Genomic DNA, 144179 nt, shown 5'->3' on the forward strand with positions numbered 1-144179 from the left:
ACTGCAAGTTTACTTGCACATATGTAATGGGGATTTAAAATCCCTATTACATGTGAAAACCATTAAAGTAGGGGTTTTTTGACCAAACCGCAAGTTTACTTGCAGTTGAGCCAAAAAATCCCTATTTTAACTAAAAATGACCAAAAAACAATAAAAAGATAAAAACAACAAAGGGGAAATTTAAAACAAATTACAAGTAACATCTTTTAAATAAAAGTGCACATGTAATAAGTCAAAAATTCCCCTACAAAGACCAAAACAATGAATATCATTAAAACTTGCAGTTTGAAGAAAATTCTCCACCTGCAGTCGGGATTTTAAAACCCGAAATTGAAGGAAAGACATAGCAAACGAACCCAGAATTTGACGAAATTCGAAACGTAGTTCGAGGATGGACTGAGGATTAAGCCAGTCCAAGGATTAGTCGAAATTTTGCCTCGGGAAGCATGCCATAGAGTAATTTTTTTCATTTTTTCACAAAAATTTCATGTAATGGTCCTTCATTTTTGAAAACAAAAATGAGGACAACAACATAGAAGAGGAGAAACACACTAGCATGATCCTCTAACTATTCATAAATTTTAAGTTGCTTAAGATAAGACACAAGTTGCAATACTAAAGGAGTGAACATGATAGAACCTAATGACTACTCCTAACTATTGAGGACAAGGAGATGATTGAGTGAAGGTTGTTGGCCTATCACTAGCCAAATTGGTGCGTACTCATTGGGCAACTGAGTTATAACTTGCAAAGAAGAAGAGGACATATTTGCATACGATAAATGTAACTAAATTTGTGCATGGATGCAGATCATAAATAACACCAAATGTAACTAAATGTACTCAATAATCCATATCACTATTGCAAGTAGCCACATGAAACAAAGTACAGACCATCACAATAAAGTTTGTAATGTATTAGAAGATGTCATACATTTATCTAACAATTGTTACTTTGACACCAACAAGTTTTGTGAGAGAGGATCCACAACTAGGTTTGACCACCTCCTGAATAATTACAAACTAACATGAAGACCTACATTTACATGCATTGTGTTCATTGAATACCCTTCCTATAATTAATATGCAAAGTTATTACTGTATTCTGGTTTTATCACAGAAACAAATATTATTCCAGTTCTTGTTTCTCGCATTTAAAATATATGCATTTTAATGTCCAACATATGAACCTGCAAATAATTTACAATCTCATTTTCTACACAAACTGAAACAGCACAAACATAACACCAAACATCGGAAAGAAAGCAAATTTTAGGGACAGATTTGGAATGGGAACTTTACACAGTGGACCAAAAAAGGGACATTACAATGCAGCTGTCAAAACATGCTCTAGATGTTTCCACAACCTCCCTATCACAATTGTGACCTCCTTGTTGCAGCTACACCTTCCTTCTATGTTGTACAACTTTAGTGGCTACACAACTGCCTAACAGCTCTCACACCTACCCATCTATTGTTTTTTTCCTAGTCACCAACATTTACTAGGTCTGCAATCTGTACATTTAAACAGCATCCTTTGAGTGGGAATTTTGTCATTATGAAATTCAAAAAATACTAAATTTCATTTCCAGTTCGGTATATCAACATATTGTAATTTTTTTAGCAGTTATAATTAATAAAAATCAGACATGAGGTTTCATAATTTAATTTTATATTGTTGTTATTTGATATTCGTGTTTATATCCTATTGTGCATGTAAAGGAAATATCAAAAATTACATGATTGATTAAAAATCTAAAAGGGGATATTACAACTGCAAGGGATTTGTAACACATTTAATTTACACATATTCTCAACCTTTTCTAGTTTTGGAGCTTTAAAAAGGAAAATCACATCCAAAGAACTTTGTATTTTCACAAGCCAATGGCAAGAGAATATTGGCATTATGAAAAATCAAGAATGGAACATAAATGTTTTAAAAGAAAATAGCCCAACATTATTCTTTTCTTCCTTACCACTAAATTAATCTCATAAGATGTAGAAGTTTGTAACCCAAATGTAAACGTACCACTAGAATTCATATTTAGATAGAACTGATGAAGATTTAACCTTGTTAAGGTGAGAAGATGGACCTGTCCAAGCCTTCAAGAAATACTTTAACTTTCAGCAGCCTATCAACTGCTGCTTTATGTTTGGTGACTTCATTTGGAAAAGCCCATGTAACTATTTCTTTATCACACACAATAGTGTCAATATACAGTAAATGCAGAACATATTGCTTGCACAAAGGAGGCATAGACCTGTAAAGTTGAAATATGTAATAAAAAATTCAATCATATACAATAGATATAACACTTAAATATCAGGACAAAATTCTTTAGAAATGTCTCCCCTTAATTCAACAACTCCAATATTATAGACTCTCACGTGAATGTGAAACTACATTGCATGTGACTGTACGTAATTAGTACTGAGAAGCATTCTAAACCAAATAAATTACTTTTTATATCAAGATGAATTAATTACTTCTGAGACAATTACAAAAACCCCAGGGCTGGAAATGTAAACATCAAACGTCTGGGAATATTACAAGAAGTCCAGAAGAGGACATTCACAAACTAAGGAACTAAGAAAGAAATAAAGAGAAAAGAAAGTCAAAGCTTCAAGGACTTAAGAGCATAGGTTTATCAATTTTTGTTTTTACAATAATTGAAGCATAGAGAAGCGTATCTTTAAAGGCCAAGTAAAGCATGAGAGCACTAATATTTTTCTAGCTAAGGATTGTATGCAATCCATCGAACTGATGGGTTCCAATTCTATCCACTAGCCTCCCCTTCAACCTGTTCATAGGGATTAGTGTTCCACTTGTCAATTGATGGAGCAAAATCAGCCATGAGGAGCTTTGTTGCATTGAAAACCCTTTTTGCAGCTAAATGTAGTTTTTTGCGGTGGATAAACTCAGCAAACTACCTTTTTGCTTTGTCAATGCTGAGAGACTGATTATTAGCCTCTCTGTGGTTAAAAAGGCTTTTAAAACTCATCTCAGAAGTTGTAGGCAGTTAACTTGTTTGTTCAAACAAATTTGTATTGCCATCTAGTTGTCTCTCCAATACTATACATGTATAACAAGTAGATTGATGCATCTTTGATATGCAACTTGCTATTTACTTTTTGCTTCTAATCCCCTTGTTACTCTATGCATACTATCATTAATATTTGCAAGGATAATGTGGATAGAGATTTCTTTAGACTTAATCTGAGTAGAAAATATTGAGTTTGTTTTTGAGGATTTGTAGCAGCAGAAAAACCTTAAATAGGATTTTTGGGAGTTTCCTTGTTTTGGCAGACGGAAAAAGGACTTATAGCTCTAACTGTAGTGGGCTCAATGATTGTAATTTTAGGAGAAGGGAAATGAAGGATCTAAGACCTTACTCTTGGGGGAGAAATCAGCAAACTGAAATTGTAAGCTTTTTCCTGTCAAAAGATCAGCTGTAATAAAACACCTTAGTTAGCTGTTTCAAAGGACATGTTTGCTTGTTGGAGTTGTTGGAGCTGTTTCAGAGGTTCGAACAAGGCAAGTGAAGGGAGAATTGGAGCTCTTTTAGGTCTGTGCAGTATAGGCGTGGAACTACATCAAATAAAATATAGCAAGAGAATTAGAAAGTGCAATATATATTATAATGCCATGGCATGGAGTCATACGAGTACAATTATCAGCTATTGTTTTATCAGTCAAACCTTTCCTTTGGCTTAGCTCTATAGAGACTAGTAAAGCATCAATCAGAGAAGTAGCAAAGTAAATCACAACAAAGGAACGCAAAACATGCAGCAATGAAGTATTACTAGTATAATTTATTTAATATTTAAACTTTTGTACAAAATATTAATTATGGCTACATAGTTTATTTACTATTTTATAAAAGTTTATTTAAAACTTTATACAAATTATTAAATAACTGTCCTCATCAAGTCTAAAAGGGTTTTAGTTCTGTAACTTTTGACTGGAGGATTTTTTGCCTAAAAATTGGCCACATTGTGAGTATTAGTCTATTACATATTCTTGATGATTAATTTTGCTCCAACATTTTTGAATCTTCTGTCTTCATTGTTTCTATAATTTACCTAAAAAGATATTATTAATTTGATATCTTTCAAACCACATGAGGAATTACTCTTGAAAACTTGTCACCCTATGTCTAGTAGAATCTTGAACATCCTTGTAAAGTGGTTTTGTTCCAACTCTAACAAATCTCCCAATTTAATTGTTTTCATAAACCTAGAGCCTAGTGCACCATCTTCATACAGAAAAGGTACAAACCTCTCTTCTACCTAACTCTTAGAAGTTGACCAAAAAAAACTATAGTATATACCATAGTAGCATTAATCGGCAAAAAATCGGAGTAATTGGCAAAAATCGTGAAACTTTTAAACTTCCGATTTTTTCCCCACGATTTCCTATAAAATCATTGACCGACAATTTGACCATTTTCACAACGAATTTTCACAACATGCAGATTAAAACCTAGTGATTTTAGGTCAAAAAATGTGACTTCGACTAGATTTCAAACTTCCGTCAACGATTTTGAAACATTTTTATTTGACCCATTGGTGTGGAAAACCCTAAACGATTATTGAGCCGACTGTTGAGCGTGATTTCGTTGAGTAGAAGTTTTTGAAGCTTGTGATTCCATCGAATGGATTTTTGGTTCTCGTCTTCATTCGAAGGATTGAACTGAAGATAGCTTATGAATTGAAGATCAAAGGACGTATCTTATCTCATTATTGTATATTATCTTGTATTTGTATATTTTTAGCTTAAGGCAATAGAATGCCTAAGTCTTGTATTATAACTATGAATAATGTGTAGTATGTTGGAATATTATGAAAGGATACTCAATTTTTGTAAAATTACTATTATTTACCTATTTAAATGATATAGACTTGGTAGTTTCAACTTATGAACTTGCGAATATATGATTTTGATTAGCACTAAGTCAGTATGGAATGGTTTAAGAGAACTAATGGATTTATTAAAGGAATTCTAGATTTGTTATGAAGTTAAAGAGTTTTCGTTCTTTTATTGAAGTTACAGCGTTTACGTCTTTACATATGCAAATACTATTGAAAAGCATAAACAAGGTGCTTGTAATGTTCCTTCGTTTGAACCGCTTTTAGATGAATTATCTTAAGAGAAAAATCAAACTTCTATCACCAATTTACTCTGAGATTCTTAATACTCACTGAGATTGTCTTTAATGTAATACAACATTCACTTAGAATGTAAATACAACATCCACTAAGAATGTAAATACAACATCCACTAAGAATGTTTCTAAAAATGATTACAACATTCACTGAGAATGTAATTACAACATCCACTAAGGATTCAACATTCACTAAGAACGTTCGAATGCAAATCCGGCACTCACTAAGAATGCTCTGACCCAATGTCAGCATTCACTGAGAATGCTCTTGTTCTGATCAACCATTCACTAGGAATGATTTGAATGATTCTTCTGTAAGAACCCAAATTGGCTCTCCTCTGCTGACTATTTCTTTTGAATGCAGTAGATTTGAATTTGTTTTGGTTTTTGAATGTTTATGGATTTTTTTTGTGTTTTTTTGGTAATAATGAGCAATGATACAATACTGAAATAAACTCCTATGCTTAAAATAATACTGAAACAATAATATTACTACTGGAATTAATTTACGAGACTATCAAGGGAATGTTTGTTCTGTTTTATGGCCAATATGCCTGAAAAACAAATTCATTACAATGTAAGATAAAAACCTGATTTTCGCTGTCCCAGTAGATGAAAAATCTGCAAACTGCAAATTTTAATTTTTAAAATTTTTTTACTGTTCACGCGGTACTGTAGCAATCCGTACGGCGGCACTGTTCACGCGGCACTGTAGCAGTCCGTATGGCGGTACTGTAGCAATCCGTACCGTACTTGTTAATCACCAAAATTTCTTCAATAAATCTGCAATAATTTCTCATGAATTTATTCTTCAATTCTGCGCAATTAGATGCAAATAAGACCTTTGAATGAAGTCTTCCTGAAACCAAATATCACTGAATATTTCATCAACTCAGATGGTGAACATTGAAGCAACTACGTCCTCCAATGGTGGCTGAAAACCCTAGTCTCCAGAGCAAAACCCTTTCAATTTCACAAATGCCAAAATAAAAAATAGCAATCCTCCCCTTCTTTCCAAACTCAACGCTATATATCTTTTTTGCAAATCGTACCCTAATCCTCTTAATTACAATTTTGCTTGTAGTTTCATTTAATTTCACTTTGGGTGTCAAAACGATTTTAATCATTAAATGGGCATTTAATTTTAATATTTCAATAGTCTGGCTCAGATAATTTAATTAAAAACATGGCCCCGTCTAATGATGAGTTGACCCTCAAGTTAAGTGATTATAATATAAAGTCACTTTATAACTTTATTATTAAATCACTTAATAATAAATGCTAAGTTATTCAAACTTGTCTAACTCCATGAATATTTTGAATTTAGCTATGCCGTCTGAAACTGGAGCTCACCAGTTGACCACCCATCTGACCCTGATGTCTGCTAAAAATAGTAGGGGTCCATCTCCAACTGCTAAAAATAGCCTGGCCAAGCCAAACTCAAAGCAAAACTCATCATAAACAAACTCTGGCAACCCAAAAGTGTACTCTGCTCTTTCCCCGGAAGATCTCCACGCCAAGGTGACCCTCTATCCAATCCTACTAGCCTACGAGGGTCTTTGATAGGCTAATCACAAGCTAGAGTGATGTCTCTAGCTAGAAGGGGACATCACAGTCCGCCCTCCCTAAAATTGATTGTCCTCAAGCAATCTCAACTCTGGATGCTGTAAAATCTCCTCGCTCTCCCAAGTAGCATCCTCTATCGGCAAATCCTTCCACTTCACCAAATATTCCCAGATGGTACGTCTCCTCAAGTTCCTTTCTCTGAAATCAATGATAGCCTCCGGTATCAAAACAAGTTTTCCCTCATCATCCAGGGGTGGTAGTACTGTAGAAGGCACAATATGATGTCCTAGCGCCTTCTTGAGGCGTGACACATGAAAAACGTTGTGCACCTTGCTCTCCGCCGGCAAATCTAACTCATAAGCCACCTCTCCAACTTTCCTGATAATCCTAAATGGACCATAGTATCGTGGCTTAAGTTTCTCGGCACCACTCTTCTTGAGAGTGGATTGACGGTAAGGCTGCAACATAAGATACACCATATCTCCAACCTCAAAAGTCCGCTCAATCCTCTTCTGATCTGCATACTGCTTCTGCTGATTCTGTGCCTTAGTTATATTATCCTTGAGAGTCTTAACAATGTCTTGACTCTCCTGTAACAAATCACCTGCACTGGGCACTCTATTGTCACTCAAAAGCAGATCCATAAAATTGGGTGCCTCATACCCATACAGGGCCATAAAGGGTGACATCTAAATAGACATGTGATAAGTGGTATTGTAGCAATACTCATAGAGATAAATCCACTTTACCCATGCCTTCTATTGCCCTGCTATATAATTTCTGAGATATCCCTCCACCCATTTGTTCACTATCTCCATCTGACCATCTGTCTGAGGGTGGTAGCTAGTACTCGGAGTGAGCTCTGTCGCACACAACCTGAATAGCTCCTGCCAAAAGTGACTCATAAACCTATTGTCCCTGTCACTCACAATGCTCCGAGGTAAGCCATGTAATCTGAATATCTCCTTGAAGAACAACTCTGCCACCTGTGTAGCAGTGTATGTAGCAGTGATTGGAAAGAAGTGTGCAAACTTCGTAAGGCGATCCACAACCACATATATGCAGTCCCTGCCTTGGGCTCTAGGCAGTCTTGTGATGAATTCCATAGACAAACACTCCCACTTCCTATCAGGAATCGGAAGTGGCTGAAGTAAACTGGCTGGATAGGAGTGTTCTTGCTTATTCTGCTGGCAGGTGGGACACTCCCTAACATACTGAAGTACCTTTGCTTTGAGCCCTTTCCATGTGAAGCGCTCTCTAATCTGCCGGTATGTCTTGTAGAAACCAGGATGTCCTGCCATAGGTGAATCATGAAAAGATTTCAGAACCATCCTCTTCACTGCTGATCCTGGAACCAAAAATATTCACCCTTTGTAAATGATGAGCTCATTCACAAGGGTGTATCTGCTGTCTTGAATAGTCCCATCTATGAATCCAGCTGCCCAAGTATCCTTTGCATACTCTGCAAGGATCAAGTGTCTCCAATCCTCCGATATGTCTGTCAATAAGCACAAATGGGGCCTACGTGATAAGGCATCAGCAACTACATTCTGTGTCCCCTTAAAATATGTAATGTCAAAGTCATAGAACTGTAACTTGCTCACCCACTTCTGCTGCCTATCATTGAGATCTCGCTGCCCCAAAAATTATTTTAGGCTATTATGGTCGGTTTTGATACAAAATTTGCTACCTACCAAATATTGCCTGAATTTAGCCAAAGCATGCATAATGGCTAACATCTCCTTATCATATATGCTGAAGCTCCGCTCTAGCCCTCTCAATTTCCTGCTCTCATAAGCAATAGGGTGCTTCTCCTGCATAAGCACTGCTCCAATGCCCTCTCCGGAAGCATCACAATGTAGCTCAAAAGGTTTGCTGAAATCTGGTAATGCTAACACTGGACAAGAAGTCATCAACTCCTTAAATTTCTCAAAACACTCCTGTGCCTCAGGAGTCCACAAGAAAGCTCCCTTTCTCATCAAATCTGTCAAGGGTGCTGCATGCCTAGAATATCCATCCACAAACCTCCTGTAGAAACCACATAATCCTAGAAAGCCCCTCAATTGTGTAAGGTTCACCGGTGAAGGCCACTCCACAATGGCACGAATCTTTTCAGGATCCATGCGTACGCCCCCTGCACTGATGATGTGACCCAAGTACAACAACTCTGTCATGCCCAAATCACACTTCGACTCCTTTGCATACAAGGACTCTCTGCCCAATATATCCAACACTGTATCAAGGTGAACCAAGTGCTCCTCCCAAGATCTACTGTACACCAAGATATCATCGAAGAAGACAAGTACAAATTTCGTCAATTGAGGATGGAAAACCCGATTCATTGTTGCCTGAAAAGTAGCAGGTGCGTTAGTTAGCCCAAATGGCATAACTACAAACTCAAAATGGCCACAATGACATCTAAAGGCTGTCTTCTCAATGTCCTGCTCTCTAACTCTGATCTGGTGATAACCTGATCTCAAATCTATCTTCTTTTTTCTACCATGTAGCATCTTCTTCCGGTAACCCTCTCCATTTGATTAGGAATTCAGTGATGGTTCTATTCCTCAATTTCCTCTCTCTAGTTTCCAAAATTATTTCTGATTCCAAAATGACTTGTCCATCATCTAGGAGTGGTAATTTTGCACAGGGGGTAACTTGCTGTCGAAGAACCCTTTTTAACCTAGATACATGGAAGACATTATGAATTCTACTACTCTTGGGCAGTTCCAGTTCATAGGCCACTTCGCCAACCTTTCTTATAACCTTATAAGGACTATAGAACCTTGGTTGGAGATCCTCTACTCCACTTCTTTTGATCGAAGATTGTTTGTAGGGTTGTAATCACAAAAACACTAAGTCTCCAACTTCAAAGGTTCTTTCTATGCGATTCCGATTTGCATAGATCTTTTGTTCATTTTGAGCATGTTGTAGATTGTCTTTAAGGACCTTCATAATATCTATATTTTGTTGTACGAAGTTTTGTGCACCTGGTACTTTGTTATCTTGATTGATCAAACTTCCAAAAGATGTAGCCTCATATCCAAAGAAATGAGCATACTTGCTAAGTATATCCACTATTATGTATATGCTTCTTTCCCATGTACCTTGGGTAACCTTGTTATAAAATCCATGGTAATACTTTCCCATTTCTGGTGGGCAATGTGTAGTGGTTGTAGTACTCTAGAGGGGTGAATCTGCTCTGTTTTATTCTTTTGACATGTCATACATTCCTGTGCATATCTAAGGACATCTTTCTTCAATCCTTTCCATGAATACTTCTCTCTGATTTGCTTATATGTTTTGTAATACCCCTAATGGCCAGCTAAAGGGTTGTCATGGTATTCTTTCATTACCTTGTTCTTCATTTTTGAGTGTGGGGTTAAGAATATTCTACCCTTGTATAGAATGATGTCATCCCATACCTTGTATTCCTCATTCAATAACCTTCCTTCTAGGATCTCATTTGCTTGCAGGTCTTTCATGTACTCGAAAATGATATCACTTTCCCAATTCCCTGAAATGCTTGTGATGGTATTGAGATGAGGGTGTCTGGACAAGGCATCCGCAAGTCCATTATTACTTCCCTTGACATATTCAATATCAAGGTCATAGGCTTGTATTTTGCTCAACCATTTTTGTTGTCGGTCATTGAGATCTTTCTAGTTCATGAAGAATCGTAGACTATTATGGTCGGTTTTGACAATGAACCTTCCACAAACAAGCTACTGCCTAAATTTGGTTAAGGCATGCATAATGGCCAACATTTCTTTGTCATACATGGAGTAGTGTTTCTCTATTTCTATGAGTTTGTGGCTCTCAAATGTTATGGGATGCTTTCTTTGCATAAGTACTACACCAATTCCTTCTCCTGATGCATCGCATTGAAGTTCAAATGGTATTGTGAAGTCAAGAATTGCGAGGACAGAGCATGAGCTCATGACTTCCTTAAGTTGTTCAAATGCTTATTGTGTTGTGTCATTCCATATGAAAGCTCCCTTCTTTGTCAAATCTGTAAGAGGGGCAGCAATCTTAGAGAATCCTTTCATGAATCGTCTGTAGTAGCTACATAAACCCACAAATCCCCTTAATTGTGTTAGGGTTTTGGGCTTGGGCCACTCTTTGATGGCTTGGATCTTTTCCTCATCTACACTCACAGCTTCTATATTGATTTTATGCCCCAAGTAGAGTATCTCCTCTAATCCAAACTCGCATTTTGAGATTTTGGCATATAGAGATTCTGCCTCTAGAATATTTAGAACTTCTTCAATGTGTTGTAAGTGTTCCTCCCATGTCCATAATGACATAAGTGTTCAAAATGTTCATAATGACATCTAAAGAAGTGGAGCAGAGAACCTTGGTTGGAGGTACCATTATATTTAGAACTTCTTCAATGTGTTGGTAACGCCAAATGGTAAAACTAGAAATTCAAAATGTCCATAGTGACATCTAAAGGTTGTTTTGGGTACATCCTCCTTGCTCATTCAAATCTAATGGTACCTATTGATGTGTTTTAGCACAATTGAACAAAGAATAAAGTACCAAGGTATCTTATCCTCTCTTGAATAAAGTCTCTCAAATGCTATGCTTCACGATCAAATGAGACAGCTCCAAGGTTTCTATTGTCAGGTCTTGACCCAAGGATGAGCTCAATTGGTTGATGTGATTGCTGGTAATCCAAGGGGACTTACATTGAATACTTGAATGCTTGAATGTTGCTGGAACTTAGATTCTACTATTGATTGGAGAATAAAAAGAGCAAAAGAAATGGGTTTAGGAAGGCTACACTACTCCTAAGAATGCAAGAGGCAATGGACAACCTTTGGTGAAACTCCACTAAGCCTTGTTGTAAGAACCCTGCTGGTTCTAACTCTCTTGAAATACTACTGTTGTTGTGTTTTTGGATATTCAAGGTTTTTGAACAATTTTAAAGCATAAAATAACACGTGTCAGGCAAGAAATGCACTTAAAACCAAATAGAAATAAAATTGAGAGCAACTGCAACTATATTATGAATAAGATACCTACAACAATAAATCCTATTGCTAATTGCATACCCGTGGGTCCTTAGTTTATTTTAAATGAAGAAATTTGGTGTTTGCCAGCCAAAACTGGGAAACTGACCAAAATGGCCGTACAATTCCAAAAAGTGATTCTCTGAGCCAGAAAGTGGATGGAATAGATTGAAAGGACTAGGCGTTGGGAAATGTGCATTCAGAATGCACTTTAGGTGGGCAATTTAGCCTCCCAAGCAAAACGCCCTTCTCTGGAGCCCAACATGCCAAGTTGATTGGTACGGCTAGCTAGAAATACTAGTACGACTACTTATTGAATTGATTGAATGCTGCTAATAAGGCGTCTAACCTATATTGCCTCCTTCCTTATTCAAAATCTGCAAATAACTAACACAAATAACCTCTAATGAAGCACATGAAAACTTCTATGTGTGTTGACGTGTATTTTGTACACTATCAAACACAGAATAAAATACCTAAAGGTACCTTATCCTCTCTTGAGTAAAGCCTCCGAATGCTGAAGATGTCGCGAAAAGGATCAATCGGGATGACTTCAAGGTTCTTGTATGTAGGGTCTCTACGTGTGGATAAGCTCTCTGTGGTATGATGTGATTTGCTGGAATCACAAGGGGACTTACACTTGATGACTGAACGTCTGATCTGCTTTGAATATTGCTGGAACACAGGCTCTTACTAGCTTTGAAAAAAAAGGAAAAAAGACGAGGGCGAGGAAAGGATCTAATCCTAACACTAAGAATGTAAGAGCAATGAATGATCTTTGATGGAATTCTAACTAAGTCTTGTTTTGACATCATAGGACCATCTCCACAAGGTTAGTGCAATCTTCGAAGGAAAGCTTTATGATGTTCAAATCATCACTGCAGGCATAGACACCATCAGGTTGATGCATATCAATGAAGAAGCGACAATTGAAGTTAAGCTTAGGCTAAATGATTCCAGTTGACTATGCAAGGCAAGTCTGCAATCAACAAACTGCTAGTAGTATGGATATACGAATTCCACCATCAATCAAGCACATTTCTTCCACTCATCTAATAACACGAAATCAAATATGAGAAGTATAGAGACCATGCAAATTGTCGAATCGACCCATAAATTTCACCATTTCTTCAATTAAGTTTCACAAGTCTTTTACAACAACCTCTTGGCAACAATCTTTGCCTTCTCTCTGTACTCTACTCTAATTGCTATTCTATCAACTAGCTAGCTACTCTCTATTCACTAACTCCTTTCTATTGCTTTCTATCTATTGCTTCCAACTATTTCTATTCTATTCCCTTTACAAATGAAATGTCAGGGCTTATATAGTGCCCTCAATACAATTCGATGGCTTAGATCAATTCGAGATCAATGGCCAAGATTCAACAATGAAAACCCTAATTAGGGTTTGTTACAACCATTACATAACATTTAATGCTTGACCAATGATAAAATTGTATTGCTTGGACACATGTCCTCTCTAGAAAATTCCACCAATGGATAGCTGGGGTAGGTACATCAGACTTTGTGCCACCTTCCATGAGTTAGGTACATTGAATCTGGAAATGTTGAGGTGGACCACACTGACTGGAGAAGTGATGACTAGGATGCCACCTCGTCTGACACTTGTAACTTGGTAAATATTCAACTTGATGTTGTTGAGAAGCTAGCTTTAATTAATTCATCTGGTACTATCTGCTTCTTCAACGAACCCTTGTTCTAACTTCTTGTGTCCTTGATGTGCAGGATGATTGTTGTACCTCGCCTTGGAATACTGGATTGGAGAAGTCGCCCTTGATGACGTTAGTCCAAAGAAGGCCGTCCTTGTCGATGCTAGGCTGGAGGAGGTCACCCTTGTCCTTGCTTGATCGTCCTTGATGAGAACCTGCCGACTTGTAGATCCTCCGGGCTTTGGAGTCGCCATCTTGATACCTACACAACATTTCAAAATTAGTAATATATCTTGAAATCTAAAAATTAAACTTTAAAAGAAAGATTCAAGATTTTAATTAGGAAACTTCATGATAAATCTTGAGTTATCATTTCCTAATTAACTACGCAATTTTCAAAACTTGAAGTTCAAAATTCAAAATTTCGACATTGGGACTAGGATGATCTCGCCATACCTCCACTTGAGAATTAATTCTAAAAAATGATGCAAAAATAAGGTGAATTTGCTAGGCAAAATGTAGATCAAGACTCACTTTAGCAAAATACGCCTCCTTTAGTCTTCACAAGCATCAACTCCACCACCTTAAGTCTTCAACACTTGAGGAAAATTTGCTCCAAATAGGCCAGCTTTCGCACTTCTTCTTTGCCCTCCAATTTCGCACTTGAAAGGATGATTGAATGATTTAAATTGTGAAAAAACACCCCCAATATATAGAGCGCTCACCTTCTACTTACCCATGAGGCCGACCTAGCAAATAAAAGGTGAAATAATAAATAAAACCTCAAAAGGAGTAAGCCGACTTGCCAAATAAAGGCAAAATAATGCCTTGTGCACTCAACTTTTAATTTTTTATTTCACAAAAATTAATTTTAAATGCCTTTATAATAGAAATTCGATTTTTTGAGGCCCAAAATTAATTTATTAAATGCCAATTTAATTAATTTTTTTTTTTTTCAAATATTCCAAAGTTAGCAATTTGGCATCTAATGCGATTTGGAGGATATTAACGCCCAAGCATGGTAAAAAATAACGAATGTCAATAACCTCACTCTGGTCCCTTGGAGAGGGACAGGAGCGCTCTTGCATTTTAAACCTTGTATTCCTTGCTTTCACGTTCAAAACCTCATCCTTGGCGTCCAAAATGGCATTTTTATTTGGAACTTTGAGTTTAATTCACTTGATCTTTAGAAGGAGTGTGCCTTAGGACATTTTCGCCCTGGTCCCTTGGTGAGGGACAGGAGCGATTTTCTACTTTTGTCCTTGATCTTTATCTTTTAAATTGCCAATTTATGTTGTGGGGTAAGCAATGATCCCCATTGTTCATTCTATGCATGCTTAACTCGTTTTTTGCAAGGCAAAATTGATGTTCTAGAGATTTTCGCCCTGGTCCTTCAGTGAGGGACAGGAGCGCCTTTTGCATTTGGCCTAGGATCATCAAGTTTTTGGAGTCAAACCTTTGTTCATCATGATTTAGAAGACCTTTCCAATCTTGCTCAACTTTGCCTTAGCATAATCTCGAAGGGAAATTGTTGATTTTATAAAAATCGCCCTGGTCCTTTAGTGAGGGACAAGAGCGCCTTTTGCATCCATTGCGCAAATTCTTGATCATATCAACCTCAAGGCATTTTAAACATCATTTCAAATTCGCGCCTTGGCTTAGATTTGTCCAAACTTGGCGAGAAGGACTGGATATTAGGTTTTTCGCCCTGGTCCCTTGGAGAGGGACAGGAGCGATTTTGCAAATCCAAGCTTATCCGTCCTTTGTTAGCCTTCCAAATTATATTGAATGGATAAATCATGTTTTCCTTGGTCTCTTCAAATCATAAAATTGTCTTGATCCTGCAAGAACAGTGCAAATTTGAAATTCAAGCTCCGGTCCTTCAGTGAGGGACAGGAGCGAATTTTGTCTTCTAGGCCAAAATGCTTCACTTTTCACCATGAAATGTCTTGGCTAAGGAAGATATCATCTTGTTACACGCCATGAATAAGAGTTCAAGTCTAAGAAAGGTCTAAAAATGTGTATTTAAAGAAAATCGCTCTTGTCCCTTGGTGAGGGACAGGAGCGATTTTACCTTTCTAGACAAATACTCCATCATTTCATTGTCTTTGATCAAGTCTGGATGCTCTATCATGCTCATTTTGTCCTTCACCATGCCTTTGATGTTCCAATTTGACCAAACAAGGTCAGGACTCAAATAAACCTTTTCGCCCTGGACCCTTGGTGAGGGACAGGAGCGCTTTGCCTTGGTCCCTTGGAGAGGGACAGGAGCGAAATTCGCTCTGGATCCTCAGTGAAGGATAGGAGCGAAATTTGACTTTTTGAACTCTCTATCAGGATAATTTTTATGGAATATAACATTTAAGTATAAGTGACATTATATTCCATATATACTTTCAGGATGTTTGAGAGTGGTTTCAGACCTCCAAGAGTTATATTGCAAAATCTAGTTTTTTGAGGTTTTTCAGTTTCCAGACTTAGTCAAATTTCAGGATCAGGACATTCCAGACTTAGCCAAATTTCAGGATTAGGACTTCACTCAAGCTGGACTTGCTATCCTATTGATCTCCCCGATAGCACTCAAAATGCAAAGGCTAACTAACAAAACCCTAAAAGACCTAGAAAACAAACCCTAAAAAGCAAAAAGCAAGGGTCCCCATTTGCAATGGGGCAATGTGTGAAATGGTCACAACAATGTGAAGCCCTCTCAGTTTGCAATAATTCAGCTGATCTTTCACAGCCTCAAAATCACAGATCCATGAAGAATGAACGTTCTTCAATAGCAAACCCTCTAAAACCCTTGTCTCAGACAATCCATAGAGAAAATATCAAACAATGCCAAATAATCAATAATAGAGGTTGAATTGCTTGCTTTGGCTTTATAAACCCAAAAAGGCATAATTCTCAAAAGAGTGTGATTTCCTCTTGAAGGGAGTTAAATACATTTAAAATGTATTTAATATACTTTATTGCAACATTTGAATTAAATCCCCACTTGGATGTACCCTTTTGATATTAACTTTATATTATTTAAGTGACCCACTTTTTAATAAAGTTGATAATGTAACTTTATAATAACTCGAAATGACACGTTTCCCAAGAAAGTACACCCAAAGTCATTTAAATACATTTAAATGTATTTAATTTACTCTCCATAGTTTAATTTGCTTTTGGGCGTCCAAATTCACTTAAGTGATTTAATAAAAATCACTTTATAATATTTAAGTGGCTTTTAATTTAAATAAAGTCACTTTATGACTATATAATATCCATATAAGTTAATTTAATAACTTAACCACTAAAATATTAATATCTCCCTCAATATTCACTCTTTTGACGTGTCGTCTGAAGCTGGAGTCAACACTGAATAATCCCCACAGGTGCCCTGACTAATGATAATACTACTGCCAGATTGACTTACTATAAATAGTATGTCCCTCAACTAAGTCCACACACTGACTGCAAAGGCCTTGGAACTGAACCCAAGACTAAAATGAAGAAGTGGAACTGCCACTAAGACTCTCTATCCAAACATGTTAGCCTACAAGAGTCAAAATAATAGGCTAATCCCTCAAACTCTGATGCTCACGAAAATGGGGACATTACACTTGCTTTGACATGCAAAGCAACAACTCCACAAAGCTTAGTGCGATCTTCTAAGGGGAGCAAAATGATGTTCAAATCACTATAAAAAACAAGGATACCATCAAGGCAATGCATATCAAAGTGTGAATAGCAATTGAAGTTAAGCTCATTAAGAATTCCAGTTGACCACACAAGGCAAACTTAAAATTAGCAAATTTCTAGGGGTATGGATATATGACTTTCACCATTGATCATGCACAAAGTTCTTCCATTCATCTAAACAACAAGAAAATGAATTGAGAAGTAGAGACCATGCAACTTGTTGAAATAACACATTAAATTCACCATAGCTTTAATGAAATCATATGCTCTAAACATCAAAAGCATCAAATTCCGAAGAAAATCATTTGGAGAGGAGGATGAAGCTCACTCTTCACGACACAATCAAGGGTACGAACAAAAAGGACCAAAGTGGTGCTATACCATGATTAACTATGTTAGGGAAGACAATGGAAGATTGATCTCCATGTTTGGAAAACGGCTTGTGCACAAGTATATTTTGCTCTAACTTTGGTTTGTCTCAAAGATATTTTATCCTAGTACATTTGCAAAGGCCAAAGGGAAGTCTAAATAAGAAGTTACCATGAAGGCAAAGTATGATGCTTTAAAGAAAAATAAAACTTGGGTGTTTTTGACATTGCCCTTGAGAAATAAATCCATTAGTTGTAAATGGATTTATAAAGTTTAAATTAAATGGCTCTTTAGACAAGTACAAAGAAGTGCAAGGTAGACTATGAAGAGACCTTTGCCACTATTGTAAAGATGTCGACCTTTTAATTGGTTATATCGATTATTGTTCAATTTGGATGGAATGTGTTGTGTTGTAAACACACACGCCCATTGCAAACGGAACCCCCACTTTGCACTTGGTAGCTTAGCGTTTTTGCTTTGTTAGTTTAGTTTGGCAACATTTTGTAGTCTTTGGCCTTAGAGTGAAAGTTCAATTGTGTCCACTCCTGAGGGTGATTGAGGGATGAAAGTGTGAAATCTTGACTTGTATTGAATTGTGAAAGTGATGTAAGATAAAGAGAATGAATGTTTTAAGTTTGCATTGACTTTCAAAATCCATTCAATAGTACAGACAACTTTAAGAAATTGCATGTATAGGATGAAGTTGTAGATTGAAATGGAAAATTGTCTTCGGATTCCATTAGTAATTGCAAGTATTGCATGCAACCCAACACGAAATGCTAAAATCTATGAAAACCTAGTTTTGATTTGATGTTGTAGCCAAAACATCCGAACTTCACCCGCCCCCACCCCCCTCCCCCACACCAACAAAAAAAAAAAAATTGTAAAAAAAATGATGAATTTTTTATTCATCAAACTTTGTATTTTCATTACAAAATGTTGCACAACCCCTTGCATTTTCCCCACAAAAAATGTTGAAACCCTTGCAATTTTTTGGTTCAAACATTGCATTGTCTTGAAATTCTATTTAAAAAAAAAAGTTAATATGCTTGCAAATTCTGCCCAACAATGTTGCATCGCATGCAAAATCTGTCTAAAATGTTGATCAAAACCTAATCCCACTTAATATTCCTTGATCATATTGAATCTTCACCACAAAGATTGTAAGTGAAGGAGTTAAAATTGCAAGTATAAGGTTGACTTTAACTTACAAAATGCAAGTGTAAGGCTCAATTTCGCTACAAATTGCAAGTCCAAGTTGCATTTCATTGCAAAATGCATGCATACCCCTCAAATGTGCTCAAAATTGCATGTATACCTTGCATATGCACAATAAAATGTAAAACAACCATGAATTTGCACTCAACAATGCACGTTTAAGGTGCATTCATGCTAGAAATTGTTGCTCACCCCCCTAAATTGCACCATACATTGCAGAACACCCCATCATTTGCACTTTACAATGCAGGACTCCAAAGTCGCACTCAGCAATGCAAACACAACTTGCAAACGCGTTCAACAATGCATGGTGATTATGAAATCCCACTAATTATATATATGGTGTGTAAACGTAGAATAAAAGATTGAGGGCTGCCCTTGTTAAATATAAAAAAAACCTCCAAAACTTGTGGAAAATCTCATGAAACGTGTGAGAGAGATGAAGCCAAACTAAGGTGAATTTGATGGAATTGCTTGAAATTCACTCCTCTATTATGCTTTGAATTCGCTTATATATGCTGGTAATTGCTTGTTCTATTCTCAAATTATCTCTGCAAAATGTACTCCTATTATACTTATACTTGCAATTCATTCTTCCTCCTTTCGCTTCTAATCTGATCCCTCTTCTTCAGTTCACATCTTTTGCTTCTGAAATTGTCTTTCCTCTTGGAATTTTGTTGCTCTACTCATTGCTTTGCTTGAATTGCATTTTTTTTGTGATGAAATGTTTCATTGAACCTCTCCTTTATATGCCTTTAATAAACACTTAACATAAAAAGGGGTTGGCTATGGGTTTATTTCCCTCAAAAAATGCTTCTAAATTGTTTAAAATTCACCTCAGTTTGGCTTCATCTGTCTCTCACATGTTTCATGACATTTTCCACAAGTTTTGAATTCTTTTTTTTTTTATGTTTAACAAGGGCAGCCCTCAATCTTTTATTCCACGTTTACGCACCATATATATAATTGGTGCCATTTCACAATCACCATGCATTGTTGAGCGCGTTTGCAAGGTGTGTTTGCACTGTTGAGCGCGATTTAGGGGTCCTTCTACATTGTAGAGTGCAAATGATGGGGTGTTCTGCAATGTAGGGCGCAATTTAGGGGGGTGAGCAACAATTTCCAGCGTGAATGCACATTAAATGTGCATTGTTGAGTGCAAATTCATGGTTGTTTTACATTTTATTGTGCATATGCAAGGTATACATGCAAGTTTGAGCGCATTTGAGGGGTATGCATGCATTTTGAAATGAAAAAGCAACTTGGCCTTGCAATTTGTAGTGGAATTGAGCCTTATGCTTGCATTTTGCAAGCAAAAGTCAACTTTAACTTGCAATTTTAACTCCTTCACTTACAATCTTTGTGGCAAAAATTCAATGTGATCAAGGAATATTAAGCGGGATCAGGGTTTGATCAACATTTTAGGTAGATTTTGCATTGCTCTTTTAATTTCATTTTCAACCAAAAACCTTTAAACTCTGGGGTCTTTATGAATTCATCAACTGACAGGAAATCAATAGAAGCAATTACCCTTTCATCATCTATTTGATCCAAAGGAAGGGATGTATGTGAAAAAGACACGTAGTATGTGATTTTTGGCTGAGGAAGGAGAGACAATGAAATGCGACCACTCCTATTAATTTGCTAGGATAAGGTTGACCTTTGCTCAAAAAAACATGTTGTTAAAGGTTCTTGGTCAAATTCGTTGTTGAAACCGTGGAGGTAATCATTGAAACGATGCAAGAAGATGCGGTGTTTCAACAAGAGCTTGCAATTTGTACAAAAAGCTTCTATGCTTAAGGATTTTCTTAAGACTTGGCTTCTTTTTCTTGACTTGGCGATGGATTGACTTTTTGGGATGCTTGAGGGACCTTTGGGTATGGTGCATGGATGAGGATTGACTAGGAATTTGATTCAGGCGGAGACGGCAAAACAATAGCAAAGACGTCGGTTTGTAGGCGCAAACGACATTTTCAAGAAAACGGAGATGGTGATTTAGGATCGAAGACGGTGAAACAGAGACAGAGATGGTGAAGCATAGTTTGATAGTGACTAGGCAAAAATTTGGTAAATTTGCTCAAATTTTTTTAGGTCAAATTTTGGATTTTTGGATTTGTTGTCTCGGCAAGAGATATCAAACAAGAATGCACGTTGGCCAAGGAAACACTTGAGACAAGCATGGGGTGGAGGGCCTAGATTAGGCCAGTTTACAAATTATTGGTATGCACAATTGAAAACATGTGTAAGCATGCACTGCCTAGGCTGGAAAGAGGATTCTACTTGTTGAGTCCCCACTTGGATTTCTCCATATACTTCCTGGGAGGGGCAAACGCGTTTCCGTGGAACACTAGAAAGGAATTAAAAATTCCTTGGGAGAGGACAAGGGGAGCTAAAAATTCCCAAGAAAGAAGGAATATTGGAAGAATAAAGAATAAAGGAATTAAAAATTCCTTGGGAAGAGAGGGCATGGGGAAATTCAAGGAATTTGAAATTCCTTGGATAGACATAAGTGGGTGGCATTTAAGGTTGGGAAATGAGATAGGAAAGCCATTTATAGCAAAGAGTTGACCCATCCCTAATAATGGTGATTAGGGATGTGCAAATGATTAAGCCATTTGATTAGGTGGGATAATGGAAGATTAGAATGCAAGTGGACAAGTTGGGGAGGATGGGACATGAGGAGAGAGAACAAGTGGAGGAATTTAAAATTGGGGAAAATGATGATCATGATTAGGCTAGGATTAATTAGGCTAAATGATGGTGATTAAGAGGGTGATTTGTAGGAATCGTGCCATTAGTTAATTAATTGAGATTAATTAACTAATCGAGATTAGAGGAAATATTGGCTAAGGTTGGGAATTGAAATATATAGTTAATTTTGATAAATTAATTATATGGGCTAGGATGACAAAATTAATTAACATATAATTTAATTAATTTTGAGAAGGAAAACTGACATAATTAATATACTTAATTATGTGAAAGGTCTCAATTAATTAAATATTAATTTAATTAATTTTAGACATCTACAACCCCCTATTTTTTTAATAGTCGTCCCCTGCCGTCCCCCCGAAAATGACCCAAAAGTACCCTTGTACCGGAAACACATCCCAACATCCCCTACCATCCCCGCCCTAGAAACTTCATGGAACATAGTAAAATACCCAATAATGGCAATCCTTTTGATGTCTGCTAATACTGTACCATCACTCCTCCTGATAGACCTAGTGGCGTAATCATGCCTTCCTGACAAAAATCTAATCATATCCGTTGAATAAAAACATCAGGAACAATCAATCTAGACGTGTCAAAATACCAGGGGTTTGATAATGGGATAGGCATGTCCCTATTCCTGTAGAAGTAAGAAAACAATCCCCAACCCAAGATAGGTATAGGGGCATCTCTGCAATTGGCAGAAGCATCAAGAAATTATTTCTTTCTACTCAAATCCATGTTAGATTCTGGCAAAATGTCCAATATATCTTGATTAAATGGCCTTTTCTTTTCCATCTACCAATGGCCTCAGTTGTGCTAATAGTGGGCTCAATTTCACTAGGAGTTGGTTCCTTTCTTTTTCATGGAACTAAAACCCTCTTAGGTGTGACATCTCTCTAACTAGTGGTTTCAACTGAGCTAACCATAGGCTCTTGTCTATAAAGTTTTATTCAATTGCAATAAAAGAACAAATTATATATGTGAGAATTTTATATGATTATATTGTCTGATAATTTGATTGTTTTGTTGCAGGCTGAAGGAGAGAGATCATTAATATTTTTTTATATGTCTTCTCCAAATGATTCACATCGGGCTTTATATGTTTTAGAAGACCGGTCAATAGATGTCTTGACCGGTCATGTCTTTTAGACATGACCAATCAAGGCACCTATTGATCGGTGTCTTTCCATATTGCACATCCCGATTTCGGTTATGTTTGGTAACTAACATTTAATACTTAAACACTCGGTTGAAACGGTGTTAGTTATGATGCTTTGTTAATGTCCCGATTATAAATGTTTATCGGTATGAACTAAACCCGATAACAAATAGCATTACATATGCTATCGGGTTATTAGCCCGATAGCATTTAGATCGATGCTTAACTATGTTAAGCAAGTCGTCGATCTAATCCATCTTTATCCAATGCCAATATCATAATCATGATCAATGTTACAATCTGATAAACATATTCAGTTCGGAAAGCATAAATCAGATAATCTAATAGCATAGATGAATAAACCATAACAGAATAAAGGAGATTAACAGGTTAGAGAAGTCTTATCTTGCAGAAGCTACTAATGCATTAACATTGTCTACTAGGGGTTGGCTGCTTTTCCTTTCGTGAAAATTCAGTCTTTTTGGGTGCAGGCTCCTGTTTCTTGCCTAAGGATTCCCTTTCTTAGGCATTTTGGTTGGTATATATTGGCTAGGGTTCTATTTTCTTTCTACTAGCCCTAACGATTACAAAGGACTGAAGCAAAATAAATGCTAACAATTTGAATTCATTATACCACAAAAATGATTCAAGGACTTACTAGTTTGAACGCCTTCTTGAAAGTCCTAACTACTCGCCTAAAATCTCCTTCATTGTCGTAGAGCCCAATTTGCATGAAATTCTCAAGTGCAATGTGAGAGAAAAGCCTACACTTGCGAATTTATGGCCACTAAACCACACTTCTACTAATGTCTTGTATGCCTTAACTCAAAGCATACAACTTCAAATTCGGTGGGCGTATTCATTTTTGAACTTTCAGCGTTGATTGTGAAAAGTCAGATGCAAATGGAGAGTTGAGATCAATCACTTTAGTTTGATTTTGTGAGCCGATGCTTTCCTTTTCCACTGTGGCACTCTTTCTAACTGTTATCACCTCTACCCAAGCCCACTCGAACATGTTTGAGCCTACCCTGCTTTTCCGCAGTCGATCTTCATGCTATGTTATTACCTCTACAGAGACATGGGGTAAGGGCTATTCTAACCACACATTGGGCCTTCAACCCCACGAACCCACAACCTTTACATACTCTTTGCTATTCACAACGCGAGGGTGCGAGGTATAAAGATCCTCACACACCAAACACAACCTGCGTTCTCGCGACCTTGAAACCTTAACAATAGACATCCCTGCGAGGGTGCAAAGTGAAGATAACCCGGCAAGCTCCAAACAACTAAGGACTTCTCCCCCGTGGGGGTGCGGGGTAAGACCCACTCAATGAAATACTTAATGCACATGGAGACTTAAACAATCTTAGCAAAGGGGTGCGGGGCCATTGCACTAGGACATAGTAAAACATTTAAGCACGAAAGACTTATGAAAAATTAAAACAATTAAGACCAAGAAACTTAACATGTGGAGCCAGTGATTTCAATGACATGAGAACCCTTAATTGCAAATAACATAACCACAAACCGGTTATTAGGGGTCAGCGACATATTAGAACGTTCACAACAAAGGATAAGGGTTTATCTAAAAGGACTTAGGCAGAATTATGAACATGACCTTTTAGCAGCATGAAACCAAGCTTAGGGAAAAAATGAAGTGGGAACCAAGGAGATTTTGGTTCTCCTAATACCTGCAATGAAGTATATGATGACATGTCAAAATCTTGAGTGTATCATTTTGGAAGCTAACTCATGCATTGTGAACTCCTACATATTGTACACTTGTATTTTGGTTTGTATTATACGATTATGCTATCAAAATTACTCTAGAATACTATAGAAGTGAGAAGACTCTTTTTTTTTTGGTCGGTAATAATGATTTTTTATTGATTAATATATGAAAGTATTCGATTACAATCCAAGAGGGGCCTATCATATGCCCAAAGTATAACATGTAAGAAGTGAGAAGACTCTTGCAAGAGCATAGAGTTACAATTGTATTGTAAACTCTTCTTACTAATAATACATTGGGTTGAGTTTTGAAGTGTGGGATTTTTCTCTTGAAAGGGTTTTCCCTATGTATATGTTGTGTTGTGTTATTCTATGTTGAATATCTAATAAAGTTATATTGAATGTGCATCTAAATCTGTAATGGTTTTAAGAGTTTTAGAAAATTTTGCAATACCTCCTCTACATAGATCAATGTAGGAAGATTCTTTCATGCACTCTGCTTCCTTTCAGCAGTGTGGTTACAAAGGCTATTGGTTAAGGAAGCTTCTTCCATGCACTTAGCAATGTGGTTACAAAGTCTATTGGTTGGTATTCAGCTAGATCAAACCACATGGACCTCACTTTTCTGCAACAACCAAAGTGTTCTCAAGATGTTGAAGAACCCAATGTATTATGCCAGAACTAAGCTTTTTGAAGTTCATCACCATAACAATAACCAGTTAGTTGATAATGAAGACATTTGTCTTTATTATCATCCTACAAAGGAATAGATTGCAAACATAATGACTAAACCACTTGGTAAGGATGAATTTGTCAAGTTTATAAATAAATTTGAAATTGTATCTGGTTTATTCATTAAGGGGGTTATTAGATTGATTTAGCTTTGTCATAGTACTGAAATATATGTTATTGGCATTGTATAGGGATAGTTTCTTTTTGGTGCTACAATTAGCACATTTTTGTTTGTAAAGATTTATTTGTTATGAGGTTGTTCCTCATTTTTAGGAAGTAAATCATTTTTCTAGGCTTATTTAACAAGCTTATATGTAAAGTAACGTTCAACTACTTGTTTAATAAAGATGATATGAAACAATGGCCGTATCGAAGCTATATTGTAAACCATGTTTTAAAGAGAAATTTCTTAGGAATTGAAAGAGGACCTCTAGAGTTAAGACAACATCAATTCAATGTTCACAAGGGATAATTCACCCCATTAATTTCATTATTGCTGATTTTTTTTTTTTTAAAGTAATAAATTCTAATAATGAAAACTCTTTTTAGACGTTGTTAGACAATTTTGAAAACCAATCCATTGGCAAATGACTATTGCAAATAAATACCCTAGTGATGAAAACCCTTGCAGTGTTACAAAGCACTTAGGATATTGAAAACTAAGTTACCAGCAGTCCTTAATCTTAATAATAAAAAACAAATAAATAAGGCACATTCAGCAACTCTATAATGTCCCTTATGGCTGCTCTTATTCTACTACATCTGATTCATAGCATCTTACATGGGGCCTTAGTGGCAACTAGCTTAAAGTATATGTCTTGCAATATCTTTGGGTGGTGCCCTTGTAGTATTGAACTTTGGTGGCACTTGTAGCTTCTACTTTCCAACACAACTTTGAAATTGTAAAATCTTTTGTTTCAATATCATTTATTTTCCTTAATTAAACACTTTATATTGGATTTAATTATTTCCTACCCATACCTCATCACATTACATCCCCCGTATTTTTTCCATTAATTTTTTACTTTACCTACTTAACTTTCATGATTGTTGAGGATAGATCATAATTAAATTGGGGAATTGACATGATGTTAGGCGATATATTGTAGATTATGTTGGGGATTTTGATTTCTATTGTAGACAACAAATAGACTAGGATGAAGAAACTTAAGGCAAAGTATTTAGATAAAGGTCAAGAGTAATTGCAAAAACCATTTAACATGTGTGAAAATAAATGGAAAATATGCATCCACAAGATTACACACGGGACTCAAAAAAATTGTGGGAAACCCTTTTGAGAGGAAACTTACCAACAAAAGACATTCACAGCTATATTAGTCAATATCAATTAAGATTAAGATTCAATACAACAAGGTTTGTGGACATTTTACAAAACCTCAGACTACAACATACTTCTTTTGAAATCGCTCTAATTACACACCAATAACGTTTACTCCAATGCTATCAATGTCTATACTATCTTACCTAGGCAGATCCACACAACGTGATATATATAGACATTCATGGAAATACCAACCTTCTAACTATTCAACCAACTTAAAGAACACCAAGAGTCGTGCAACTATAATTTGACCATAAATGATGTTAGCATACTACATAAATCACAAAAGTATAATACTTGCACATGGATAGTCACCTTGTATGCGTTCTCATTACCACATACTATAAATTAATAGTTACAACATTAAAATTGTTAATATATATATATACATGTTTCTGGGATACCCATGTCTACCAACTCTTGCTTGCAGCAGTTCACACAAACATAACATCATTTCTAACTGCTTATGATACCTTGTGCCCTCTTCTAGAACATTATCTTGCTCTTAGATGGTGCCACATGAACTCTAGTTATATCACAAGTGCTCCTACATCATTGTTCATGCTTCCATCAAATGGAAATTCCACATACGGTTGTGAGTTGTTCTTCTAGATGACTTGTGATTGTTGACATAGCACTGCTACATGTAGATAAACCCCATATGTGTTGTACAACAACTTATTGCTACAACATCACTACATGTAAGTCAGCACACATGTTGTACCATAGTACCTAAAAAATTGCTGCAATGTGCTCTATGTGATGTCCCCCACTTTGAAATATAATTTAATAATAAATAATGATAATAAAATTAAAATACAAAAGAATAAAAATATAAATTAAATTAAATTAAATATCAATACACTTATTTAGCACTGATTAATCATCCATTTATTTCTATCAGCAATATATTATTAAATAATGAATAACCATTTATCTCAATAATAATAAATTATTAAATAAAATATTAATTTACAATCAATATTAATTGCTATTAAATAAATACATAGTGACAGACCAAATCTGACATGCGTCAGATTTGTCTGCCAATACATGTATAAAAGAGAGAATGAAAGCTACGAAGCAAAGTGGGAAGATGGGGTGACAGTATTGTCTCAATAATACGAAGTAGAGGAAGTTAACGATCTGTATACAGAGAGCGAATATTAGAGTCTAATAGATGACACATCATTAATAAAAAGATACTTAATACCAGCGGATTATCACTTAATTAGTTATCCAGTTATAATATGGAAAGGTGCGATTAGCATACAAAAAGAAACATTAATGAATAGGCATTAGATGTTTGGAAACGCAAGCTATCATATTCACAATGAAGATATAAGAAGGCGTTTCAACCCTTGAGGGATGGGGGGAAATTTTAGGACTTCAGACCCAGTAGATACGTAAAGGTCTACTTCACCACAAACACTAAGGTGCAGATCTGAAGCAATCAAACACACATATGTCCGTGAAGAAAGTAAAAGAAATGGTGTAGAAGTGTTCGATGACAAACCAATCCATATCCAGGTCGATGCATAAGGGATATGGACTCTCAAAGAAATCCAGTGATAAGTCACATAAACCATCCTCTTTCGCTGCATTAAGGAAGAATACTGATTGAGCAACATTAAGCAAACTAATAACTAATTTAATTGAAATGAAGAGGTACTTGTGGGAAATACTAAGTGATATCTGCAGGCAATAAATGCTAGATGAATTAGATGAATTAGATGAATGGTAAATCATGAATAAGTGAAGCATGCCGAATTCAAAAGAGGAGAATTAAGAGGAGGCTACAGCAGATATATATGTCAAATACATAATCAGATTTAATTCTTCTATTTGACTCAAGCAGCACTCAGACAGCATCATTTATAATTATCTTATCTTCTGATGTGGAAGAGATTATAAAGGAAGGAATTCCATGGGGGGGTCTTTGATCTGACTTAGACACCAGAGTTAAAGAAAGAAGACTTCAACAGAAATTCAGATTTATTAGCATTAGAATAACTTGCCAAAGTGCTTTGTGTGCCCCCACACAATAATTATTCAGAAAAGGATTCTGAAACAGTGATTGTAGCAATTTGAAAAGATTTTTAATTATTGTTGTGTTTTTTTCAACAGCTACAACTTAGTGAAAACAATATAAAACTTAGATATACAAATGAAATCCCTATTGCAAATGAAGTTTTGCAACCTTACAATATTCTTCTCTGTCGGTTTCAGCCTTGCCGGTCTGCATTCTCTCCACCCACTCTGCAACTTTGACTTTACTGATCACTTTTCTAAATCCCCTCTCACAATGTCTTTCCTTCTTCAACTCACACTTGATCACTCTTAATCAGGCACAGCTTCTGCAGGTTTGTCACCTTTGTGTTCAATGCGCACTCCACCGGTTGTTCCTTACAACGGTTTGCTCTGCTTCTCCTTACCAATCAATTCTTCGCTCATAAACACTTCAAGTGTTTATCTCTTTGGCTCTCAGACAACAATTTCACACTTGTCTTCACTCTGCAGCAGCAGCAAAAACAGTCTCAAGTCATCATATTTAAATTTGAGCTTTCCCGCCAAGAAACAATTCAAACTGGTGTTTAGGGTTTCCTTCACCCAACAAGATCTGCATGAGATCCAATCCAGTATGTCTTGGATCGTTCAACTGTACTAGAGGAATGCATCTGTACACGTTTTCCATTATCCAATGCATACTTGCTAAAGATAGATAGCAATCTCGTACATGATTTTCTACCTTGAAATCTGTCGACTCATATAAAGAACTGTTTTCCTTCTCGAGATCTTCTTGCAATCTGATTTCTTTGCTTCGATCTAGGCACCAACTACTCCCTGATCTTCCTCTGTCATTCTTTCTTCCTCGAGCCGCATCAGTCAGTTACATTCCCATGATTTTTGGTTGTTTCATTAATGTCGACTAGTTGTTTCAACAACCATGTTGATGGAGGCTTCACCGACCTTTGCATGTTTGCCACCTCAACTCCACATGGCATCACAACGGTCATACACTTAGCTCACCGACACACAATCAGTTTACATTTGTACATTCAACAAACTCATACCGGTACAAACCTTTACCGGTGAGACCTTCTTCTCCTGCTAGCCGGTAGCCCATCTTCACCTCTGGTGATTTATGATTACTTTTAACATTCTGCCTCTTCATCATAAATAGGCAATCAACCTCCAAACCGGTTTAAGATCTACTAATTATCACTCAATGAAAGATCCTTGATGGATCTCTTTTACTAATCTGCTGTAATTTTTATTATTTTAAATTGATTTTTCCTGCTTATTAATATTTTCTTTCAGAAATAGACAGAAGTTGCAGAAGGGTTGGATTCTTTTTGTATTTTGATGATTTTTCAACAAGTAAATAATGAAGTACAAGTACATGAACAAAGAATTGAAAATGAAGTTCATATACAGCCAAGACAAATTCGATTCAAGGCAGATTTCTGAATATAAAATCAAATATTTGACTAGATGAAGATTTCCAATAATTTCAGGAAGATTACAATCAGGAATAATCCCAACCTGCATGCTGAAAGAGTAACATAACCAGGAATGAAGCTGCGGCAAGATTCCAGCCCTCCAAGTGCTGCACGTGGGAAGGAAAGTGGCTGCCAAGTACAGTCGTACGGCTGCCAAGTACACCCAACTAGTTAGAAACCCCAAACTGAACTCTGTCAGAATCGTTGAACCTCCAGAAAGAATGTCGTACAATCTCCAAGATGCTAATAGCTGCAAACAAATCCAAACCACTGTATTGGGGGCTACATCCCAAACAGGCAAGGCATTGGGGTTGGCATCCCAGATGCTGAAAAGCTCTTCCAGAGTCAAATCTCAAATCCAAGATGTAAAATATGTAAAAGATAGCAAGAATTAGGTCTCAACTTCCTTATAACACCTTCCCACTTAGCTCGAACCCTAAAAGTGACTCAATGGGGCGTTTAGGGTTAAAATGTTATATTTCTCATTTTAAGTTGCCAAGTGCATAGAAAACGACCCTTTTTCAAATATAAAGAAATCTGTTCACCGGAAGGATCTGAGTCAAAAGAGAAATATTTAGAAAAGTCCAAGACCTTTCCAACGAGCTATTACACCAAGGGATACGCATCCAGATGAGGCCAAAAACCCCTTATTACTCCAAAATGGCTATAAACATAGCTTTATTTAATTAATTAAACGCTAACTTAGGAAATATTTAAATATATCCCAAATAGCTGTAGAAGGCTCAAATGACTCCAAAATCCTGAAACGGAACCTGTCCCCTGTCTGTGACTAATGTCGGAAATCATGGATCAACTAGCAGTCTCATCCCTAAAATCTAGGGATGCTCCTAGAAACTAGGAAACACACCCAAATCTCCTGAAACTGAAACCAAGGAATGGTCTCATGGAACCCCAACCCTAGACGCTGTCACAACCTCCTAAAAAGTAGGAACTGCCTCCTAAAATGTAGGAACTGCTTCCTAAAATCAAGGAACTGCTCCAAACTGGCTCCAAACTGCCTGTAAAGCCAAAATCCAATCACTATATGCACTGAATGAGTCCCAATCAACCTCTGCTAGCCTACGAGACTCCAATGATAGGCCAACTCCTCCGCCTCTGATGTCCACTCTAGAAAGGGGACATGACAAGCCTCCCCTCTCAAAGTTGCTTGCCCACAAGCAACTGAAACACCAATCCTCCACCATCCCAAATAAGACGTAAACAATTCATTGCATGTAACTGCTGCTCATCTCTGATATAAACAACATGCAATACCCCGGTCTGGAATGGCTCCTCAAAACGCTGAAGCACCTATGCTGTCAAATCAACACTGCCTGGGTCCCAGAGCGAAGCATAGCTCTCGCTGAATACCTCAAGTGAGCAATGGAAAACTATATCATCTCCATAGATCAAATATCCATAAATGCCAAGACCACTAGTGTGTCTGTGATCACCAACATGCATAACATCCGTCATAATATCCAATGAATGCCAATCCATGGAAGACCCTCTGTGATCTGACCCCATCTGACACAACTGCCACACACTACTGCTGATGTGCTAGAAGATCTAATGCCAACTCACTAGACAATATATAATACTGACTAAAATCATCACTGTCCAGGTTGGCATCTAAAAATATGTAATCACCAACCAGCAATGAAACAATCACCCTGTCTAGAGAATCAGGTGAAACTGCCACATCAACTGGCTCAAAGTACTCACTAGGAGTAACATCACATAACTCATCCACGTCAGCTATCTGATGACAATCAACCTGTGGATCAACTGTCGTCCCACTCTGCTCGATAAACTGAGATGGATAGTGGGTAAACTCCAGCTCCATCCTCGTGATATTCCGAACATACCGTCCAAGTGTCAACAACCACTGTACACCCACGACTACATCTATACATTTGAAGTGAAGCAACCCATGTAGGATCCACGAAAGAAAGGTACAACACATGTCTATACCATGATCCCACACAAACCACCTGTAGGACATAAACTGCTCCTGCTACTCTCCTCTGATATAAGTGCCATATAATCTTAATATCTGGAGCAACATACTATAATCCCTATAAGATGCTGTATCAAATGAATCAACACCTGGATCCCAAATAAAACTAAATCCACATCCATCTGTCATGAAGAGACAATGATAGTAAGAGGCATCCTCGATACCGTGTCTCTCTACAACCACTGTGAAAACATAAATACCACCAATCTTCAATGTTGAAATGGACTCATCAATAAGACAATTTCCAACAAGCAAAGTGTGATGGAAACCTCTCCAAAACCTTTGATCAGCGGCTGCAACTTGCCCAATTTCTCCACAAGTTATTATGTCTTCATTGGAGGATGCCAAATAAATATATTGTTTAGCCATGCACCAAATATAGTCTCTTACACGCTAATCTTCATAGCCCACTGTCACATCTAAGAAAACTAAGTCACCAATTAATAAGTACATCGCTGCCCTATCATATGAAAGAGGTGACAAGTCCACAAATGAATAGTAGATGTTTTTGTTCTGCAACATGGATAAACCTTCAGTGGTTGGTCCACTATGAATGCCACCTAACAAGTCATAAAATTCACACCTAGTCTTCCCAACTTGAATGTTCTCAATGCAAGGTTTCAAATTTGACTCATTAGATGAAGGAGAATTGCTGATCAAACTCAGAAAATCAAACTGATTTCTATTTCCATTCAATATATCTCCGCTGTCCTTTTCTTCCCTTGGAAGAAATAAAGATCTAATGGATGATTCTCTTTGTATCCTTGCATCATCTAACCGATCGTGACGCTCTTTGACTCTTTGGAGGTGGTGTCTTGCTTGGGCAGCAAGGGTTTTTTGCTTGGGCAGCTCTATGTAACCAATCTTCGTTCAACTTTTGGCAATGTTTTATACCAGCTGCCCCAAAGTACACAAAATCAGACTTATGGTGAGTTGTATTGTTTGCATCAGCATAACCCATGCTTGTACCATAAGCACCCGCAAATGTAGAATGCAAATCTTTATTCTCTTCATGACCAAAGGCTGTCATATCTTGAGGAAGAGAAGTTACGTCACTGCTGTTATGGACTTCAGAATTATGATCATACCGTGGTGACAAATCTTTGGATTCACTACACACCATTAAATTTCGACTTTCCCCATGGTCTTCCCAATTGAGAAGAGGAAGTAGTGTGACAAATGAATCCAAACTTACGCTGTCCATTTCAACCTCATGTTCTTCATCAGTTGCTGATTCAAAATCAGTCTTTGGGCAATCTGAAAAGTCATCAAACCTCTCATGAATGTCTTGTGTATTACTTGAAGTTACAAACTCTTCCTTCACATCTTCCACAAAAAATGATGGGACAGCATTGTAACCAACCAAAGAGGCACCAATTGGATCTACATGTCTCTCAAAATCTTCAAATAGTTTCCTACCAATCTCATTGGTAAACATCATATCTGCTCCTCTTCCTTTGCTTCCCTTGCTCTCAATTGACTCTTGTTTTGTTCTTGGTTGATGACGTGGACTTGAAAACATCAAGTCATCTTCAATTGGTACACCCATGAATTGTGCAAAGGAAAGGTGGTCATGTATCTTTTTAGGAAGAGAGCAATACTTATCATAGTTGTTCATAACTGTATCATTGAATGTCTTGGCAGGAGACCTTCTCCTTGTACTTGTTGAAGGAGTTGTACCCTTAGACTATCTGGAACTCCTTGAAGGTGTTTGTTCAAATTCTTTCCCCGCTTGTTTATTTCTAAACAACCCTGTCATGATGTCCAATTTGATTTTCAACCAAACTAAACTCAAATCTGAATTAGAACTCTTGATCTTCACCCAACAGGCTAGCAAGATCAAAGCTCTGATACCACTGAAAGATCCCTGATGGATCTCTTTTACTAATCTGCTGTAATTTTTATTATTTTAAATTGATTTTTCCTGCTTATTAATATTTTCTTTTACTAATCTGCTGTAATTTTTATTATTTTAAGTTGCAGAAGGGTTGGATTCTTTTTGTATTTTGATGATTTTTCAACAAGTAAATAATGAAGTACAAGTACATGAACAAAGAAATGAAAATGAAGTTCATATACAGCCAAGACAAATTCGATTCAAGGCAGATTTCTGAATATAGAATCAAATATTTGACCAGATGAAGATTTCCAATAATTTCAGGAAGATTACAATCAGGAATAATCCCAACCTGCATGCTGAAAGAGTAACATAACTAGGAATGAAGCTGCGGCAAGATTCCAGCCCTCCAAGTGTTGCACGTGGGAAGGAAAGTGGCTGCCAGGTACAGTCATACGGCTGCCAAGTATACCCAACTGGTTAGAAACCCCAAACTGAACTCTGTCAAAATCGCTGAACCTCCAGAAAGAATGCCATACAATCTCCAAGATGCTAATAGCTGCAAACAAATCCAAACCACTGTATTGGGGGCTACATCCCAAACAGGCAAGGCATTGGGGTTGGCGTCCCAGATGCTGAAAAGCTCTTCCAGAGACAAATGTCAAATCCAAGATGTAAAATATGTAAAAGATAGCAAGAATTAGGTCTCAACTTCCTTATAACACCTTCCCACTTAGCTCGAACCCTAAAAGTGACTCAATGGGGCGTTTAGGGTTAAAATGTTATATTTCTCATTTTAAGTTGCCAAGTGCATAGAAAACGACCCTTTTTCAAATATAAAGAAATCCGTTCACCGAAAGGATCTGAGTCAAAAGAGAAATATTTAGAAAAGTCCAAGACCTTTCCAACGAGCTATTACACCAAGGGATATGCATCCAGATGAGGCCAAAAACCCCTTATTACTCCAAAATGGCTATAAACATAGCTTTATTTAATTAATTAAACGCTAACTTAGGAAATATTTAAATATATCCCAAATAGCTGTAGAAGGCTCAAATGACTCCAAAATCCTGAAACGGAACCTATCACCTGTCTGTAACTAATGTCGGAAATCATGGATCAACTAGCAGTCTCATCCCTAAAATCTAGGGATGCTCCTAGAAACTAGGAAACACACCCAAATCTCCTGAAACTGAAACCAAGGAATGGTCTCATGGAACCCCAACCCTGGACGCTATCACAACCTCCTAAAAAGTAGGAACTGCCTCCTAAAATGTAGGAACTGCTTCCTAAAATCAAGGAACTGCTCCAAACTGGCTCTGAATTGTCTGTAAAGCCAAAATCCAATCACTATATGCACTGAATGAGTCCCAATCAACCTCTGCTAGCCTACGAGACTCCAATGATAGGCCAACTCCTCCGCCTCTGATGTCCACTCTAGAAAGGGGACATGACACTCAACATGTTCACACACTCATGCATCTCACCTCAAATCAGTGAAGTCACTGATAGTCCTAATAACTACTTGTCTTCCATCATACCGGTTGACAAGACTTCATGTTAATCTTCTCAATACCTTATTTGTCTTTCACCATACCGGTACACTCTTCTTCATACCGGATGACATACCTCTACTAGTAGCCTGCCTGCAATACCGGTTGACATCAATGACAACTCAATGCCAACATTATACACGCGGGAGACTTGGTTTACAGGGTGATCCGGATCAAATTGAAGAGATACCATTGGAAATTATGGGGGATAGGAATGATGGTAAGCCACACAGAGAGGTTGTTAACAATGAGGACGGAGAAGCTGAAAATATTATGAGGGGTCTACTAACAGGGCAGCGACAGCTGGCAAACGTGTTGCAGCAGTTGACTACAACCATACAACAGATCACTATGCCAAGGGGGCATAATCAGAACCAGGAAAAAAATGGAAGTGTTGCTAGTCGCCTAAGGGCAAGAGTGACGCCCACACACACCTATGATAGGCCTACACGCCCAACCTTTGTAAGAAATGAACCTGAAGAAGAGGACGTGGCTGAAGAGGAAGATGAGGTGGCTTTTACAGTTAATGTGACAACACTTCATGATGAATGGGATGCATTACCCCCAAGAGTTAAAGAACATCTTAACTTTGACAAATTTATGAGTCAGAAGAGGGAACACGGCAAGAAGTGGAATTGGAATGACAAGAAACCTTGGAATAAAACTAATGATCTCAAATATGAAATCAACAAGCTCACACTTTCTACTTTTGATGGCAGCGGTAGAGTCACAGCCAGAGCTTGGATTGGCAAGTTGAAAACCTTCTTGACCCTACGTCCTATGTCAGAAGAAGATGATATTAAGTTTGCACCTTTGCATTTGGATGGGGTAGCCCATGACTGGTGGCACCATGGGATGATTACCTTGCATCATGACCTTATTACTACATACCAAAAATTCACTAATAGATTGGTTCAGTGTTTTGATAAAAGAGATCCAAAGTTGTATTTCAGAGATTTAGCTCAGTTGAAACAAATGCAACTTGGAATCTTACATTAGTGAATTTCAGAAGCTTTCGGTCATCGTAACTACTATCTCAGAGAGAAGGCTGGTCACTCTTTTTGTTGAAGGTCTTTATGAGCCTATGAAGGGTTGGATTAAGGCTTTTGATCCCCCTACCTTGCAAGAAGCCATGAGGAAAGCACGTAGCATGGAACTTACCACTCCTCATAGTAAGTTCACTCCAAAGAACTCAAAACCATCCTCATCATTTAATGACAGCAAATCTGATCCAAAGAAATCAGAAAATGTGGACCAAAAGAAGAAGTTTGCAGCACCTTTGGATAGGGAAACACTTAATGACTTGCGTAGAAGGAAACTGTGTTTTCATTGTAAGGGCCCTTATGATCAAAACCATGATTGACCCCTCAAGCCTAAGGGTCAAAATAGGCATATGGAGTGGTTTTATGAGGGAGAAAACATGACTGATAACACAGACCAGCAAGCTGATCAAGATGATTTAGAGACTGCAAATTCAAAGAAAGGAGTTGAAAATGAAGGGGCGGGAAGCTCAATTGTCTAGCATGCAAGGAGAAGATTCTTTTAGGTTGCGTGGACTCTTGGCTAGTCAAAGAGTCATTTCTCTACTTGATACAGGTGCAACTCATAATTTCATAGATGCACGGTTGGTGGAGAAGCGTGGTATTCAAACTCAAGAGTTTGAAGGCATAAGGGTGAAAGTCGTTGATGGTAATGTTTTGACTTGTGATAGAATGATTTCAGACTTACCCATGAAACTCAATAACTATGAATTCAAATCTGATTTTTAAGTGGTTAACATGGGAAACATGGATGTGGTCCTTGGCATGACATGGCTTCATGCAATAGGTGAATTTACACTCAACCTTAGAGATATGGAGATGAAATTCAAGGTTGATGGGACTAATCATGTTCTTAAAGCTATCAAGGCCAGCAACTTGAATTAATCACTCTCAAAAGAATGGAGAGACTTATGAGACATGACATGGTGGAGTGGGCAGCAGAGTGTAAGTTAATGCCTACTTATGAGGAGCAGCATAAAACACCTTACCATTCAGATGTTCAGAAGCTTAGAGTTAAGCAAACAAAAGTGTTCAGTGACATACCTCCTGGTAGACCTCCTGATAGAGGCATAGAGCACATCATTGAGCTTGAAGAGGGCACCAAGCCCATCATGATTACACCTACCAACACCCCAAGTGATGGAAAGATGAAATTGAGAAAACCATCAAAGAACTTCTAGCTATGGGACACATAAGGCCGAGTAAGTCTCCTTTCGCTTCATCAGTAGTTTTGGTGAAGAAGAAAGATGGCACACTTAGAATGTGCATTAATTATCGAATGTTAAATAGAAGGATGATAAAGATCAGGTATCCCATTCCTCGCATTGATGAGTTGATAGATGAGCTTCACGAAGCTTGTTATTTCTCTAAGATTGACTTGAGGACAAGTTATCATCAGATCAGTGTTAGGGAGCAGGATATTGAGAAGACTGCATTCAGATGTCATTGTGGTTATTGGTTATGCCTTTTGGTTTAACCAACGCACCAGCCACCTTTCAATCCACTATGAACAAGGTCTTCCAGTCTCAATTGAGGAGATTTGTTCTAGTTTTCTTTGATGACATTTTGGTTTATAGTAGAACTTGGGAGGAGCACCTAGTTCACTTGGATACTGTTTTAGGCATACTTGATAGGGAGTCCTTTTATGCCAAGGAGTCCAAGTGTGCATTGGGTATGGCAGAACTTTTGTATTTGGGTCACATAATCAGAGGAGAGGGAGTTTGCATGGATCCTGATAAGGTTCGTGCCATTATTAATTGGCCTACACCTGAGACCTTGACTCAACTCAGGGGATTTGTTGGTTTATGTGCCTTCTACCGTCAATTTGTTAGTGGTTTTTCATGGCATGTTGCACCACTTACTGATTTGACAAAGAAGGGTGCATTTGTTTAGACACCTCTAGCACAGGAGTGTTTTGAGAAGTTCAAGCAATTGATGACTACATGTCTGGTTCTAGCTTTACCAGATTTCACCAAACCTTTTGAGCTTCATTGTGATGCATGTGGAGAGGGTATTGGTGCAGTGATTATGCAGGATCGTCATCCTATAGCTTTCGAGAGAAGGAAGCTTAGGGTTCATGAGAGGAGCTATAGTATCTATGACAAGAAAATGTTGGCCATCATGCATGCAATGGCTAAGTTCAGGCAATACTTAGTTGGCAGAAAGTTTTGTGTCAAAACTGATCATAATAGCTTGAAGCATTTCCTTGGACAGCAGGATCTAAATGAGCATCAACAGAAATGGGTCGACAAGTTACAGTCTTAAGATTTTGACATCTCCTATGTCAAAGGGACTCAGAACGTTGTTGCTGATGCCTTATCTCGCCATCCCCATTTGAGCTCCATGGCAGCTGTTTCCGAGGATTGGAAACACTTGATTATAGCAAAGTATGCCAAGAGTTCATGGGGTTCCGACATTATTGATGGGACAGTACAGGACAGCAAGTACTCTATTGTGAATGATCTTATCATTTACAAAGAGAAAATATTCTCTGTCCCAGATTCAGATATGAGGAACGCGGTATTGAGATCGCTACATGATTCACCCATGGTTGGTCATCTCAGTTACTTTAAGACCTATAGGCAGGTACAAGAAAGATTTACTTGGAAGGGTCTCAAATCTGATGTTCTCTAGTATGTCAGAGAGTGTTATGTTTGTCAGCAGAACAAGCAAGAGCATACTTTCCCTGCTAGGTTACTTTAGCCACTTCCTATTCCTGAGACGAAGTGGAAATACGTGTCTATGGACTTTATTACGGGCTTGTCTAAAGCTCAAGGGAGAGACAGTATTTATGTGGTAGTTGATCAGTTGACTAAGTATGCACATTTCTTTCCGATCACGACTACTTATTCAGCTGCACAGGTGGTCGATCTTTTCTTTCGTGAGGTATTTAGATTGCATGGATTACCTCGGAGTATTGTCAGCGATAGAGACAATAGGTTCATGGGTAACTTCTAGCAAGAGTTATTTAGACTATGCGGGACAAAGCTCACTCCGAGTACTAGCTATCACCCCCAGATTGACGGGCAGACAGAGATTGTCAACAAATGGGTGGAGGGATACCTGCGGAACTAAATTTCTAGGCAGCATAAGGCTTGGGTGAAGTGGTTGCACCTTTGTGAGTATTGTTATAATTCCACTCACCACGTGACTATCCAGATGACACCATTCAGAGCTTTGAATGGTTATGATGCTCCTAGTTTTCGGGATTTATTGTTGAGCGATTGTAGAGTACCGAGTGTTGGGGACCTATTGCTGGAGAACCAAGATATCATGAGCGCTCTTCGTGAGAACATTCAAAAGGCTCAGCATCAGCAGAAGCAATATGCTGATCAGAGGAGGGTTGAGAAATCTTTTGAGATCGGGGACATGGTGTATCTGATGCTTCAGCCCTATAGACAGTCCTCTCTCAGGAAGAAGGGCTCTGAGAAACTCAAGCCACGTTATTATGGGCCATTCAGGATTATCAGGCGAGTTGGCGAGGTGGCTTATGAGTTGGATTTACCGGCAGATAGTAAGGTCCATAATGTGTTCCATGTTTCACGCCTCAAGAAGGCATTGGGACAACATATAGCTCCTTATCCAGACTTACCTCCCTTGGATGATGAGGGGAAGTTGATTTTAGTACCTGAGGCCGTCATAGAGACTAGAGAGCATCACCTTCGGAGGCGGGTCATCAGGGAAATTTTGGTTAAGTGGAGAGATCTGCCAATAGAGAATGCTACTTGAGAAAGTGAGAGTATTTTACAACATCTAGCATTGAGTTTGCTTGAGGACAAGCAAATTCAGGGAGGGCGGACTGTGATGTCCCCACTCTAGTCAGTCTCTATGACTGATGGGTTAGCCAATTATTTTTGGACTCTTGTAGGCTAACATTCTGGATAGAGTCTCAGTGGTAGTTCCACTTCTTCAGTTCAATCTTGGGTTCAGTTCCAGGGCCTTAGCAATTGGTGTGTGGGCTTAGTAGAGGGACTTACTATTTTTAGTAAGTCAATCTGGCAGTTGTGCTATTTTTAGTCATGGCACTTGGACACATGGGGGTTATTCAGCATTGACTCCAACTTCTGACGGCATGTAAAAAGACTGAATAATGAAGAAGTTATGAATATTCTAGTGGTTAAGTTATTTAATTAACTTACATGATTATTATAAAGTCATAAAGTGACTTTATTATATTAAAAGGCCACTTAATATTATAAAGTGATTTTAATTAAATCACTTAAGTGAAATATGGCGCCCAAGTGACTATTGTACTATGCAAAAATAATTAAACACATTTTAAATGTATTTAAATGCATTTTAGGCATACTTGTGGAAAATCGTGCCATTTGGGGGTTATAAGGGAATTGAAGGCAATTCAAACTCATTATTGATTATTTGACATTACTTGATATTTCTCTGTGGATTCTCTGAGACAAGGGTTTCAGAGCGTTTACTATTGAAGAACATTCATTCTTCATGGATCTGCGACTCTGAGGTTGTGAAACATCAACTGAATTATTGCAAACTGAGAGGGCTTCACACAGAAGTTATCATGTGCTTCATCAAAGGTTATTTGTGTTAGTTATTTGCAAATTTTGAATAAGGAGACAATACAGGTTAGAAGCCTCATTAGCAGCATTGTTTCAATTCAATAACCTATCGTACAAGATTCCTTGTTGGTCGTACCAATCAACTTGGCATGTGGGGCTCCAGAGAAGGGGCGTTTTGCTTGGGAGGCTGGAACGCCTACACAAGTTGTAATGTTCCCTGACTGTACGGTGTGGCTAGCGAGGCAAGGGTTGTACGGTGGTGAGAGGGGTGGTCGTACGGTGCAAATGCCGTACGGTGGAGTGAAGGCTGTACGGTGGTGTGAGGGGTGGTAGTACAGTGTGAAGGTCGTATGGTGGAGTGAGGGAGACCGTACGGTGCAGAGGATGTACGATGGTGTGAGGAAGGATGGCAGTACGGTGTGACCGTACGATGAAGGTGTAGAGGTACGCTTGGAGTTGGATGGAGGTGTACGGTAGTGGGCCGTACGGTGGGTGTATGCTCGCCACGTTCGCCCTCGAGCCCTTCAGATACTTAGTCAGTTTGTATAGCGTAGTGGAATGAATTATTATTATCACAGGCACAAGAGACTTAGGTGTAGATAATGAATATTCGCACATGCACTGGAAATTATATTGATAATGATCGCACAGCAGATTACACAGACTCCGAACAGAAGCAGACTAGGGTGAGGAGGACTCCCACCGAAACTACAAATGCCAAGTAGGGAGGATCTCTCACCTCCGAAATGACAGACAAGTTGAACTCCAACTGGAATTCGCACAAACAAGAGAAAATACCAAAATTCGCATACCAATGACAAAGACTAACTCGGCGATATATATGGGCTCCGGGAAACTTCCCGAAGGGTTACAAACGGGACGACATGACCAACCAAGACTTGCCTAATCTAATTAAATAAAAGGGCCCTAAAGATTTGTTATTAAATTTGGGGCCTTACAATAAAGTAATTAAATTTATTATTTAATTATATCGGGGACATCACAGTCCTTCTGGGCCAAAAATTGCTTGCCCTCAAGCAATTGCAGGCTTGGATGCTCCAGAATTTGCTCGCCTTCCCAGGTGGCATCCTCAATGGGTAGATTCTTCCAGCGCACAAGGAACTCCTTGACTGTGCGTGATCTCAACCTCTTTTCTCTGACATCGATGATCTCCGCTGGCTCCAAAATTAATTTCCCTTCTTCGTCGATGGGTGGCAGATCCTTGGATATTGTGACACGCTGCCCGACGGCCTTCTTCAGACATGACACGTGAAAAGCATTGTGAATCCGACTCCCCTCAGGAAGCTCCAACTCGTAGGCAACTTCACCCACTCTTCGAACCACCCTGTAGGGTCCATAGAAACGCGGCTTCAGCTTCTCCTTACCACTTGTCTTCAAGGAGGATTGTCTGTGCGATTGAAGTCAAAGATATACCAGATCGCCAACCTCAAAATTTCGCTCAATTCGGTGCCGGTCAGCATACATCTTTTGCTGGTTTTGAGCCCTTTGCAAGTTATCTTTGAGAGATGACAGGATGTCTAAACTCTCCTGAAGCCAATCTTTGGCCCTCGGTGCACGATTGTCTCCCAATGCCAGGTCAACAAACGAAGAAGGTTCATAACCGTACAGTGCTTTGAAAGGTGGCATGCCTATCGACATGTGATAAGTGGTGTTGTAACAATGTTCACCCAAATGTAACCAGCGAACCCAAGCCTTTTGTTGAGCTGAGACGTAGTTCCTGAGATAACCCTCCAGCCATCTGTTCACAATCTCGGTCTATCCGTCTGTCTGCGGATGGTAGCTCGTGTTGGGCAATAACTCGGTTCTTGCCAACCGAAATAGCTCCATCCAAAAGGTACTCAGGAAACGGCTATCCCTGTCACTAACTATGCTTCGCGGTAAGCCATGTAAGTGGAATATTTCACAAAAGAACAACTCGGCCACTTGAACTACTTGATATCCTGTGGGGATGGCAAAGAAATGTGCATACTTGGTCAAGCTGTCAACTATGACGAAAATGCAATCATTTCCTTGCACTCTGGGGAGCCCAGTAATGAAATCCGTCGAGATGCTATCCCATTTCTGGTCGGGGATTGGCAGTGGTTGCAGCAGTCTCGCCGGTAGGGTATGCTTAGATTTGTTCTGCTAACAGGTGGAGCATTCCCGTACATACTGCAGGACGTTGTTCTTAAGCCCCTTCCAAGAAAACCTTTCTCGAATCTGTCTGTAGGTTTTCAAGTATCTTGGGTGTCCAGCCAAGGGAGAGTCGTACATTTCCTTCAGAATCTTTTCCTTCATTTTGGACTCAGGTACCAGATAAATTTTGTCCTTGTAGAAAATGATGTCGTCAACCACCTTGTATCGGTCATCCTGCACTTGACCATCCATCAGTTCCCAGGAAAAAGTGTTCTTGGAGTATTCAACCAACAGGTGTTCCTTCCAGTCCGCCGAAATCTAAGATAAAGAACATATGGAAAGCCTTCTTGATAGGACATCAGCTACCACGTTATTCTTGCCCTTCACATATTCAATGTCGAAATCAAATGCCTAGACTTTGCTCACCCATTTCTGTTGTCGTTCATTCAGATCCCTCTGCTCCAAGAAATATCGCAAGTTGTTGTGGTCTGTCCGCACAACAAACTTTGCCCTGATGAGGTACTGCCGAAACTTCGTCAATGCATGCATGATGGCAAGCATCTCCTTGTCGTAGATGGAGTACAACCGCTCAACTCCCGAGAGCTTCTGACTCTCGAACGCAATGGAGTGATGGTCTTGCATCAACACCGCTCCAATGCCTTCTCCCGAGGCATCGCACTCCAGGATGAAGGGGCGAGTGAAGTCTGGTAGTGCCAGAACTGGACACGTACTCATAACTTCTTTTGATTTGTCGAAGGTCTGTTGCGCTTGCGCATTCCAACGGAAGGATCCTTTCTTTGTCAGATCTGTCAGTGGTGCCCCAAGTTGTGAAAATCCTTTCACAAACCTTCTATAATAACTGCACAAACCAAAAAATCCATGCAACTCCGAGAGAGTCTTGGGTGGAAGCCAATCCAAAATTGCCTGAATCTTCTCCTGGTGAACTTGTACCCCCTGGGCGCTGATGACGTGACCCAAGTACAGGACCTCGGTCATTCCAAATTCACATTTGGACCTTTTGGCATACAATGATTGTGATTCCATAATCCCCAATACTTCATCCAAATGCCCCACATGTTCCTCCCAGGTCTCGCTATAGATGAGTATGTCATCAAAGAATACCAATAGGAACTTACGTAGTTGCTTGTTGAAGATGTGGTTCATGCAGGACTGAAAAGTGGCCGGAGCATTGGTTAATCCAAATGGCATGACCAAGAACTCATAATGTCCGTAATGGCAACGAAAGGCTATCTTTTCCACATCTTGCTCCCTCATACGGATCTGATGGTAGCCGGAGCGGAGATCACTCTTGGAGAAATAGACTGCACCATGTAGTTCGTCCAGTAGCTCATCGATCCTGGGAATGGGGTATCTATCCTTGATAGTCTTTTTGTTCAATGCACAGTAGTCAACACACATTTTGAGAGTTTCGTCCTTCTTCACTAGGACCACCAAGGACGCAAAGAGGCTAGAGCTGGGCCGGATCCATCCTTTATCGAGGAGTTCCTGGATCATTTTCTTTATCTCATCTTTGAACTTCTTCGGGTGGCAATAGGGTGTGGTGATAACGGGTTTTGCTCCTTGCTCCAACTCGATGGTGTGCTCAAACCCTCGGTGTGGGGGTATACCAAGTGGAATATCAGCAAAGACCAAACTATGCTTATCCAAAACTGACTAAAGTTCCTCATCCTGGTAGTAAGTCGATTTCTCTTTCACAGGTTTTGTCGAGATCAAGCAATGTGCTGCCCAGACTACTTCATCATGTCTGAAGATGGCTTCCATCCATTTGGCGGAAATCTCCCTCGGGCCGCCATTCGACATTCCCCTGAGAACCACCTTCCTGCCATCCACCTCGAATGAGAACTCCATCCTTTTGAAGCTCTGCGTGTACCGGTCGAGGGTCTCCATCCACTAAATGCCCAATATGACATTCGTGTCATCCAGATCTACTACAAAGAAATCGTCGATCACCGTGTAATTTCCCATGGTGATGCTCAGTTGCGGGACCAGGTGAGTGCATGATAGGAGATAGCCTCCTGCCACCTTGACATCAAACCCTTTGTGCTCCTTTGTACACAAACCCCTTCGGGTGACAAGGGATGAGTTTATGAAATTGAGCGAGGCCCCACTGTCGAGCATAACAAGGACTCGTTGCCCTTGGAGTGTACCACGTACTCTAAATACACTGCGCCTTGGGGTACCCGCCAGTGTGGCAATGACGCCTCCCCTCCGTACCAATGTGGAGATTCTCTCTGCCAGGCTGGTTTCTTCAGCAGATTCTTCCTTTGGTGGTTCACTTTCCGCATGCTCCTCTTCTCCATCGGACATCACTTCAATATAGTGAATCTTTCCTTTGCCCAAACACCGGTATCCTGGTTCCCATGGCTCCTTGCAGGTGAAACAAAGCTTCTTCCTTCTGAGTTACTGTCTCGTGGCTTCATCAAGCGATGACCCCTTCGGAAAGGGTTTATTATCCTTCTCCTTCGGAACGAAAGGTGGTTTGGTGTGTGCAAAATTTCTGGAAGAGGAAGATGTTGCCATTTTACGGGCCTTTTTGATTGCTTCCGTGAGCATGCTGGGGTTGAACCCTTTCACCCAACCTTTTGGTGGTTCCATCAATCCGTCCATGAACAAGACCACCAATCTTTGCTCTGAGATGTCTGTTACCAACACAGATAGTCTCTGGAATTCTGTGATGTAATTGTCCACAAGTCCCGACTGCTTTAGTTGCGCCAACTCCTTGAAATTGAGTTCTGGATCCTTCCCATCAAATCGATCTATGAGCTTCTCTGTGAACTCTGCATAGGAGGTTATCTAGTCATGGCCGAGAGTGACCATTCCATGATGCCACCATTCATGCGCGATCCCTTCCAGGTGGAGTGCTGCAAACTTAATAGCTTCATCTTCAGGCATCGGGTTGAGTTGGAAGTAGGTATCTGCTTTTTGAACCCAGGCTCGTGTCGAGGTTGCTCCGGTCCCATCAAAGGATGACAGGTTGATCTTGCCAACCTTCTGCTTGATGTCATTGTTATAGTGTCCATAATAGCCCCGACTTCTACCACCCGAGTATTTCATCCGAAGCTCAACATAATCCTTGAAGGATCTGTCCCCCTCAAGATTTGCATCCCTCCAATCTTGGTTCAACTGTGCTTGCATCTCCTGAAAGGTGGGTTCTTGCTCCCCGCGTGGTGCTTCTGATTTCTGAGGAAAAGTCGGCATCAGCGGTCGTGAATGTGAGCGATGGACGTTTGACCTTCCTGTGACCGAATCATCGCCCTGCCCAATTCTGTTCTCCATTCGTTTTTCCCAAGGCTAATTGTCGTAAGGTTTCCTCCATGATTTGTTGTTGTTGCTCCCCTCTGATTATGGTGTCATTGAGCTGAGCTTGGCTTTTGGTTAGCTCCCTTAATAGTGCCATGAATTCTCTTGTGGGATCCTGTGGTTCCCCCATTCGATCGGCCGAACGGTACCTCCTTCTAGTGTACACTTGCATCCACTACACGACAAGCTGGCAAGATCACCAACTCGTACGGTAGATAGGTCGTACGATGGTGAGAGGGGTGGTCGTACAGTGGGATGAGGAGGGGGTCGTACGGTGCAAATGTTGTACGATGGAGTGATGACTGTACGGTGGTGTGAGGGGTGGCAGTACGGTGTGAAGGTCGTATGGTGGAGTGAGGGAGACCGTACGGTGCAGAGGATGTACGGTGGTGTGAGGAGGGATGGCAGTACGGTGTGACCATACGGTGAAGGTGCAGAGGTACGCTTGGAGTTGGATGGAGGTGTACGGTAGTGGGCCGTACAGTGGGTGTATGCTCGCCAAGTTCTGCCCTCGAGCCCTTCAGATACTTAGTTTGTATAGCATAGTGGAATGAATTATTATTATCACAGGCACAAGAGACTTAGGTGTAGATAATGAATATTCGCACATGCACAAAAAATTATATTGATAATGATCCCACAGCAGATTACACAGACTTGGAACAAAAGCAGACTAGGGTGAGGAGGACTCCCACCGAAACTGCGGATGCCAAGTAGGGAGGATCTCTCACCTTCGAAATGACAGACAAGCTGAACTCCAACTGGAATTCGCACAAACAAGAGAAAATACCAAAATTCGCATACCAATGACAAAGACTAACTCGGCCATATATATGGGCTCCGAGAAACTTCCCGAAGGGTTACAAACGGGTCGACACGACCAACCAAGACTTGCCTAATCTAATTAAATAAAAGGGCCCGAAAGATATGTTATTAAATTTGGGGCCTTACAATAAAGTAATTAAATTTATTATTTAATTATATTGGGGACATCACACAAGTGCATTATGAATGCACAATTCCCAACGCCTAGTCCTTTCAAGCTATTCCATCCACTTTCTGGCTCAGATAAATTATTTTCAGGAATTGTACGGCAATTTTGGTCAGTTTCCCAGTTTTGGCAGGCAAACACCAAATTTCTTCATTTAAAATAAGCTAAGGACCCACGGGTATGCAATTAGCAATAGGATTTATTGTAGCGGGTATCTTATTCATAATTTAGTTGCAGTTGCTCTTAATTTTATTTCTATTTGGTTTAATGTGCAAATCTTGCCTTGCACATGTTATTTTACGCTTTAAAATTGTTCAAAAACCTTGAAAATCCAAAAACACAATAGCAATAGTATTACAAGAGAGTTAGAACCAGCAGGGTTCTTACAAAGTATCAAGGCAAATGGGTTATCAACAGGTTCTTGGTCAACTGGATCTTCTCAATTATTGAAGTTGGCAAATATTTCAGCCAAATGATTTATCTCTTGGCCTTCTTCAGGCTGATTATAGGCCTCCTCAAAATGGTTGTCAGGATAAGGGTCGTTAGGAAGAAATCTCCCTAAGGCATCTCTTCTTCTATGCATACAGTATCAACTCAATATCAGTCAATTCCACACAAAGAATTTGTGAAAGAATTATGGGCATTACTTATTCAAATGAGAGAATATTATAAGAGCAACTTGTAGAAGTATTTGAACAATAATAAACTAAAAATGACCCAAAAGAACTTCTTAGTTTGACACCATCCCCGACAACGGTGCCAAAAATGTTGGCCTCCTTAAATGGTTTAATAGCTAAGCCCTTTAAGCTATAACTCAAAGATTACACAATCTATACTAAGTAGCTATCAAGCTCATTATGAAGGTTCATTTAACTTATCAACCCAGGGACATGAACTTGAAATGGGTCAGCACTGTATGTGCACTAAGACTCTGTTATGGCCATCATGACTTAAGCAAAAAACATTGCTAGAATTGAAATGTTGTAAATGACTAATGAAGGAAACTGAACTTAGATTAACAACTAATCTGAACATGCAAATCTTAAACTAACACAAGCTACAGGAATGAAATTCCAAACAAACAAACAAGAAACCAGCCACACCTGGACTGACGATGGACTAGTCCAAGAGGGGCCAGTAGCTCAGTGGTAGAGCACTCCAGCAGCATATGGAAGGTCCTAGGTTTGATTCCTAGCTGGTCCATGTCTCAAGAGAAACTACTCTGCCTGCTTTGGCTGCAGGAACAGACATAGAACAAAGTTTTGTGGCTGCAAGAAGAGTCAACTGCTAGAACGGTGCTAACTATTGAATGAAGAATAACTACTAAGATAACTGAACAGAGTTCTCACCAAGTGGGACCCTTGAGTGAGACTTCCAAGATTAACACAAGCGCTGAAAACTCAAAATATCATTTTATTCATCAAAATAGAAGTGCATAAGATATGACAACATGCTCTTAAATTGTATTTCAAAGCTGAAAGTAAACTTACAACATCAGAATATTCAACCTCTCACAAGAGATCATCTGAACATTATTTATAGAAAGAAAAACTACCAACTATCCTAACTAACTGGGCGACCAACTCCACAACATAAAGAGGGCACCATTTATTGAAAGCATGAAAAGAGGAAAGGAAAGCTCATGCATGCGCTTAGCCAAGTCAGATAGGACTTCCTCAACAAAAATATAACGCAACATGCCCCTAAATAGACTCAACTGATTGTACATGATTAGTTAAGAGGGTAGTTGAAGCATTAAGTAGAGAAAGCTCCTCTATGTTGGTTACTCCTTGACTTCTTCAACAACCGGCCAGCTGGTAAGAGTCCTACTCCTTGTTGCAAGCTTCATCATAACACCACTTTATTAGTTCAGACCTGCAAAACACATTAGCACATACAAACAACCACATTTCCCAAATCATCTTGAAACAACATTCTTTTCAACACATGCACATTTAGTAGATAATTACATAGCATATGCATTAGTATCATGAATCGTTTCAAGGTTAAACTTAAGCCCAAAAGGTAATAATTTCTAAGGAAATAGCATAGTAAATAGTGACATCACAGTATCAAAGTCTAAAGTATCATCATGAACAGCATAATAAATCCTTAAAAAACGGGACTATAAACTTGTCTCATCACCCCCCACGACATTTCTTATTCACCATATCCCCTCACTTCTTCTTCCTGAGGCACCCTTTCCACCTTATTAACTTTGACCTTCTTTCACTATCGTGGCATGCTTGGGCCCCACAAACCTTACGGTAAAAAGCAAAAAGTTTCTAAGGCATTTATAATGCCACATCATAGAGGCCAGCTCTTCTTTTGACCATTCAACCAAACCAATATCAGCACTTCCTTAGGTCCTCAAAAAGCAAATTAAAGCCTTGCAATTTCCTTTGATGCTTCCAAGGCATGAATCAGCTCTTCCTTTGCCTCATAAAAAGTTCAATAAGGGAATACATCTGTCCCTTGGCTAAGGACATCAGCGACTTAAGAAATGAAGGCATCCTTGGGCAATGACAGAGAGACATAAGCAATAAACCCGTCCTTAGGCAAAGAACATGTGTGACTTAAGATATCAACCCGTCCCCAGGCAATTTCATAGTGCGACATAAGGATTTGGGACCTCCCTAGGCAAAGACAAAATACATCTAAGGCAGTGCTGCTGCCCATGACACGCGACTTGCAAAAGGATATATTTGATTTGAGTGCTCCTTTGATTGGACCATTGCAAACCAATGCAGATCAGACCTGTCTCAGACCTGAAACTTATCAAATCAGGCATATAAAAGTGAGAAATCGGACATAAATCAGACCTGAGACACAAAATCAGATGTTTTCACGATCAGAAAATTCATTTCCAGATTGTAAAGAGAGATTTCAGGGAGCAATTGTCAATGATATCAAGTGGATTTGAATGCAAGGATTTTTAATTTTCAATTTCTATCATAACTAACTTCAGGTTTCATCTTTCTTCCAAGGTTTGAAGTGTTTTTTAATCTTTTCCAGGTTTGATGCAGGCAATCATAAGACATAAAGGAGGAGCTTCACCACTTGAAAGTGATTTAAGACACACAAGGGATAAGCTCAGAGTGATTCAAGGAAGTGGATACGAGAGAACAATGATGTAAAGATGGACAGCATTCATACTTCAAGGTACTAGAGACCTCAACATGAAGATCTACATTCAAAGGAGATATCAAAAGGAGCTCAACAACATCTAGGATGAAAGGCTCAAGGTTTAGAACAAAGAAAAATATCACACCACGGAGGCATCAAAAGGAAAACACTATAAGGAAAAGAGTGGCAATCAGCATCAAGCACTCACGGAAGGAATTTACACAATCTTGAATTTCCTTCGGAAATCCAAGAATCATTGCCAGTATAGCCAAATTAAAGCTCTACGGTAGAGATGATCAAGATAGGAGTTAGTTTTAGAAGAGTTAATCAAAGTTAGATGATAGACTTGAGTAAAGTCATCATCACATCAAGTGCTTTATAATGTTGAGTATCAAGAGATATGCTTCATTCATCTACAACTTGTGATGAGTTACAAAGATCAAGCTAGCTAAGGTGGCGCCTAGTCATCACTTAGTCAATCATATTATTTCAAGATAAGGCATCCAAATTCAATGTACATGACTCATCCGTCAAAGAGCTAACTACCAAATGTGGGCACAAAGTTCAATGCACCTATCGTCGTCATCTATTGGTCAAATATTCAAGGAAGGACGTGTCCCATCACATGTAATTTTATCATTGGTCAAGCATTAACAAACCCTAATTAGGGTTTCTATCTTTCAATCTTGACCATTGATTGTGAATCAATCTAAGCCGCTCAATTGTAATGAGAGCACTATATAAGGTTCCACTTCTTCATTTGTAAGAGTTAATAATAAGATAGTTAAGAGTTCAACAGCAGATAGAAGTTAGAATAGAGTAGGAAGAGAAGGCAAAGATTGTTGCCAAGACTTTGTTGTAAGAAGCATGTAAACTTCACTGAAGATATGGTGAAATTCATATGTTGATTAAACAATTTGCATGGTCTCTACTTCTCATTTAAATTTCATGTTGTTTAGATGAATGGAAGAACTTTGTGTATGATCAATGGTGAAATTCACATATCCATACTACTAACACCTTGCCGATGGTAAAGTACCTTGCGCAGTCAATTGGATTCGTCTGAGCCAAGCTTAACTTCAATTATCATTCCGTCATTGATATGTATTGACTTGATGGTGTCTATGCTTGTAGTGGTGATTTGAAAATCATAAAGCTATCCCTAGAAGATCGCACTATCCTTGTGGAGATGTTCCCTACATGCCAAAGCAAAGCTTAGTTGAATTCATCAAAGATTGTTCATTGCTCCTACATTCTAAGGAGTAGATTAGCTCTCTCAACCCTTTATCCTTTTGCTTTTTTTTCAAATCAAGTCAAGTGAAATCCCACATTCCAGCGAGATTCAAAGCATTCAAGCATTCAACGTAAATCCCCCTTGTGATTCCAACAATATCACATCATATACAACTAATTCTATCCAAGAGCATGTCAAGACCTGACATCTGGAACCTTGGAGTCATCCATTTGATCACACAGCTTTGATCAAGAGAGGATAGAATACTTAGTATTTTATTCTGTGTTGCATAGCATGTAAAAACACCATCAACAGGTCTAATTACTTTATTTTCAAAAAGGCCACTTAAATACTATTTAAAAAGTTTTTTTATCACTTTGTTTGAAATATAATTTAAATGGGGCCGTTGGATGTAATCTAAAAGTACTTTTATATACTTAAGAGGGAAAAACAAAACAAATAAAAAAACTAAAATACTTAAGAGGGCCCAAGGCAAAGCGCCTATTAAAGAAAGATCAAGGTTCATTAATCGTTGTTCATTATCAATTTCATCGCTTTCAAATTTGAGATCCTAATTTGCATTCAAGGATGAAAACCTTGGTTGGTGATTTCTAGAGGAAGAAAACTTTAGGTTTCTATTTTTGGGAGATGAAAACCTTCTTGGAAACCTCTACAAATTTGAGGACGAAAACCCCATCTACAAACTGGCCAATTCTACACAAGGATACTAATTGTACTTTATAAAGATCAATTTGAATTTGCAAGCAAATTTTAGTGACATTATTAAGAGTTTAAATTTATTTCTATGTTATTAGTTTTCCCCTTGGACCTACAAGTTCCAATCCAATCTAGCTCAAATATGGATCTAAGTTTAGTTTGATGGGGGATCCACCTAGGTTCTACAAATGCTCTATGGATTCATCTAGGACAAACCCATCAATGGATGCATTCTAATCAATGAGAAGGGTCTAACAATGCAAATATCCATGTATGCTCCGTGTCTTCATACATTCATTTGTATACCCCATTTTTCAAGTGTATGTTGTATGTTTGGCTCTATTTTTAGTTAATCTAGAATATGGTAATAACAAGAGTGAACCAAACAGGGATACGAAGGTCTTTGATGTATGTCATGCTTGTAATCCTCTTCCCAATATATGGGAAGTTCGCCCTTCAATTGTCTCGAAGAAATATCCATAGGACCAACCAAAATAAATTCTTACGATTACAATTGATGACGGAAAACTTGTCTTAAGATTACAAACCTTGCAAGTTTCCAATCATTTAAAGACAGTGATATATGCATTAAGGATTAAAGGGACTTGGTTAAAACTATGATTTCTTGAGGACAAGCAAATTTGGGAAGAGCAAACTGTCATGTCCCCACCATGACATCTCAATCCACATTGAATAAGAATTGGGAAATTATCTTACTAGAAGTAAGACTTCACAATTTCCCCTTCATCGCAACCAATCCATGACTTTGCAGTAGACCGTATAGGATGGGAATTATTATATATGTCAACCAGTGCTTGCTTGTAGGGGTTGCTCCTCCCTCATTCAATGACAACAATGTAATTTAATTCATAACTAGTAATTAATTAAATATTGTTTAAAGATGGAACAGTTCATTAAGGTGAAACAGTGAGTCCCAAGGCAAGGAGTAATTATGAAGAGGTAGCAACAAAGGGGTGCCTCTCCTACAACCATTACACCTATGTGGAAAGATCATGACCTCCCACCATGAAGGAGGAATATAAAGGATCATTCAAACATCCAAGAGAGAGCATTGAATCATCAGACTTGGCATTTCATAAGATATTAGTCTCAGCAGTTCAACTGGTTATTACAGTTTGGCATAGGTTTCCATGCATAATATAATAAGTGTTGTATTAATATACATATACTTCTGCATACTAATTATTAGCAATGCACTGCTGTTATGATTGCTCTTATATATGTCACAGTAAATATTAATCTGATTATCTGCAGTTAACTTATTATATGTAGAATGTGTTCCTTCCTATGTTCTAAACGTTTCCAGCCATGGTAGAGGAAATAATGTTCACAAGAGGGGTACCGTGATGGGGCACTCTCCTAGGTATGCCACCTCAAGATGGGGACCAGATAGTCCCATGAGGCCAAGGGGGTACAGAGGGTAATGCCTTTGGGCTTCAGTGAGATGGGCTTCCAAGGCACCCTGTTGTAACCTCAACCCCCTATCATGGTGAATCAACACAAGAAGTCCAATCATAGGGAGAGGGAAATGATTGGCAAGATGAGGGGGAACAGGAAGTGGACACCTCACTGGGTAGACCACCTCATATGATGGCATGGGCAACATGAGGCCAAGAGGGATGGTATATCTGCTCTTGGCCTAGGGTAGAGGATCCATGACACTCCATCAAGGTCACTTTCTCCCATGCTCTCCTATGGTTGAGCCTTCCAAATATATTTAAATGCTTTATGATTGAATTGATAATTCTGCCATGAATTTAGTAATGCTTAATTATGATAATCTGCTTATTGAAATTATTGTTGCAAATGGTTTCTAATCTGTTTGTAGGGTTTCAATCAGGTGAAAGATATTTTCTAACCCCGCTTGTTTATTTGGAAATTGAGAATTAGGGCAAATTTAGGGCATTCTCAATTACGGGACATTACAATACCCTTTGTTAGGAGGGCTTCTTTGATGTCTTTCAATACACACTTTTGTCAAGGGGGCATGACCATTCCAATTTCTTACCTAGAACTTTGATTGTTAACATTTCCAATTTGCCATGTTGATCCTTGTTGCATATTTTTTAAACATTTCTTAACATGCTTTTCTATAGAGGAAAGGCTTTCTTTCCAAGTGATTTTCTCAAGTAATTTGTGCAGACGTTGTAGGTTTTATGCCTAACGATTGGGACCCATGCTGTCTATAGGTTGTTATAAATCGGGCAAGTCTCATGGCAAGAATTTTATCAAAGAAATTGAGATCCTTAAAATCTAGACCCCCTTGTATCTTTGATTTTGAGATCACATTCCATGCTACTAATGGGTGCATAAAACTGTTATTTGTGCCTTTCCGTAGAAATTTTATTTGTACTTTCTTGATTTCTTCACCTTTACTGATTGAGAGGGGGAGGAGATTTGTGAAGTAGACCAGAGTGGGTTGCAGTATAGCCCTGGCAAGTTGTACTCTCTAAGAAATAGTTAGCCACTTGTTTGTCCATTTGTTAAGATTGTTTATGCTTAAAGTGAACCAAGAAACTCAGGTAAATGATGGGAAGTCTCTCTTCTATGAATCCAATATGTATTGTATATTTTTCGTTCCACTTAACATTACTGCAGATAACGGTGGATTCAGGCTGATTGATATGTTGTTCCAAAGCATTCTGGTAGAGCTTTAAAAGCTTCTTATGATGTTGAATCCCAATCACTATTAGATCTTTAAAAGGATTATATTGGCAGCAAATTGATTGTATATCGTGTGCCTCCTTCAATAGTCGAAAGTTCAAGTGTTTTTTTTTTACCTGTTCTTCTGCAGGAAGTATTCACAAGCTTTTGCTCATAATAATGAAGAGAAAGGATCTAAGGCAATCTTCTTGTCTTAGGTCTTTGGAGAATTTGAGCCAGCAGCCTTAGTGACCATTCAATGAGATTTTGGAAATTGGAGATTAGATACAGCTACATATCAATTATCTATTCATTAAATTCATACACTTTCATAGGTTTGACTATAATGTAAAAATATTAGTGTCTCAACTCTGCATAATAAAAAACAATAAGAGTCTAGAATATATGTTTTTTTAACAGGTGCAAAGCGGTTATTTTGAGAAGCATATTGCATGCAGATAGTGACAAGTTGATGTTCAAGGTAATTATGATATTTATGATGAGTGCCATAATCTTTTTATTACTTGTTCTCAAATAGAACCTCACTTTTAGAAGGTTCTCACATGCAATGTAATTTTATATATATTGGTTCTTTTAGATAGTCATTTGTGAGTGAGTTTAGTTTGCAAGTCTGTATGCTGCCAGAAAACTAATGAAATTCCTCAAAAGTTTAGTTGAGGTGAAGACTCTTGTAAGAACTTACATTACAAGTGTTTATAATCTATTTCAGGATTTGATAATACATTATGCAGGTTTTGAAGTGTGGAGTTTTTCTCCTAAAACGGTTTTCCTCATGTCAATTGCAGTGCTATGTTTTATTTTTATATCTCTTTAATAGTTAAATTAAAACTTGCATATTATTACTATCAACATTAGCCTAAGAAGCGTTTCCACACACCTTTGCTTCCTCGCATATAAGACCCAACTGCACCTTTCAAAAACTTTAGGAATATCCAGTTTTTTGAGTTCGATCGAATATATTAGTTTTTGCTAGTTGACAGTTAAGATTTGATAATTCCAAGGTCCAGAGTCTTTAGTATTTAGAAAAGGACTTTTGAATAACTGTTGGAAATTTCTTTTAAAGTAGCATTTAGCCGTGGTAAGTAATATTTCATCAATCTGAACTCTTTGTAATCAAGTGAGGGCACTTTTAAGAGGAATTAAGATGGAGGTAACTCATGATAAAGGCTCTACAATAAACGCATAGGTCCTAATTTATATTAACAGTATACATACAGTTGAGCTATTTCTACTATTTAACTACTTAAACAAAAATTAGGCATGTTTTTAATATAACGCACCGCAGTGGATTATTAACCTCTTTCAAAGGTTCCTCATGTCTTGCAATGTCTGAATCTTGGCTTTAATAGTCTAAGTGATTGCTATGCTTATCCCCCTATCTCCTTCAGGAGACTGCCATCAAGTCTTCAATTTTAAAAATTTCAAATAGGTCATTTTTTGAAGTCCCAGTGGAGCTTCTTTAACTTCGTAAAGAGTTATTAAATTAAAATCTTGGCCTTTATGGTTCCAGTGGTTCGCTATGGCTTATCCCTCTCCATCAATTCCTCATTATGAATTTTTCAAAATCTAATAAATCGCCAAATACATCGGTCACTTCTTAACCTCTCAGTGCAGCTCCGTAACCTTCTACACGGGTGGATTAATTAAAACCCAAAATCGAATCTCATGGAATTCAAAATGGCAAAAGAGCTGTTAACCGTTAGGACAGCATATAACTACAACCTCAAAAGTGACTGTGCCTTTTTTGATTAATTATATAGAAAATGAACTCACCTCAACATCGCTTGACAGACATACTGATTGCTATAAAGCTTGTCAGAGATCTCGGGCAATATTTCTGAAATGAAATCCGTGAGATTGCCAGAAAAATAATCATTTTTAGACATTGTATTTTGAATTTTCTGTTGTTGTGATTTGCCTTGAATGAACGTAGAAAGAGTAAGAGGAGAATGATCACTGCCTGGAACAAAGCCTGTAACTATTTTCGACCATTAAAAGATAGTTATTCTCGACTTCAAAAGAATTGAATAAAGCAAGAGGATAGAGAGGACCGTTACACCATTTATCCCTCAAATGTTGGTCATTATTATTTTATTTTTTTCGGGATATAATGGGGAAAATTGCATACCCATGCCCTCATATTCTGACCCATTTAATTTGGGTGACCTCTATATCATATATAATGAGAATTGTACACAGGCATGGTTATTAGTACTTGCCCTTACGCAATGTACTATTGTAGTTTTTTTTTTTATTACTCAAACATGTATTAAAATAAGTTGTTTACAACTAATTATATTTCAGTATTTTTTGATGGTTATTAGTACTTGCCCTTACGCAATGTACTATTGTAGTTTTTTTTTTTATTACTCAAACATGTATTAAAATAAGTTGTTTACAACTAATTATATTTCAGTATTTTTTGTTTGTAAAATTTATTTTTTATTTAAAGTGTAGTTGTATATTTTTTAAATTTATGACATATAAAAATTATCTATCTTAATAATGATTGGATAAAAAAAATTAGCTCATATAAAAACCAATAATATTTAGGCTTTACCAATCCTTCCACTCTCTGAAATTTTGCATAAAACAAACTGAAACGTGGTGACTTCAACTACAAGGAATGAGAATACTGATATTTCACTTTCCTCTGTCTTTTTTCCAAATTTAATAATTACCTCTTCTATGTTGGCCTCTCTGTCAGCCAAGACAAATACACGGAAATATAGTCTGGAAGGACGTGTTTAAATCGAAGCGTCTTTACCAACGGTCACATGCAAGGAACAATGGCACGCATTTTCGGCACGGGCTATTCTCCACATAAAATGGCATGGCCATGGCATGTGGGAGGTTACATGACGTGGCATGGCTGGCCCACGGAGAAGAGGCATGGGGTGCTGACGGCCAGAAAACGACAAACACAGTGGCGACCGTCGATATGTGAGTTTCTAGTAGTGTCATTGAATGGTGATGTAAAACAATTTGAATTTTTTTGGAAATAGCAAAAAAATTATTGGAATCCGCGAATGGGCTAACAAAAAGCCATGACCAAAAGAGTCGATTTGCATGTATTCTAGCTAGTTAGGGATTACTTGTAGAACGAAGCTTTTAGCTCAGAGTTGTTGGTGGTCGGAGACTCTTTAGATAGTCGGAGTTGGCAAATTTCTCTCCACGCAATTACAGATTCTTTTGGAATTTTTACAGTCTTTAAGCATATGTGAGAATTTCATAATCTTTCCCAAAGTCTGCAAAGAATTTCATAATTTTATTTTTCGTAAATGCGTTGACTTGGCTAGCTTTGTGTAATTAAGCGATTGTTTTTGTGTCGTTCGCAGTGCAGGGAAGCAAAGGTGGGGACAAGGTTTTGGAGGCATAGTCGTTGAGGTTTTGAAGCGAGCTTGAGCCCATTCAAGGTATGTATATTTTCTAATATTTGTTGACATTTTGTCATGTTGGTAGGGTATGTGGAGGAGGACTATTCGTCAACACATTTTGAGCAAACCCTAGGGTTGTAATAAATTATTATATATGAACTAGGGTTTGGTCATTTTGTGTCTCTGTTTTGCGTACATTTGGACCACCCGTTGGGACTGGGAATACTAAAGAAAACAAAAAAAAAATCAAAGTGCAATATTCGGTGTGGGTTGTTAAAAATCATGAGGATTTCTGTAATGTTTGGAATTATTTACAAGGATCATGACACTTTATGTAATGTTTGGAATTGTTTGTAGTGATTGTATTAAATTTCCCACCAGACTAGGGTTTGTTCAATCTGTATGTCTTTTTTGCATGGATTTGGACTACCTGTCAGGATTGGTTATGCTAAAGTAGACGAAAGTTTTTTCAGAGTGCAGTATTTGGTGTGGGTCGTAAATAAACGTGAGGGAATCTGTAATGTTTCGAATTGTTTGTAGTGATCGTAATAAATTTGGGGAGGGGACTAGAGCTTTTGGAGAAGACTATAAAAAAAATAGAAATTTCAAATTCTGCCTATTCTGTATGTCTGATTTGTGTATACGCATTTTTTTATCACTTGTTGGGACTGTGAATGTTAAAAACACGGAACGATACATAATGTAAATTCAAAATACAATAAATAAAATTACAGTTTTTGACACACAAATGGGAATGTTAAAAAATATGGAACGTTTGCACAATGTAGTATCTGATGTGTTGGGAAACACATGATGACGGTCTTGTACATATTCGGACTGGCTTGGTATGAATCACGAGTGTTTTACACACATGTGGTCTGGTCATGTGAAAAACACAATGGCTTTTAACAGTTTATGAAAAATGCCTATTTCTTATTTGTGAAAAATAATTTCAAGTGCTTTTATGAAAATGGTATTTATGAAAAATGCCTATTTCTTATTTTGTTGTTACAACTTCTCCGAACCCTATTTTTTTCCTAAATGGCACCAACTAGCGTTGAAATCCACAGTGTATTCTACATGCCACTATTGTTCCATTGCACTACTTTGATATTATCACTATTTCAAGTAAGAGATGTCTCTGCCACCATTTCACAAAGTCGATTATCTCACAGGGGTGATCTATTTCCACCCATGGCAGAAAAGTAGGTTATTTGCAATGGTACTTCAGACGGTTGCAAAAATGAATGTTTATCTCATGTACAGGGTTGAAAAAATGCCTCTTTTGTGCTTCAGCGGAGGAGTGCTCCAAATCCAATGTTTTTTTTTTGCCAAAATGGCACACCCCAATTACATTTTGTACTGTTGCAACCACTCCAAACTCCCGCAGTTATTCCAAAATTGCACTTGCAAAAAGCCCTATTTCCTTTTGACGGTTGAAACCACTCCAAACCCTCTGTGTTTTTCTCCAAACTAGCACTTGCTTGCATTGAAATCCCCAGCAAATTCCACTGGCCACAGTTGTGCCATTGTGCTACTCTGATATTATGACCATTTGGAGTAGGAGATGTGTCTACTTCCGTTTCACAAAGTGGATTATCTCACTGGGAAAATCTATTTGCATCCATGGCAGAAAAGTATGTTATTTGCAACCCATTTGGAAAACTAAAAACTATTTGCATTATCATATTGGAATTGAATTTCCCATTCACACCATTGACGTTGGCTTGATTTTTGAACAATGGTCCTCTAAATTCATTATTTGTAATTTTTAGTCTATGGTGACATTCCCAAATTCCTTATCATTAGTTGGTAATGTAAGAATAGTAAGTGGTTGTGTTTTGAATCGGAATGTTTGGCAGGCATTATGCCATTGACATTTAGAAATTTTTTGAAAACTTTACAGTGGAGTGATTGTTTGGTAGCTTGAATGTGATTGTTTTGAATGCATTTTGACAATGACAGACAAATTGATTTGGAATTGCATGCAATGGAGTTGTATGAATCCCAAATAGTGGGCCCATACTCCATGTACGACGTGCTAAATTATGTGGACAATAGCAGCTTCCATTTTGTACACAATATTTTGCGTAAACACTATTTTGTACTAACTATTTTGTGTAGACAATAGCCCTCACTATTTGGGATTCAGAGACCTCCATTTGATGCAATTCCATATCAATTTTACTGTCATTGTCAAAATGCATTCAAAACAATCGCAGTCAAGCTACCAAACAATCACTCCACTATAAAATTGATTATACAAAATATTGTGTACGAAAGTGGCTATTCTCAATATAAAATAGTATGTTGTACATGGCCTATGGGCATACACATACATACGTGGAGTTGTGTGGGCCCTTCCTGAAGCGCTACAATTTCCACCATGAATGAGAAGGATGTTTCCATGTCAGCCTTTTTCTACACCGAAAAAGAAGGACATGAGGCACTGTGCGTAGGAATTTTCATGGCAAGATGTCTATCCAGGCTGCCTACCGTAACAAGGATGAACGGCGGGAAATTTATTTTGTCAAACAGTTGTGTGGATAGCACCAATGTGTTAATTACGACGGGCGGTACAGGGTATGTTTTTGGACACTACAAGTTTTAGGGGGAAAGTCACCGACTTGATCACTATGCGAAAGAGAAGGGTTTATTTCTATCACACTGCAAGAAATAGGAGTGGGAAAACAAGAGTTTTTGTCATCGTGTGAAAGAGGGAGGTTGGATTTGGCAATGGTTAGCAAAGAATTCAACATAGAAAAACCAGTGAGTAAGCAACCCAACTTTTTTATGTTGCAATTTTAGTATTTGTGGAATTTTTTTACGTTTTCGGCCTCTAAAAGGGCATTTTTGGGTCCAACAAAGTATGCATATCTAATTTCAACCAAAAACGCAGAGGTTTTTGTGTGTTCAATGTTCAAGGAGGTGACTATGTGAAAGAGCAGTTGGAGTTTCCAGTATGGAGTAGAAAAAGTATTGCATGACCTTTTGATAGGCCCCACTATTTGGGATTCACACAAAAAATTAATTTTTTTTTGTGTACACACTATTTTGTATGACATGGGCTATTCTCCTCATAAAATGGCATGACCATGCCATGTGGGAGATTAGTTTCCATTGCACAGTGCTTCACGTCATTCCTTTCCAGCTGTCAAAAAATGTTGTCGTCAAAAGGTCCTCTAGTACTTTTTCTCCTCCATACTAGAAACTCCAATGCTCCACGCGGAGCCCAATACAACTCCACGTATGTATGCCCATGCCCATTTTTCTGTTGTCCACATAAAATGGCATGAAATTAATCTCCCACATGCCATGGTCATGTCATTTTATGTGGAGAATAGCCCATGCCATTTCTAATTCACAAAAAAAAATTAAGTTTTTTTGTGTACACAATAGCCCCCACTATTTGGGATTCACACAGCTCCATTGTATGCAATTCCATTCCTCTTTTTTGTGGGCGTGTCATGCCACATCATGTAATCTCCCACATGCCATGGTCATGTCATTATATATGGAGAATAGCAGTATGGATCCGAATAGTGGGGGCTACTGATTTTTTTTTTGTGAATTGATTGGGAATTGCATACAACGGAGTTGTGTGAATCCCAAATAGTGGGGGCTATTGTGTACACAAAATAGCAATATTAGGCATATATGTAAATGTATATATTTGGCAGTTTGTATTTGTCCTTTCCCTTTTGGTTGTGGCATTTTTTTTCCATATTTGTGGATTCCCAATATTCTCTACAGAAAATAGCAATATTGGGCATATATGTACATGTGTATGTATATATGTATGCATATGTATTTGTATATATGCATATATGTGTATGTATATATGTATGCATATATGCAAAGTGTCATGGCATATATGTACAAAACAAGATGCATGGTAATTTTTTGGAATTTTGGGTTGTGAAAGGGGTGGCTTATGATTTGTTTTAAATGGTTCATTTTAAAAAGTGTTCAGGCTATTTTTTGGGGTCTAATTGTTTGTAAACATCCTCTTCTCCACAGTTCTAGCAGAATGGCAAATGGACACATAATGTTGGTTGATATATACTACTGTTGTTAGTGATATGTTGAGTTTGAAGTTAAACTGCCTTAGTACAGTTGAATATGTTAATTCTCTGTCCACTTGGGCATGTTTGTTGTGCCATAACATTATGATCAATACTTCTGAATAAAGATGAAAAGAAATGTTTTTTGTCTCATGTGTGTTTAATTTCAAATTTAATATACCAGTAATAGTTATTTTTTTTCCTAGGTTGTTGGTTCAATTGCATAACACTTTCCTGTTCATTAGGGAGTGCCTTTTATTTATTGTTTGAGCAATTTGTGCAATTGAGAGGTACAATATATATATTTATTTATGTTATGTTTATGCATGTTGTTTCATGTTATTTAGTTGCCACAAACATTCACAAGTCTCATTTTTTTTTCTAACACCAACTTCTATGGTACGAGAGAAGTTGACACCCGTACAACGAGTCTCACAAAATAAAAAAATGTCGTCTTCTTCTAGCCAATATGAGCTTAGTAAGGATTCTAATGAAGATGAAGATGTGTCTTCTAAGGAGTCATCTGATAATGGTGATAAGAAAGAATAGGATGATCGAGAAGGAAAAGTATTGGTTGTATTATAATCATGCTCTACATTGCTTTCAATGTGATTGTTGTCCTATGAAATTTAAGCTTTTATGTGTTCATGAAATGTGACTTTTGAAAGTGCAAATGTGGGACAGGGGTCCATGGAATATAGAACTAGACACTTGGGTACTAGGCTTTTGTATTTTTGTCTGTATGGTAGATGTAGTGAGGTTGGAGGGGTGAGATTTTGGGATCTTCGGGCTTATAACATGCATAGAATGTTCAAGCACAATCTTGATTTGATTCAGCCACGTAGGCACAAATGTCCTATGACTTCGAAACATTCTAGGTATCATTCACTTGAGAAACTTAAACTATATGTTGAAAGGAGGGCGGCCAATGTTGAATACCATATGAGAATTCGGGTAAGAGCACAACAGTGACATGTAGTTGAGCGAGTTTGCTTGGCCCATGGTGTGACCATGTATGAGGACCTACCAAAGGTAGGAAGGAAAGAAATAAGAGAAACCATGTACGAGTACAACTCTACAAAAAATTAGGAGCTAAGAAGATAAAAGATATTGAACTTGTTGCGTTTGAAAAAATTGAAACCTTTAGTAAGCTGCAAACACACCATTGTTTTCTTTTGTTATTGTTTTTTTCCAATTTTTGTTTTTTGGTTATATTTAGTAATTCGATTTGAATACATACCGGTAAATGACTTTGTACTCTACTTCAGCACGACCCCGATGAATCTGGAGGGGAAGGCAACTATGACCCTCGAAATCCACATGAGGAGCATGTGGGGCGGTCATGTGACGTGGGGCCCATTTTGGAGCAAAGGAAGAAGAAAAGAGTGAAGGTAAATTGATTTAATTCTATAACATGGATAGCTAACATCTACATGAATTTCACATTTAACTTCTAATGCTTGTATTCCTATAGCTTTCTTCTGAAGCAGTTCGTAGTTCGCACAAGCATGGTACCATTATATCGGGGTGGTGATGAGTAGCATAGGGAGAAGGGTAGGAAGAAGAAAAAAAGAAGGTAAATTGTTGCATTACATTCATATCTTGTATTTCTAATCAATCAATAGCTTACATTGATGCTTCTATTTTCATAAGCTACTCATGAAACACTTCTTGGTTTGCATGAGCATGGTGCTCTTCAATTGGGAGGTGAAAATTGGGATAAGGAGGGAAAAAGGAAGGAAAAAAATGAAAGGTATATTATTTCATATCATTCATATTTAGCATAAGTAGTCAATGGTAGCTGACATTCATTCTCCCTTTTGTTAGGCTTCGTCTGAAGCAGTATATTTCTTGCATGAGCATGGCATTGTTCATTCAAAATATGACAAGCAACATAAGAAGGAAAAAATGAGGAAGAAAAAGGAGAAGGTATATTGTTTCATTACCTCCATATATCATGTGCATAACCAATTGATAACTTAAATTCATGCTCTTGTTTGGCAGGCTGCATCTGAAGCACCTGGCTCGCACAAAGATGGCACTATTCAATCGGGAGGTCACAAGAAACACAAGGAGGAAGAAAGGAAGAAGAAAAAGGAGAAGGTATATTCTTTTTTACATCTATATCTAGTGTGCATAATAAATTGATAGCCAACATTGATTTTCCCTATTGACAGGCTACATCTGAAGCACTCGACTTGCATGGGGATGACAATGTTCAATCGAGAGATCATAAGGAGCACAAGGAGGAAGAAAGGAAGAAGAAAAAGGAGAAGTTATATTATTGCATTACATCCATGTCTCGTGTTCCTAATTAATTGATAGCTTACATTCACACTCCCATGTGACAGGCTTCATTTGAAGCACTACATTTATCACATGAGGATGGTGGGTTAAGTGAAATCTTAACATATCTGCTGGTAAAGAAGAAATATAACTTCTTACCATCAACTGAGGGTAGAATGCATGATTTTTCAGTTTTCTGTCATACCCTCTAAGGATTATTCCTTAGTTAGATGAAGAATCTCCTATCGGTGGAGGGTTACTCTGTTCTACCGGTGTAGAGATAGATTCATCAACTCTCAGATCTCTCTTCTTAATCCATTGTTTTGAAAATTCTTGCTTTCTTTCATTCACTTTTTCTTTTCCCTTCTCATTAGATCCTTTATTGTTCTCCGGTATAGTCTTGCTTCTACAAAATTTTGCAATATGCCAAATCTTGTTACATGCATAACAAATTACATTATTCCTTTGAATAGACTTTCCATATCCTTGATCGATTTGTGTTTTGCACCGATTAGATAAATATCCAAATCTACCAAAAACATAGCATTTCATATTCATTCTGCAATTTTCTGAGTTATGACCAACTTTATTGCATTTGGAACTGTAGCTAGGAAATCGGAAATCATCACAAGCAAATCAATATTAATCTAGCTCAATCACGAAAGCTCAAATGTAATGATCAATCCTAAACACACTCAATAAAGACATAAAAGCAAAACATTCAAGATTAAAAGCTAAGCAAACCAAATGCAGATCTGAATATCTCCTTCATGTGGCTCCATTGTCCTTCTTTCTTCTTCAAATAGCTTTTGTTTGTGGATCTCACCTTCAAGTGCATAAACCTAATGTGAAAGCAAGATTGACAATTAGCAAAAGAGTACTCAAAGCGTGATTGATTTGACAAAATGATTATTAGATAATGTGATTATTAGATCAAGATTGAAGAAATTCATCCAATTTATAGATAAATTGGAGAAAAGACAAGATTAGTATGAAATTGATATTAGAGGCAATTGATTTCAAAATGGGAAAATCGAGTGGAAAGAAGAAGGTTATGACACCTTCTATGTCATGAATTATGACATATTGCCAATGCAAAGGTTAGAGGACTAAAAGCCTATGACATCTTGCTATGCCAATAGTATGATGCATGAGAAATTCATGCTTCCACCGAAGCACAAAAATAGGGAGAGACTAGAGAGGAATTGATTAGGTGGAAATTGAATTTAGAAAATGAGGTGGAAATTAGGAATTAGGAAAATTAGAAATGAGGAAATTAGAAAATTAGAAATTGATGAAATTAGAAAATTAGGTGAATTAATTAACAATTTTTCATTCATTAATTAATTCACAAAAAGAGAGGGAATTAATTAGCCAATTAAATAAATATTTAATTGTGACAAGAAGACTTAGGATAAATAAATAAATTATTTAACCTAGAGGGAAAATGACAAACAAGATTAAATGAATAAATCATAAAACCTTAGAAGATTAGGTCTTGACAAAAGATAATTGATGTAGATTCGATTTAATCATGATTCTGACTTGATAAATGATTTGATTGATAAACAATTGAAATTGGTTGACAAATTGACCAATATTGATAAAGAGACCAAATTGATATGCGCCAATTGACATGATTGAAGAGGACAAGGATCGATGACAAATCGATCGCAAAATTGATGAGATTGGCAAGGACGAGGATCGATGACAAATCGATCTCAAAACGACAAGATTGATAAGAGGACAAAACCCTAATTCAAAAGCGATAAAAAATGAGGAATGCAGAAGGACTTGATGCTCGCAAATGATAAAGACCAAGTACGCAACATAGAAGAAATGTTAATGCAACGCAAAAACCTAAAATAAGGCAATGTGCCAATGTTAAAGTATGACTCCGCAAGCATTGACCATTTTTAGGTGTCTACATTTTGCCCCTCTTTGAGACAATGCGATATTAAGCGTTGTTTCAAAGAACGATAATGAAAATGCCCCAGACAACTGACAATGACATATGAAAATGCCCCAGACAATAACAATGACATATGCATGCCCCCTCGAGGAATTGGCCGGAAACATGCAGAAAAGAGGCCAATTGATCGATAAGAATGACAGAAGATGATAGGATCAAACGGACTGCCAAGACTGATGGAAGAAATGTTAGTAAGAAGAAATTAGACAAAGGATAGTTAGAGACAAAGAAAAACTTGCTTTCAGTAATGCACAGAAGTAGGTGAGAACCTTTATTTGATATGGCAAAATGGATGCGACGCAACATGGCAATGAAGGCCAGAGCGATAATGCAATCCTTTTTGCAAAAGACAGACACATCACAGACAAATAGCAATCACAACAAAAAAGAAAGGGACCATGAACCATCCCGGTCACTCTAAATCACTCAGTGACATCATCGAGCAACATAGGAACATGATCGAAGCCAAAGATAAATCAGTAAAAAGATAAGATGCACAAATTCCAACAAATCAAACAAACATCTTGATCTTCATTGTCAAAAGTTGAAAGTGCTGATAGGACGATCATGCTGTCTGGTTTCAGGGAATGCGGTACCCCGTCTAAGACAGGACACAGTCTGGTTTTGAGTATACCACACCCTGTATAAGACCCATGATAGTAGTGACAAGGACAAAGGATATTGATGTTGACGTTCGATTGATAAGACAATTTTGATCAGTTTGAATAAAAGTTCATCTGTTAACGCATGATCTCATTAAAGCACAATGTTTGATTAATTGTCATTGGATGTATGCTTGGCGATCTGTCTATGCACAAAGGGATCATTTATTGCAAAATACATGTTTTTGGATTTTAATGTTTTTGAAATTTTTTGTTCATTTTTTTAGGACTTTATTTGACTTTTTAGGGATTTTTTTCAGGACATTTTTCAATTTTTTTGAATTATTTCAGGACATTTTTCAATTTTTTTGACTTATTTCAGGACATTTTTCATTTTTTTTGAATTTTTTTACGACATTATTTGATTTTTATGATTTTTTCAGGACATTATATGAATGTTTTTGGATTTTTTCAAGACATTATTTGATTTTTATTTATTTTTTATTATTTCAGGACGTTATTTGATTTTTAGGGATTTTGCCTCCAGTGTCTAGCAAGGCAAGGAATATGACAGGTGAATAAATAGGCTTTCTGAAATGATGGTGGATAGAGGGAAGACAAAGGCCTTTTATTATGGAGACAATACAGATGCAATTTTCAAGGGCTATTGTGTGATGGGACAAGAGACTAGATATGACAATGTAAAGCAGTGACATAGCATGAGGGACATGTCAAGAGGTTTTTGAAACCATGTTTTGCATTTCACGTCCTTATGTCAAATCAAGATCAAGAGACAGAAAGAGTGTATGGATAGTGATAAGATATGGATAGGATAAGCAAGACCAAGAATGGATAATGGACATGGACTAAAAGTCGGGGTAGGCTAAGGGATAGTGGCAGAAAGTTGCAATAAGCTAGGGAATATGGATGAAAGGTTATAATAAGTAAATGGATAAAGACCAAAAGCTATGATGGACTAAAAGCTGCAAACAAGATTCATGCTACTCATGACGATCCTCAGCCTTGTCAAGATCAAAGGTGGAAAGGGAAACTGGACATGAGGGACAATAGGATATGAAGGGTAATGACATGGTATGATAGGATAATGGAAAAATGAAGGACAAAAGGATATGAAGGAGGAAACCTGCCCCTAAGTGCGGTGTGCAAGGAGTTCATAAATTACGCATGACGCCTGTTTGCCAAGTTTTCATCACGGTACTTGCCCAAAGCGCTTGTTTGCCAAGTTTTCACCAGTGGACGAATTATTTTTGCTTTACTTTTTTCTTTCTTTTTCTTTTTTTTGTATTTCTCACTTCTTTTTTTTTTGTATTTGGACTTTTTCAATAGAAGATGGACACATGATAGGGGATGGAAGAAGGACTCAAGCATCTTTTTGTTTGGATAGTAGCCTTGAAAAAAATGGACCATGACCTTTAAAAGTATGCTCAAAGATGTTGGTAGGATAAGGACATGGAAAATGAGATGAAACTAAGGCAAGGATTTATGCAAAGGATTGGACCAAAGGGATCGAAGGATGCAAAATATGCATTGGATAATGGATAGGGTATTGGAAGAACCATGCTTGAGTGGATAGAAATGTTGGCAAGATCGACATTGGCACACACCTTGAGGGGTGATGGACTGATGGAGGAAAGATGTATCTCAGATTGTGAGATTTGGATGGAGGAATAGCTTGGGATTTTGGGACATAAGAGCCCAAAATGGATGATGAAGGTGATGGAGGAATAGATTTGAGAGGTTTGGATGGAGGAATAGCAATTTTGGATGCCAAGTTGGATGTTTCTTTTTGTGCTTCAAGGAGCTTCTTAGGGATCCACATGGTTTTTGATTTTTCATTCTTTTGTGGTTCCTTGGAGTGCATTGCTTGCACAAGGGATTTAGGAACCCATATATATTTTGACTTTGCTTTATTTTTCTCAGTGGGCCTTTGTGACCTTTTGGATATTTCTTTTTCTTTATAGATCATATTGTTCTTTGTTTTGACATGTCGATTATATTGGACATGTTGATCCTTGAATACATGTGGATTGCTAGACTTATGACATTTACACTTGGCATCCAAATTGCTTGGAGGAGGAAAGGAATGCATGGATGGATATGAATGAAATGGACTTCTTTTGGATTGATGGAATTTACTCAAGGATGTGTGCCTTTGCTGACCTTGCATAGAGGCTGAAGGAATATAAGGACCTAAGATGGATGGAAGGTATGATGGGGAAGGGATATGTTTGGATTTTGATGGAGGGATACCAACATCTTGAGAGTGAGCTGTGTAGACATGACCCTTAAGATCTTCTTTGATATGTAGATATTCTTGCTTATGGAGATCTACTCCTTTGCCTTTATGAATATCTTGACTTGTAGGATACTCTTTTCTTTGGGAAGAAGACACGAGTCCATTATGAGGTGGATATGATATGAGAGAAATAATGAGATCTTGAAGTGGATCGGATTGCACCAAAGTGGAAGAACCCATTATGCATGTAAGGGGTTCATGAACATCTTGCACTAACACGTTAGAATCATGAGGGGTATCAGGATCATGAGAGGGACTAGGATTGTGTAGTGGACATGGTTCAATGATAGGCTCTTCAAGAGATGGAATGGGAGAAATAATGGGATCATCAAAAGAAATGCGATCTTGGAGTGTATATGGAGGATTAGGATGTGGAGATGGAGGAACAAGTGGATCTTGTGGAGGATCTGAAGGAATGATAGGGTCTTGTGTTGGAAATGAATTTGGAAGGATACTTTGATCTTGACAAGGAGGAAGATCATTGGATTCCTCTTTAAAGGTACTTTGCTCTTGACTTTTAATGGGATCATCGGAAAGGATGGAAGGGATATCTTGATCTTGCTCGGGGAATGGAGTGTCAATGGGATTTGAAAGGACATTTTTTTCGTGAAATGGAAGGGGATCATTTGGGATTGGATGGACTGGGATATCTTGATCTTGCTCGGGGAATGGAGTGTCAATAGGACTTTGGATAGGATGGACAAGAATAGGGGAATCATCATGAGTGTCTGGGGAAATGGGATCTTGGTCAACAATTGGATGGGATGATAAGGTTTTAGGATCTTGATCTTGATCTATTTTAGGACACATTTCTTCATGCTCTAAATTATCCTCTTGACATGAGGTTGGACTTTGGATATGCATGAGGGATTTTGACAAGGAATCAATGTTTTGGCATGAAGGAAATGCACTTTGAACATTTGTGATGGATTCTGGCAAGGAATCAATGCTTGAACATGAGGAAGAGGGACTTCGAATGGGGTCCTCTAAAACAGGTAATGGCATTAAAGTGCATGGTGGCATTGGGTCTTGTATTTCTGATAAAAGACAAGGATGTGCATCATGAATTGGATTATCTTGGCAATCAATTATGGATAGCTCTTGGATAATTTCATCCTTGGGTGTATTGTTTGATGAGGACAATATGGAAGGTTCTTGTGAAACTTCTAGAGGTGTAGGGATAGATGCCACTGGAGAGTCAATTTGCTTGCGAGGGGATGAGGCATTGCTAGACATAAGTGTATTATCTTGATCTTCCTCAAAGAACTCACTTGGTAATTTCCTTAAGATCATTGCAATAAAGCCACCTTTCTTTCGAGGTTTTGACATGGTTGTATCTAGAATTTGAACTTGTTTGGAAAGGACTTGGTTTTGGTCTGATGTCATGTTTTGATTTCGAACTAGATGTTGATCAAATTGGTTTGACATGTTCAAAATTTGGCTTGGTGTGTGCTGCAACCTTTGTTTTTGAATGTTTGGTTGTGGTTGTTGACATTGATATGTTGATTGAACTTGTTGATATTCCACCATATGTTGATTGAACTTGTTGATATTCCACCATTGGTTGAACTATTTGTTGACATTGTATAGTTGGTTGGACATATTGTTGAAATTGGACCATTGGTTGTGTTGGTTGTAAATGTTGGACCATTGGTTGTGTCTGTTGGAAATGTTGAACAATTGGTTGTGATGGTTGAAAATCTGATTGATAGTAAACACCTTCTTGTTCTTGTTGTGGAGGCACATAATGTTGAAATTGATGTTGTCTCTTTTCTTGAAATTGTTTCATCATCTCTATTTGGGAGAGGAGAGCTAGTATGTCTGATCGTTCAAGAAGAGATCTTACATCAATTGGCTCAATCTTTAGATTTTGACCTGGAAATTTTTGAAACATTTTGGACATTTGTGATCTATTCTTCTCAATGTTTTTCACTCTTTGTTCCAAAATCTCATTTTCTTGAGCTAGTTTATCCTCTAGTTTTTGTATTTGGACATTTACATCATCATGATAAGTTTGATCCAAGTTCTGAGACATGTAGAGATTGGATTGACATGATTGATTTCTCAATTGTGATGGCATGACTTCATAAGAAAGTTGAGACCTCATTTCAACAAACATGTCACTATGCAATGCAACTAATGGGATTGACAAATGCAACCTAAAAAGGATGACAATGCAACTTAATGTTTTTGTTGTTTTTTCAAGATTTTGACAAACTCATGAATGCAATTCTAAAAATGAGACCCTTAGGAAATTGAAATGATGTCTAGACCTCAAAGGACAAAAGGACCAAGTGACAAAAGGACAAAGTGACAATGTCTCACCTATATGCTTGGATACTAAGCTAGGTTTGACCAAATGACAATGATGACAAAAAGACAAAAGTTTGATAAGTTCTAGACTTCTTAACAATGACTTAGGGTTGTATCAAAGATTTGCATTACTCGAGTATGACAAAACCTAGTTTTGGCACTATATGCAAAGGTACAATTTCTATGCAAGTGACCCTAATATGATATGATAATGACCTAAGCTTAATGAAGAAACCTAGGGTATGCAAATGCAAATGTATGAAAATGGTATTACTCTAATGCAAGAAGACACATGCAAATGGATGACCCTTATTGATATGCAAAGGAGTATGACTTAGGTGAAACTTAACCTTGGTAATTGACAATGACTTTGAAAAACCTAAGATGAACCTAAACCTAAGTGACATGAATGTTGAGACAAGATTTTGGAAAATGTTTGACAACCATGTTTGAAGGTGTTTTGAACTTTGTTGGATGAAATGTTCTTGTGTTTAACCTTGTTTTGAATCAATTTGCCTTGTTTTTGAAATGAGATGCAATTCAAATTTTGACAAGTAAAGAAGACAAGATATTTTAACATAGACTCAAGACAATCATGCTCATTCACACATTTCTTATGGTAGGCAATGGCAATAGGTACTTGAGAGGTAGACTCATTATGAGATTCAAGGAGAATACATAGATGCTTGACCCCACGGGCTCCCCTCCATGGCACTCACTTCTCAGGGCAGCCAAGCATCAGTCCCCATGGAAATCTCCCCATGGCGAACTTAGTATCTCTTCCAAGTATCTAAACTTGTCCTTCTCAAGCAACTAGAAGGATTTTTGGCCTCTAAATACAAGGTGTTTAGTCAGGATTTTTGTTAAGCGTTACTCCTTGATGTCACGCAAGCGTGATTGAGACATTAAGCCCACCAAGATACCAAACAAATGTAGTCGTGCAAGCATGATTTAAACCATGAGGCCCTACTTAGATGTTGATATGAGAAAGAGTTCAAGGGTCATCACTTCCCAAGTAACTGCAATTCCCACGTAACCCTTCCTTCAAAGCTTTCACCCATCAGGTATTTGTTTATAGTGAGTTAGAATGCCAAGGTATTCTAGTCATACTCACTTTGGGTCGTTCCCTTCTCACGATTATCACTTGCTTGCAAAAGCAAATGGTCGGGAAGGCAGGCCCTCTAAAGGTGACACACAATCAAAAACATGAGCATGGTATCGAAGATCTGGATTTCTGATCACCCTAAGAAGGATGAGAGCATACTCTCCTACTCCAATGTCAAACTCAACAATCAAATCTAACATAGATTCATTCCATCCTATTTAGAAATCATACTAGGTGCCTAAACATTAATTGCAAACACAAAGTTTAGTTGTAGTCCAAGGCAACCTACAAAGCCCAAGTCAGAAGTTTGATATGTTTAGTCTTTGACTATCGAACCTGCATAAAATGTGTTAGTAGTTTCATTTGTTGTCTTTGTCATGCATATGCCAAGGTTCTGCACAGAGAATTAGTACCAACAAAACCAAAAAAGCAGAAACAGAATGCAAAAGAAACAATTTGCAAGTGAAAAACACTATCTTTTACCTCTGTTTTTGGCCCTACACAGGCACAGAATGTCTGACACAGGCGCAAAATGTCCTTGAAACAGGCGCAAAATGCTTGACACAGGCACATAAGTTCCCAGAAAACACTGCACTACCCTGTTTCTTGGGTTTTTGACCTGCAAATCAACTCAAAAGCACTCAAAATCATGATTAGGGGGTTAGTTCACGTCAGGTTCACCAATTAATGTAGCTAGGAAATCGGAAATCATCACAAGCAAATCAATATTAATCTAGCTCAATCACGAAAGCTCAAATGTAATGATCAATCCTAAACACACTTAATAAAGACATGAAAGCAAAACATTCAAGATTAAAAGCTAAGCAAACCAAATGCAGATCTGAATATCTCCTTCATGTGGCTCCATTGTCCTTCTTTCTTCTTCAAATAGCTTTTGTTTGTGGATCTCACCTTCAAGTGCATAAACCTAATGTGAAAGCAAGATTGACAATTAGCACAAGAGTACTCAAAGCGTGATTGATTCGACAAAGTGATTATTAGATAATGTGATTATTAGATCAGGATTAAAGAAATTCATCCAATTTATAGATAAATTGGAGAAAAGACAAGATTAGTATGAAATTGATATTAGAGGCAATTGATTTCAAAATGGGAAAATCGAGTGGAAAGAAGAAGGTTATGACACCTTCTATGTCATGAATTATGACATATTGCCAATGCAAAGGTTAGAGGACTAAAAGCCTATGACATCTTGCTATGCCAATAGTATGACGCATGAGAGATTCATGCTTCCACCGAAGCACAAAAATAGGGAGAGACTAGAGAGGAATTGATTAGGTGGAAATTGAATTTAGAAAATGAGGTGGAAATTAGGAATTAGGAAAATTAGAAATGAGGAAATTAGAAAATTAGAAATTGATGAAATTAGAAAATTAGGTGAATTAATTAACAATTTTTCATTCATTAATTAATTCACAAAAAGAGAGGGAATTAATTAGCCAATTAAATAAATATTTAATTGTGACAAGAAGACTTAGGATAAATAAATAAATTATTTAACCTAGAGGGAAAATGACAAACAAGATTAAATGAATAAATCATAAAACCTTAGAAGATTAGGTCTTGACAAAAGATAATTGATGTAGATTTGATTTAATCATGATTCTGACTTGATAAATGATTTGATTGATAAACAATTGAAATTGGTTGACAAATTGACCAATATTGATAAAGAGACCAAATTGATATGCGCCAATTGACATGATTGAAGAGGACAAGGATCGATGACAAATCAATCGCAAAATTGATGAGATTGGCAAGGACGAGGATCGATGACAAATCGATCTCAAAACGACAAGATTGATAAGAGGACAAAACCCTAATTCAAAAGCGATAAAAAATGAGGAATGTAGAAGAAGGACTCGATGCTCGCAAATGATAAAGACCAAGTACACAACATAGAAGAAATGTTAATGCGATGCAAAAACCTAAAATAAGGCAATGTGCCAATGTTAAAGTATGACTCCACAAGCGTTGACCATTTTTAGGTGTCTACAGGAACACTGACTCCTCGGTAAATTTATATTCTGATTATTTTTAAATCTGCACTGATTTGTTCTATGACCAAATTTGTTGAAATTAAAACATTTCCCATTAAATTTATAAGCATTAGGTTGTCTTACCGGTTTGCTGTGATCTTGATTATTGGCAGTCCCGGAACTTTCTCCATGTTCAAATTCAAGTCCAATTGTATCTCCATCGGGTTTCTCTTTTCAGCATGTCATCAAGTCTTTCTGAGTTTTCTTGAATTTGTCTTTGCGTTCATTTGTAGTGATCAACTCATTCTCTAGAATCCCAACTTATCTCCTAAGCTCATCTTTATCATGTTGCATGTGAATTAGTTTTGTCTTAGGCATATCATTTTCATGACGAATTCTGAGATTTTCATTACCTCCATCATTAAGTCTCCTAGTCAAGTCTTCTTCATTCTTCTTCCTATCTTCAATATCCTTACATAGCCTCATGGTTAAATCTTGCATTTCATTTCTCATGTTACTGTTCTCTTGCCTCAACTTCTCTACAATATCTCTAAGAGTTTTCTTTTCATCATCATGTTTATGCATTTGCTCATGAATTTCCTTCCTCTTATTTTGTGCTATAACCAGGTTCTCCTGAAGTCCTTTAATGAATTCCTGGGCAGTCCTCATATCATCTTCAAGTTTGATATTCTTCAATTTTTCTGCATCAAAATCTTCAAGAGCTCCTTCCAACTATTTTCTCAAACTCTCCATCGGTACCGGTTTCAGAATCTTCCTCAAGCTGTTAGGCTTTTGCAAGTAGAGGACCAAGCTCTGATACCAATTGTTAGATTCAACGACAGTCCCAAAGATACTGAGAGAGGGGGGGGGGCGGGGGGGGTGAATCAGTGTCTTACCGATATATGAAATATTTGAACTTATATATAACTTTGCAACACAAATTAATGTACCCGTAAACAAGTAATAATGCAGTAAAGAGAAATAACAGAGACAACATAAATGCACACCATAGCACAAGATGTTTTGGTGAGGAAACTTGGTAAGGGAAAAACCTCGGTGGGATTTGTGACCCATAATATTTACTCACTGGCCAATATGAATAAATATTACTTACAATAAGGGCCTGCACATGCAGGAAGGCCAATAGCCTAGAGCTCACTACTCAACAAAAGAGTCTCACTGACTACAAAATGGATAATTAAATCCAAGATAATGTACTGCTCAAAATAGCATTTGCAATGCTTGATTCAGTACCGGTTTAAGCTCTATCAGAAACCATAACCAAAAACCTTGTCGGTGAATGAAATTCACTCACATAACCTATCTACCTTATTACAAAATCCTTTCACTATCTTCTATATAATGCCATCCTATGCTATATCAAAAATGACTTATAAGATCTCATACATATATGAGTCTTCACAATACATCATGTCGGCTTACAAATAATTAATTACATTACAGTATAATTTACATAAAAGAAACTTGTCTTGTGTTGGCCTGAGTGCCGGTATGCTTCGTTGCCGGTGTGAACTAGATGCTGATGAATGAACTTTGTTGTGTTTTCCGGTGTTGGTAAATGATGTCTGCGTTGCTGGTGAACTTGTAGAATCTTATTACCGGTTGGTTGCCATCAATGACAACATCAACCATTCTCATGTCAGTGTAGAATTCCAACACATGTCACCTTTGGAAGCCCACATTCTCAACTCTTAAGTAATTTTGTTAATTATGAGTCAACTGTAGCTCCAATGTTTAGGTGTCATTTGAAATTCATGTGTGCATTTAGTTTTGCATATGTACGAGCAATGTTTTTATGTAACCACCATCCTATGTCTTTGGCCAACTTGCTCTATGACTTAAGTTTTACATTTGTATGGGTAATGTTTTTACATATGCATTGTTGGCCTCTGTCTTTGGCCAACTTTCTGTTATTGTCTTTGATGATTGTGGATCTGACTTTGTTCCATAGATGATTAATTGCTTTGAGCCTTGCATATAAAAGGCTAACCTCTTCAATTCCCTTTTCTACATGTAGAACCATTATTTTCTGTAATCAATCTCAACAACAAAAATCCTAACTATCTTCCATCACAATATCCCCAACATTAGGTTATGCACCATTACTAACAACATTCCTAACTTTGTAACAGAGTGCCTCTAAAGCAGTGCATCGTGCGTCTGAGCATTGTGCTCTGGATGAGAATAGTGAACATGATGAAGGTGGCACTTATGTTGTCGGGGATCATGTTGAGATTCGATTGATGGGATTCCTGGTTGGAAAATGAAAAGTGGTGGTTGTGGGAAGTGGTGCAGTTTTTCACAATATTCATCCCACCGAGTACTATGAAAGTCCGTGTTATTGAGGTGCTTGACACAGATGTCAAGTTGCCTTATCTACTTCCATTCTCTGATGTATTGATCAATTCATTGGATTCATTTGAGATATGGAACATCTCAGACTTGATCTGACCCACCTCTTCAGCACAAATCAATGATGGCCAAAGTTCCTTTCAAGAGGTTTGTGTCACAATTTCCTTCACGTCCCTTTACTGGCATATGCTTTGGCCAAGTTCCTATTATGATGCCACAACTCATCTATATTGTTTGTGGTTTGTTTCAGGATGCACACCTCACCATTGACGATGCGATGGATGAAACCCTTCCAACCCCCACCACACAGCAATAGCTCGTGGAGCTGCCTGCGATATGTCTCATACTTTCCTTTATATCCACTATACCAGCATATTTCTTGTGCAAGATGTTATTGTAATGACACAACTCACCTATTTTCTCTATGGTTTCATGCAGGATAAACACCTCGTGAATACCAACATGACAAAATTGAATACCAACACGACGGAATCGATCATGGAGCAGCCTGTGGTACGTCTCAATCTTTCCTTTATATGTATTGTACCACCATATTTTTTGTCCAAGCTCTTGTTATGCCGAGAGGCATCTACAATGACATCAAAATATCTGTAAACAAAAATCCATTTTCGAACCAATTTCACATGCAAATGATAGGTAAATGCATGAAATATGTCATGTTTCAACTTTTGTGCAGGTGTTCTTTTATTAGTCCAAATAAGATAGAACATTTATTTTACATATGATTCTCTTCTATTATAAGATATCTCTTAGCATATTTTACATATATTTTTTGAATATAGGTATACTAGTTGTATATGTGCCTCTCATCTATTTTCTCTGTGGATTGTTGCAGGACCAACACCCCCCCATCACCAACATGCTAGAAAAGCAGCATGTGGTACGTCTCATAGTTTCTTTCATATCCATTGCAACAACATATATTATTGTGCATGTTCCTATTTTATTGGCGCTACTCATCTATACTGTCTGTGGGTTCATGCAGGACGATGACCTCCACTATATGAATACGAAGAAAGTGTCTGTGAAGCAGCCTGCCATTGTAAGGTGGTCATGCACGAGGCTTCGATCCCTTGGGATCATGCCTCCCAAGATAAACAATATCTCAAAGAAAAGAAGTAGATTCTATGAAGGCATTTCCTCTGTTGCACAAACTAGACAACAAAGGAGATGATGAATATATTATTTTATTATGAACCCCTCTCTCAATGCTTGATTTGACATTTTTGGACACCATCTGAACATTTGGTTATAAATGTTCACATAACTTTGGTTATAAATGTGAACATTTGTTTCACATATTATTGGTTGGACATTTCTGCTCGCCATCTTCTTACTTCAGTTGAACATGTTATAACTTATGCATTATGAGGAATGTTATGCTTTATTTGGCCTAACTAGAGAATAATTAAAGACATGGCACCTCCAACCTAAGAATAATGGCAGTAACTTAGTTGCATGCAAGTTTTGTGGTTCGATGATGTATACATTTGTTGATGGAGATGTAAAAATTTATTTTATACTGATCAAATTGTGCATGTTCGTTATATGCTTTGTTTCTTTTCATGACTAGTTTTTCAAGTACTATATGTATATCAATACTACCCTTCGACCACCCCCCCCCCCCCCCACTACCACCATACCACTTCCCCCTCATCATCCCAAAACTTAGGCCCATTGTCCCCCTCATCCCTACATCCCCCTGTCCTGAACCTCTGTGGGATACTAAAATAACCTATAATCAAGGCGTTGTTCCTTAAGGCCTGAATCTAAAATATTTTGCATTGTTCTTGCACACACAGTAATTTGATGAAATTTTGATGAGAATCCTATCAGGTGGATGTTGCTTAAGAACATCTAAGTGATTGATAACAAAAATGGAAGGGAGTTTCATCATGAGTAGTATATCACTATATTGACTTGTTGCATTAAATTGGTGTAAACATGTAACACAAACATTTATGCGTAAAACATCACATCTAGCTTAAACAAATTGAAAATTTAATAGATCCGACATAAGTTTAATGCATCTAGGTCTAAGAATGACTAAAGTGTACAAAGAAACCAATATATTTTCAATTTATCATATGTTGCAAGGATGAACTAGAATATTTCATCATTCATGGACAGTTCTAAGGAATAAATTATTTTATAGGGTTATCAAATGGGAAAATGTTTAGTTCAAAAAATGTGTATTGTAGGTGATTCAAAGTTCAAACACAAGATACAATTTAATATTATAACATATATTTTTTACTAAATTTAATGAATTTATGTACATTTTATTGGAAATCTTGGTGAACAGTAGTGATACTATCTGAAATTTACTAGAAGATTTCAGCTTAGTAAGCAACCTAGTATATTTATTTGTTTCAATCATTCTATCATCACATTGGAAATAGTGCTTGTGATGAGGGTGTAAAGTTTTAGTAGCCTAATATTATGGAGGAATAAAGGGGATCACCATAGTAATCTAATCAGAGAATAGATTTAAATGTAGGGGCTTTTATAGCCCCATCGAACCCTACTACTATCGTTCCCAGATAGATGGAGAATGTAAGTGATTTTCCTATTCTTCCCTCAACTCATGAGAATTTTATAGATTTCCTAGTTGGCTCAACCCCTAACTCTATTATTTGTGCAAATAAGATGGACTCTTCAGATGTCCAAGCTTCTGAAAAAGAGTTGTTTGTAAGCAAAATAATTCCACATGAAGAAAAGGAGTAGGCTAATCCTTGTCTAGTTAAGCATACCCTATCTTTCATTTCAATTGCCCAAGTTATTACTCCCTCAGAGGTATGGGAGCAATAGGTCAGGGTTTGTTCTCTTTAGTATATGGAGGAAGGAGAAATTTTCCTTTCTCCCAATGTGGAGAAGAAAGTATTTTCTTTGTGTGTTGATAAACACGGTGTTTTCGACTTTTCCTTTGGTGTGTGCGCCTTTCCTTCCTAAGGTGATAAACACGATGTTTTTGACTTTCCTTCCTTTGGTGATACAAACAATGATTTTTCTGTCGTGATAAAAATGGTGCCTTTGTGAAATTCCTTCCTCTGCATCCTCGCTATCTTTATTGAGATGATAAACATGGTGTGTTCACCTTTCCTTCTTGTGGTGATAAACATGGTGTGTTCGACTTTCCTTCCTTTGGTGATAAAAATGGTGCATTTACTGATAAAAACAATAACTTTACTGTTGTGATAAACATGGTGTCTATAACTTGAGCACTTAAAATCGGGTTGACTCCTTCAAGCTCACTCCGACAAGGGTTATCACACTGATAAAGTTTAATTGTTTGTTTATCTCTATCTTTACTGAGGTGATAAACATGATGTGTTTGCCTTACCTTCATGTGGTGATAAACGCAAGGTTTTCAACTTTCCTTCATTTGGTGATAAAAACATTGAATTTACTATGGAGATAAACATGATGCCTTTACTATGGAGATAAACATGGTGTTTGTAACCTGAGCACGATTACAATCAGAATTGTCATTGTGTGTTGTCTTTGTGAAAGTCCTTCCTCTGCATCATCGCTATCTTTACTGAGGCGATAAACACGGTGTGTTCACCTTTCCTTCCTATGTTGGTAAACACAATGTTTTTGACTTTCCTTCCTTTGGTGATAAAAAATGGTGAATTTACCGTTGAGATAAACACGACGCCTTTACTATGGAGATAAACACAGTGTCTGCAACCTGAGCATGATTACAATCTGTATTGTCATTGTATGTTGTCTTTGTGGAAGTCGTGCCTCTGCATCAACTCTACCTTTAGTGAGGCGATAAACATGGTGTGTTCACCTTTCCATCCTCTAGTGATAAACACAATGTTTTCGTCTCTCCCTCCTTTGGTGATACACACGGTGAATTTACTGTCGCAATAAACACGATGCGTTTACTATGGCAATAAACATGGTGTTTGTAACCTGATGACTTGAGAGAAGTTGGAAATGGAAGTAATGTGAGTCTACTTTATTTCTCTTATGTGGATCTAAGAGGACTTAAAGGGATGTATTATAATCTGTATTGTCATTGTATGATGATGTCTTTGTGAAAGTCCTACCTCTGCATCATCTCTATCTTTACTGTGGCAATAAACACGACATGTTCACCTTTCCTTCCTGTGGTGATAAACATAATGTTTTCGACTCTCCCTTTGGTGATAAAAATAATGAATTAACTATAGGGATAAACATGGACTTTCTTGGTGTTGGTGTTACCTATTTTTCCACTTTCAGGATAAAATAGCCCCACATAAAGACTATGTCTCATTTTAAAAATAGTCCCTTCTTTATTGATTCACATCATGAAGGAAAAAAAATATCTCTATGTTTGAAATTCCATGCATGATCTTATGATTTTTAGTCTCTTCACTTTTGGACTCACCAACAATTAGTGATTACAACCAATGCACAAATTTGTGCATAAAATGATGCCCTCAATGTTTTTACACCTTAATTTCAGTAGTAGTCATGCAATTATTTCAGTGATTTAGGCATCACAGTCAGAATATGACAGCAAAAAAATGCATGAGATTAGGTCTCTTATGCGTAAAAGAAATTTTCCTAGGTTTTGAATCATCTTGAAAAAAAAAATAGACATTATGAACTCGTAAAGATTGAATTATATAGTCATAATAATCCATACACGTATACCATGCAAAAGACAAGTTGTATTTGCATAATAGCAACAGAGAAAAGAATGATTGTAAATGTAATATGAAAACCTTCAAAGCTTATCAAAGACATAGCCTTGGAGGTTGGCAAAGTCAAGGTAATACAATCATAAAAACAATTAGCACATTCATTGTTTGACAATGAAGATAATGAGTAAAATACAGAGGGACTGTTAAACAAAGAGAAAGAGACTTCACAGAGTTAAACAATGCCAATGGAAGGTCAAAGAGTAACTTCAATGAGCTTTCAAAGTTGTAAAAGGGCATATAAATAGCCATAATATGAGTTAAGTAATACAAAGATGCAAGAGAGTGATCTGAACAGTGTGAAGATCCGTCAAGGATTCAAGAAGTGTGAGACAAAAATGCAATCATGACAGTGATAAGATTATTTAGTTTCAAGTCAGAAGACATATCAATATAGTCACAAAGAGTGTATTGAGTTGGAGAGATAGCCATCACATTCATTCCAACCCCCAAGTCTTCTAGGGTGATGTTCACAATGCACAATATGCAGTGCAACCATTAGCATGATTGATCATTTGAGTGGGATGATCAATGAAGAAAATAATAGTGGATGTTGTGATCATGACATTGTCAATCATAAGAAGGGAACTGTAAGCATTAAAATAATAGCTATGAACAACATCATAAAACATCAGCAGTTAAGGGTATTGCTCCACCAAATGCATAGAGATAGAGGAAGATGTTGCTAAATATAGGCTTAAAGACAAAGACTAAGATCTACTCCTACAGTCATATCATAGTGGTCACCTACTAGGAGCTCAAAAGGAGGAATCATTGTCAAGTATAGTAAGGAGTAGAAGGATACTTGGAGAAGTATTGAATAACCCTCATCTATGGTTTTGAGAAAAGAAACCACAATATTGCATTAGTGGTAAAATATAGTGCATAAAGAATACAGATAATAACATAAGTTTGAAGCTCGAGGGAAAGGTTATATATTAGCCCTCTCATGTGTAATGAAAATTAAGATATGAGTTAAAGACATTTATTTAAAGGACTGTCAAATCACAAGGGCATCTGATTGAAGACAATCATAATATCCAAGCAAACAACCACAAAACTATAATAGTCATGAAGCAGATAAAAACCAAGGCGGCAATCACCAAATATACCAAAAGATCACTATCAACACAATCTAGAACACAAATGTAAACTATGAAAAAGATAAAACTTATTGTATCTATGTATTTATAGTTGAAAAGTTGTTTCATCTAAAGTGCATTGTAAAGATATAATAGAGCTCAAACAGGCAGATTTTAAATTATAGGGCTTGAGAAAACAAATCAGATATATGCATCAATATTTAACATCAATGGCAAAAAGAAAAGTATGTAATTTGTGATAATAATTATGAAGTTATTAGTGGCACAACCATCTAGTAATGTATACACATCTTTTCATTTGGGACATTGAATACCATAACACATCATAAGAGAGAAGAGTATCTGAAGTTTTGTATTATCTTTAAAGATGCATATTCAAATAGTCAAATGATATGTATGTTCAAGATCTTGAGCTGTTCGCTTAACATGCAGCAAAGTATGGTGAAATGAGTCAAAAAATTGCATTTCATCCATAACAGAGTTTTACAAAATAACAGTAACCAAAAAAATGATACATAACAATGAGATTCAAGCAAATATAGCTTGGATCCTCGAAAATCAATTACGTGCTCCGAGTCTCCAACCCATATAGAACAAGTCAAATTAGTCAAGGACCAAGACCCATGTTGGAAATTCATAAGAGACACTGTGTATCCACTCATCTGACAATAACTTTGTCACCCTTCTTGTTGTGTTTTTATATGTCATCATGTAGGAGAGAACAACTCTCACTAGTCCCCGCCAAAACAAATACACATTCCTATCTCCATGTTGTAGTACCATAGATCCCTCCTCATCACGTACCACTGGAAAGCAACAATCTTGAACTGCAAATGTGGGTGGCCCATGGCTCAATTTTGCACAGTCACCTGCAAAGAAGGAAAGTCATTGGCCAAAAGGGCCAACAACCTATAGAAGAAGATAACGACGATGTGAATTCACTATGTTGTGGTAATTAAAAAGAATAACATTTCAGTGTTGTCAACATAAAATTAATTTCAGAATAGAGATATTTATATATAAAAACCTAAAAGACCATGCAAAAGAAGTGAAATTTATGTGTCCATTCATTGTGCAAAAGAAAAATGTGTCGTCAACTTGCATGGCAACAAACATAGTGTTATAAAATGCATGATGAATGTGAAAAACACACCATGTTCTAAATTACATGACAATTCCACATTTACAGATTTGGATATGTATTAAATAATACATGCATAAATGGTTGTGACTCCCTGCACACATCTATTATTGTAATCACTAATGATAAAGTAAATCTAAAGAAAGAAGGCAAACAAAAAATTGTACGTACTAGTCACTATTCTCCATAATCCATGCGTTGTGAACCCATATTGTTGTCAAAAGATAGACATCGATGAGGACTTCTTGGTCTAGAAGTTGACAATGCTTTGTAAACATTGGAAACAAATGGATGATGCATTTAGTTATAATAAAAATATGCACAAAATTTTCAAAAATGGGAGTCCCTAGCAAACTCGTGTTCCATGGAAAAGAGGCAATACCTACAATGTGTGGTCTGCCTGTTTGCTAAGATTGGTTGTTGGCCTTCCTCCTCCTTTTACCATTGTAAGGGAGCATGAAAAACTCTAACTGAGGAACTTTGGGATCTGATATGTGTTGTCTTCCACCATTCCTGCGATGCCTACAAAGTCAAACATGATCCCTGGTTGCACTAAACCATGGATGCATTTGAAAAGTGCTCATTGTAGCTGGATCAAAATTAGGACTGAAATCAAAAGGTAATGCATTCAATTGTTGCAGATCCATCTTTAACTTCTGGACACAAGAATAGATGGATAGCATTTGTGTTGCTGATTGTGGCCTTGTTTGTGACTACTTCAAGAAATCAAGTGTTTCACTCCACGACGTCATTGTGTGCATGGTTGAAAAACCATTTGTGGGAGATGTAGGAGACTGTTGAGGAGTAACAACATTACATCTATTGTTGTCGATCACGTTAGGTGTGGCAGTCTGTACTAGATTCGCCATAGATTTAGTAGCCCATGGAACATCATCACCTTTATTAATAATTTGAGATGCTCATTTATTAGCTTTCCAAAAATAAAAATAAAGGAAAATTGAATATTATAATTGAGTAATTCTACACATACAAGATTCAGTAGCTCGTGGAAAAAAAATATTACAATATACACATACAAGAGCCAACTTCACCATCATCGTGTACATCCTTTTGCATGGCAGGAACCTTCAACACGTGCTTGCAAGTGTTTCCTTCCAAACTCCAAGGACAGTCATAAACATATATGTCACGGCCAAAAATTCTTATGACATACGAATTGCATGAAGACTGACGTTTCACCCAAAACCATCCAGGTTGACTATCATCAACAACAACATCAACATCGGGGATTTCCCTTTCCCTCTCAATACTATTTTGAAAATTTCGCACCCTATAGTTGTTGATAAAGCCATTTTGCTGCAAACTCCTCTTATGTCTATAGAATGGCTCCATTTTATGGGCAAGGCTATAATAGAGGTGATCCATTCACTTTGTGCATTTTCTTTGATAATCACACACGTACTGTGTCTTCAATTTGCAGTGATAAGACTCAATGGCATTTGTGTCCTGGTTGGCATGTGGGAGATTCCTAAAGTTTTTTTCCCACATCGTTGCAAACCATAAAGATAAAAACTATGAATCCAAATGTATGTCGTGAGCCATAAGATGGTCTACAAGAAGACAAAACAAAACTATAGCTCACCTATACGTCCATTTCCTTGGCACCAAGTTGTATCGAAGTAGTCAAGAAAATAGGTTTGGTCACTAAACTCATTAAAGAAATCATCGAAAAGGTGGATAGTGGTCTCTTCACTATCATCCATTGCCATCATGATTGTCCCTAGGCGATGAAATATGTCTATCACCCTATCCTTCGAAGAATACCTATACACATTCTTCAACCATGCGAGGCGCACGTGTCATAAAAAGCAAAATACAACCCTAGTCAAAAGACAACAAAAGGACATAACCAAGACATCCAAGAACAATGACACATGTCATAAGAATTAAGATGAAAAAATGCAACTAATAAAACACGACATACTCTATGGCGTCTATCTCTGCAACGCAATCATCAGTCAAAAAAGCATTGATCCTCCAATCAAGTCTAGCCTGCTTTCCTCGTCACTACAACTCCACCAACCAAGCCTGAATGTCCTTGCTCTTGTTTCGTGAACACACTACCCATGCAACAGACACCTCAGCTTGCTCCTCATAAAAAACTAGTAGGGAATACAATTGGTACTGTTTGGAAATCAATCAAACATAATCATTAGCTCAAATAAGGATAGTGCATGGCTAATCTCTGCACAAAATAGAACTCCATACAATTTCTAAAAATCCTCAAAATTTTGAGTAACTAAATCTTCATGATTTGCATCCCTATCACTCTAAAACCACAAAAAATGACACAAAAAAGCACTATGTTTTGCAAATCTGGGAGTTTTTATTTCCATGCTATTTTGTGTGGAGATTAGCTGCTGGCATCAAGGCATCCATATTTTCAAAAACATAATTAATAATTAATAGAAAAGATTAAAAACATGTAACCCTATATTTATTGGTTGCAAAGGTAGAATCCATGGAAATAATAAAATTGTGGGAGTGTTTGACCATCATATTTAGCATCCATGGAGTTTGGATCCCCATGATGAAAGGATGGTCAGCACCTTGAGGTGGTTGGAAATAAAAGAAATTATCCTCATCCTCTAATTGCCATAGCATTATACTATTGGCATCGTTGTCATGCTTCTGTGAGCAGCTAGACTTCACCCTTCTCCATGCATTTAAAATGTCCTTACGTGTTAGGAATTTGTCTCTCCTCCTCAACAAGGTACACAAATCATGATTAGATAGATGTTTATCCATGATAGCATCAACACTTTTTGGAATTGTGTTGTCATTGATGTCAATCGACATAGAAGGGCAATCGATATGAGAGTATATTTGATGTGCAGTCATTGATGTCAAATAGTCTTGCAGGTCACTGATAAGGGAGAGAATGTCATTCAGTACAATGACCATTGGAGTCACTAGTACACAAGTTAGTGCTCAACTTGTGTTGAAGATATGGACAGGTTACCGGTATAGTCTGTCATCAGTAAGGAGAGTATGTCAACTGGTAAGTGATGTGTTGACATGGAGAAGATAAATCAATCAAGTGAGTGGTTGTCAACCGACATGCTTATGAACAGTGTACAAGAAGGGTGAGCAATGTGCTTGGATGTTGTTTGTGATGAAGAGGCAAAATGTTATCTAAATCACATCAACACTGGAGGAGAAGGATGTACAGGTCATTGGTACACTATGTGGATGCAGAACAACAAGACTCCCACTAGATAAAGATGCAGTCAACATGTGAAGAGATGACTGACAGTGAGTGTGCCCCACACCAGATCACATGTGCCTGTTTGAAGATATGTTGCACAAATAGGGAAGCCACATGAGTGCATTGTAGGATGAAGATGACAAGGATCCACTACCATCGGTAAGTGGAGCTTATCTCCTATTATGCAAAGTGTGCATCATAGTTATATGAGATAAGATAGAAGAGTTAAAGGCGGGTGTTTGAAGGCTCACACCAGATCTACCAGTGAATCACAAAGATGCCTCAAGTGCATGAAATCAGGGTTATGCACTGGACCGACAAAAAAGGCATGATGAGTTGTCAAGATAGATGAAGAGTGATGGGTTTGTCACTTTGACAAACCGATTGAGATGATGTCTGGTTTGATGATGAAGAAGGAAAGGCTAAGAAACTATAGATAGAGAGTGCAACCAGTATGCAGATGTCTCAGATAGAAACAGTTGAAGGTTTATGACATGGTGTCATCAAGGTGTTTACCGGTAAGAATGTCCATCGGCAATATGGACAAGGTGCAGATGTAGAAGACTCCGATCTAATGAAGATGTGTATAAGGTAGGTTAGCAAGAGTGCTGACCGGATGAGTGTTCCATCGGAAGAGAAGCAGAGTACAAGGTTGAAAGCATACCGGTTAAGGGTTTAACTGGCAGGGTTAGTAAGCCGGTAGAAGAATTCAATAATGGAGTTGGTTGATGATCCCATCCATACCGACACAGGGGCCAAGTGGAGGTGAAGTGGCATGCATGCACAAGGCGACATGTTGAGTCGATGAAGTGTCAAGTGATGAGGTAGATGGTGGTAGGTCGACATTTATGTCAACTGCGTGATTCACGGGATGCACAACAAAGGTTTGCGACTCGAGGTCAAATAGACAACAAAGATCCAACATAGACTATTTGAGTAGATCGAGGCAGGTGAAGGAAACAACAAAACTATTATTGGTGATCTCCTAAGAAATTCGCTGACAGGTTAAAAAGTAGATTGCTAAAAATAGAAGGTGTGATCAGGAAGGGATGACAATGGCTAGATTGATTGATGATTTATAGTTCATCAATCAAGGTGATCAGATCTAATGAGATCTGATTGGATTTGGTTTGTCTTGAGGTTGTTGAAGAAACCCTAACCGCCCAAAATTTGAATTGGGTTTTGGCAAGAAAACTAGTTTATAAATATGCAAGCCAAAATAGATGAAGGTTGTCATTGGATGAGAGAGTATTGCTGCTGAAGGAGTGTAATTAGTCAAGTGCTAATCAAGAAGAATAAGAAGAAGAGACTAAGACTGAGGAAGAATAGGGTTGAAGTGTTCAACTGACTTCAATGAGGCTACCAACAATCAACCATTGAGTCTGACAGAGGAGAGTTGCAGAATATTTCAGAGAAGGCAAGTAGAGAACTGATAGAAGATAATATTGGTGGAGAGAAACAATGTTACAGAGAGAACTGACAGAGAGCTGAACCAATAATGGACTAGATAGAAGATCCGATAGAGAGATTTGAAGAAGAGTTACAAAGTTCATTTTTAACATGGCTATTACTTTTGTAGTTGATTATGTCTATTAAAGATCACTGAGCTGGAGTTCAGTCCAGGGGTTGGTGCTCCTTGGTTTGGTGCCCTAAACATTGTAATCAGAGATTCATTATGAGGCTAGATTAGAGCATTAGACTCCAGCAACATTTCTCACCGAGGTTTTTCCCACCTTGGGTTTTCCTCATATATGTTAGTGTTATGTGATGTCCCCTTTATGTGTAAGTGCATTTGTGATTGTCCCCTATCTAACCGATAAGTCTGCTTTCTGCTAGAACATAGAACCAATACACACACATAGGATAAATAAAGGGAAAGGTTTGTAAACCACTGATTCACCCCCCTCTCAGTGGTACATTATGTCTAACAATTGGTATTAGAGCCCTAGGTTCCCGGTTGATAAGCTTTCTCCAGCTTAGGTAGATTTTGGCTTAAGAACACAATGGTCTATTTAGTGTCAATCCCTGCTCCAGTTTTGATGGTTCAAACTATTCCATTTGGAGTTGTAGAATGGAAGTCTACCTATCATCTCTAGGGTTTGATGTGTGGATGTATTTTGTAAATGGCTGCCCTAGTAAAGTCAATCCTCCCACTGATTCTGATGCAGAAAGAAGAAACTAGTGTAATTATGCAGCATGAAGGTGATACTCTGTGGGTTATCAGATGGTATCTCCTCATAGGTGGACAGACTAAAGAAGCTCTATGGAAATGAGCCTACTACTGCAAAACTGGTTTGTGTAGACAAGATGATAAATGCATGCCATATTTCTGCAAATGATGAAGGCAGATCTGTTAGCAGCCGCAAGAATGATGAAGAAGGAACCCACCTCTTCATGGCTCAAGAATCAGAAGATGAGAGACACACATCTGAGAATGATCATGTAGATCACTCCTACCAACAAGATGTGTTTGGTAGTGATAGTGAAGGTGAAGAAGAAGAGGAAGAAGAAGTTGATCTTGAAGGAGAACTTGTAAATGCACTTAAAGAACTCAATAGAGTAAGAAATGAATACAAGTTATTCAAGAATGTTGTTGTTGTGGAGAAGAACTAGTTGATCAAATGCCTTGAAGAATATGAGAAATGCATCTCAGAGTTGAAGACTGAACAAGATGACACCAAGGTGTGCTAGTGTAATGATCTAGCATCCGAGCTAGAAGTAAAAAATAAAGAATATCAGTAGCTGGTTAGAGAAATGGAGATTCTCTGAAATGACCTTGAGAAATGTGAGGATGATCTCAAGGTAAGAATCCAGTTTGATGGCAGCAGTGATGCCTTGGACAAAATGTTGAAAAAGAAAAAGCATGTCAAGGACATTGAAGGATTAGGAAGTGGTGCTAGTGAATGCTCCACCAACAAGAATGTCCCCCACAATGACATTCTGTTTGTCTCTTTAAATGGAGAAAACAAGGGACAAACCTTCACAGTTAGAAATGCTCCCTAGAAGAAGGTTGATCTAACCACAACCAGTGAAGACATGCAAACAAGGATGAAGACCGATGTTGCAAGAAGGAGGAACAATGTAGATCCCAAAGGAAAAGGGAATATGGGAGAAGACAACTTCATCGAAAGAAAGAAAATGAGAAGACAACAAAGAAGACCTCCTACTGATAGAGGACAAGGAAATGCTATTGACCACAACTCAAGGCAACTGTGGAAGAAGAAGGGACCAAATGGAAGAACTGCAAAAGGTGAACATCCCAGGGTCCATCCCTAAAGAAGCAGACATGGAGTTACCAAATAGGTAAGATCTCCCCATACATGGTAGGACAATTTTATAAGTCATATGCCATCCTTTACTGGTTAATGCTTCTCTTGCAAAGATTATGGTCATAGGGTAGATGATATTAGATGATATCTCGTTACAGGTGGATAGGTGTAACAAAGTATGAAGGTTAAAGGAGGAGATGTATCTAATAAAGCAAAAGGGTAGACAAATTTTTGTCAATGCCCGGTAGATGCAAGGAGGAGTGAGAGAACCTAATAGTGCCCTTTGCCATTGTTGTCAAAGGGGGAGAAATATTTTGTAGTATGCCGCATACTACATGTGTGTGAATCCATGGATTATACAAAGGGGGAGAGTTGGATCACACAAAGGGGGAGAGAGATTATGTAGTATGTCAGATACTACATGTGTTGACATCAATTCCAAAGGGGGATATTGTTGGCATTGTGTTGTCATTGATGTCAACTGGTATAGAAGGACAACCAGTATGAGAGTATAGTTTATGTGCAGTCATTGATGTCAACTAGTCTTGTAGGTCACTGCTAAGGGAGAGAATGTCATTCAATACAATGACCATTGGAGTTACCGATACACAAGTTAGTGCTCGACTTGTGTTGAAGCTATGGATAGGTTACCAGTATAGTCTATCATCGGTAAGGAGAGTATGTCAACTGGTAAGTGATGTGTTGACATAGAGAAGATAAATGAACCAAGTGAGTGGTTGTCAACCGACAAGCTTATGACCAGTCTACAAGAAGGGTGAACAATGTACTTGGATGTGTTTTGTGATGAAGAGGTAGAATGTTATCTAAATCGCATAAACACTAGAGGAGAAGGATGTACAGATCACCGATACACTGTGTGGATGCAGAACAATAGGACTCCCTCCGGATAAAGATGTAGTCACCATGTGAAGAGATGACTGACAGTGAGTGTGCCCCACACTGGATCACATGTGCATGTTTGAAGATATGTTGCACAAATAGGGAAGCCACATGAGTGCATTGCAGGATGCAGATGACAAGGATCCACTACCACCGGTAAGTGGAGCTTATCTCCTATTATAAAAAGTGTGCATCATAGTTCTTTGAGATAAGACATAAGAGTTAAAGGTAGGTGTTTGAAGGCTCACACCGGATCTACTGGTGAATCACAAAGATGCCTCAAGTGCATGAAATTAGGGTTATGCACTGGATCGACATAAAAGGAATGATGAGTTGTCAAGACATATGAAGAGTGATGGGTTTGTCACTTTGACAAATCGGTTGAGATGATGTCCGGTCTGATGATGAAGAAGGCAAGACTGAGCAACTGTAGATAGAGAGTGCAACTGGTATGCAGCTGTCTAAGATAGAAATAGTTGAAGGTTGATGACATGGTGTCATCAAGGTGTTTACCGGTAGGTATGCCCATCGGTAACATGGACAAGGAGCAGATGTAGAATACTCCCATCTGATGAACATGTGCATAAGGTAGGTTAGCAAGAGTGCTGACTAGTTGAGTGTTCCACCAGAAGAGAAGAAGAGTGCAAGGTTGAAAGTAGGCCGGTTAAGGGTTTAATCGATAGGTTTAGTAAGCCATTAGAAGAACTCGGTAATGGAGTTGGTTGGTGATCCCATCCATATCAACACAGATGACCCAACAGAGGTGGATGCCAACATAGGGGACACATGAAGGTGAAGTGGCATGCATGCACAGGGCAACATTTTTAGTTGGTGACGTGTCAAGCGATGAGGTAGATTGTGATAGGTCAACATTTATGTCGACTGTGTGATTCACAGGATGCACAATAGAGGTTTGTGACTCGAGGTCAAATGAACAACAGATATCAAGCACATACTATTTGGGCAGATCGGGGTAGGTGAAGGAAAGTGTAAAACTATTCTTGATGATCGACTAATAAATCCACTGATAGGTTAAAAAGAAAATTGCTAAAAATAGAAGGTGTGATCACGAAGGCATGACAATGGCGGGATTGATTGATGAGTTACAGTTCATCAATCAAGGCGATGAGATCTGATTGGATTTGGCTTATCTCGAGGTAGATGAGGAAACCCTAACCACTCAAAATTTGAATTGGGTTTTGGTGGGAAAACCATTTTATAAATATGCAAGCCAAAATCGACGAAAGTTGTCATTGGATGAGAGAGTATTGTTGCTGAAGGAGTGAAATCAGTCAAGTGCTCATCAAGAAGAAGAACAAAAGACTAAGTGTGAGGAAGAACAAGGTTGAAGTGTTCAACCGACATTAGTGAAGCTACTAACAGTCAACCATTGAGTCTAATAGAGGAGAGAATCAACAATGACCATACTGGCAGAGGAAAGTTGTAGAAGATTAAAGAGAAGGCAAGTAGACAACTGACAGAAGATAGTACCGGTGGAGAGAAGTAGTGTTGTAGAGAGAATTGACAGAGAGAATAATCGATAAAGAGCTAAACTAGTAGTGGATTGGATAGAAGATTCGGCAGAGAGATTTGAAGAAGAGTTACAAAGTTCATTTGTAACATGGATATTACTTTTGTAATTGATTATGTTTATTGAAGATCACTGAGTTGGAGCTCGGTGCAGGGTTTGGTGCTCCTTGGTTTGGTGTCCTAAATCAGGGTTGTGGCTCCTTGGGTTGGTGCCCTAAATCATGGGTGGGTGCCCTAAACATTGTAATCAAAGATTATTGTGAGGCTGGATTGGAGTAGTAGACTCCAGCAACATTTCTCACGGAGGTTTTTACCACCTTGGGTTTTCCTCATATATGTTGGTGTTATGTGATGTCCCCTTTATGTGTGAGTGCATTTGTGATTGTCCCCCATCTAACCGGTAAGTCTTCTTTCGTTTAGAACATAGAACTGGTACACACACATAGGATAAATAAAGAGAAAGGTTTGGAAACCACTGATTCACCCCCCCTCTCAGTGGTACATTGTGTCTAACAACACTAACATCCATTAGCAACATGCTCTCAAGATAGATTTTGCATTCAACTAAAAGGTTTGGAGAAAATCGAGAATTGGCTTGTTCATTATATCACCAACACCATGAAAAAATTCACCGTTTGCATCCACATGAAGCCTTTTATTGAATATCAATATAGCTACATTTGGTCTACTTTTCATCACCTTAACGATAATGTGGTACTGACAACCTTGTTTCTTTCTAAAGTTCCTTGCATGTTCCTTTGTGGGAGGATCATTCCTATGGTCATCTGGACCATACACACACCAATAACTGAAATGCATATTGTCATGTTGTCAATTACCAATTTGAAGACAAAGAAAATATTGCGCACATATTGGATGAATGATGTAATGTACTCACCACAAATACATCATCGTCGAGTGCTCTTTTAAGCTTCCACTGTTCTTCTCATTATGATTCATCCAGATAAATGTGGCTTCCACACTTTCAACCAAGGCTTCCACTATAAGAAAATCATCCAATCTATGAAGAGGAATTGTTGCACAATGGTTAGTATGACCATCAACTTCAACAATAATTGGACTCCAATGAAGATTGTTGGTTGAAAAACAATTGACTCCATTGACAACATCTTGCCATTGTAAGTCGATTAACAAATTCTCTTTGCATTGTCTCACCATCCTAATAACATACGACATAGGAAAATCTTCTCATGAATGCCAGATGTTATTGCTTCCCATAGGGGAAAAAATATAACAATTTTTTATTTATTTAAAAACTAAGTTGATTCACTAACTATAACAATTCATCATTAACACATTCAAATAGTTGTTCAGAGGTATTTCAATAATGTATTATTCTAACCGTAAATGTACTCATATCCTCCATCACTGAAGTGATTCACTCGTGCAATTAACCTTACATAACAATATCAATGCTTATATGTGTTATGAAGATATTGCATGAGTATGTAATTCCACTGGTTCTATGAAAATAATATCAGATAAAAGAGAAATTGTTGCATTCTCTACAAAAAGTGTTGAATCAATGTTTGAGAGAAATAATGAAAGCATGGAAACAAATGACACCCTACCAATTGTGGATGGAAGGCATGTAGGTTGAAGAGCACTTACTATTCTACATAATGTACAATGATATTTGCAGTCTGGGGATATTGGCCACCCCAAATCGACATATTCCAAAGAATACATTGTCTCTTGGGGTTGACGACCTTTAATTTGGCAAGGACTAAATACCTTAAATACACATATCCAAAGAATGCAACATCCTATCCCTATGACCAATTTCCTCACATGAAAGATGTTGGGAAACTATGTGAAATGTTTCCAGTAATGTGAAACATGTACCATTTCTATAAGCAACCTTAGATATGAAAGAAATAGTTGACATATCTTAAAAAAAATTAAATGAACAATTCACAGAAATAAACAAAGCGTAAAAATGAATGACATCCCACAAGTTGTGGGTAGAATATGGCTAGAAACATAGACTAAATGATACATTCTTCTAATGGGCCTGGCAAATAGTGGTTTCCCAACAACCACTAACTTCATGTTTACACATTCTATCAGTCCAACATTGTAATCATATAGCTAATTTCATAGAGGTAATTTTTTTAAGGGGTGTACAAACCTCGTTTACTGAGGAGATATTTTCACAAATCAAGTGAATGGTTTCAATAAATGTGAATCGTAGACCATCAAGTACACCTCATATCATCCATGAGCTTAACTTAGTCATATTGTAAAAAACAACATGATATACAACCTGCAAGCCTCTATCATGAATTAGTTTAAGATCCTCCAATATGAATCAACATACCATGTAGATGATTAACAAAATGGAAGAGCATATAACAAGAGAATGTCATTGTGTTTCATATTTAAAATGTTACATGGAAAGGATGAAAGGCACGTACAACAAAAAACATGCAGTAACCTCCAAAACCCATATGTGTCCATTGTTGCCACCAAATTCAAACATACAACTCATTGTTTACATCTGTAGACATAAAGCTCAATAAGTAATAGAAAGAAGTTAGGAAATCTTAAAAATATGATGCATCCTACGAATGGTGACTAGAAGTTGTGCATGTAGTGAAGAGCATTAAATGATCAATCTGTTGGCAATTGACACTCAATTGGTTGGTTTCTATATATTGTCATTGATGGCAACATGGAAACTTGTTCCGGCTTCATATTTTGGGTTAGTTGAGTACCGACAAGCACTTCATAGACATTACACTAGCACTGGTAGGTTGGAAGGATTTCTTTTGATACCGGCAATGCAGGGTGACATGGTTTAGAATCAGGTCATCAGAATTGGAGGTCAACATCTTTTGGATCTGACATCGGCAATTGTTTTTGATATTCATGTATTTATGTTATCTATCCAACATGTATATTCATATTGTAATTATCTTTGTAAGACGACATAAGGCATGATGAATTGTAAGGGGTATATAGGTTAGTTGGTTAGATCATTTTGTAATGTGTATTGGGAAGGAAATAACGAAGGAGATGCGAAATATATGAGAGAGATTATGTATGTGAGGATATTTTTGTAAAGGGTTATTCAGGTATAGGGTTAAGGGTTTCAGACTGGAATAGATAGAGCTTAACCAGAATTGTATTCAGGCATAGAAGATACCATTTTTGGAGTTCAATCATTTCTTTGGATTGTAGTTTGGATTTGTATGTAGTTAGTGAGGCTCCTTTTGTGATTGAGCAATGTGCTCTAGGTTGTAAGCCTTCTTGCAAGTGCAGGCCCCTATATTTTGTAATATCTCTTCATATGGCCAGTGGATTGATATTGTGGGTCACAAATCCCACCATAATTTTTCCTCTTTGAGGTTTTCCACGTATAATTATGTGTCTTATGGTATTCATTTATGTAATTATCTGTAAAGCGAAAAATCGCGATCGAACCCTAGTTGCTCTCCCCTCTTCCAACTCCAAGGAGAGAGAAGGGAGATTCACTAGGGTTGATGGTTTTCACTTAGGGGAGAGACTTTACATTCAAAAGAGGGGTTGAAACTCACAAGATCCAATCCCACACAAGGCAAGATTGGATGCTAAATGTGTTTCAAGGGGTTAAGAAAGTGTTGAGCACTATTTTAAAAAAAAAAAAGAAAAATATAATAAAAATAAAAAATAATAATATATGTTTCCATAAGCATGAAGACTAATGGATATTTCGGCCAGTAAGCTGTGTCGAGCACTGTAGGAGAAGTTTCATCGAAAGAGCGTTTTCATCGACACAGGACATATAAAGCGCTAAGCAAAGGTGTTTCGGTAAGAAGTTACCTTCGATGAACGCAAGAAACCGCTCATCGATACCCCATGTTTCATCGAAAAAGATAAAAGCAAAAGGCGAAAAGACAAAAGGTGATTTCGAAGAAATATCGTTACCGAGGAAACTCAAGAGACATTCATCGAAATGCAAGTTTCATCGATGAACGTGGTGTCGAACAAAAGAAAGGCTATTTCATCGATAAAAAGGATATCGATGAAAAAGGGGATATCGATGAACACTCATAAGCCTTCATCGAAGAAAGAAACTCATCGAAAGTATGGCATCGATGAAACTCGTGAGCAATTTGTCGAAAAGGGAGACTATCGATGAAAAAGTAATTTCGATGAGTCTTAAAAGCGGCTTCTCGACGTAAGTTTTTCACCGAAACAGTATTATCGAAGAAAGTGAGCTTTCGATGGAAGATTCAAACACTCGGCCGAAGGCAAGGGTTTCATCGATAATTTGAAACGCGCGCACTTTGAGCGGACTGTACTTCCTGCGAAGGAATTAAAGGCCCAGTTGAAAAGTGTCACATCTGCAATTAAATTTAAAACACTTGAGTAGCCGTTACAGATGCAGAATATTAACTATACACAAGTTGCCCATTCAATTACAGTTAAGCCGAGTGAATTTTCGTAAGAATCAGATCGATGCTAAGAGATTGAAAGCTGTGAAGAACTTGCAGAGATTTGCAAACGATAACCAGAAGAGTTGAGCATTTTACCAAGTAAGTGTTGTCTCTCTTATTTACTGTAACTATGGAACCTTCGTCTTCTTCTTCTAAAAAGAGTAGGAAAGGAAAAGAGTTAAACCCTGAAGAGAAGCCCAAGAGGCAGAAGAAAGAAGGGAGAGCTTTGACTCAGGACTTATTAGACCAGTGTCCATCGTCTAGTGTAAGGTCTAAGAAGATTAAAAGTGAAGAAGAAGGATTGGAGGACAAATTTGAAAATCTAGGAGACATTTGGACTGAGATAAGAGGGCATGAGTTATTTTTGTTTGGTTACAAAAGAAGGGATGCACCCGAACCCATTAGTAATCTGTGGAAGAGGAACTTAGGCAAGTTAGTAGTTCCAAATGTATTTGTAGACGTAGAATTAATGAAAGCACTGGTAAATTGCTACAACCCGAGAACTAAAACCATATGTGATTACAGAGGGAATACATTAGTAGTAATCAACAAGCAGACTATTGATATGGTTTTTGATCTAGACTGGGAAGTCGAGGAAAGCATCGATATGAAGAAACTCTCACAGGAATTCTTTAGTCTGGAAAATATCTACAGGACTTGGAGGCTACCTGTTCACAGGCCAAAAGTGGGTGGGTCATTTGTTCAGTTTGGCAAAAGTGACAAGGTGCCATTTGATGTCAACCACTTCCATCCATATTTCAAATATACGTATTATACTGCAGCCCAAGTACTAGGCATAGAGGCTCATCCACTCATGGATGTTGGGATTATGGTTTTGTGTGCTGATATTCAATCAAAAGACCCTAGGTCATTTGATTTTGCTACTTATGTTGCGGATACCTTGAATCATGGGCTGGAAAAAATGAAAGGAGACCTTGTGAATGTTCACTTTTCATTATACTCCATGTTAATGCATATTCTTCTTTATTGTGGACAAGAAATTAACTTCTGGCCAGATGAGTTCAGCATCAGGTCTTATGATAAGAATGGTCTGAAGAAGCCAGTTCAGTTGTGGGTATCAGCATGGGACCAGAGGTTTATGAACAACCAATATTGGCATTTTCAAGAATACTTTGTGAAACCTCTCAGTGCAGCTTTTGGACAACGTAGGGATTATACTTTGTCCCCTGAAATTAAGAGGTTCCTCAGGCCAAAGGATTTCTCTCCAGAATCACAGATTGAACACAATTGGGGTGATTGGTATTGCCATGATAATCACACGGAGATAAGGGTATTTGGATATGAAGGGCAACCACACATGCTTCCAATTACGGTGCCAGACAGAGTGGCTAGCTTGGAGATTATAAGGCAATTGTCTATTGCCAGTGCTAAACATTTAACTGATTTTGGTAAACAATCTATTGTTCCAGGTCTATTAGTTTTCTCTGATTTCATTGTCAAAAGTTCAAAAAGTTATCATTTATTACAGAATAAATTAAATTACTATGGCATGACTCTGGGTGAGCCTAGGGAGAATTTTGATCCCGAAGGATATATAAAAGCTGCCAGAGCCTCACAGAAACTCAAAGCTGGGATACATATGGCCAAAATGCCAGACGACCTAATTAAGAACCTTGAGCGAGAGGAGGCCAAAGTTTTGAAAGGAAAGAGTGAGTTAGTCTGGGAGGCCTACAAATGGAAAAGGGCAAGGGGAATGATAGATGGAGACCTAATTGGAAATCTCCAAGATCCTCTGGAGGTAGCTAAAAGACTGCTTCAACATGAAGCTAAAATTATGCACAGAGTTCCTTCACAATTCCTTCGCTTCATTAATACTGAAAGAGACAGTCAGCCCCTAGCTCACATGTCACCAAAATCAACCGCCAGTAGTATCCCACCCGATTCTCCTCGAGAGGATTATCCTCCAGGTTTCGAAACAGAAATGAACATGGACACAGGAGAAATCAACATCAAAGATGTTGTTGACATAAGAATGACTGAGCATGAGGACTTTATTGCTGATGATGGATTCGCCTCCTCTAGGGAATTCCTCTCATTTCTATATCAATACAAAGGGGCTCATGTCAAACGAAGCATGGCTGGAAAACCAGAGGAAGAACAGATGAAGAGATTACAGGATGAAATTGATGTCCTCATGAAAGATATGACTCCTGAAAAAGGGAGGAAATTATTAAAAGAGGCCGGTGTGATCATCTTCTCTGGTTGGGATATCAATTCAGCACTCTTATTTGATGGTTTTTTGAAGAAGCAAGATTTGAATCAGCAAGTATTGCCCCAGGAGGTAGATAAACTGTTCCTAGGCTCTGGATATGATCCAGACAAGAAGGCTCTCCTACAGTGGGCACTATATCCAAAAGGGAAGAGGCCAATCATTGTGGATATAGAAGAAACCTTTGGGCACCTCATGGTTCATCAGGTTGGAAAGACCGATCCTAGGGTCACTGCGAAGCTCAATCTGGATGTTGCAAGATTGAACTTGGACCAGACAGAGTTTCTGGTCAGAGAAAACATTACATACAAGGGATTATATGAAAAATCCAAGGAGGAAAACCAGAAGCTGCAAGCAAAGGTATTGCAATTAGAAACGGGGACTCCTATCAGCGAATACACCTCATACCCTGCAGGACGCAGCTTGGATGACGTCTCTGATGCCCTGTACTGGAAATATCAGGCGGAGAAGGCCAATAAACGCGCAGACAATATCCAGCAAAAAATGGACAAATTGGTCAATGACATCATAGGACATCGGTTTAACACCATGCTCTTACAGGTCGAACCATATTGGATAGTTTACAATGGAACCATGAAAGCGCTAACAGAGCATGAGCGGTTAGGAGCACGATTGCAGGGGGTGCTAAGCAATGACGATTCCATGATGCCAGAAGAAAAGGCTGAGGGTAACGCGTATATGGATAATCATGTCAAACTCGAAGATATGCTGAGAAGAGATCTAAAAGAATTAGATGATGAAAGACCCATTGGAATGCCTTCCGTCTACAAGGAAGGAGAGGTAATAACCTTGGAGGATTTGCGAAAGGAGCTTGTCAGCGTCAAGGATTGGGCCTTGTCAGAAATTGATCGAAGTAAGGATATGGCCCCTACCGTCAACCAGATGATATTCAAGTACCTGACGCTAGGGGATGAATTAAAAAAGCAAACGCCTCGAATCAGAACATTCAAAGACGATGATTACATTCATCATTTGGGACTTTTGAATCTCTTTTTACTTAAGTTTAGAAACACTCGAGTTGACGACTAATATTTTGAAAAGTCGTGTCTCTTCATGAAAAGCTTGCGTCCTCATATATATATGAGAATGTTTTTGTAATATAAGGGAGATATGATTAGATTAGGATTATGAGCGAAAGAACGACAGCCTGTAAGTCTTCGTGTATGAACTTCAATGGAATACAAATCTTGATCAATTGTTTCCCTGCATATGTGTTGTGGATTATTTCATTTTCTTTTGGCAATCGTCTGTGATATTATCTGATAAAGATAGGGTTATTCATATTCTTAAGATCAAATCTATGCTTTATGTTATAATGTTGTAACAAAAGTTTTGCTTGCGGATTGTAATTGTTCCCTGCAAAGCTTAATTGACTGGTCCCTTAAGGGTAGGGTTAAATTCACTCAATCAGCACATAATATAAGCATTCATTTGGTTTTGAAAGAAATAGTAACTGACAGGTTCATAAGGGATGAGTTAAAAAACTGTCTCACAAATTCGCAATATAAGTCCTGAAGAAAATTGTAATGACTCTGTAACCCATGCAATAAAGAAGGCACTGGCTTAAATCTCAAGTTATACTCATCGTTTATTTTCACAATTAGTTATTTTGACAGCTACAGGAGTAATTAAGAAACACAAAATGAAATAACAATCTTGAACTCGTCTGCAATATCTCCATTCAAGGAACTCATGCCATTTCAAGATCAGGAGATATCAGAATAGGACAACATATCTGCTATAAAAAGCACTGTTTATTGGAGACATTCAGTGAATAGGTATACCCGCCTAGGTCCTGCAGAGCCTAAAGAGAGAGAGTTAGTAACTAATAGGTTCACTCTATAAGTTGGCCAAGTCAATTGGAGGGTTTGATCATAGGAGTTGGCATTGCCTTAGAACCCATCCAATCTGTTGATTTGAGACCCAACAGAAAGCAAGGCTACCCTCTTTTGTAAAGAATGTTGATAGGAGAATTAGGCTAGGAATGCATAGAAAGTGACAAAGATTCGCTTTATAAAATGAGATAGGAATACAGTATGAAGTTGCGGACCTGGAATTAGCAGTAAAATGTCGATACGGTGCTATCCTGCAAATTTGAGCAAAAGTTGTCGGGACGATGGCGCCCGGCGCCATGGTCCTCCGAAAAATCCGCGAAACGAAGGGGGATTTGTTCGTCTCTGCACAAGGATTCCAGATCTTCAATTTCAGCCGCATACGTGCAACCTACACACAGAAAAGCGAAGATGATTGGGGGGTTAGGGATTAGGGGTTTGCCTTTAGGTCAAACCCCGGTTTTGGAATTAACCAAGAAATGAGCAAGTGCTGTAAATGTAAATGACTGTAAAACAAGTACTAATACCTTGTTCTAAGGATGTTTGTATCCTTATGTGCGAAGGTATAGATGTTGTATGTTGTATGTTGTAGCATGTAGTATGTGATCTCCTCTTCAATGGTTGAATCCTTGTCTTCAATGCAACACTTAGCCTTGAAAGGAGACTTGGAATGAATGCTTGAATGCTTGAGTATAGTTTCCACGCTTTGTACACATATCCTCTTCATGCCAAATGAGAGAGAAAAATGTAGTTTATATACTTGTCATTTAGGGCTGATAGACTGATTTTCCCGACCTTAGGCCGACCAAGGAATGTAATTTCCAATTTGCAAACAAAAAGACCCGAGACCCCTTAGGAGACCGGGCCCAAAATAGGACCCAGGGACCAGGGCGCTGGGCGCTCTAGTCCCACCTCCTGGGACAGCAGGGTGCAAGGAGGTTCAGGCCAGGGTGCTTGAAAAATGCAGTTTTCAGTGTCGTAATCAGGTTTTGGGGTCTCCATTCAGGTTGCGTGTTGCGTCGCCATCGTGAAGACTGAAATGCAGTCGAAATTGCAAGTGTCGCAATTTTAGGACGCTACATTTAGCCCCCACTTTAGCAGGAGTATGTATGCTCATACTTCCGGTAAAGTACAAGGAAACAACATTGAAAGACTTTCACCACGTCAAGGAGGCAAGATACACCAAGCCCCCAGTGGACTAAGGATCTTACGACTTTGATTGACAAATTAAAAGGGAAGATCACGAGGGAGAACCATGACTGTCAGTAGTAAGGTTCCCTCACTATGAGTCATGCAAAAGGAATATCGAAAATTTTCAAGGCAAAGCTAAGTTCGCCAAGAAATTTTCAAGTATCTTGAAAAGATATGAACGGGATGTATGCCCCCCTACGTTAAAGCGATCGCACACACCTCACCGGGGGTGATTGCTTTAAGGTAGCGATACATATAAGAATGAGAAAGGAAAGGAGCATGTTATCACAAGGATTTAGCCCCCAAGTGTGAGATAAGCCCAAGGATAATAGACACAAAACACAAAGCACAAGGTGACTTCACTTTCCTCGGGGTCAGTATGCTGTATGATAATTCATGTATATCATATGTATGTATGCATAATTGTTCTTCATTCCCCAATCAAGGAAGGTCACCTAGAAGAAGGGAACACATGTGTCTTTTGAGTCAACATGAGAGAGACCAAAAGAGATCTCAATGCTTTGCATCATCCTCAAGTAGACAACACTAAGGACAACAAATAGAAGAATGAGAATAACACATAGAAGAAGTAACAAAAGAGAGGAGGAGAGAATCTGCTATGCTAATGTAACTAGTCTAGCACGTCATCTACCCCCCGATCTTGCTGATCAATATTTCAGGAAGGCAGGGAACACGCCAGAGGAGGAACATCCAACACAGCAGATGGAGCTATCACAAGATCCAAACAAGGGCTATGTTCATGTTCCGAGCCACATTGTTCTTGTCTAGGAGCTAGGATAAGTGCTTTAGAAAATTCATTAGATAAATGGTTATCAATATCAACAAGTTCATATTCATTATCAGAAGCAAGAGGAGTAACATTTTCATCATGAATAACATTTTCATCTATATCATCATCAAGATTTATAAAAATAGGATTTTTAACTCGCACAGGATCAAGACCATCATGCATCTTATGTTTAGGAGATTTTGGCTCAATTCTCGGCTGAGGAGAAAATGGAATAATGCTTGTTGAAGGTGTTTTTGGAGATTGCAAAGTTTGAGAAGCAGCTACTTGAGCCCTAAGACGATGTTTTCGTCGGCGTTCACGTGCAGAACGATTTCGTCTAGTCTTAGTAGGCAGTGAAGAAGATTGAGGAGGAGGAATGTTCTCATCCTTATCACTTGGGTGTTTAGGTTGTGGTCTCTTAGGCTGGATAATAGGAGAAGAAGAAGGTCTCTTCTCTCTATAAAAAGAAGGAGGAGGGACTGCTCCATATAAGGGAGGAATATTCAGTTTAGGAAGGAGACCAAGTCCATCATGACGAGGAGGTATAGGTCTACTCTTAGAAGGTTTATTAGGCATAGACATAATCACATCCATGGGAATGGGTTGGGAATCTTCTTGAGGAAAGACATTAGTTTTATCTTTCAAAGGAAGAACTTCCTTCTCAAGAATGATAGGAATATCAAGTTTAGGTGTTCTAGGTTCACTTAGAGATAGGATCATATCTGTTTTCCACTTTTGATAAGATTTGAAAAGATGATCACTTCACGGAGGAAGAGATTGGAATTGTTTAGGCCAAAAGTAATCAATAGGAACACTAGAAGTTCTTTCAGCTGGTTTAAAGAGACTATGATTGACAGTAACAACTTCACCATTATGGGGAAATTTCAAACACTTGTGAATAGGAGAAGCAATAGCTTTCATGGAAGATAGCCAAGGATAGCCAAGCTTCACACGAAATTGTTCGGAAGATGGAATAATAGCAAAGTTCACATCAAGGGATTTGTTATGGACCTCAATAGGCAATGTAATAGAACCAATTGCAGGAGAAGAAAATGCATCAAATAGTTTCACAATCACATCTGTTTTGTCATAAATCTCTTGATTCAATTGCAAAGTAAAAAGAAATTCTTCAGTAATAACATTAACCATGCACGAAGGATCAATAAGCACTCCACGGCAAGGTGTATTCTTGACTTTTGCAACTATGTATAAAGGACCATCAGGTGCCCTAATGGTTTCACTGGAATCAAAGGTGATGGAAAGTTCTTTAGGGATTTCTTGCTGCTCTACAAAGTTAATCACATTCGGAGTCATAGACACAAGACCATCAGATGAGAGAGAGGAATCATTAGCCTCAATCACATTAGAGGTATGAGAAGGTAATGGATCAGTGAAAATCTGAAGATTTTGGTTAGGAGGAGCTACAGATGTGTTGCCTTTATCATTCACTCCAGAAACAAAAATAGTATTATTATCAATCAAATCTTGAATTTTACCCTTTAAAGAAAAACATTTTTCAGTATCATGCCCAGGCTGACGATGAAATTGACAAAAAGCTTTGTTATCAAAATAAGGTGAAGTAATCTTTGCAGGATCAATTTGTCTTATAGGAGGAAGAGTAAGCACATTTTGTTCCAATAACTTATTCATAATACTATGCAATGATTCATTCAAAGGAGTATACTTTCTTTCTTTTTTGAAAAATTTAGAAATAGGAGGCACACCTGATGCTGCATTCACATTGTTGTTGATGATGTTTTCATTGAATTTGATGGAATCTCTGTTCGGTTTAAACTTCCCAAATGGTTGTTGACTGCTATCACCCTTATCACTCGGAGCCATAGGATGTGATTGTTCCATTTGACTCACAGTCAGTTGATAATTGTGAAGAGTGGCACACAACTGTTGGAAAGAAGTAAACTCAGAAAACAGAAGTTTGTCTCGAATATCTTTTTGTAAATTAGAAATAAAGATTCTTTGAATATCATTGTCAGGCACTGGAAAAGAAATTTGAGCATACAAATGCTTATATCTACCAATGAAATCAGTCACTTTTTCTTTAACACCTTGTTTACAATGCATTAAATCAATCAAAGTAACTTTAGGACTTATATTGTTTTGAAATTGTTGAATGGAAGCATTTGCAAGTTGTTCGAAAGAAGTAATAGAATAGGAAGGCAACGAGCAATACCATTGTAGGGCTTTGTCTCTTAATGTTCTAGTAAACAGTTTTGCAAGCAACCTTTGGTCATAAGCAAAATCAGTACATATTGTTTGAAAAGTCTTAACATGTGTTAGAGGATCACCTTTACCATTATAAAGTTCCAAATGTGGGATTTCAACATGTTTAGGAGGGATAGCTCGAACAATGTCAAGAGAAAGTGGGCTCGCAACATCAAATGTGGGCACACTAAACTTAGATTGATTCATAGAGGCAATTTGTTGCTGTAAAGAAGAGACAGTTTGTGCAAGATTGTTAATGGTCGCTTCAGTCGAAGAGTTCATATTAGATGTGTTAGATTGAGATGGAGGTGTTATGTTATTGAAAGAAGGTAAAGAGTAAGGTGGTGGGACTCTATGATAATTAGTCATAGGAGATGATTGGACAGGAGGAACACTACAAGGAGGAATGGAATGGTTAAATGAATTGCCCCCTTGCGTCATGTTCATTTGTGAAGATGTAATAGGAACACTCATTGAAGGAATGAATGAAGAAGTCGGATTGAATGAAGGAAGAGGGTTAATTGAAGAAGAAGGATTGCCCCCATGACTGGTGATCACAGGAGGAATGTCTTGTGTAGAAGTAGCCATTATGTTTGATGTAAAGGTAGGTATGCTAGCAATAGAAGTCATCAAAGGAATAGAATGATTGACTTGAGTAGGAGGTTGTGTATAACCTAAATTTTCAGCACAACTCTTCATAGGAATCACATTCGAATCCACAATGTGTGCAATACCATGCAAAATATCAATTCCATTCTTATCACTTTGAAGCATACGTTTTAGACCCTCAATTAAAGGAAGAGCTTGACTATCGGGATACTCATGAGACATCCATTGGTGAAAATCGTCAAATTGGTTATCCAATTTTGAAAGTTGTTCTTCAGAAACCTCATGGAGAGCTTCTTCATCATTAGGAGGATTAGAGGAATTACCCATGTCCTCGTTAAAAAGGCTATTCAAATTAGGTTCCATCTCCTCGGTAATTAAACCTCGGAAAGACTTAATTCTACGGCTTCGTCTAACGGGAATAATGTAAGTAGGGCTTATTGTTGTAAAACTCATGCACTAGAAAGAGAGAGAAGATTTTGAATTTAGAGGTAGCAATTTTCAGTAAAATCAGCCAATCTTCTAGATTTAAGCTGTTAAATGCAATCACGATAGTCTCCCGAAATTTCGAAAAAAATGTTCAGGACCGTGGCACTCGGAGTGCAACACGGTCCTTGCAACTTTTTTTGAAATTTGCAGGGATGAAAGGTATGATGATTTTAAAGCTAATCTGAAAAAATTGAGTGATTTTACGATCTGTAGATAGGCCAAATTAAAGTTGCAAATTCAAAATTGAATCCTATCAAGATTGTCAAAAAATGCAAAATTTGAATTTTGAAAAAGAGAGGGAAACTAAAATTTTGAATTTTATGATTTTAGAGGGAATGTCAAGAGCAATGCAAGTTTTGAAATTTAAGAATTGACTCAATTTCATGCAAAATTCAATTTTGAAAGCGGAAATCAAAGTTGTTGTAATTAAGCACTTAATTTCAAAAGTCACAAAATGCAAGATTTTGAATAAAGCACTGAAATTTCGAATGAATGCAAACACACTTTTCAGATTTAGGACAGTAAGAACACAATTTTGAAACAAAATTTCAGTTTCAATGATTTTTGAATGTTTAAAAGCCTTAATCCAAGCAATCACAGGACCAACTTTGACTGTAATTTTGAAGGTGTTAAAATTGATAAAATCAGCCAAAATTCTGGATTTTAGCAGGAAAATATAGTAAGATCTCGCTCACGAAATTTCAGAAAAAATGTCAGGGATGATGGCGCTCGGAGTGCACACGGTCCTCGCAACTTTTTTCCAAATTTTCAGGGATGAAAGATATTGTGATTTTATTGCGGAATCCAAAGTTATAGCTGATTTGGAGATGTTTTGATCAGTGAAATTGTAGGACAAAGGTTGAATCAAGAGGGTTTCAAAAATTAGGGTTTTGACACTTAACCACTTAATTTTCAAAATCAAAGCACAAATATGAATTGATAATTTGTAATAGAAGGGCAAATCTGAAACAAGCATTAACAATTGAATATTTCACAAGTTCAATTTTCAAAAAGAAAATTTAGGGTTTTTTATGCAATCACCTCTAAAGTTTTGCAAAAGATCAAACATGGAAATGTAATCAAGGAATCAATTTTCAGATCTAATCATGAATAATCAGAAAGGATGTTCACGTCGGGTTCACCAAAATGTAAAGCGGAAAATCGCGATCGAACCCTAGTTGCTCTCCCCTCTTCCAACTCCAAGGAGAGAGAAGGGAGATTCACTAGGGTTGATGGTTTTCACTTAGGGGAGAGACTTTACATTCAAAAGAGGGGTTGAAACTCACAAGATCCAATCCCACACAAGGCAAGATTGGATGCTAAATGTGTTTCAAGGGGTTAAGAAAGCAAGGCTACCCTCTTTTGTAAAGAATGCTGATAGGAGAATTAGGCTAGGAATGCATAGAAAGTGACAAAGATTCGCTTTATAAACTGAGATAGGAATACAGTATGAAGCTGCGGACCTGGAATTAGCAGTAAAATGTCGATACGGCGCTATCCTGCAAATTTGAGCAAAAGTTGTCAGGACGATGGCGCCCGGCGCCACGGTCCTCCGAAAAATCCACGAAACGAAGGGGGATCTGTTCGTCTCTGCACAAGGATTCCAGATCTTCAATTTCAGCCGCGTACCTGCAACCTACACACAGAAAAGCGAAGATGATTGGGGGGTTAGGGATTAGGGGTTTGCCTTTAGGTCAAACCCCGGTTTTGGAATTAACCAAGAAATGAGCAAGTGCTGTAAATGTAAATGACTGTAAAACAAGTACTAATACCTTGTTCTAAGGATGTTTGTATCCTTATGTGCGAAGGTATAGATGTTGTATGTTGTATGTTGTAGCATGTAGTATGTGATCTCCTCTTCAATGGTTGAATCCTTGTCTTGAATGCAACACTTAGCCTTTAATGGAGACTTGGAATGAATTCTTGAATGTTTGAATGCTTGAATGCTTGAGTATGGTTTCCACGCTTTGTACACATATCCTCTTCATGCCAAATGAGAGAGAAAAATGTAGTTTATATACTTGTCATTTAGGGCTGATAGACTGATTTTCCCGACCTTAGGCCGACCAGGGAATGTAATTTCCAATTTGCAAACAAAAAGACCCGAGACCCCTTAGGAGACCGATCCCAAAATAGGACCCAGGGACCAGGGCGCTGGGCGCTCTGGTCCCACCTCCCGGGACAGCAGGGTGCAAGGAGGTTCAGGCCAGGGTGCTTGAAAAATGTAGTTTTCAGTGTCGTAATCAGGTTTCGGGGTCTCCATTTAGGTTGCGTGTTGCATCACCATCGTGAAGACCGAAATGCAGTTGAAATTGCAAGTGTCACAATTTTAGGACACTACATTATCTTATTGGTTGCTTTAATTCTTTCAATTCTATATGTACTGGTATACTGGTTGGTGTATGCATGTTTTAATAAGGTTAAAATTGATCATTCTGGTGGAACACTGATTCACCCCCCCTCTCAGTGTTCTTGGATTCCAATAATTGGTATCAAAGCCTTGTGCCTCAGAGGAAGTTTAACAGCTTGAGGAAGATCCTAAATCCATAATCCATGGATACAAGTTTGGAGAAGAAACTTGAGGTGGCACTTGAAGATTATGATGTTGAAAGGATGAAGAACTTGAAGCTACAAGATGAATTGAATTCTGCTCAGGAATTCATTATTGTCCTACAGGAGAGGTTGCCATCTGTTCAGGCTAGGAAGAAAGAACTTTTGCAGAATAAGGATAATGATGAGAAAGATGAACTTAATGAGAGATGTCTGAAATTGAGTCAGGAAAACATGGTTATGAGGAATGAAATGCAAGCTATAACTATAAGGATGTCTAAAGAGATTGAGGACAGGAAGAAAAATGAATAAATCTTGTTGTATCTCTGAAGAAAAAAATTGAAGAATGTGGAAGGTTGGTTCATAAGAATGATATGCTGAGAATTGATTTAGTACAATCCCAGAGTAATGAACAAGAGCTTGAAAGACAAATGATAATTATGAGAGATGATCTGAGTATTGCAAGTGAGTATAAAAAAAATTCAAGATTAGTTCAACACAACTAGATGAGTTATTGAAGAGACAAAGGAAGAATAGAGATTCCAATGGACTAGGATTTGAACAAGGACAGAGTTTCGGTACTGCAAATGAAGATCAAAACCATAAGACACTGGTAAGGCAGTTTAATGCTTATAAATTTAATGGTAGATTCTTTGTTTGTAATAAATTTGGTCACATGGCTAGGCAATGTAGAAATAGAGAAAATCAGAACCTTGATTCTACTCTCAGTCAATGTTCTAAATGTAATAAGTATGGTCATAAGACATAAGATTCCAGAATGAATGTTAAGTGTTATGCATGTGGAAAATTTGGACATATGGCTAATCAGTACAGGTCAAGCAATTACACCGGTTTTAGCAAAGCAATTCAAAAGAACAATGCTACATGTTATGCATGTAATGAGGTTGGACATATTGCAAAGTTTTGTAGAAGCATAAATCCACAGTTGGTGATGGAGGATCAAATGAGAAAGGAAAGAAGAAGGTTAATGAAATCTGGCAAGATCATCCCAGAGATGGGTCAGGAAGTTAGAAGAACAATTAGTAGATGGAAATGCACCGATTTCTCAACCGACAGAGGAGGTTGCTCCTGCACTGACATGAAGCTCATCCGGTATCTAAGGAAGATGCCTTTTGGGTAGGCAAAATTCATGAAGATGTTGCATATGCCCCGGAAAGAGGCTCTGGAAGATGTTCCAGATATTGGAGATGCTTATCCGGCATTGAGATGTTTGATCGAGATTTGGTATCTTCCATCAGAAGTCATTAATGTCAATGAGAGATTAGGGTTTCTTGGAGGATAAAAGGTCAAATTCACTTCATTTCTGATCACTTTGCATTTAGAGAGATTCAGAGGAAGTTTAAGGTGATTCAGAGCAATTGATATCATCTTGAGCGATTTCACCAGCGATTGGAAGAGGTCTTTTATAATTTTTCACTGATAGCTATTCACAGGTAATTATCTTCAATCATGGAAGAAGGATCATCATTTGTACCTATCTTTGTTGCAAATCCAACTATAGTTGAGGTCAAGGATTGTCCCAGACTAATTTTTAAGTGATATCCACATGTTGCTACCCTGGACGATTCGGTTGGAGCTTTTTCCCATGTCCCGAAAGGATTCATGTATGTCGAAGATGTAAGAGCTTACATTTACTATCATATTAAGGATTTAGGAATGACTGATATTAAGAGCATGTACATTAATGAGCTAATGGGAGATTCTAGAAAGATTAAGCTCAAATACCAACACATTGTGGAATTAGGGTTTACTGACATTTTGGATATTCTGGAATTTGAAGATGAAATTGTTAGGTATGTTTTAAGCATGGTGCATGGAGAGTTTATCTGGTTGGATAAACTGTATAAGATTACAAAGGAGGTGATCAGGGCAATCATCGGTCTACCATAGGTTGGACAACGTCCAGAGAAGAAAGTTTCAAATGATCAGGTCAACAAGATTACCGATGCAACATCAGAGAAGCAGTCAATGAGGATCAGTACTATCACTAACACAAACATCAGATTTGGAAGCATGGTCATCGGTTACAAGGTAACACAATCAAACCATCTGAATTCTGTTTCTATCTCTTGCATTTATGCAACTCATAAAATGATGAGGGAGAATGAGAAGTTGGATCTATGTGGTTGGATGTTGGATGAATTGTTGATAAACCTAGGAAAGATTAAAGGACAAAAGAAAGGAATTTTTTGGTATGGTAACCTAATTGTCTATTTAATGCTATTTTTTTTATCAATGAGACTCCCGGTTTTGGGAAAAAAAAATGGGCATTCGATATCTCGATAGGGAGACAACTAAAACATCCAATTGCTACATTGGATAGTCAAAGAGATGACAAATTATGGGGTTATTTTAAAGAATTTCAAAAGGCTATGAATTCTAGGATGAGGGTTCCCAAGCACATTGTTGAGAAGTACTCAACCGACATATGATTCATGGTCAAGAAAGATGAAACTTTGATGGAAGCTGTAAGGCCCCGAAAGATTTGGATTGAGGAAATGGGTTATGAAGTTGATGCTCAGATTCTTGATGCTTATGCACAAATACTAATTGATGCACTGATAGATGAAACTATAAAAACCTTTGGTACTGCTAAGCAAAAATTGCAAGAGGTTGAAACTGAATTCAACTAGAAGAAGAGAGAGAAGCAAGAGGGCAAGGCAAGTAAATTTGTGGAAAAGGTTTCACAGGACATGAAAGCATTGATTGATGTTGTCCTGGAGAAAGACAGGAAGAGGAAAGAACCATAAATATTCATTGAGCCTATTGCAGTAGAATCTACATTTGAGGATGACACACCCTTTGCATTCAAAAGGGTATTAAGGAAAAAAATTGAAGAGACCAAGGTAGAGGCTAAGAAGCAACCAATTAGGAAAGTTACTATCAGGGTACCGACACAGAGAAGAGAACCTAAAGAAACACTTTCAGCCCCATCTGGTACTGGAAGGAGAAAGAAGGATGACATTGAATCTGGTAATGTAACTATCATTCCACCAAAGACTTGTGCAGAGTTAGTTGATGAAATTACTAAAGATGGCATGTTAAAAAATGTACAGTTTTATTATGAACATTTAGATAATGATGACCAAAGAGAGGTAGAGGAATCAATTTTGTTGTATTTGGATATTTATAAGAAACCCTTGATAGAAATTGAAGACCAAATACCAACACAGTTGTATGATATTCTAGATTCTAGAAGACTATCAACAATGCAAGAGGACATGCATATACAGATACAAGAGTTGTTATATGTTTGTGTTTCTATTACTCCAGAGGAGATGGACAAGACACTTGAGGTTGCAGATAGGAAAATATTTAACAAGCATAGAATAATCGGTCTTATGTTAGGTAGAGTAAATGATATAATCAAGGAGACCCACAAGGCATGGGTTAAGTTCTTTGATGAGAACTGTGGTTTTTATACTTCACTTGAACCAAAGACAGATACTGCAGACATCCCGGTTGAAGGGAAAGGTAAGGGTATTATAGGTACTTCACCCTCAATTTTGAAAACATTAAGATAGTAGATATTGAGCCCTTGATAGATAAAAATGTACAATAAAATGTTGAGATACCGGTAGATATAGAGAGTGTAAAGGTTGATAATGTACATGACACTAATGTTGAGGACAACAGTCCTTTGGATCAATTTGTGCAGGATGAGGTTACAGTTCCTAGGGAGGAACCGATAGTTACAAAGACTGCACCAAGTGGCGAAGCCACCAGTGCAAGTGAGGAAGCTATAAAGGTTAAAACATCAGAGGAGAAGAAAGGGGAATCTGGCAGGGAACTGGTAGTAAGTCCATAATTGTTGTCAATTGACACCTCGCAAGTTGAAAACAAAAGCATAACCGAGATGAGTTCTAATGAACTCATGATGATGGTTGCACATAAAATGTTGAAGGAGGGATCTATGGATAAAGGGATTATTGACCAGTCTATCACTGTTTTGCATAGACTAGTCTCAGAGTGCAAGTTTGACAAAGAAGTGAGCCCATCTGGCAAGCTTAAGACAATCACAGAGCATATTTCAAAGGATTTTCAATCCTTGCAGCAAATATCAAACCGACAAGAACTGGAGAGGTTCACATAGGAAAAAAGAGCTACTTTTGATCAAGTGATTGAGTCTGAGAGGAAGAAGATTAATGATAACTTGAAATTGACAGATAATGCATTGAGGCAGTGTACTATTATCTACAAAGTATGCTGTAATATAGGTTTATTCACAACTGAGATAAACAAAAAGATTAAGGATATTCAAGAGGAGATTGTAGGTATAGCCAATTATTTTGATGGATTGAATTCATTAACTATATCTATAGATGGTCAGATTTTGGTTTTGGAAGCCCAAGTTTTTATTCTTGAGAAAAAAAAAAAGATAAAATCATAAGGAGAGCCATAAGTCTTAGAGGTTTGGTGAGTCGTCGGTTGGATTCACTAAGTGTACATAAAAAAGAGTGTATAGATCTAGTTGGTAAGCCCACACTGGCAGAGCTTAATGAGAAAGAGTCATTTGCCCATATGCTAAATGGACTTATATCTATTTCCGACACTTTCAAATCTGGTTGGGATACCTATCTTGAGCTATTGGAGAAGGCCTATTTGGATATTTTCTGTCGGTTTGGAAAGCACTCTAAAACTTTGTTTTGAGTTGTAAATCAAATTTCAATCAATAAAAGAGACAAGTTACTTTTAATCTTTGTGTTGGAACAAGTTGTAATGTGACATTATTCAAAGTTGATTGTGAGTATTATGGTGTTAATTGAAAGATATTTAAACCCAATCTTGTAGTCTTTGAGCTGCTTATTATGTTTATAATTAATGATATATAGTCAAACTTGATCTTGTAGTCTTTGAGCTACTTATCATGTTTGAAGCTAATGTTTCATGCTCAAGAAAAGAGATAACTTGCAGTCTTTTTTGCTATTTTTACCTTCTACATTTGTGCATTCAAGGTGAAGTGTATGTTGAAGTCTTTGAGCTACACATATTTCATCTTTGTTCTCAAAGCTTTATAGGAAGTCATGGAAAGTCATCGAGCTTTCATGAGATTCTTAGTTAATTCTGCTTGGTTGTACTTGGAAGTTTATTGTAAGAAAGGATCATCTATTTTTAAAGAAGAGGATATGATGAAGGAAGAACGCCTATTTTGGAAAAAGAGAATATGGTGAAAGTCACACCATATTGATTAGCTCAGTGTACATAATATTAGCTCCTAATTAAGTGGTAGTGGTTTTTAGTAGCAATAAACAAGGGGATCATTCCCTTATAAGTAGGAGGGACCATATCTTGCCTTTTGAGAGATATTGTCTCACATAATGAGGTGATTTCTCATATTTTGTAAGCTCTCTGAAGTTTACAAAATTTTCACCCAACAACATTACAATAAAATATAACACCCAACATTTACCATAGTTTCCAACTAAGTATCATTTATTAGCTTATCTATTTTCAAAGCATTTTGTTGATTACATCAACAAATTGTTAAGATTAAAGTGTCATCAACCTTATAAATTTTATATATTTAATTACTCCTACTATTGTTTGTACATCATTCATAAGGGATGAAGTATTCATCAGCAACATTAATTATTTTTTATCATCGAGATTTTATTGGTATGGTAACTTTTATTTACTAGCGAGAAGTAATTTTTTTATTAAAGGAATCTTAGAGTTAAGTTGCTTTCAGGTGCCCAGCCCCCCATGAGGTCATTTTGGACACTCACAATGATAATTTGGATGGTTATAACACCTCTAGATAAAGACAAAAACTACCTTGTAAGATAGAACAAGTTAGGTATCCATAAAGACAAATTAGTTGTCCATGTGAAAAAGGTGGGTAATGGAGTTGCATCCTACGTTATTTTATGTACCAAATGCTTGGATTTTCCCATGGAAGGAATTCCGAGATGACAACTAACTTGGACAACCCATGTAGAGGTTGAAAATGCTATACATACAAGGGTTATGGTGGTAGAAATGTAACATGACAAGTTAGAGTGAAAACTTATTTACAAGCATTGAAGAAGTGAGAATTGAAGAGGAGAAAGGAGAGGTTATATGTAATCTTTATTTTTGAAGATATTACAATCTTGGGTCTTCCTCTTGGTAAATTTTTTCCTTGAATGGGTTTCTCCATGTAAGCATTATGCTATATGTTTCTCTTCTATTCTAAATTTTTCTTGTGTTGTTGATTTCATTTCTTGCAAACCTCATTTTGTCATATAATGGTTAATATCATTATTATAGTTGTATTCAATTTTTTTATATTTTATAGGTACCTTCATTTTTATCATTTGGTATTAGAGCCAAACCATCTTTGCACATTAGGAGATAAGGCAAAGAAATTAAAAGCTATAGTGAGAGTCTCACTTGAGTTTATTGTATTGTAAATATGTGTGTAGAATTCATGGTTACATCTCCGTCGTGTTTGAACATTAAGATGTTCAATGGGATTGATTATGAGCTATGGAAGCTAAAAATAGAGGATCTCCTTGAAGAAAGGGTTCAATGGTTGGTAGTAACAAAGGAAAAGAAATCAAACAAGGTAGATCAAGATGTGTGGGATAAGATGGATAAGAAAGCATAAGGAATGATTTATACTTTCTTTGCAAATTTTAACCTATTGAATGTTTCTTAAGATAAAACTATTTATGATCTAAGGAAATAACTAGGTGAGATCTATCAAAGAAAAATCTCATTAAATAATTTATATGTTTTTAAAAAATACTTTTAAATGAAAGAGGTTGATTCAATAACAAAGCATTTGAATACATTTTATTTTATTTTTACTTAGTTAGATTATTTTGATATTGAGATAGATGAAGATAAGTGCATTACACTTCTATGTTATTTGTCAAAGTCATGGAAGAACATGATTCTTGAATTTAGTGCTAACATTTTAGATACTCTAAATATGAACAATATTGTTGCAAGTTTATTGTGAAAGGAAATGAGGAAGAAAGCCATTGTATAGAGTTCAAAGGATGGTCCCCATGTCAAGGGTCATTCCAAGGAAATATGATCTAAGGGAGAACATAAGGTACATAAGGTAAAGTCCAAAGTTATATCTAAGGATCCATGTAAGAATAACAGTGTAGTTATAAAGCTTTGCTTTTCTCATGTAATATTACATCTAACAAACATTGGTTGATTGGTTCAATATTTTCTTATCATATGACTCTTTATAAGGAGTAATATTACATGTATGAACAATATGACGGAGTATAAGTATACCTTACAAACAATATTTCATGTCCCATTGTTGGAGAAAGAAAGGTATAGTTATTTTTCAATGATGGAGCGCTAAAAACCCTCCTTGGTGTTTTATTTACTCCTAGGATAGCTAAAAATTTAATTTTGATTTTGAAGTTAAATGATTCAAGAATGTATGTAAAATTTGATAAGCATGGTTGTATATTTTTGAGAGGGAGTTTAGTGATAGTGACAGGGACAAGGGTGGTAACTATGTTTAAGCTATATGTCACAACTCTTTTTTACCCTACTATTATAATTGAGAAATTTGGAATAAACATGTATATGATGGCACCATAAATTGGGACACACAAGTGAGACTAGTTTAAAAACCCATTTTAAATAATAAGTTAGATAATCCTTTTTATTTTGATGAGAATTTTGATTTCGATGAACATTGTGTGTTTGGTAAACAAAATAAAACATCTTTTCATTTAGGTAATAATAAAGCTAAGAGTAAATTATAAATTAACATTAAAATGTATTTGGTCCTATGGATATTGAAACTATTGAAAAATCTTGATATTTTATGTCCTTAATTGACAATTTTTCAAAATTTAGCTAGATTTATTTTATATGACACAAATTTAAAGTTTTCACTAAGATTTAGGAACTTAAAGTATTAGTTGAAAAACAATCATATTGCAATAAAAGTTTTGACATCAAACAATGGAGAGGAATATTATTCTAAGCAATTTGATGAGTTTTTTAATCATGCATATATTGTTAGGTACAAGACTATGTGTACACTCCTAAAAATTGGGTGATGGAAACGATCAATTAGACAATTACGAAAAGAGCTAGAAGTATGTTAAGTAGTTCACAGTTGGTAGATGCTTTTGAAAAAAAGTTGTGAGTACTAAATTAATTTAAAATTTTCAATAAGTTTTAGGAATTTAACGTCTTAGTTGAAAAGAAATCAGGTTGTAACAAAGGTTTTAAGATAGAAAAATGGAGAGGAATACTATTACAAGGAATTTGATGAGTTTTGTAATCATGGATATGTTGATAGGTACAATACGGTATGTAGTCTCCTCAAAATATGGGTTGATGGAAAGGGTAAATTAAACAATTATGTAAAGAGCTAGAAGTATGTTAAGTGGTTCATAGTTGGTAATTTATTTTGGAAAAAAATTGTGAGTACTACTTATAAAATAGATCTCCTTTTAAGGCTCTTGATTCAACACTTGTGAAGCTTGTGTTCATGTTCTTGAATAAAAGAAATCCAAGTTGGATCCAAAAGATAAAATGTGTATTTTCATTGGATATGGTGAGGATTTTAAAGGTTATAAGATTTGGAATCCACTAAATAAAAATATGTATTCAGGTAATCTTAATATTAGGGAACCTAGAGGTATTTCTAACCCTAAACAAAAAAAAAGATAAAGACAAGGAAAAGGAGAGTGCATGTTGAGACTAATCAAAAAGAAAAAATAGATGGATTTGGGAATGAGGAGGAATAATAAGAGGTTTTAGATTAATATTCTACACAAACTGAAGATGCTAGGAAAGATAACCAAGAAAAAATTGAACAATATCAAGAAAAAGGAGAGCTCCTTACTAGATGTATTGATGATCACAAGCTAATTGTTGCCTCATATTTGGATGACATAATTTTAGTAATACCAAGGTTATAATCAATGAGATGAAAGATCAAGTTTCAAGTTCATTTAAGATGAAATATCTAAGGATAATAACTTGGTACATATTGAGGATGAAAATTAAAATAGATTGAATAAATAGAAAACTTTGTTTGTCATAGAGTAAGTATGTTAATATTATTTTTAATAGATTTACTATGTAATATTGTAAACCATTCAAAATTCCTTTGTCAATTAGCACTAAAATTTTATTAGATGTATGTCCTAAGAATGAAAATAATTTTGAGTATATGTCTAATGTATGCTAGTGCAATAGGAAGTTTGATGTATGCAATATCTTGCATGCAGATAGATATTGACCAATCAATGGGAGCATTGAGTAGGTCTATGTCTAACCCTAATAGAGAATAATGAAACTATGTGAAAAGAGTGTTAAGATATTTGAATGACACTTTTAATTATTGTTTTATTTATTCTAGTACTAATAGTGGATAAGACATTATAAATTTAGGATTTTGTTGATTAGATTGGGTAGGTGACTTAAAAAGTCAAATGTCCACTAGTGGGTATGAATTTTACTTTATTTGGAGAAGTTATCAATTGGATGAGTAATCTCAACAACCTACAATTTATTTATCCACCACCCAAAAAAAGTATATGGATTCTACTCTTATCTCTAAGGGGGTATTGTGTACAAGTATTGGTTTTGATTTCAAGACTACTCAAATTGAATGTGATAGCCAAAGTGCATTTTTTTGGCCAAGAATCTGATGTATCATGCATGTTTAAGAATGAGGATGTTCAACACTATTTTTTTTCATAAAATGGTTACAAATGGATCTAGATAGAATTGAATATGTTTGATACTCAGGAGAATGTTGTAAACACAAAAAAAATTATATGGTGTAGGGAGGCCACTTGACTTGTGTATTCCTATTGATATATTTACAATGAATGATGTCAAGTCTTATATAATATTAAGATTAAGGTGTCTTCAACCTTGCAAATCATATTTATTTAATTAATCCTAATATTTTTAGTAATAATTTATAAGGAATGAAGGTTTCAACATAAATAGTAATTATTTTAACCATTATGTTTTACTAGTATCTTAACTTTTATTTATGAGGGGGGAATAAATATTTTTTACTAGTAACGAGTTACAATTTACTAGAAAGTATTATTGGAAGTTAAGTTGGTTTTGGAAACCTAGTTCCTCGTGAGGTTGTTTTAGAAACTTGTAATGATATCTTGGATGGTTATAACACCTCCACATGAAGATGGAAACTACCTTCTAAGATGGGACAAGTTACGTGTCCATAAGGATAAATGAATTATCCATGTGCATAATGAGGTTACAAGATACATTATTTTGTTAATCCTATGAGGATCTGGTTAATACTAAGAGGGAGGGTAAATCAGTATTAATACCAATTGAAACTTTAAACTAATTTTTTTTTATGTCAGATCTAAAATCATTTATCAAATATCTCTTCTTTTATCAGATCTAAGAACCTCTTTATCATATTTTCTTCACACATTAATCAGATCATTTACCACATCTATAAATTCTTTCACCACTAAAGCAATCATATAAATTTGATCATTTACCAACTCATTATCCTCATCTATCAGATCAAACACTTTCTGTACCAAATCTCATCAATACCGGTAACTTTTGATAAACCTCTGATAAAACATCATAACCGGTGTGCTCAGAAATAGTGCATGAAATGTAACATAAACAAGAACATCACATGAAAAGCATTCCACACATGAACACCACAATTTTTTTGATGTGGAAACCCAAATAGGGAAAAAATACGGTGGGAGTTGGCACCCACAAATATTTGTACTCTTTTGAAGTACACTTTGTTAGGAGCTTACAATATGCCCTGTTAGGAGAAAACCCTGTTAGGAGTCACCCGGTTAAGGGATTTACCTAGCAACCTGGTTAGAAGCTTGATTATTTGTTAGGATAAACCTCATGAGAGGATTTACTACTCTTTTGAGAGCTTCCCTATTAGGGGACTTAAATATTTAAGGCATGTTAGGACCTACCCGATTAAGGGATTTAACCTGTTGCAACTGTTAGGGAACAACAATGAAAAAGTGATATGTTACTTGCACTTCTCAACTTGCTAGATCAGATCCGATTAGTCTCAACACTCTGCAAATCTTAGGAATATCTCACACTTCTCTTGGATGGCTCAACACATTCTCTTAACACCACCGACACAATAAACATCAACAGTGCCATCTGTAGACACCCAAAATATTTATTTAATTATCTAAGCCTAATTCTTCTATTAATTAAATAAATTTTTATTTATTTAATTAATTCATTTATCCTCTTCTAGCCTTATTTCTCATTTAAATAAATACATTTATTTATTTAAATTATCATTTTCCTAAATTAAATAAATATCTTATTTATTTAATTGATCCCACTTCTTCTATTAATTAAATAAATCTTTATTTATTTAATTAATTCATTAACCTTTTCTACACATGACACATGTCATTCATCTCTTAATTCATACACTACCTACCTCTTTCATTATTTTGGTATTTCTTATACCTACCCTCTAATCCTAGCCGACCTCTCTTTTTACACCTCTCAATCTTAACCCTCCATTTCTTATTGTGTCTTCTATTTAAGGAGATGCTTCCTTCATTGTCAAACCCTAATGACTAATGACTGATTTTGGAGTACTTGGCTACACTACGATCCTACTTGCAACCACATTCCGTTCTTTGTTGAGCTCTTGTGCATATAAAAATCTGAGAGCAAATATATCAAGCAAGATCAATGGAGATAGGAAGAATGGAGATCAAAACCCTATTGGACATGTGATGGTATAATCTTTGTGATTTTGAGTTATTTGCATTGTCTTAGGTAATCTTCATATGTTATGGTGGATCTTTATTCATTGTTAGGCTAGGGTTTAGTGGTTGAATTCATTTAGCCTTTCAATATTGTTATTATTGTATCCATTTTCACCATATACACCATCCTAAATAGCCATCTCAACTAGGTCGGCCACTAAACCCTAATTACATCATGAAATTACAATCCAAATCATAAGAGATCATCTTAGATCAATATACAAATTATTACCTCAAATTACAATGCAATATCAACTGTTGGTTGATCAAAACCCATCACAAAAATCCAATTTGTACCAAAGTCAAAACCTCAAAACACTCCACTAAGCATTTCACTGTTTCCCAATAAATTCTTCCTTGAATCGCGCCAAACCAACAATCAAACATTTCATGTGGGTTGTGTCATGTTACCAACTTCATGTAGACTCATCATTGATCACCACCATAACAAAAATCATTACCGGATGGATGATTTCTTCACCGGTCCTTACACCCTACTAAAACCTTAGCAAAACTTCATTTGGAATTTGAAACAAGCCTTCCAGTAGTCATCACAAGTTTCGGTTCCTATCAAATACTCATTTCCATGATACAAGATCATATTCCAAACTACAAATCACCAATCATCATCGATCACCCCAATTCAACCAAAAAATCTCTGTTTTACCGATTAAAGTCCTATTTCACAGACTTCTGTTCTTTTTCGATAAACCCTGTCTTCTGGTAAACCAAATCACTTAGATGACAAGAAAAAACAAAAAATCAGGAACATCAATAATCATCATTTGACATCAGTTGTCATCAATGACAACACAAATAATTGATCAAGTCATCTAATCATAAAATCTCAATCTCTTCATCACAAATAGTCTTCTATCCTCCACCGGTGTAGTCATCAGTCTTTAACAACATCACCTCATCTGTATCAATTATGCCAAATGCCAACATTCTCCCTCTTTGGCATTGATGGCAACACCAATCAAATATACAATCAAAGTAACATCATCATCTACAACTTGCTTGTTGGTATCACATCATCTGATGATTCTCCTCCTTAGCCAATGCTTCTCTCAATCTAATCTTCAACTTCTCAATTTCTCCCATATATGATTTGTTTTCTTCTCCCCCTTTGACATCAATGCCAAAGGTGTAAATGCATCACTTGTCTTCAATTCTGCTACTGCCTCTTCCATCATCTCTACTAATCAAATAAAAAAAATTATATCAAAGCATTAAATTAGAGCTTTACATCAGACTTGCTCCCCCAAAGGAGTATCATGCACCTTCATCAATCCTTAGTGAAAGATAAACATGAAATCCATAGTATTGATGCATCTCCATCATTCTATTTCTTCTAGTGTAGGGGTCTAACCCCTAGTTTACCTCTAAAAAACTCAAGGTAGCCTTTGGTAAGGGCTTATTAAAGATATCAGCTAACTGATGTTTACTCTTCACATGTTCCATTTTGATCTATTTTTCTTGAACTCTTTCCCTTAGGAAATGATACTTCAATTCAATGTGCTTGGTTCTAGAATGAAGTACAAGATTCTTAGAAATGCTTACTGCACTTGTATTTTCACAATAGATAGTCACCGGTTCTGACATATCTATCTTGAATCCTTCTAGCACATGTCTCATCCATATTGCCTGCGTGCAAATCATGGATGCAACTACATACTCTGCTTCAACTGTAGATTGAGAAGCACATATTTTTTTCTTACTCATCAATGCCACTAATCTTCCACCAAGTAGAAAAGCTCCACCAGTTGTGCTTTTTTGATCATCTACATTACCTGCCCAATCAACATTAGTAAAGATATCCAAAGCAAAATCTCCTTTATAGGGATACCATAAACCATATTCTACTGTGCCTTTGAGATATCAAAAAATTCTCTTCACAACCACCATGTGACTCTCCTTAGGCTCTTTTTGAAATCTAGCCACTAATCCAACAACATGAGCAATGTCAGATCTGCTATGAACAATATAGTGTAGCTTGCCAATTATACATTTTGTACTCTTTTTCACTAACAATAGGGGAATTGTCTTTCTTTGATAACTTGTAGCCTATTACCATTGGTGTTCCTACTGGTTTGTAGTCTTCCATGTCGAATGTCTCCAAGACCTCTTTGATATACTTGTTTTGACAAATAAAAATACCACCATCTAGTTGTTGGACTTGTAAGCCAATAAAGAACTTTATTTCACCGATTAGAGACATTTCAAATTCCTTTTTCATTATATCAGCAAAATCCATACACATCTCATTGTTTCCACCAAAAAATATGTCATCTACAAACACTTATGCTATCAACATCTTGTCTCCATTAGTCTTCAAATAAATGTTGTTGTCCTCACTGGTACGTTGGAATCCAATATTGATCAAATGTGCATGTAATCTCTCATACCATGCTCTCAGTGCCTGCTTTAGACCATATAGTTCTTTATGCAATTTACACACCATGTCCTTATCATCAGTCAAGGAAAATCCATCCGGTTGTTCAATGTATACTTCTAGAATTCCATTTAGAAAGGTTAATTTGACATCCATTTGATAAGCTTTGAATCCCTTATATGCAACAAATGATATCATCATCCTTAATCCTTCTAATCTAGCAATCAATGCAAATGTTTCACCATAATCCTCACCTTCTTCTTGAGCTTACCCTTTTCAGACTAACCTCGCCTTGTTTCTTACAATTTTCCCTTCTTCATCCAATTTATTCCCAAAGACCCATTTTGTTCCAATTACATTGTTATCCTTTGGTCTAGGAACAAGTGACCATGTCTAATTCTTCTCAATTTGATCTAATTATTCATTCATTGCATTCACCCATTCATCATCGTTTAGTGCTTCCTTAACTGTCTTGGGTTCTATTGTATAAATCAAACATGAGTTCTCTCATATCTTTATCCTGGTTTGCACACCTGCATTCTTATCACCAATTATCTAATCTTATGAATGGTTTAATCTGACATATCTAGTTATTGCCTGTGCCAGTTCTGCATCTTCTGCGTTAGGTTCTTCATTTTCTTCGTCACTGTCATCGCTTACCGGTTGAATATCTAATTCTACATTTGCCGATTCTTCTTTATTCTTTGTCTCCAGTTCAATGATCACAAGTTTTTCCTCATTATCATCCTTTTCAGGTTTTGATTTGCTTGTACCTTCAGACTTATCAAATAGATCATCAACTTTTACATTATCAATTTAAACAATTTTCTTAGTTCTCTTATTGTAACATTTATATGCCTAACTCATAGAAGAGTAACCAAGAAAAATTCCTTCATTAGATTTTGTATCAAATTTCTCAATGTAGTTATCTCTCTTAATAAAACATTGACTTCCAATTTTTTTTAAATAACTTACACAAGGAGTTTTTCCATACCATAGCTCATAGGGTGTCTTATTGTTACCTCTCTTTACTAGTACCTAGTTTAAAGTGTATACATCAGTACTGACAACTTCTCTCCAAAATATTTTGGATACATCACCCTATAATAGCATGGTTCTTGTAGCTTCAACTATTATTTTGTTCATCCTTTCCACTATGCCATTCTATTGTGGTGTCCTCGGAGTAGACATCTGTCTCTTGAGTCCCTATTCATCATAATACTTAACAAATTCATCAGATGTGAATTCCCTTCCCCGGGCTGATCTTAAACACTTCAGGTTCTTACCAGTTTCATTCTCAACCAGAGCTTTAAATGATTTAAATTTACTAAATGCTTCTGATTTTTCCTTCAAAAATGTCACCCACATCATTTTAGAGTAGTCATCGGTGAAAATCATGAAATATCTATCACTGTAATAACTCTTTGTTCTCATAGGGCCACATAGATCAGTATGTACCAAATCTAAAATATTCTCAGACATACAATTCTTTCTCTTGAAATAAATAGAGGTCCTCTTACCGATTTGACAATCTTTGCATATCACATTATTCGGTTTGACAATTTGTGGCAATTCTATTACAACATTTGACTTTCTTATCTTAACCAAAATTTCAAAATTAACATGACACCATCTTTTATACCACAACCAACTCTCTTCCATTCTTGCAACCAGATAATTATTAATATTATTATTAAATGGAATAAGTTACCTCTATTTTGCTTCCTGATAGCAATCAGCTCACCACTGCCTCCAATAATTCTGTAGACTCCACTTTTAAACTCAAGCAAATAACCTTTATCATTGAGCTGACCAACACTTAAAAGATTATGCTTTATACCATCAACCCAAAACACATCATCAACATTACTCTTCCCATTTAGAGAAATTGCACCTTTACCTTTCACCATGCAGGGAGAGTTATTTCCAAATCTAACAACACCTCCATCAAATTCATCAAGGGCTATGAACTTACTTTTGTCTCCGATCATATGGTGTGAGCAACCACTATCTATAATCCATTCATCACTATTCTCCATATGAGATACCAGTGCCTTTTCATCTATCAGTCCTCCTTCACAACTACAAACTCAATTTCCTCATTGTCATCTTCATCTTCAGACTCTTCATCGGTCACACCTTCATCTACTACAACATAGCAATGTTTCTTGCCCTTTCCTTTGAATCTCCTAAAATTCTCTTTCTTATCAATGTTAGGGAAGTTAGCAGAAACATGACCTATTTTACTACAAGAGAAACACTTGAAAGGTATCTTTCCTTTATACTTACCAGTGCCTCTTGGAAATCTTTTTGCTAACAGTGCCTCAAGTTCCATCACTTGATCTTCATTGTCTTCATTTCCCCAGTTACATCCATGACTTGACCTGCACTCATGATGTTGACATATATCTTTTCCTTTTCTAGCAGATGAATCGATAACAGAAGCTTTAAAGGCAGATTCAGTAGATTTTGTCACATTATTGTCAAAACTATTTAACTCAAAATCTTTAAGCTTACCAATCAATGAATCAACAATTACCTTATCCTTTGAAATAGATCTAAGTTCTTGGATTGCAAATATTGTTATAGCATACTGAGGTTGAAGAGTTCTAATAATTTTACTTACTATTGCGTCATCATCCATTTTACCTCCAACACTCTTTATGCCACCAACAACTTCTTTGATTGTCTGACCATACTATGCAATATTTTCTCCTTCAAGCATTCTCATGTCATCGAACTTTCCTCTCAAGCTTTCCTCTTTGGCTCTTTGAACATGCTCATCTCCTCCATAGATTATATCTAACTTTTTCCAAACCTCACCTACAGTTTCCAATCCTTGAACATCAATATATTATGAGTCAGATAAAGTACTAACAATGGCTTCTAAGGCTTGCATGCTATCTTGATGCTCTCTAAGTTCATTCGGTGTCAAGGGAGTAGTGGTAGGAGCAACATATTTTGTTTCAACTTGCTTCCAATATTGTACACCAAGACCTTTGATGTAGATCTTCATTCCATCTTTCCAGACTTGTAGTTATCCTTGTTGAACTTAGGACCTTCTTTCTTCATCATGTTGAATTCCTCAAAATCTTTTCCTCAAGCGGTTAGGCTTTCTACACACAGAGGACCAAAGCTCTGATACCATTTGTTAATCCTATGAGGATCCAGTTAATACTGAGAGGGGGGGGGGGTGAATCAATATTAATACCAATTGAAACTTTAAACCAAAAACAAACATATAAGTTTTGAAATCATTTATCAAATAGCTCAACTTCTTTTATTAAATCTAACAACCTCTTTATCAGATCTAGCAACCTCTTTATCAGATTTGCTTAACACATTAATCAGATCATTTACCACATCTATCAATTCTTTCACCACTAAAGCAATCATATAAATTTGATCATTTACCAACTCATTATCCTCGTCTATCAAATCAAACACTTTCTCTAACAACTCTTATAAGTACCGGTAAACTTTGATAAACCTCTGATAAAACATCATAACTGATGTACTCATAAATAGTGCATGAAATGTAACATAAACAAGAACATCACATGAAAAGCATTCCACACATGAACACCACAATTTTTTTGATGTGGAAAACCAAATAGGGAAAAATCATGGTGGGAGTTGATTTGTACTCTTTTGAAGTACGCCCTGTTAGGAGCTTACAATACACCTTGTTAGGAGAAGACCCTGTTAGGAGTCACTTGGTTAAGGGATTTGCCTAGTAGCTCGGTTAGGAGCTTGATGATCTGTTAGGATCAACCTCATGAGAGGATTTACCACTCTTTTGAGAGTTTCCCTATTAGGGGACTTAAATGTTTAAGGCTTGTTAGGACCTCCTTGGTTAAGGGATTTAACATGCTGCAATTGTTAGGGAACAAAAGTGAAAAAGTGATCTGTTACTTGCACTTCTCAGCTTGCTAGATCAGATCTAGTTATGCTCAACACTCTACAACTCTCAGGTAGATCTCACACTTATCTTGGAACCAACACAATAAACATCAATCGTGCCATCCTAAATAGCCATCTCAACTAGGTCAGCCACTAAACCCTAATTACATCATGAAATTAAATCAAAATCATAAGAGATTATCTCAAATCAATATATAAATCGTTACATCAAATTACAATGCAATATCAACTATTGGTTGATCAAAACCCATCATGAAAATTTGTTCTGTACCAAAGTCAAAACCTCAAAACACTCCACTAAGCATTTTGTTGTTTCCCAAGAAATTCTTCCTTGAATCGCTCCAAAACAACAATCAAAAATTTCACATGGGTTGTACCATGTTACCATCTTCATGTAAAATCACCATCGATCACCGCCATAACAAAAATCATTACCGGTTGGATGATTTCTTCACCGGTCCTTATACCCTATTAAAACCTTAGCAAAACTTCATCATAAATTTGAAACAAGCCTTTCGGTAGTCATCACAAGTTTCAGTTCCTGTTAGATACTCCTTTCCATGATACAAGCTCACATTCCAAACCACAAATCACCAATCATCACCGACCGTCCAATTGAACCAGAACATCTCTACTTTACCGGTTAAAGTCCCATTTTACAGACTTATGTTCTTTGTCGGTAAACCCTGTCTTCCGGTAAACTAAATCACTTAGATGACAAGACAAAACAAAACATCAGGAACATCAATACTCATCATTTGACGTTAGTTTCCATCAATAACAACACAAATAATTGATCAAGTCATCTAATCATAAAATCTCAATCTCTTCATCACAAATAGTCTTCTATCCTCTACCGGTGCATCCATCAGTCTTTAACTGCATCACCTCATCTGTATCAGTTATGCCAAATGCCAACATATTTTATATATCAATTTATTGTATTTTCCAAAGTAATGTGTTGAGATATGATAACTAACTTGGAAGTGCCATTAGAGGGTAAAAATGGTATGTAAATATGGATTATGGGTGTAGAAATACAACATAATGAATTAGAAATGAAAAATGTGTTTGTAGGTGCTAAAAGGAATTTATATTGAAGAGGAAAAAGGAAGGCTTGTATGTAATCTCTATTCATGAAAATAATAAAAACTTGGGCCTCTCTTCTTGATGGAGTTTTTTTAAAAAGAGTTTCTCTATGTAAATACTATCTTATTTGTTTGTTGTTTTACATGTTTTTCTTGTGTTGATTCAATTTCTTGCAATCTCTATTTTGTAATATAATTGTTAATATCATTTTTACAATTGTATTCAACTTTCCATAAATAGTAATTACCTTCATTCCTAACATAAACAACATTTTAGGGTATATTTTTAGTGTTGATGTAATTTTATTTAGGGAGTTGAGATTAATTAGTTAAAACATGGGTTCTCATTGTGGAGACCCTCATTCAAATTTCCATAGGTATATCTAATATGGAATTGTAAGTAATGACACTTATTATCCCTTAGTTGGCTTATAATGTGGATGTGGAACTTCTAAATAAAGAGTATTTTTATTAGTGATTCTTAGCCTTCCATAAGTGATTTCTAGTGTGTTTTCTTGTAAGGAACTTGTATTTGTATCTAATAAGTTCTTACAAGTGCTTACATTAGTCTCACATAGATGTTCCTATGGTTAAATTTTTTGTAAGCAATATTGAAGATAATTTTTTGATATAATTTATGTATTTACGATATATTAATGTAAAATAGATTGCATTCTACCTCTTATATTAGGTGAGGGTGGTTGTATTTTCCTTTTAATTTTGGTGGGCACCTCCATGATCACACTAGTTAGTATTTTCATCCTTATTGTTTAATATTTTTATTATTATTTAGATCTAATAGCATTGCCTCTCTCTTCCTCCTTTCTTGTCATACCAATTGGTTTATTCTATGAGCTATTTGAATTTCTAATCAAGTCCTTTGCAAAACAGTGTTCATCTAAAGCATAGTTGTTAGGAAATGATGCGTCAATAACCAATTTACATAATTTCATTTTCTACAAAACCCCATGAGAGAAAAACATGCATACAATCCTACAAAATAACCAGAATCAATAGAATAAATAGATAAGCCACAAGATAAATGAAAGATATATAGTGATATTTAACCCTCAAGAATAAAAACACTGGCCTCCAAAAGTATCCATACTCCATCTATTATTGAGAAAATAAACAATACATGCACTTACAAAGTTACAATAAATACTTCTAAAACATCAATCCTCTCCAATGCATCCTCCATGTGTCCAAGCATGAATCCACACATCCCATGTCATGTTCACATATGCACTCCTAAAAAAGACTATAATATGACAACCCACTCACCCAACCAACCTTAACAACTAAACAAGTGTTTGATTTTATAGACAAACTCACACAAATAAAACCAAGTGGTAAAGTAAAATCATGTCACTTAAAACCACGAGCTCACAAAACCATTGACCCTAAATTAATATTGGTACTACTAAGCTTTCACTTTATTAAATATATTTCCCCAAATATTAAATAAATATTCTATGTCTCCTAGACACACATTAAATAACTAACACAATGTTACAATACAAATTTATAAGTGACCCCAAATAATTAACTAGTGTTGCCTAACCATATATCCTAGATGGACAATAACTATATAGTTATTTAATTACAACATTATAATAAATAAAAAATGCAATGGTGTACAATACCACATCCTAGCGTTCTCCCACTTGTTGAATATATTGAATAAGGATCAATCAATGAAATACATCATCATAGTCATACATGAAACCACATGAGTCTTCAACATGATCTCATGCTCCATCAAGATAACTACACTAAAACCAAAGTTACCTCAATCTCAAGAAATAACTCATCTCAACCTCCAACATGTTACCTATGGAAGAAATAAAACAAGTCAAGGTGAAGATGCAACACCAATCAGATAGCATCAAATTCAAGAACACAAGCATCAAATCCAAGTGATGACAAGGATTCCAAGTTCTTGTTAAAGGAAAAAAATGAACAACACATACCAATACATCCAACCATCCATACCTGCTAAGTGTAAATAACATTAGTATACTCATACAAACTATATGTCAATCCATATAGTACAATAAATCTCCCTATATCAAACATGTCAATGAATAACATACATATCCAAGAACTCCCACTACATGGGTAGTGTCAAATTAGAAAAATGATCCAAGACATATAAACTATACCAATCAACACCCATATCAAAGTGTGATAAGTAATTAAAAAATATGAAGTACCAATAACACTCACAATAATCCACACATGCCACCCAAGTAGCTGCATACCCTCTCACAACATGTCACCACACTCCTCCCAAATTATATGAACATGAAACTCTATGAAGAAACCATAGAATGAAGAGAGAAAAATTGTAAGTCAAACATGTCCTTTTGCAAACACCTCAAAGAGAAAAGTTGTGTCAAGTATGATCTCTTTACAACCCCAAGTGAGAACCATAACAAAACCCAACAATTCAGTCTCATAAATTAGACACAACATATGTATCATATGAAATTCCAACCATGGATGCAAGCCTCTCTAAAAATGGAAGATCAAACTGAAAAGTACCCATTCCAAAATCAAGAAAGCACCACATAACTATATCATAATATCCTCATAATCTATCATCATGATATCAACTCATATGCCTAAGGAGATAACTATGTTGGCTTGATGATAATTGTAATGTATTGATCACTTATTGTCATTGATGAAACACTCTCACACACATATATGATTACATTGACTACCGGTATAACTTCAATTGGTTTTTACTACCAACTGGTATGTTCAAGGTCTATCTCTAACTGCTACTTTGTGTCAATCGGTATGTGCCTAAGCGATAACCTATGGTAACACTAAGTCAGCATCAAAGTGAAGATGAAGTTGAAGGTGAATATCAAGTGGAAGACTCCTGGACAACGATTCACTAGTTTTATTCCAACCAGTACTGACTGCTCTAACCGATATCTAATTTTGTGATGTGTTACCAGCACCATTTGTTTGGCGGTCATTTTTGTGATGAGTTATGTTTAAATGTCTAGATACACTGCACCTAGGAAATTGTGTTCCTATGGCCGACATAAGGTCTGAATGCCTATTTAAAGACATCTTAGTGAAGCATTTCGAGCAAGATGAAAAAGAGAGAACATATATAGTAGAGGTGATCTATGCGAATACTTTTGCTGAATAGTGATAAGTGTTTAGATGGAGAGTAGTGTTGAATGTACTTAGAATGATCTGATCAAGCAAGTTTGTGCTACTCAGAATAGATCAAATCTTTCTTGTTGTTTTCTAATAATTACAACAAAACTAAATCCCCTAATCGGGTAAGCTCTAACAAGCTTCATTATACAAATCCTCTAACAAGGTGATCCATTAGTTTGGATTCTAAAATCCTCCAACAAGGTTACTCTTAATAGGGTATAAGCTTCTAATCAAGCTTGGGATCTCTAACAAGATTCACTCCTAGAAGAGCTCTTTGTAAGACCTTAACCAGTCAGTTTTCTATTACTGCAGATAGTTAACTTGTGAGTTCCATCTCACTGTGGTTTTTACCTATTTGGGTTTTCCACGTATAAACACTTGTGTTATGGTGGATGTTCTACTTTATGTGGATGTTGTTATTTCATTTTGGATAGCATGTATTTTGTTTAACTTCTTGGTTAAGTTCATCTACCGGTTAGTGTTTAAAGTAGTGTGTGTTTTGGTGTCACTGATTCACCCCTCCCCCCCCCCCTCTCAGTGCTTTTCAAGTCCATCAATTGGTATCAGAGCCTAACTTCTTTGAAGCCTAATCGCTTAGAAGGGAATCTTGAAACTACCATGGGGGACATAAGCTACTTTGAGATGGCTAGAGAGCTAGAAGCTAGTAGAAATGAAGTTGAATCCCTTAGGGGAAAACTAAAAGCTTCTTAAGTCAAGAGGAGAGAGCTATCTGAAAAATTGTTAGAAATATCTAACAATAGTTCTTCAGATGAAGCTAATATTGATGCTTTATCAGAAGAAGTTGAAAAGTTGTAGGGTGAGAAATTGAATTTAAGAAGAGAGCTGGAAGGTCTCACTATCCGCATGAGTCAGGAACTGGAAGCCAGAAGAGCTACTGAAGATCTTATCAAGGTAAGAGATCAGGAAATCATATAGATCAAACAGGAAAAAGATACTATGCATGACGACTTAATAGCTGAAATAAAAGAAAAGGAAAACCTAAAGCTAGATCTTGAGTTGGCATCGTCTCTGCAAGAGAACCTATCTAAGCATAATGAAGATCTTGTCAAAAAGATTACTGAATCTAATGAGAAATTAGAGAAGTTCATTAAAAGTTCTACCATGCTGGAAGAACAAATTCAATCACAGAGAATGAAGGGTGATATCTTTGGACTTGGTTTTCATACAACTGAAAAAGGTGAATCCTCTGGCACAAAGATCAACAATCCAAAGAACAAAACTACTTCTAAAGTCAATAAGACTATCGGTAAAAAGGCTTTTAAACCTATCTTCTTTGTTTGCCATAAGCCTAGTCATACTGCAAATGTTTGTAGGAATAAACCTAACAAGAATGCAAGTTACAATATTAATGCTAGGTATGTGTCTAGAAAGTTTGAAGGACATTGCTACACTTGTGGAATGTATGGGCATAAACATATTGAGTGTAGATATGGATCAAATAATCCTATACCACACATGAATCCTAGACCATATGATGACTAGACAAGGAATTTTGATAACCAGGTAAACAGGAACTGGCAAAGATCCTATGGCAACTAGTTTAGTCCATTTGAAATGAAAAAGGGAATAAATGTTGTTTGTACCTTTTGTAATAACCTTGTCCATGTGGCTATGAACTACAGAAAAAAGAACAGGAAGAGGAAATGCAGGACCCTGGAGATCATCTGGTATGGTCTGTTACCACTGCAACAAACCGGGGCACCTGACAAAATTTTGCAGATCAAGGAATAGTAAACCGATCAACTCTTTCAAGGATCAGAAAGGCAAACAAAAAATTGATGTTGAGGAAACAAGAGAAGATATGAACCGAAATTGGAAGAATAAAAGTGAAGAATTTCTTGTAGAAGAGATCATTCCTTCACCTAGTGAAGAGAATCCAGCACCGGTGACTTAAGCTTGTCTAATACGGCTAAGGGGAGTGTAATGGTAAAAAATTTCTGAACCCCTTTTGTAAAATAAGCGAAAAGAATTTTTTTTATTTTGAATTTTGGTGATTTTTGTTCACGTGTTATTAACCGGTATTTCACTTAAGTGGTGAAATTAGGGTTTGTAACCTAAAAGTATGAGCATTTATTGCAGTTGGTAAGAAGGATAAAAACAAGTTTTATCTTATCATTTTTACCCTACCTCTTTCGTAATAAGAAATTGAAGTGATTGCAAAGCAGAGAAAGATTGTCTTGGTGCAAATTGGCGAATTGCTTTGTGATTAAGAGAAATCAAGTTGAATCAGAAGCTGCAGAGAAGCGAATAGGAGTGCATTTGATCAACTGGGAAACAGAGCAACATGCAAGATTCTAGGTATTTCTTTGTATACCGCCTCAAAACTTGTTTATCTAGAATGGCATCTACTTCTAAGTCTGTAGGGAGGTTGATGATCATTACTGAACCTGAGGAAGCTCTAAAGGTAGATGAAATAATGTCTTATAATGCATTGTAGCAAGTCCCAAGTGGCGTCGTGGTCAAAGGTGATTTGTTTAGCTATATAGATTGCAAAATTGAAGATTTGGGAACTCTTCACATTTATACTCAGCTAAAATCACTCTATAATAAGGATGGAAAGATTGAAGCTAAATATGCTAGGATTTTTGAAAAAGGGTTTCATAATGCCGCCTACTTTCTTGAAGAATTTGAGGATGAACACATAAGAATAATTTTGAGTCGAGTCCACGGTGAAAATATGTATTTGGAGAGGACTCACACAATAACCAAGGAGGCTATTAGGGTTGTAATGGGTTATTGCTCAACCGGTAAAGTTCCTGAGTTGAGGAGAATTTCAAAAGATACTATCTTCAAGTTAACCTGTTCTACATCCGATAGGCATGCTTTTTCTATCAACAATATTAGGGACCCTGCGGTGAAACTTGCAGCAATGGTGATAGGCTACCGAGTGTTCTACTCCAGTAGACTTAACAATCTTCCATCCACAGGAATTCATATAGCACATAGAATGATAATTGATAATGCAGATTATGATATTTGTGAAGCTATCAAACTCCAGCTATTTCAAAATTTGAAATCCATTAAGAAGAACAATACTCAGAAGTTCAAATTTGGTCAGTTGTTAGCTGGGTTATTTTTCTACTTTTAGAACTTTCTACCTGGTATAGGTGACATTGAATGGTCCAAAGAACAACTGGTCAATGCATAGATCAAGAAAAATATTAAGGCTATAAAGAATACCTTTTCAGCTTCCATGAATAGATACTTTAATGAATTCCAGAAGATGATGAGCTTGAGAATGAGGTTACCTAAAGATGTGGTAAAACATTTTGAAAAAAACATAATCTTCACGGTTACCACTGACTTTTGCTTGATGCAAGCAATTGAACCAAAGGAGGAAGAGATGGAAGATATGAGCTATGAGGTCAATCATGACTTACTGGTTGGCTATGCTAATACTCTGTTAGCATCGTCCAAAGACAAAAAGAAGGCAAAATTGGACGTCTTAGCAGTCCAAGCTACACTAACTGAAACTAGTACTGCACCTGTAGAAAAAGAAAAAGGAAAGCAAAAGAAATGTGATGAAAAATCTCCTGTGAAGAAAAATACAAGGGTGACTCGAAGTGTCCTAACCAAGAAGGAACCAACACCTAAAATTTCTGAGAAGAAGGAGAATGTACCAAAGAAGAGGAACAGGAAACTGATTTTGCAACCAGAGTCTCAGGGTAAAGATTCTGAAGAAGAACCTAAAAAGGAAAAGGAAACTGACAGAACACCTAAGAAGGTAAAGGTAGTGCCAAAGCCAACTACACCATTAGACATTGCCACCTACAAAATTGACACAACATTTGAAAGAACAATGAAGTCATTGGGAAGAAACAGGTTTGACAATGTCAAAGAACATTACGATTCTTTTACTGAAGATGAGCAGAAGCAAGTACTTCAACAGGTACTAACCTACTTGGGTCATTACAATAGATTTCAACATGATTTGGAGAAAGATATTTTAGTCTCTTTGTATAATACTTTTTTAGATAAATGGGAAGAAGCCATTCAAATAGAAAAGAAGATTTTTGATGAAGTATTTGTACAGTATTTTCCCAATCTATCATCAAATGGAATTAGTGCTTTAACTGAGGAATACAAAGAATATTTTTATTTTAAAGTAAGAAGACTGAAGCTTCTAAATGGAAAAAGGTTAGTTGTTGAGTTTGAGACACATCAACTAGCCTGTATAATCAAAAAGAGGGAAGATGTCATCCACTCAAGTAGTAAAGATGATACTACAGAAGATGTTCCTCGACCAGAAATGGATGAAGAGGAAATTGTTCAAACTGACATTGTCTATCCAACCAAGAAGAAGGATGATTCCATTATTCTTGTTGATGAAGATATTTAGGACATAGTAGACCTATCTGAAGACATTACTGCACCAGATATGGATCCTCCTACAATCACAAAAGTACTGGTTACATCAGGTGATCAACCGGGTAATCAACTAAAAGAGGTCAGTGAACCAACAACTGAATAACTAGAGAAACCCCAATCTCCACTGGTCATTGAGACTACTCAAAAGGAGTCTACTGAGGAAGTTATTACTCAGCAAATAGAAGATGCAATAGAGAAGAACATAGAAAGAGCCATCATTAAGAGTACACCCTCTGAACCGGCAAAAGCAGAACTACTTGATGATGATGATGAAGACTCTTTAAGTATATTAGGACCTATTGACATGAATACCTTGAGTGCATCTGAAATGATGAAGATTGCTAATGTTATGCAATCTCGTGCACACAAGAAGAGGTTGAAAGAGCAAAGAATTGAGGCAGAGACAATCTAGAATGCAGTAGAAATTTTGTCTGGATTACTACCAGAAACCTCTGTCGCACATCTTCCTACTCCTATTAGCAAACTTGGTCAGTTAGTTGCAGATGCATCTGATCAAATCAAATCGCTTGAAGATGCTTCTCAAATATCTACTAAGAAGAGTCACAAGAAGGCATATGGAGATAAATTGGCTAAGCACATTGAAAATAGAAAAATGACTTTATCTCATAATGGCAGTCTGTTAAAGAAAGATATTGAATCTGGAGGAAAGTATCTTGCCTCTACCTCCAATATTACTCTTTTATTTTGATATTTCTAAGAATCAAGTTGAGACTAAGTAGAAAATAGAAAGGTTATGCAAGGCATATGTCCCAATCCAGGACTCTATTCATGCCTTTAACCGGTCTATAGATGAACTACATGACAAACTAAATAGGTATGATAATGAGAGAGCTAAGAGATTCCAATCTCTAAGAGAGCTCAAGAGTCAAATCACCTCACAGATTGACATTCTTCAGAGAGCCTACTCCAGTGCAAAAGCTATTCTTGCTACTCCTGAAACCTGCATGCTAGATTCAATGGAAGAATTCTATTCTCAACTGCTATCTACCTCTGAGTATACAGATAACATACTGGAATCATGGAAGAATGCTCTATCCCAGATGAAGCAGAATTTCAATAACATTTTCATGAGAATATCCAATGCATGAGCTTGTTTAAAATTGTAATATATGATGAACACTTTGATACAGATTTTTATATATATATGTATATATTTTACTTTATCATTTTGGCATTGTTGTCAAAGGGGGAGTAATAATATGTATGTGTGTTTTTGAAAATTTTGTATTTATGCATGCATTAAGGAGGAGTATTGCATTAAAAGGAGAATATGAGTAAATGTGTAATATGTTGTGTATGCACACTTAGCAGTATTGTATTACTCAAAAAAAATTCTAATTGTTGCCATCAATGCCAAAGGGCAAGTTTGTTGGCTTGATGATAATTATAATGTATTCATCACTTATTGTCATTGATGAAACACTCTCACACACATATATGATTACATTAACTACCGGTATAACTTCAATTGGTTTTTACTACCAACCGGTATGTTCAAGGTCTATCTCTAACCGATACTTTGTGTCAACTGGTATGTGCCCAAGAGATAACCTATGGAACACTAAGTCGACATCAAAGTGAAGATGAAGTTGAAGGTGAAGATGAAGTGGAAGACTCCTGGACAATGATTCACTAGTTTTATTCCAACCGATACTGATTGCTCTAATCGGTATCTGATTGTGTGATGCATTACCAGCACCATTTGTTTGGCGGTCATTTTTATGATGAGTTATGTTTAAATGTCTAGATACACTGCACCTAGGAAATTGTGTTCCTATGGCCGACATAAGGTCTGAATTCCTATTTAAAGACATCTAAGTGAGGCATTTTGAGTGAGATGAAAAAGAGAGAGCATATATAGTAGAGGTGATCTATGTGAATACTTGCTGAATAGCGATAAGTGTTTAGATGGAGAGCAGTGTTGAATGTACTTAGAATGATCTGATCAAGCAAGTTTGTGATACTCAGAATAGATCAAATCTTTCTTGTTGTTTTCTAATCATTACAATAGAACTAAATCCCCTAACCGTGTAAGCTCTAACAAGCTTCATTGTACAAATCATCTAACAAGGTGATCCATTAGTTTGGATTCTAAAATCCTCCAACAAGGTTACTCTTAGCAGGGTAGTACTCTTAACAAGGTATAAGCTTCTAATCAAGCTTGGGATCTCTAACAAGATTCACTCCTAGAAGAGCTCTTTGTAAGACCTTAACCGGTCAATTTTCTATTACTGTAGATAGTTAACTTGTGAGTTCCATCTCACCATGGTTTTTACCTATTTGGGTTTTCCATGTATAAACACTTGTGTTATGGTGGATGTTCTACTTTATGTGGATGTTATTATTTCATTTTAGATAGCTTGTATTTTGTTTAACTGCTTGGTTAAGCTCATCTACCGGTTAGTGTTTAAAGTAGTGTGTGTTTTTGTGTCACTGATTCACCCCCCCTCTTAGTGCTTTTCAAGTCCATCAAACTATGCTAACCATCATGCAAAATGAATCCTCCACAACCAACTATCAATAACTCAAGATCCATATCTATGAGAGATAAAGCATAAATCATAACACATCCAAAAGAAATAATGGGAAAATAAATTTTGGATGACAAACGATTGAATATACCAAGAACAGGGAATAAGAATACACCCTTAGGATAACCAAGTCATGATGACTCTCCAAGAAAAATCTCCTCTCAACTCAATACTAGGTTAAATCTTCTTTGTTTTCATATTGAAACTTAAAAATATCTCAACACGTCTCTAATAACAAGAAAAAAGAGCCTCACTTAATTCTCCAAGTATCTGCAAGCACCTGCTAATGATCAATCCATGTTAAAATCAAATTGTAATACAATACTATCAAGAAAATCCAAGAAAATGATCAATGTTCTCAATACCAAGAGAAATAAACATGATCAAGTGTCAAAGCTTCAACTATGGAAACAATAGCATAACCATGACATCATGATTTAATCATCTCCACATTTAGGAGATCACATACAACATTGCATATATCCTGAATTATATCATGTCAAAAATCTAAGCTAGCATCTAGAGTAAACCATGCCATAATACCAAACACACTCTCAAAAAGAGTCAACATGTCCAATCACATGAAGATAACCATCTCCTAACAATAAAATTTAAAATGTGAAATAACTCTTCTACAACAACAATATCTAAGAGCTCCCCCAAAACATCTACAAATACTGAAGAAAATCATCCATCACAAGGTGATAAATCCACATCATTACCAATAATTCCCACTGAACCTTGATATTTATTCACACATGTCATCATGACAAATCACCTCCTAATATGAAGATCATCTAGGTCCACACACATAGCTTAAATATAAATAACACCAAAGAAGAACCAAGATCTCCAAGCCAAGAAGATAAAACTTCACTATCAAAAACTCTCACAAAATAGTATATGAAATCTATCCATGAAATCATGATAAACACGCTACAACTCCCAAAAAACTGACTATACAAGTACTTGTTGTCATAAAATTTTGCACCCTTGATGAACATGCATTGTCATCAAACTTGTGAAACATTGAAACAACCTCGAAGTGTGGGACCTTGCATAATGTGAGGTTGAATCTTCGGAGAAGGCCGACTTCCTTGTCAATCTGATGCAAGTGTTGGTCTAACCCAACACATATGAATCCTAATCTATTGATTTGAGGGGGAAAAGGGAGAAATAATTCTTGAAAGGGGAAATAGGTTTGCACCTAGATTGAATTGTGATCTTGCCTACCTATAGCTACACAAAACATCAATAAGAACTACCCCAACTATGCATAAGATCCTATCCTAATTAGTCTCTTAAGTGTGAATGAATGTTGGAATTCTTGCAATATGGAAAGAGGAATTGATTCAGTTCACAAATGACATCTACATAGGGATCAATACAATCACCTATAACTTAGGAAAACAAACAAGAATGCATCTAAACAACAAGGTAAACAAGTTACACAAATTGTGAAAACTAAATGAAGGCAAATAGGTAAGTTCTATCCATGAAAAGGCAAGATAACTTTACAAATGCTGATGAAAACGAACATAAATTTTTGCAAGAGAAAAGAGGAGAAGATCCTAAAAACAGGCTACAAAATTGCCTTTGTAGTTCAAGCATAACTCAAATTGAACTACAATTAGAAACCCTAACCCTATTAGGGTTAGGTTACAAAATATTAGAAGGGATTAGATCAGGCTAACTAATTTAATGGTTGCGTGCACACAAGCCTATGAAAATATCTTCCCTTACTAGGAAGAAGCAAAATATCCCTGCAGAAAGGGGAAATCTTTGTGCATGATGCACTAGCAGGGTACAAAAGTCTCCATTCCATATTGAATGGGTATGGTGGCATCTGGAAGGGACTTTCAGGGCCATGTATGAGTAATGACTATCATCTATAGTCACTAGAAAGTGGTTGAGCTGCAATCGGATTGGATTTGGGTTGCCGATGGGACAAAACTAATTGTCAACCATTAAAGTCAACAATCACCTCAGATAGCCATTTGAATTTTTATCGTGCTTGTGAATTTAAACCTCAGCCACTTGATCTACCATGTCATGTGCATATCGATGCTCCAAATTGTGCCACAAGCCCTCCAAAGGGCTCAACAAAAGTTTAAAACATCACTGTCTGATCAGGCCCATTAGTAAAAATAGATGATGAAGATCGCACCATAACGCTTGATCCTTCGACATGAGATAGCAGGGAGGATCGATCCATCAATGTATTTTTTACCCCATGAGGTCCCATTGCACCTCAAAATCCCTCACATTGTGGTGGGGAAGCCATATTTTATTTGTTATTATTACCCCACGAGGTCCCATTGAACTCTTGAAATTGCTCGTGGGATGGCGGGGAGCCATTCGCCTTACTTTATTTGTTTCTCCCATGAGAATATCTTTATGATCTCTTGTGCTTCATGGGGTGGTGGGGAGGGCATTTCCATTTCCCCCGCTATACTATGGTAACATTTATCTTTATCTCCAAGTGGTGCAGGGTGAAGGAAGGACTAACTTTCTTCCTTCCTCGCTATCCTGCATGGTCAATAGCTTACTTGATTTTCCATGTGGGATAAATTTTGTCCCTGGATTGACCTATTAGATCTCTCTACACACAGAAGGGGCTCTACCATGGGCTTCAATCCTTTCACCAAGACATGGCTTTGTGCTTAATTGGTCTTTGAAGCTCTAGCCAAAAATATTGAGGACCCCTCTAGCTAGTAGGAGAAAAGGGAGAAATCGGCCTCGCCACGGACCTAACCCCTCCAACCAATAATAGTAAAGATAACATCTAAGAATGTAGTGCCAACCTCAACAAAAAGAGTGATGGAACCTATAGTGGGAGAAATAAAGCCATCATGCACCTTAATCATAATATTAGAATTTTCATAAGTATCTTGATAAAATTGTTGAGTATAGAGACATTCTTAAGTAATAATGCACTCCTCATGAGAGATTTCCTTTAATTTTTGCAATAATGTATAATGGTCCATCAAGTGCATCAATAGACCTTGTAGAGTGAAAGGTAATGCAAGGTTCATTTTTAGGCTTGGATTTCTAAATAATGTTAACAACATTTGTAGCCTCTACACACATCTCACCAAGAGCTATATTCATTGAAGGTTTTGGTTCAATGACATTGGTAGAATGATAATGCAAAGGATTGGTAAATATTTGCAGGTGTTTGATTAGGAGGTGCTATGGTATTTTTAACTTTATCATTCAAACACTCTAGTATTTGAATCAATAAGGTCTTGGATCACATTCTTCAACCTATAACATATCTCAATATCATGGCTAGGTTGATGATGGTATTGGCAAAAATATTTAGGGTCAGAGGAAGTTGCTAAAGGCTTAGAGGTTTTTATAGGTTTGATGGGAGAAATATTTATGAAATTACCATTAACTAATCTTATAATTATACCATGCAATGATTCAAAAAGACAAGTAAAATTATGACATCTAAACATTTATGATAAAGGGGTGACACCTAAAGTTGTGGCTACTAGTACTTGTGTATCAATGCGATTGGAAGAATTTTTGTTGATCTTGATGAAGTTATTGGTTTGTTTTTGAATTTTTTTAAATGATTAATGTTGAGTACTCTTATTCTTATCAACTGGATCCATAGACGAGGAAGATTTAAATTGACTCACTTGAAGTTGATAATTATGATGCACTATGCATAAATGTATGAAAGATTAAAAATCATTAAAAAAAAATCTTACCTCTGATATCCTTTTGCAAATTATTAATGAAAAGTCTTTGAATATCACCATCAGACATATGATAAGAAATTTGTGCATGTAAATGTTTATATCTATCAATAAAATCAATCAAATCAATTAAAGTAATTTGAGGACCAATTTTTTTTGAATATGTTAAAAAAATGTATTAACCAATTGTTGATAATAATTAATTAATCAAGTAGGCAAGGACAAACACCATTGAAAAGCCTTATCTCTAAAGGTATGAGTTAATAACTTTTTCATAAGTTTATAACAATGATAGAAGTCACTACATAATATTTTGAAATATTTTCACATGAGTTTGGGGGTCACCTTTTTCATTGTATGATTCCAAATGGGTAACATCCATGTATTGAGAATTAATAACATTTAAAATGTCATTAGAGAGTTGGCTATCTATGTCACATGCAGGGACATTGAATTTGGATTAGGTTAAAGAAGCCAATTTTTATTGAAATAATGGAACACTTTGAGTTATATTGTCTATGGTGGCTTTGGTGGATGAGTTGAAATTGGAGACATTGGATTGTGATGGAGGTGTAACATGAGGATAAATAGGTGGATTTTGGAAATAGGAAGGTGGAACATTATGGTAGGTAGGTATAGGAGATGGTTATGACACAAATAAAAGGATAGTGGAAGAAGGTATGTAGGAGTATTTATTAATGATTTTCCCTCTTTACTAACATGTGTAGGATTAACATTTTGTGTAGAGGTAGCCATGATGAAATATGTGTATGTAGGAACATTAGGCAAAAATGTAGGAATGAGAATGGAATTCTCAACTTGAGTTGTATGATTAGAATGATCAGGATCTTTGACACAACTTTTTATTGTCAAAAAATTAGAGTCAACAATATGAGAAATACCATAGAAAAATTCCACAACAATTTCATTAGTTTTAATCATTCTCATCAAGCCTTCGATCAAGGGGAGTCTCACTATTTGAGTGTTCTTGACCCATCCATTGTTGAGCTTATCCAACTCATGGTCAAGCTTCCCCAATCAAGAAATAGTTACTTGATTTAAGGAGTCACCTCATCATCACAAGTGTGAGGGGAATGGTTCTCCATAATGTTTGGTATGTCTTGTGTAGGGATAGAGGATTCAAACAAGTTCTCATGGAATAGACTATTCAATCCAGGCTCACACCCCTTAGTGTTTAAACTTTGGGTAGCCATAAGTCTATAAAGTTTTCTCACCAAGATATTGGATGTCGGTGAAAGGGTTGTGAAACTCATACACAGAGAGAGAAAAACTAAATGAATGAATTTTTACTCACAATACCTCTCATACAATTGATAATGCAAGAAAAATATATGATTAAACAATGCAATATTTTTTTAAATTGATTGATTAACCAAAAAAATGCACTAAAGAAATGCTAATGTGATAAAT

General features: G+C 37.0%; 1 protein-coding gene across 1 annotated transcript; it reads right to left on the minus strand.

The window, feature by feature from the left end:
- Nucleotides 1-2073: 2073 nt before the first annotated feature.
- On the minus strand, nucleotides 2074-57201 carry LOC131856827 (general transcription and DNA repair factor IIH subunit TFB2-like). Its single transcript, XM_059208765.1, has 2 exons — nucleotides 56837-57201; nucleotides 2074-2260 (listed from the first exon to the last, which is right to left on the minus strand). Exons 1-2 carry the CDS (start codon nucleotides 56947-56949, stop codon nucleotides 2074-2076), a joined length of 300 nt encoding a protein of 99 aa, XP_059064748.1. The 5' UTR covers nucleotides 56950-57201.
- Between the last annotated feature and the right edge of the window lie 86978 nt (nucleotides 57202-144179).

The sequence above is a fragment of the Cryptomeria japonica genome, chromosome 7 (genome assembly GCF_030272615.1).
Source record: "Cryptomeria japonica chromosome 7, Sugi_1.0, whole genome shotgun sequence".
Classification (NCBI taxonomy): Eukaryota; Viridiplantae; Streptophyta; class Pinopsida; order Cupressales; family Cupressaceae; genus Cryptomeria; species Cryptomeria japonica.

What these genes read in the sequence shown, in the direction of transcription:
- LOC131856827 (XM_059208765.1), bottom strand. Translation starts at nt 56,949, where the DNA reads ATGTCTAAAAATGATTATTTTTCTGGCAATCTCACGGATTTCATTTCA. An exon ending in GTCTGTCAAGCGATGTTGAG is followed by an intron (nt 2,261 to 56,836) that starts GTGAGTTCATTT and finishes TCAACTTTACAG; the next exon opens with GTCTATGCCTCCTTTGTGCA.